The following is a 121,896-nucleotide window of genomic DNA, read 5'->3' on the forward strand; positions in this document are numbered from 1 at the left end:
GGTAAGACGCAGTGGGACAGAGTGTATTACGTTCCTATTACTTTTACTTAAAATATTCAGAGTATAGGAGAAATGTTCAAAGATTGTTGTATAAAGCACCTTTTCCACATACTTCCAGTTGCCCTCATTTAACTTCTTTTTCCCCCTAAATCAACACTCTGATATTAGTTTTGAGTTGAGGTTCATATATATATATATATATATATATATATATATATATATATATAGTAAACCTGAACATTGTGTTTCTATATCCTTTTCACATGGAACTTGTAATTATGTAAGTATTTTTTTCTCCTGGATGGACCTTGAAGGCATTAGGCTAGGTGAAATGAGTCAGAGAAAGACAAATACCATATGATCTCACTTATATGTGGAATCTAAAAAAACAAAAACCCCAAACTCAGCAGAAGAAGATGTCGGACCCGTGGTGATGGAGGCAGGGATGGAACGAGGGGGAAATTGGAGGAAAGTGGCCAAAAGGTACAAACTTCCAGCTACAAGATAAAGGACTAGGGAGGTAGCGTATGACACGATGACCATAGTCACAACTGCTGTGTGATCTATGGGATTGTTGTTAAGACTATAGATGCTACCAGTTTTCATCAAAGGGGAAATTTTTCTTTCTGTTGTATCTCTATGAGGTGACGAATGCTGACTAAACCTCCTGTGGTACTAATTTCACAATATACATCAAACAAACCAGCGTGCTGCACACCTCAAATGTGTACAGTGAGGTACATCGATTATTTTTCAATAACACTGGGAAAAATACTTTTTTCAAGTGTGTCAAAAACAAATCAAGGAGCCGTTCTGTTGCCCGTGGCTGGCCTTTTGTGTACACAATGGAATGAGAGTTTTAACTGGTCCCCTTTCCATCTCGAATTGGTAATGCTGCAGGTACAGCCTCTATTTCAAATCAAGTTCTAAAACTGTCAGAAGTCCTCCCTGTCCTGCCCCAGTGGGTGGCCTGGACCCCTCAGAAACTGCTGTGCTTGGATCAAACCTTATTCTTCGGTTGAGACCCACACTCTTCTTCCCGAGAGCCCTAGGATGCAGCCATTGCCTTTCCCTGGAATGCTGGTGACAGTCCCTCTTTCTCAGCAGGAAGTGGTGAATTCCTGTTGATTCTGTAGCACCTGGGAGTTGGGGGGAAGTGGGTGAGTGAGGGGAAGAGAATGTCTGGCCCAGTGTTATTCTATCTGCTGAGCTCCTCACCACCAAGGCACAAAGGAGCACGTTCAGAGGGCTTTTTCTTGGGGGTCAGGGGGAAGGCAGTGATGACAAGCTCTAGGAACACAACCCAACTATGGAAATTTTGTTTTTAAGATTCTTGAGGGATGGTCTGACTTTTAGTTCTTTCACAGAATAACTCCTTGCAGGTGCTTTTTAGAATCACAGGGTCATGAAATCAATGTAGTGGACTACAACCGTACATTTTTTTAAAACGTCATAGATTATGCTAGCATAGACAATATCAAAGTGTAGTTAACCATGGACTCAAGACAGACTTGTTGAATCTGAACCCCCCACTGTGTGACCACTAATTAGCTATGTGGCCTCAGGCAAATTACTTAACTTCCCCGTGCCTCAGTTTCCTTACCTGAATAAAAGTAGATACATACTTTATCGACTTATTGTAAGGATTAAATGCATTAATATGTATAAAGCACTCTCTCACTTACCTGTGAGGGAGTTGAGGATTGCTAATTGAGGTCAGGCTCAGCTGCGCAGCTTTGCTTCAAGCTGCAGATTCCCCTAAGCTTGGCTCCTCACGGCTGGGCCTGGGGCTGCTCCGGAAGCTTCCAAAGCCCAGAGGCAACCACAAGATGTCAAGGCTCTTAGGCAATTAGTCTGGCCTTTGTGAGTTTTCGAATGCCCCAGAAGACAACTTTGTTGTACTAGAAAGGCATGCTTTGGGGCTACTTATTTTTGTAAGCCATATTTGATTTGTTGGAGTAACAAATTTAGAATCTTGCTTCTTCTTTCCAGCATTTAAGTCACTTTTACAAATCTTATTATGTGATTTCCAAGGAAAATCTTAACAATTTATTTTATGGGAGGCTTTGATTAAGGGTTTGTTCCACTTAGACTTAGTTCACTAAACAACTTTAAAGGTTTTTAACTACATTTATAAATTTAATATACTTGATTTGCTTTTCAATGACAACACAGCCCTTACTATGTCCAGAAACTGTTCTAAACAATTTACATCATCAACTCCTGTAATTCTCACAGAAATTCCAGCAGATAAATCATATTATTCTCATCCCTATCTTAAATACAGGAAAATTGAGGCATGGAGGGTAATTCTCACAAGGTCATATAGCTACTAATATCTGAATTGCTTTGTGAACCATAAAGTTTGGCTCCAGAATCCAGGTTTTGGCTCCTACCCTCTATGTTAATTAACTAAGTATGAATTCATTGACTAAAAAAAAAAAAAAACCTATGTCAGTCATTCTTGTAAAAACAATAAAATTAAACTTATAAACGTAGTGTAACCAGTTCAGAATTTTGTAATTGATTACAAAATTAGTTTTGTAAGCCTCTTACAAAAGTCTCTCAATATAGCATCTTGTCTTCCAACATACCAAATTCATTTGAACTTTACAAGTACTGCACATTATCAGGGCGCCTGGCTGGCTCAGTTGTTAAGCATCTGCCTTCGGCTCAGGTCATGATCCCATCGTACTGGGATCGAGCCCCGTGTCTGGCTCACTGCTCCGCGGGAAGCCTGCTTCTCCCTCTCCCACTCCCCCTGCTTGTGTTCCCTCCCTCGCTGTGTCTCTTTCTGTCAAATAAATAAAATCTTTAAAAAAATTTTTTTTAAAGTACTACACATTATAAGTGTTAAAATATCAAATATACACAGATTATTTCCAAATATAACATTAAAAAAAACAATACTATGGATCTGATTTATGTCACCTCTGTAATTAATTCTCAGTCTTGCCTGGATTGAAGACATCTCACTAAGGAAACACTGGCTGTCCTGGGCTACCGGGAGTCACGCTGAATGTCTCAATGACTGATAATTAACCATTGAGTTTGGCGAACTAGAGGTCGTGGTGACCTTGACCAGAATAGGTTTTGCTGGTTTGATGGGATGAAAATGTAAGTAAAAAAGGTTCCGGAGAGACAAGCTAGAGGTAATGAGGATGAGGAGGCAGGCTTTTTTGCTGTTAAATGGAACTGAAACTGAGACAATTGCTAGAGGGAGATGGAGATCAAGGAAGATTTCTTTTTTTAATATGGAATATATTGTACATAAGCTGATAGAAATGATCCAGGTGAGCAAGGGTGGGAAAGTATAAATTCAGGAGAAAGAAGGCAAATAATGTCCAAGTACGCAGAGGGGACGAACTTGGAGTTGGACCACGGCGACTGGTGGAAAGAAGAGCAAAAGGACACAGATGCTGATGGGTGTGGTCGAATCTATAGAAGTTTCTCCTGATAGCTTCTGTTTGCTCAGGGGAATAGGAAATGAGGTCATCTGTGCCGAGTGATGGGGAAGGGGATGGTGGAAGGTTGAGGAGAAAGAAGATGGGAAACGGTTCTTCAGGGAAGGAGGACAATGCAGCGGGATTGCCTGTGAGCATGAAGGGCCACTGGCGCGTGGAGAGGATGGATGCCTTGGGACTGGTTGAGGACACTAGGCAATGGGTGCAGACAGGAGAGACGACGAGATGGAGGACCAAGCCTGGTGAGCAGAGCTTACTGTGGAGAGAACAGAGACCACCTGATCTGTGAGAGACATTATAGACCCAGCGAACCACTGAGATCAGAGTTCCACTCCTCCAAATGCAGTTAATAATCAACCACTTTCTTCCTAAGAGGACCAAGTTTCATGACTTACAACTTAGATATAAAAATGCTACATATTTCCCCACCAAAATGGCTATCTGGTACCTGCTCCCTTCTAGACTATTACCTATGTTTCTAAAGTCAAAGCCTTCAAAATAAAGCCAAACATAGCAATAGCTACTCATGTGGGTAGCATTTCAGAAGCCATGAGTACATCAGGTTTCACAAGTCACTCGACAAATGGTGACTTCCAGTGACAAGTTTTTGGTAGACTAATTGTCATGAGGGGCAATATACTGAAATGTTGATATTTCCATGGGTGAGCTAGTGAAAATAGGCAAATTATATTTGCTCATAAGGAGTATATTAAAAATTTCTGGTCTTCTTTCTAAGCCAAATGCTTCTCAGAACAGTTGTTTCCCGTGGACCTTTTCCTCAGCTCAGTTACCCTGCCCCATCCCTAGCCTATCCTCACAGATACTGACTCAGTTCGCTCCGCTTTCCTGTCTCTGTCAGAGGCTTCAGCACTGCCGACATTTTGAACTAGATGATTCCCTGTTGTGGGGGGGCTGTCCTGTGCATTGTAGGGTGTTTAGCAGATTCTTGGTCTCCTCCCAATAAATGCCAATAGCACATTACCCTTCAACCCCACCCAAGTTATGACAACCAAAAATGTCTCCAGACATTTCCAAAGGTCCCCTGTGGAGCGAATTGTTCCCTGGTTGAAAACCATTGGTCTATTAGGATTGGGGAGAATGGGACCCACAGATAACTCAAATTAGAGCTTCATATGGACTATCCCATGGTAAGCCTGACAGTATAAATTAAGTCTCTGGTAGAACACGATGGCATCTGACAACCTCAGAGACGAGAAATTAGACACTTTTTTTTTTCTGTACAGAATGTATAATTAGCTGCCTAATCCTGCTTTAAAAAGAAAAAAAAAAAGAACCTGTCACATTTCCAGCTTTCTCACCAGTTGATGCGAAGAGTCCCAGGATTAGTTACCAACTACAAGAAAGATACAAAGCGTAGAGTTTTAGAATTGGTAAAATGCAGGGAGGGGCAGTAAGAGAGCAGGGAGGAGAGAACAGGACAACCCAAATGCAAGGTAGGAGCTCACCTTCACACCAAGCTCAACTTTGTACCTCTGAACTTTGTTAGCCGTTCGATTAAACACCACGTCTTAATCTAGGATAGCAAAATAATGCAGGTGTTAAAATCCAAATCATCCAGCTCCCCATTACCTGTAGATAAAGTTCAAACTCCCTCTGCCTGGCAGTCAAGACCCTAAACAACCTGGCCCCCAGAGTTTTAAGATGTTCCCACTATTTACAGGAATGCTTCTCTTGATCCCATCTGGTCCACTTGCTTTTCTACAAAGACACCTTGCTAATTCCCTCTCTGTGGGCTTTGTGTATGCACTTGCCCCATCCGCCTCTCAAATATGTAACCTTCAAGGCCCCGTCACCCCCCACTCTTCTGTTCCCTGATCACTCTAGCACACCCAGGAGCTGGGCCAGGATGGAGCATAGAGGCTAATAGCTCTACAACAGGAACTGCGGACCAGACATGTTCTAAGCAATCTTTGCTTTGGATACTGAAGAATTCCTACTTCCAGAACCACCCACTGTCCTACCTCATGAAACAGAAGCAGACCTCGGGGGCCCAGCCAGTGTCCAGCCAGTGGATAATGGCATTTGGCTCCCTCCATCTTGAGAGCGGAAGGGCAAAGGAGAGAGAGCCCAGCCAGGAGAGTGATGGGGGTAAAGAGCCACCTCTCAGATTCAGCCAAGGGCCCTGTGAGGACAGGGGTGGGGTGAGGGGAGCTGAACTCAGTCACAGGGTGTGGGGGAAGGGCTTCTCAGCCCACAGTGACCTTCAGGGCTGGGAGAGGAGGAAGAGGAAGCACATTTAGCTGCTCCTCGCTCAAGGCTTCTGAAGGCGGGGCTCCCTGTTCTCTGCTGCACGTCGAGCTTTCCTCTGGGCCACACGGAGCCACACTCACATAGCCACACGTGGCCGGGGTCCAGAGCTTGCAGCACTGAAACTGCTAGGGACTCTGTCCCCAGATCCTTCTGGATGTTGAAAAGGAGGCTTTGATTCATATGTTGAGACTCTGGTTCACAGTAACTTCATTTCCCCAGCTTGGAACCAAACTCTCTGAAGAGCTGGCCAAAAACCTTGGCCCGTGTGAACCTCTCTAGAGTTTCTGGCTTCAATAGCAGGATTCACTTTAATTCTAAATTGTTTGTTGAATACAGAACGGCTCTCTTTTTGCTTCCTTTCCTCTCTCCTCATTTCCTGTTTCCTCTTCTGTCTCCTCAGCGTATGCTTAGTTATCAAAGAACCGCAGTGCTACTTTCAGGAATGTTCTCAGGCCAGGCCTGAGTGTTCTGGGGTGCCCACAGCCAGGTCGCAGTTCTCACCCCAAAACCAGCACCATAACCCTTCGCTGGCGTCGCTGGCAAAATTAATATTCTTTATGGACCCAGCCTAGGCTATATTCGTCTCCCTGCCTTCTCCAGATCCAATCAGACTGGTATAAGAAAACAGAATGGAGTGGCTGAGAAAGATTTTGGAATCAGACAGTCCTGTCCTTAACTCTTGATACTATAATTTGGGCTAGTTACTGAGTTTTCCCTTCTGTCCAACGGGGACATGGCAGTATTCTGGAGGCTTGCTAGGGGAGCAAATGAGACAAGATATGTGTAAAGAGAAGAACATTTTATTCATCTGAATTCCTGTGAGGAAGGTAGAGCTGTGTTTGAGAAAATATTTCGCTGAAGTGCTAGAAGTAGAAACCGAGATCTTTAGGGCCGGAGGTGGGTGGGACCCTCCCAGCAAGACAAAGGGAGGATTTTGTTTGCAACTCCAGAAAGGAAGTGGGGGGCCATGAGAGGGCGGAAACCCCGGGCTCCAGAAGTGACCCCTCCCCTCGGCACCCCCTCCTGCCACCAAAATCTTGAGTCAGGTTTACCAAATTCATCAAGTACTTGAAGTAATGAAAAACAGAAAAGGGGCCCGAGTCTCCTCTCCAGGGAGCTGTGGGCCAAAACGATGGTAGCATTTCAGAAAGAGAGAGATTGGGGCAGATGACACCTAAGGGCAGAAGACTCAGGGGCCTTCCTGGGAAGAACACTGGCCCTTCAAAGGCCCAAAATCTCAGAACCAGATTTCTCAGGCCTAGGGGGCACCAACAGGTGACCTGGTTAGGCAGGCTAGACGTTGGACCGTTAGTATTATTACTCCCTATTTGGCGTTTTCCTGGATCTTTCCTTGTTGACCTACAGCCTCATTTGGACATTACTTCCTTCAGGAGGCCTTCTCTGATTTCTCAAATGCGGGTTAGAACCTTCAACTCTGAGCCTCTCCCTTGTGTTCTCACATCCTAAGAGTTTTCACCCTGAGATTAACTGCTTATTTGGATACTTGGTTCCTCCTACCCTATACTCTGGTCAGAGCTAAATCTCTGACACCGCTGTGTTCCCAGGCCTGGTTCAGCACCTTACACATCATAGGTTCTCATTATGTGCTCAGTGCATGACAGTACAGGAGATAAAGCAGTCTTCGGTATCCTGTAAAAACCAGGTTCAGATTCTGATTCTAATATGTAAAAGCTGTGCAATCTGGGCATATTACTTAACCTCTCTGAGGCTCCTTCATCGCCTCTGTAAATAGGAGGGAAGGTACAGGGTCAGTGGGAGGGTTGGATGGTAGGATATGTAGAAAGGGGTGCCTGGCCACCATCAGTGCTCAGGAGATGTTTGTCCTCGGCTTAGGCTCTTATATTTGGCCTGTGCCTTCCATCCACACGTCCTTACCAAGTCAAAGCCCTCGGGACCTGACGAACTCCTCCTTTGTCTCCTTACTTCCCACCGTTTCTCCTGGATTTATTAAGCTTTCTGCACCAGACAATATTCCGAAGTAAGAGTCAGCAAACTACAGCCTGGGGGCCACATCTAACCTGGCTCCTGTGTTTGTATTGGTCACGAGCTAAGAAAAGTTTCTATGTTTTTAAATGGTTGGGGGGAAATAGAAAGAAGCATATTTCACGACACATGAAAATTATTTGAAGTTCACATTTCGCTGTCCATAAGTAAGTGCGCATTGGCCCCCGGACGCACTCATTCCTCTCCCTATTGTCCCGCGTCTGTGACTGCGTTCGCACTGTGGTGGTAGAGTGGCTGGGAGGACCAGATGAGCCACAAAGCTGAAAATATTTCCCATCTGACCTTGATTGAAAAAATTTGCAAATCCACATGCTAAGCCGTTCCCGCGTCGTTGATGATTAAGTCCTCCTTAGCGTGGTATGAAGTCGGTGTCACCGCTGCCCTCCTTTACGGTTGAGGAGCGTGAGCAGAGAGGGAGATTGACACAGCCAGGCTCGCACAGCTTGCGAATCAGTTTGGGATCAAAAGCTGCTCTGCAGTGGGAAGCTGACTGGGGACAATCGTAGACAGCCTCTACACCACGGGGGAGTCTGGCCTCGACGGTTCTTGATCAGGGAGCCATGTGAGGAAGTGAGATCTTACGGTGATCACTGTGGCCATTTGACTGGAGGAGAGAGGGGATGAGAGAAGTAGCAAAGAGGAGGCATCATGAATTTGAACATCGGAGCTCAGCTTCCCAGGTCTGATCACAGACGGCTGCTTTTCTGTGTGACCTTGGGCAAGTTATTCACCCTCTCTCTGCCTAATTTCCTCAGCTCTCCAATGGAGAGAATAATAGAGTCTCGACTCTCCCTTACAGGGTTGGTGTGAAGATTGGAAAGGAAACTTTTGTTTTCTTAGCCTGTCTTTGAGGCACAGAGCGGCCTCTAGACGTTAGCTGCGGTTATGCGCATTCTCCATCCCGACAGGAAGCTGCTGTTGCATGCACCATTCCAAGCAGACAAGATACAAAGAGGAAGAAAGAGAAAATCGCCAGACCTGCTTCCTGCACATAAGTAGCACGCAGTCTGCTGACTGGGGCAAGAGGGGAAGTCAGCACCTGGGAGCGGGGTCGCAGGTGCTACGATGGACTATCACAGGGAGCAGAGACAGGAAGAACCTCGTTCTTGCTCTCCCTTCCACGGCTCAGGCCCTTGCTCCTTCCAGAACACACCAGGCATCCTGCTGGGTTTGCCCCACGCGCTCGTGCGGGCCAGAACGGGGCATAATACAAGCACAGTTTCTTGTCCAGCACCCTGGCACGGAGCTGCGTCTGCAAGACTGTAAAGCACAAATCAGCCCCAGGTACGAGGCCCCGGGGCGAACCGGGCTGGAGAATAACTTGGCCGCTTCCACCTGCCAAATCACAGAACAACACACTCATAGGAAGGGCTGTTGATGCTGAGAAAGCCCATCAGGTTCCAACCTGGAAACTTGTATTTATCTTACTAATGTGTCTTAGAGGTACAGCATGAATCCAGGGCAATTAGGAATTTCATCCTACTATAGGCCAACATCTGCTTGCCTTTTTTTTTTTTAACTACCATTTATTGGTTCCTGATTTGTTATTTATCAGTGTCTATTTATGTGTGCACCTGAAGCTATGCACAGAAAAAAAAGATTGGAAAGATACGCCAGTGGCTTTCAACTGGGTTGGGGGTGGAGCCATTGGAATGTGGAAGAGGAAAGGAGAGGCTGTTTATTAATATCACCTAACATTTTTTCCCCCAAAATCCTCATGCTTGCCCTCCCCCTCGGTACAATGCCTTAAGCACATGCATATTTTAAAAGCTCCCCAAATAATCCTCACATATGCCTTTCCCTTCCACTTCCATCCCCTGCCTGATTTAGAGTCATTAATTTACACCAAATCTTAACAGTAGTTAGATCTGAGTCTTGGCATTATAATTCTTTTTTTAAAAATTCATCTTTTTTTTAAAGATTTTATTTATTTAGTTGACAGAGACAGCGAGAGAGGGAACACAAGCAGGGGGAGTGGGAGAGGGAGAAGCAGGCTCCCTGCTGAGAAAGGAGCCTGATGCGGGGCTCGATCCCAGGACCCTGGGATCATGACCTGAGCCGAAGGTAGACGCTTAATGACTGAGCCAGCCAGGCCTCCCATACTTTTTTTTTTTTTTAAGTAGGCTCCATGCTCAGTGTGGAGCCCAATGCAGGGCTTGAACTCACTGAGCCTGAGATCAAGACCTGAGCTGAGATCAAGAGTCAGATGTTCTACCAAGTGAGCCAGCAGGCACCCCTCAGCCCCCCACCGCAGTACATTTTTAAACCGTAGTAGAACATTTTGAAAACAAAAAACATAAAGGGAAAACAAAGAATCCACGATGCTTGCATGTTTCTGAATATTATGGACGCTGGACGGCAAGCCCGCCCATACTTTATTCTTTCCATCTGTGATATGGGAAGACAACAGACTCTACTGGAAGGGGAATATAGTGAGCTGTGTGAAAGGGATCTGGAAACTTCAAGTGGAATGAAAAAGTGAGGGATGGTTGTTATTATTCGGAGTAGGATTATTGCAGCGTAAAAGAAGCGCCACCCGGCCATGGGTCCTGAAGGCTGACAACAGCAGGAAGGAGATGGCTGGGCTTCCCTTTCCGTCTTGTTGGTTCCAGCCCAGAAACCCCACCCTGGCTGGAAAGAGAAGATTGGGCCTGTTGAAAGGCACCCGACCATTCTCTTTTTTTGTCAGACATTAAAGAGCACTCTCTGCTTCATATATGCATTTCTCTTTCTTCTCCTTCAACTCCTTTTTGCCTTTGGCATCTCTGTATCATTACATATTAGCAAGTTGCAGGCAATTTAATAGCTAATATTCACTGATGCCAGGCACTGTTCTAAGAGTTACTGGAGTAACCCATTTAACCTTCAAGCAACTCGAGGAGATACTTTTGTATTACCTCCGTTTTCCAGAGGGGGAAAATGAGGCACGGAGAGGCTGAATAACCGGCACAGTCCGCAGGTGGCAGATCTAAGATCCAGACTCTCGCCGTCTGGCTGCAGGCTGTTGATGCTCTTAGTCACTAGACCAGAATTCCTTTTAGACTCGATGACAGTCAAGACAAGCAGGGCCGAAGAGGCTCCAGGAAGTCTACCACACAGCAGTCCTCTCAGATCTCAAGCAACTACGGTTTGCAGAGGATTTGCTGAGAGTGGGATGTCTCGGGGCCCGTATCTGCCGGCTGACTCAACCCCAAGAGCCCTTCTGGGTCCCCTAGCACTGGGGGAGCCAGGAGAGAAGTCCAGGCCATCTGACGCACAGCCTGTCCTGCTCGTCATGAACCTAAACTGTGTTGAAAGGAGCACAAATCGGTAAAGGATTTTCAGAAACGAATGTTGAAGCAGGCTGTTGGTACTCATGGAGACTCCACCCTCAGTATCAGTTTCCATTTCATTTCAGGAGCAAGTTGCCAAAGACCCTCTGTTGGGAGGGAGGCGCCGGCCCTCTCTGCTCGGAGCCGCCAAGACCAGCAATGCCAGGCGATGTCTGTTGCCCTGACAGTTCCTGGGACCCACCCTCCAGGAGTTTGGACCAGCACACGCTCTGACGGTGGCCTTTCCTCTCCCGGTGGCCTTTCCTCTCCCGGAACATGATGTCACTCTCCAATCCGAAGCCTTAAATGGTTTGCAGATTTTCTGGAGTGACCGTTTCCTGTGTTCTGAGATCCCAGGTGGAGAGCATTGTGCCGGAGAATTGTGGACGGCATGTACATGGAAAGCTGCTTATATCAGTCAGGACGTGCCTGGTGGCGAGTAACAGAAAACACAGCTCAAGCTCAAATACACAATAAAAGGGAGTTTATTAGCTCATGTCACTGAATGGCCTCTGGATAGATTTCAGGTCAGGATGGATATTGTGACTCAAATATGTCACAAAAGAACCCAGCTTTCTTTTTATCTCTTTTCTGTGTTTTCTAGGATGTCAGGTTTCTCCCAGGGCTGGTTCCTCTCAAAGCACGAGGATACCGGAAGCCTCGGGGAGCATGCTTGTTTGTTTCTAGTGGAAGGAGTAGCTGTCCCAAATTATTAAATGTATATCCTGGGCCATTGATGGGGTCATCTAAGGTCACAGTGGAATTATAGTTTATAGTTTATCCAGGTACAATAGATTATTACACAGTTATAAAAATGATAGTTAATAAACAATATATATACAATAATTATTCGAAAATAGAAAGTAAAACTTTGGGAGATGAACAAAATGGATAATGTAATTATATCATAAAAATATACCTAATTAGCGTGTTCTTTAAAAATACATAAAATGAAAAACCTAGGAACTGTTCCAGAATTAAGGAGACTAAAGAGAAAGGACAACTAAATGCAATGTGGGATCCTCAACTGGATTCTGAACTAGAAAAAAAAAAGCTATGATGGATATTATTGCAACAAACGGTGAAATCTGAGTAAGACCGTACACTAGATACAGGTATGGTGGCCATCCTTCCTGATTTTGACAACTGTATGATGGTTATGTAAATGAATATCCTTGTTCTTAGAAATATACACCAAAATATTTAGGGGCTAAAATAACATGATATCTGGAACTTACTCTAAATAGTTCAGAGAGAATAATAAAGCAAATGTGGCAAAATACAACAATTTGTGCATCTGAGTATAAGGTATATGTTAAAAGTTCCTTTTTGTTGTTGTTGTTAAAAGTTCTTTGTACTATTCTTTAAAAAAAATACATAAAATGTATCCGTTCCATAAATATTCATTCAACAAAACCTCCTAGATGGTGGGCCCTGCAGATCCAGAGATAAAACACAGGGTGTCTGATCTGGAGAGACTGCAGCCATAGAAGAAGATTCAGAATGGGCTAAAAGAAACCCCTGTCTAAAATCAGAACAGGGAGGGCGCCTGGGTGGCTCAGTTGGTTAAGCGACTGCCTTCGGCTCAGGTCATGATCCTGGAGTCCCGGGATCGAGTCCCGCATCGGGCTCCCCGCTCGGCAGGGAGTCTGCTTCTCCCTCTGACTCTCCTCCCTCTCATGCTCTCTGTCTCATTCTTTCTCTCTCTCAAATAAATAAAATCTTTAAAAAAATAAAATAAAATAAAATAAAATAAAATAAAATAAAATAAAATCAGAATAGGGAGTCTAATCACTTAATGGTTTCACATTGGGTAGACTTTTATTCCATTTTGACTTGAATCCCTAAGGGAATTAGAGACAACGAATCATCATTCACTCAACAGATAGTTACCAGACATGCATTTAGGGGGTGGCCAAGGTGATCAAGATGCCAGACCATGCTTCTGACCTCAGAGGACCTACAGTCTAACTGGAATCCTGCATGTCAGAACAGCCTGGTCCTTGCTGGCCTCCGCTTCTGTCCTGAAGAACTTGTTTATGTAATATTCCACATCAGACCTGTGAAAGTTCCTGGTGCCTAAAATAGTGCACATAGTTGGTGTCCTGTAAATTCTGGTGTTTTCCCAAAACCTACTCTAGAATAGAGTGTGGGCTTGCCCTCTAGTGTCCATATGGGCTTCCCATCTCAGTTGATGACATCAACGCCCTTCATTGCTCAGGTTGAAAATGTGGAGTCATCCTCAACTCCTCTCTTTCGCACTCCCCATCAAATCTGCCAGAAAATCCTACAGGTCCCACCTTCAAAAAATATTCCAGAATCAGACCACTTCTCGATCCGTCTATGCTACCATCCTGATCCAAGTCACCATCATCTTCTGCTTTGTTACTTCATGCTATTCTCTGAAGGTTTGTGTTTCCCCAAAATTCATTTTGAAACTTAATCCCCAGTGTGACGGTCTTAGGAGGTGGGGCCTTCGGCAGGTGATCACCTCATGAGGACTCTACCCCTGTGAGTGGGATTAGTGTCCTTATAAATGAGGTTCCTTCTGTCACGTGAGGTGACAGCCAAAAGACAGCCCCTCTGGGCTCTCACCAGACGCCAAGTCCTCTAGCACCGTGATCTTGGCTGCCCAAGGACTGTAAGAAATAAATGTCTATGATTTATAAGCCACCCAGTCGATAGTATTTTTTTACAGCTGCCCGGGCAGAACAAAGACGCTGCAGTAACCTCCTAACTTCCTGCAGTGGCCTTCTGGTTTCTACTCTCGCCCCCCTAAGTCTCTTCTCCACACAGCGGCTAGTGAGAGCTGCTGATCTTAAGTCTGATCAAGGTATTTCTCCTGCTTGAACTCTCCTCAGACCACTCTGCCTGGAGTCAACTCTGCGCAGTCCTGACAATGGCTTTTGTGGTCTTTCCTCAGAAGCTCTTGACCCTGTCTGACTCAAAGGCTCCTTTAGCAGCAAATATTGTGTAACACATCCTTTGCAGTCCCACAAATGGAATTTAAGGATAATATCACCTCCCTCCACACACAATTTTTAAAAAAGAAAATCATATAATGCCCCATCTAAAATATAGACAATAATTAAGAGAAAGTAATTCCATAATAAAATATGTATTTTAACATGGAAATATTTAGACACAACTACACTAGAACAAATACAGCTCCATGAATTTCAGAAGTACTATCGAACAGTGCCACCCCAGTGAGAACCACTGACCTTCACCATCTGGTCTGCCTTCCCCCTCTCTAACCTCACACAACCATTGTGCTCTTCACTCACTCTGTCCCAGCCACGCCTAGCTTCCCTCCTGTTTCCAGACTGCAAGGCACTGTTCCTGCCTGGGGTCTTTGTAATTGCATTCTTCAAGGGTTAGAAAAGCCTACTCATTTTGGATCCCAAATAGTAAACAATATATTTGAGCAAAAAAAGCCCCTTATGACTCAGACCTACTAACAAAGATTTGATGAAGGATGTGACATTCCCATCCATGCCTATTATTACAGATAGTCTCAAGACAGCCACTCTTACCTCAAGAGAGAGAAGCACGAGTGAGGAAGCAAATAAATAGATGAAGCTTCAGAAGTATGTATAGGAAAAAGCTTTGGATATGAGTTTTTGCTCATGGGATTTCTGAGAAGCAAAGATGAGCACATTCTAAATTTTTAGGGAATTATATTGCCAAAGGGGGGAAAATGAGCCTAGATTTAAAAGGCCTTTGATAGGTTAGGATCTTGAACCAAACTCTGAGTCTCCAAATTTGCACAAGCAGAAAGTGGGCTTCAGGGGCTGTGCAGCCCTCAAAAGGAACAGGTTCACCAACACCCACCTCATGGGTTCCTAGGTGGCCATGGAGAATAACAGTTAAGGAAGAACCTTCCAGAGAGCAGAGAGAAGACAGGGAGTTCCTTCCAGAGAGGAAAACCAGGCTGTATTAAGGGAGGAACCAAAGAACTTACTGCTAACTCCAAGACAGGGTCATAGCACAATGCTTTCCCATTGGGACTTTACCACTGTCAGGCATCATCAGCATTGCTCTGTGTCTCCATCTTCCCTTTCCAAATGGGCACAGCTGTTACTTTATCCCATCCTTGCCCCACTATTTTATGTTGGATATGAAGAGGATAGGGCAGATTGTCTTTAACTCACAGGTCAATGGACCAATGAGGAAAACACCCATCCTGGTGGAGAAGGCCAGACATCACCCGGAAATACAGGATTTTCTAGCTAAATGCAATAACTGTAATGGGCATTGGGTTGTCTCTTTTGGGAAGGGAATGAGTGTGTTCTTTGTATGCAAAGAGAAGGGTTAGTTGAGTGAGGTTATTTTATAACCCAAAGGGTGGACTGTGGCAGAATCTATGTGTACACATAGATTTTCTCTTTTATCTGGAAATACATCTAGAATGTATTTTCTAAAGATTTTAAGTAATCTCCACACCCAACATGGGGCTCAAATTCACAGCCCTGAGATCGAGAGTTGCATATTCCACTGACTAAGCCAGCCAGGTACCCCATAGACTGTATTTCTTAACAACACTTGCAGTCAGATGAGGCCATGTGTCTGGGTTCTGGCAAATGGCATGAGCAGATGTGCACTGCCTTTGGGCCTCACGCATTAAAAACCTCCAACAGATAATCCTCTTTTTTTGTTCTCCATTTGATGGTTAGAAGAGAAGGACTTCGGGGCTTGAAGGTATAGGAAAGTTACAAATGAAAGGAGTCTGGATCCCTAAACTTTCTACCAAACACCTGCAAATGAGTTACATGCAATGAGAAAGACTCATTTATTGGATGAAGTCAATAAAATTTTATGGTTTAGGGGCGCCTGGGTGGCTCAGTCTGTTGGGCATCTGCCTTCGGCTCAGGTCATGGTCCAGGGTCCTGGATCGAGTCCACATCGGGCTCGCTGCTCAGCAGGGAGTCTGCTTCTCCCTCTGCCTCTGCTCCTCCCACCCTGCTCATGCTCTCTCTCTCAAATAAATAAATGAAAACTTAAAAAAATTTATTGTTTATTTGTTACAGCAACTATCATTTTCCTCATACAACCTACTTCATAGGTTTGTTATTAGGACAGAATGAGTTAATGTGGAAAATGGTGCTGGTGCCTAATATATGAAAAAGGGTGCTATATAAGTGTTGTCTACTCTTATTTGCTTGAGAACAGGCAAAAATCTGTCATAAGCTCTGGCTTGGCCGAGAGCAGCAGCAGTAATGGAAACCAACATAAACTCAGGATAATATTCTAGCTTTAATTGGAAGTCTTGGAGCCTCTAAGAGCCAGACCCTAATCCTGGGGCACACTTGGGAATTTATAATACCTCATCTAATCCACCTCCTGAGCCAAACCTAAATTCCATTCTTTAGTGCCATGTAAGTTTGAAAGCCAAAAAACTATTTACTTTAGAATCCCGCAAACCAAAACCCGAGGATGATGTGTGTTATGCAAGTATCCAGGTAACTTTAAGAGCTTTGCTTCACAGAACTAAAAGAAACTTAGAGACTTTCAGTACCATAGCCTGCCACTGGAGCAACAAATGGAGATGCATTTCTCCCCAGGCAAGAACATGGCTCAGAACTAGCTGAGTCTGGTCTACCAATCTGAGATTAAAAAAAGAAAGAAAGGGAAAAAAAAAAAAAAAAAAAAAGGTGAGGCATGCCATAATTTCTTTGACCATATTCTAAAAGGAAAGTCAATTACTGACTCTTTCACTTACAACCAGAAACAAGTTTTTAAAAGTAAATCCTGCTATTTTATATCAGACTTTGTAGCTTTGTGATATTCTGAGAAGTTTCATTTCATTCAGTTTGACAAATACTTATTAAGGGAAAGAGTATGTGCTTGGCTGTTTTTAGCATATTTGGTTCTGCAAAACATCATGATAATTACAGAATGTGTTTTCTTTTTTTATATATACCAATATGCTTACTAGTATCATAAGGAATGCTATACCATGTGAACTATTACAAAAGGAAGACACTACTGATTCGAGAACTAAGAATAATGCTAAAGTCCTGTGCTCTTATTAATCAATGGCAAGGTTGGAGATGGAAAAGTCATTCTTGTTTTCAAGGTAGAGAAAGGAGGGTGAACTCACCGGTGAGCCGATATCAAGAGTCAGACACTGGGGCGCGCCTGGGTGGCTCAGTAGGTTAAGCGTCTGCCTTCGGCTCAGGTCATGATCCCAGGATCCTGGGATCGAGCCCCGCATCGGCTCCCTGCTCCGCGGGAGACTGCTTCTCCCTCTCCTCCCTGCTTGTGCTCTCTCACTATTTCTGTCACTATCGGTCTCTCTCTTTCAAATAAATAAAATAAATTCTTAAAAAAAAAAAGAGAGACACTGGACAGACTGCACCACCCAGGCCCCCCATGCCATTTTTATAGAGTACTGTGTAACCACTCAAAATAATGTTGTACAAGGATACATAGTGACCAGAAAGCTATTCACGGATATCGTTAGGAGGGAGGGAAAGCAGAGTACAGAGAAATACACACAGGAACACCTGACTTGTGTGTGTGCTTCTGGCTCTGTGAGCGCGTGTTCCTAGCTGTACCCATATCTGTGTGTCTATGACGATTTTTATGTCCGTATTCAGAAGGACATTTCCCCAAAGTTAACTGGCTATCCGTGACTGCTAGGATTTGGTTAACTGACATTATTTTATTTAATCTTTACAACAACCCTATGAGTTAGGTTCTATTTTCTCCTCTTTTGCTGTAAAGGAAACCAAGGGCTTAGAGAGGTCTAGAAGCTTCCCCAAGGTCCTTACTTACACAGCAATTCAGGAACGGGGCTGAACTCAAATTGTTTGCCTTTAAATCTACACTGTGCTTTTATGAAGGACAATGTAGTGAGTTATCTGTGGTGCTAAATTTATCCAATATAAATAATAGTACTTTTTAAGAGATTAGATCCTTCCTGCTTTTTTGAGATGAACATAACCATTCTGTAATGAAAAGATGAGATTGTAAACAGTAACTGTTTTTATTTTGTAATGGCCTTTGTTAGGTCATTTAAAGTTGGTAACCTGATACCAATTCTCCATTTTATTCTTAATTACACTGGCCCTAAATATAAAAGTTAAGGAGCCATGGATGATTGGGGGAGCAGCGTCTGTGAGCCTCATGAAACTATGTGTAAAAATATGGTTATATGTGGCTACGTGCTTTCTTCTGGAGAGAGGCTCCATAGCTTCCTGGCTAAGCCTCAGAATCATCCTGACTGAGGAGATTAAGAGCCTCTACTTGATTGCTTCCCCCTTTATTACCCAACACACACCCCCACCAGGCCATGGGATCCCATCCCCTGAGACGTCCTTCATGAATTATCCTTTCCTTCCCCTCCTCTCCTACCTCTTCTCTTTATACCTTCAATCTCTTTTCTCTATTCTGGTGCCTTCTCATTATCCTACAGATATGCCCTAATCTCCTTAACTCTTAAAAAAAAAATCTTCCCCCTGAGACCCTACCACTTCCTTAAATTGTCATTCATACAACGAGAACATACTGAGTACTCTATGTCAACTACTGAAACAGAGATGAACAAGACAAAGTCCTCTGTCCCTTATAGAACTTCATTTTGAGTAGAAGACAAGAAAGGACCTCATCAGTTAAGAAGGCTTTCAACTACAAGAAGTGGAAACCTCACTCGCAGTGGCTTAACTCTTCTCAATGACACAAAATCCAAAGGAAGTGATTGCTAGCGTCAGTTGCCATCAAGGACCCAGACCTTTTTCTGTATTTCTGCTCTGGTATCTTTAGCATGTTGACTTTTTGCCATCGTTTGTCACTCATAGTCACAAGAGGCATGGCAGTGCCAGGATTCCACTTTCAGCATAGAAAGAAGAAGGAAACAATAGAACAATAGTGTCTACCTCTTTGGTGAGGAAAGCAAAAGCCTCCTCCTAAACATACGAGAAGACAGACTTCCTTCTGTTTCATTGTCAGGATGGTGACTGGGAAAATAGGCACTGGGCATCCTTGCATCTGCTTGCAAACAGCAGGTATGAAGGAGGCTGAGAATGGCTGTGGTTAGCCCAGACACAGTGTCCGAAACAAACACATAATCAAACCAATAAACTACACTAAATTCGAAAAGTAGCAAGGGTATAATGCACAACTCCTTAAGTATGGGTTGTGCATACCGACTTCCTTCTAAAGAGTACAGTATCAAATGGGGGAAAAAGAGTGATTTTATAGTGGATAACCTGACAAACACCCCACCTCAGCCGGGTGCTCAAGGTCGACAGTAATTGTCATAAATCAAACCAGATCATAAATAATAAACCTTTGATATAATGTGATAAAAAATGGTACTTTACCTCTATAGTCTTTCCCCCTGCAAACCCATAACCCAGTATAATCATGAAAAAACATCAGATAAATTTCAGTTGAGAAACATTCTATAAAATACCTGACCTGTACTCCTCAAAAATGTCAACATCATCAAGAACATTACCACAGGGGCCCTGGGTGGCTCAGTCATTAAGTGACTGACTCTTGATTTTGGCTCAGGTCATGATCTTAGGGTTGTGAGATTGAGCCCCACATCAGGGTCCACACTCAGCATGAAGTCTGCTTGAGATTTTCTCTCTCCCTCTCCCTCTGCTCCTCCCCATACTCTCTAAAATAAATTTTTTTTTAAAAAAAGGAAAAAAGAACATTATCACAGCTGAGAGGAGAACTAAATGTATGTACTGTGGTACCCTGGATGGGATCCTGAATGGGACATTGGGCTAAAACTGAAGAAATCTGAATAAAGTATGGCTTAGTTCACATAATGTATCAATATTGGTTCACTAATCATGACAAATGTCCCACACTAATGTAAGGTGTTGGTAATAGGGAATATTGGGTGCAGAGGTGGGAGTATATGGGAACTTCCTGTGTGATCTTTGGGGTTTTACTATAGATCTAAAATTGTTCTTAAAAATGTAGCTTATTTAAAAAAATAATAAGGGCTATGAAGTAAGAAGGGTTGGAAGGGCTACTGTAGATGGGATAGTCAGAGAAAATCTCTGAGTAGGTGACACTGAGGCCGAAACCCAAACGCTTATATAAGCTGGTTGTGTGAAGAGTTGGGGAAGGGCATTTCGGGCAGAAGGAACGGCAAATCCAGGGCCTGAAGGAATTTAAGGGAGAAAGAAGGCTCATGGAGCTGAAGCAAAGCAAGTGAAAGGGAAAAGGCAGCTGCTGAGGTCGGACAGACAGGCAGGACTGATGGAGCCTGGTCTGCAGACCACAGCAAGGAGTGTGTCACCTCCTCAGGTCGACTTCTGCATTTGACAGCATGAGAATATTAAGTTAACATCATTGTATTAATCCCTATTGCTGCTAGAAAAACTTAGCACAAATTAGTGGCATAAAATAGCACAAATTTATTATCTTACAGTTCTGTAGGTCAGAAGTGTGACACGAATCTCACTGGCTAAAATCGAGGTGTCACGGGGCCACGTTTCCTTCTGCAGGCTCTAGAGAACCTGTTCCCTTGCCTTTTCCGGCTCCTGGAGGCTGCCGGCATTAAAGGGGCTTATGGCCCTTCTTCCATCCGCAAATCCAGCAGTCACGGCCCTCCACCCTCTGCTACCAGCATTTCATCTCCTTCTCTGACTGTCCTCTCCTGTGGAGTCGGCCTCACCTCTCTCGCGTATAAGATCCTTTGTGACACTGGGCCAAACCAGACATCCAGGAGAATCTCCCCCATCTCAAGATCCTTCACTCAATCACTCCGGCAGGGCCCCCCTTGGCCATGTAAAGGAGCATTCAAAGGTTGCAAAAATTAGGATGGAACATATCTGGGGGCCATTATTCAGCCTATAATAACGATAATAACAATGACAGGACTACAGACACCCGATCGCTGACTATTTTGTGAAGTAGGGGCATTTAAAAAAATAACATATACCAATTACATTGGAAAGTCACCCACAGGTTTTAAACAGAGGAAAGCCATGATAATGGCCCCCACTTGCTATGGAGACTCCCTTGTGAGGATGCTGGTCTCCCTGAGAGATGCTGTCCTGCACACTTCAGGCTCCCATTGTCCCCTGGCCCGGCACACTAAGGCAGAATACAACTACACAACTATAAGCAGTCATCCTGGATGTAACCTCATTTATGTGTGAAAAGTTTGTTTTTAAAACACCTTATTATAGAAATCTCAAGCAAATACAAAAGTAGAAAATATAACACCATCTCCACGTACCCATCACCCAGCTCCCACAATTATCAATGCATATCGTCTATGTTTCCACCGACCTCCTTCTCCACTGGATTATTTGAAGCAAATCCCAGACATCATCGTTTTGATCGTAAGTAAAAATTTTACCCCTGATTTTGTGCAGAGAAAGGTTGTAGGAAGAGGTGGTGGGAATGCAAAAGTAGAGGGCAGAGTGGAAGTAGACCAGACAGATGACTTGGAGTAGGAGAGCAGAAGTGGAAAAAAAGAAATGTGGACACATCGGGCCCATATCATTGGGGCAGAGCTAACAGTCATAGCCAGTGGATTGTATGGGGGCCAGAAGGGAACGAAATGAGTCCAGGGTGGCTGCTGGGAATGGCAAACGATACTGAGCTCACCAACTTCTCCTTCCTCGTCCTCCTCTTCCTGGCACACAATGAGACTACATTTCCCAGAGTCCCTTGCGGTTAAGTGGGGCCATGTGACTAAGTCCTGGCTGATGGGATTTAGTCAGAGATAGTATCTGCCCCTCCCAGGCTTCAGACCTCCCTCGTAGCCCTCCCCGTGCCTTCTTGGCTGATGGGGTGCAGAGATCCAGGACTCTGAGGCTGAGGCACTAGGAGAGGGCTTCCCAAACTATCTGTGGTGGGGATATTTTCTTTTAAGTTCTAATCTATCATGGCCTGCTGCTTTTATAAAATACAGTAAAAATAATTGCTGGAAAAATTAATTAAAAAAAGACAAAATATAAGGTCCAATTCAATTTTTTATTATTAGATTCAATAGACCTGAAATTATTCTGTCAAATTGCTATAATTTCTAACACTCTCAGTTCTATAATTATCTTGGCATGAAATGGTAACAAAGAGTTTATGAGCCAGCACTATCCTGCAGACCACATTTTGAGTAGCACCTTGCAAGAAGATGGCAGAGCCAGGTAGATGGAGCCTGGGTCCCGAATGGCTGTGTGGAGCACGGGCATCCCCTCCCCCAGCACTCCCTCACCAGCCAACATACACTGGACTCTGACCTGAATAAGAAAGAAAACGTTTGCTCTGTTGGGCCACTGAGACATTGGAGTTGTTTGTTAGGACAGCTAGCACATCCCAACTAATCCATAGGGTTTTGGTCTGAGTAACTGGAGAGATGCCAATAATTGAGATGGGAAGACAGAAGAAAGACCATCTCTCTCTTTCTTCTTCCTTTCAAGCCAAACTGCTTGAAAGTATAATTTAACCTTACTAAGGACTGTCTTAACTTACTAAAATTTGGTTTCCACCCTTATCACTCTACTGAAATTGCTGTGCTCAGGGTGACACACGCAGACTGCCAACCATGTACCGGTTCAAAAGTCACCTCCCTGGTAAACACTTGGCTGACTCCTTCAGGAAGGGGTAGTTGTTCTGACATCAGTGATCCCATGCCACTAATTTAGATTAAATTACACTGAACAAGGGTGAGGACCATTTGTGAAGAATGGTGAATCTGTGAATCTGTGTGAATCCTATCAACCTTCACACCGCTGAGCTGGGTGAAGTCTTCGAGGACATGCACGATATTCCCACCACTGACACCTAACTGGGGCTTGTCCTGGATCCTCCCCAGTAAGTGTTGCTAACAGACTCACCCACTCCCACTTCCTCCTGAAGGTTTAACACACACTAGCCTCCAGGTAAAGTTCTAAGCTCTAACCAAAGTCCTTCCAGAACTTCAGTGTTCTGCCTGTGGAGAGCTGTCAGGGGAAAGGTAGCACATAATATTTCGTCGGTTCTTTCTTTTGCTTGTTATGATGCTGTTCTATTTAAAAAGATACCATCCCAGGGCGCCTGGATGGCTAGGTCAGTTAAGTGTCCAACTCCTGATTTTGGCTCAGGTCATGATCTCAGGGTCATGAGGTCAAGCCCTGCATGGGGCTCTGCGCTCAGCAGGGAGTCTGCTTGAGATTCTCTCTCCCTCTCCCTCTGCCCCTCTCCCCAATAATGCTCTCTCTCTCAAATAAATAAATTAATCTTAAAAAAAAAAACACACAAAAACACCTGATTACCATCCTACCAAGGAGTGTAAAAACAAGATCCTGCTAGTTGACCGCAACCACAGTCAGCAACCAGACTGAAATTCTTTCTTTCAAAGAGGTGAATCTTCAAGCCTGCTGTTCGTCGATTCGGGAGACATTTACTGAGCATCTACTCTTTGCTGGGACAGGGTTAGGTGCTGAGGATACAGCAAGAAGCAAAACAGATAACAACCCTGCTTATATTAGCTTCCTAGGACTGCTGTAACAAAGTACCACAAACTGTGTGGCATACAACAGGTATTTTTTTCTCTCACAGTCTGGAGGCTGTAAGTTTAAAACCAAGGTGTTGGCAAGGCCACCCTCGCTCAGAAACCCACGGGGAAGAATCCTTCCTTGCCTTTTCCTAACTTCTGGTGGTTTGGCAGCACGTGGGCATTCCTCAGCCTGCAGCTGGATGACTCCAATCTCTGCCTCCATCCTCACATCGCATTCTCCCCGAGTGTCTTTGTCTCTTTGTCTCTTTTTATATAAAAAGGACACCAGTCATAATGGGGTAGCAACCCCACTAAGTTAATATCTTAACTCATTACATCAACAACAACTCTATTTCCAAATAAGATTACATTCTGGGGTACTGGGAGTTAGAACTTCAACATATCTTTTTTAAGGGGACACAATTCAACCTATAACACTGCTTTTATGGAGCTTATAGCTTAGGAAGAAGCCAAATAGTAAATGCACCATCACATAATTAAACATGACAATGCCATTGTGGGGCGGCTGGGTGGCTCAGTCGGTTAAGCGTCTGCTCAGGTCATGATCCCAGGGTCCTGGGATCGAGCCCCGTGTCGGGCTCTCTGCTCAGCAGGAGCCTGCATCTCCCTCTGCCTGCCTCTCCCCCGGCTTGTACTCTCTCTCCCTCTGTGTCAAATAAATAAAATCTTAAAAAAAAAATGCTATTTGTGGTAAATGCTCTAATGGTGACAAGAACAGGAAGAAATTATAACAAGAGAAGCTAAGCTAAGGTAGCGGTCACTTAGGAGGGAATCAGTAGGAGATAGTCAGGAAAACTTTCTCTGAGGAACTGAACTTAAACCGAGGCCTAAAGAATTTTCAAGCCTGGAGCATTCCTGGGCACGGAATGACAAATAGGGAGCCCCAGGCTGAGGAGAAATTTGACAAGGGACACATAAAAGACCCTCCACAAAGGGCGGTTAGAGAAAACTTGAGATGAAATAGAATCTCTCTCGTTTCATTCACTCAGTACTCTGAATGGCCCCAACAGGTTGTGTGTGAGTAGGAAATCCAGTTACTCTGCTGAGTCTATGTAAGAAGGAAGATCTGTCCTATCATCAGGTTCTCGTTACTATTTTCGTGATTGTTTTGTTTAGTCTTTTCAAGGACCATGTTGAGTGAGCCAAATTTCACTTACAGTCTTCTCCCTTTGGGATCTGGCTGAGGCTGCCGGGTGTTTCGTCTGACGAGGCAAATGTGATAGAGTCACTTCCAGTTTGAAATGTTTGAGAGAAACATATCATATTTACAAGATTTCTGGATTAGTGAAAATCAACGCGAGTGTACGATTTCAGTCAGTTGCTGCTGGAATCATTGTGAGTTTTCAGCACAACACTGTTTAGTGAGCAAACCTCTGAAAGTATGCTTTTATACTTTCCACTCAACCCCCCCCCTCCAAAAAAAGTCTCCAAAACCCAGCTATCCTAAAGGGAGTTAAGACTTCCTGAAGCAGTAGACAAAGAATTGAGTGTTAGCTCCTTGACCAGGTTTGGATTACCTCCGAAGGCAACTGGGCCATCGTACGTGGCATATATTTTAGAGTTAGATGGGGAGAAGGGGTGGGCTGTTGTAGGCTGTGCTGTGACTGGGTGTGGTGGGAAGTCCACCCTCCCTCTTTGGGGACAATGTGTCCCACCCTAAGCCGGATAGTGACATATCAGAGCTCAGCCTCCCAATGTCACCCACTGGCCTCTGTTTCCCATATCATCCAAGGTCAGGGAGACCCAAACCAACAGAGGTGACTCCACAGCCTCACAGGAAGCTAAAGCTGTGAGAATAAGGATGTGGCACCTGTGCATGTCCCCAAGGAGCTGTCTGTGCACGGGGCCAGGGCTGCTTCCGGGCCAGCGTCCAGGTCTGCCGCTGAGGGCCAGGTGGTGTTGGAGTTGGCCCACTACCCCTCCTCCATCACATTTTCCAGGAAGGGGTGGGTAGGGATGGGTGGTAGGTGGGGACATTGTCGGCAATGAGTGTTGGTGTTTTGAGTGGGAGCCAAAGCATTGTGTGTTTCAGGGGGTCTGGCAGGCTGCCTCCACCTAGGGAGACACACATGACAAGACCGCCACCTCAGCCTATAGCTGATTTGTTTAAACTGTGCAGGGTCGGGTGGACACTGGGTTGGGTTCCACCGTGAGGGCCAAGCCTTTTTCCCCCCACCTGCAATCTCCAAGCAAATGAAGCAAAGGGGCTGAATGATGGGCTTGATGAAGTGGGGGGTGCTGTTTATTACCAGTCTTGTCAGTCATTTCCAGGGGTTAGATGTTGACAGAGAGTTCTTTTCTTTCAATTGTCCAGTACTGGAGTCTAGATCTTAGCTGAGGCAAGTGGACGTTCATAATGATGGTCCAGCTCACAGCCAGGGGGGCACAATCAGGCTATGGTGAGTTCCTAACTATTCATCCAACCACTTCCCACTGTGCTTAGACTCCTTCCTCACAGAGCCTTCAGGGGCCTGAGAATAACCCAGGAGAACAAAAGCAGGAGAAGAAGGTCCAACTCCGGAATGGTCAGCTTCGAGCAGCTAAGAACTTTTCTACCAGGAACGGGTCCTGCCAGCAGATCTTCTTCAGGAGCCGGGTTGCTGCGGGGTTGGCTTGAGCTGGCCCCCTTTACGTTCCATCTGATCACAGCTTGTGTGCATTTGGAAGCTTTAGCGCTGCAATCTGTGTCCCAGCTGGGGTGCATCATCGAGGGTACGATTGCACCGAACCTAGCATGTGTTACAAACTTGAGGCATGTGCTAACTGAAGCTGTACAGTCATTTGGGAGACTGAATATTCATGGGGGCAGGGGGGTGAGGGAGACTGATGGGGTAGAGCCCCAGAGGAGGACCATTCCCACTCTCAACCCAAGACCTGAGCATAGCCTGGAACCCTAACGGTTCAAAATTTCAGAGGCCTTCATAGGTTGCCAGATGTAGCAAATAAAAAATACAGGCCATCCCGGTAAATTTGAATTACAAATAGAGAACAAACACCTTTTCCATATAATTATGTCCCATATATCACTTGGGATATTCTTGTGTCTAAAAAATATTTGTTCTCTATCTGAAATTCAAATTTAACAGGGCACCCTGTCTTTTTCTCTGACAACTCTAACCCAGGTGCGGGATGCCTCCCGAAGCTTCTACTAAAGGCAGAAGTGAAAGGAAACTCTGCGAATGCTGCCTTCTTTATTTGATAATTAGCCTTTCAACCAGTTCAGAGGCTGTCGTCAGCCTCCAGCAGGTGTGCTGATGGAATGACAACTTAATGCAGAGAACCTGAATGGCCAGTTGTCACCCACCCAGCTGAAGGGACTCTTCACACAAAAAAAGAAATGTTGTTGTCCTAGAAAATTTAAATCTTGAGGTATTTTAGCTTTATCTCAAGGGCTAGCTGATGCCTTAGCAAGGAGCTGCTTCAGCCCATGTCCTGAGGCCGCTGGACTGGCTTTCTCTTCTTTCCTTTGCTCCCCTGGCCTCTGGCTGTGAGGAGGGCAAGCCCCACTTGCTCCCTTGGGTATCTCTCCTCATCCCTCCATGGACAGTATTTCCCTGAACCCGGTTACCTGAGAATCTGGGCCACTACTTGGAGGGAAAAGCAATTTAAGGTTTGCCTGGAGGTGAAATTCCCTTCCCGTAAAACTCGCCATGTTAAAGCACACGGTTCCATGACTTTTAGTACGTTCACAGTATTGTGCAACCACCACCTCTGTCCAGCTCCCAAACATTTTCATCAGCCCAAAAGAGAGCCCCATTAAGCAATCTCCAGCAACTTACTTTTGGTTTCTTCAACAAACGGAGCACTCCCCGCGAGGGAATGAGAGAAAAGGAGGAGGCGGCACCACTTTGCTTTACAAGCTAATCGCATGCCTCTCATTGGTTTGTAAAATGATGGAAGGTTTCACAATTAGAGGGCCCCAGAAGGACAGGTGAGGCTCTGGTCGGCAGGAGAGGGTGAGTGCAGGGCAAGGCTTTCCAGGGAGGGTTCTAGAAGCCGTCAGGCTGTGAAACAATAGGAAGGGAGCCTTCCGCATGAAAGGGTGTCTTGTGAAAGGTGTACATCTGCTCACTGATCACATTCTTGGGGGATAGAGTCAGTCAGGGCAGGGGCACCACAAAGGTGCAGAACTCGGCCTGAGCTTCCAGGTTCAGGGGGAGCAAATGACTCACTTTGGGGAGGTGCCGGGCCTTCCCCTGGACCGTCAGTCCTTTGAGGTTTCCTGATTACAGAAGGAGTCAGTTCCTTCTCAAAGGAACCCCTGACTCTCTCCTCTCTAGAGGGACCAGCCCTCCTTGTTGCATATAAAATCTGGTGCAACTGCATTTTTGGAGACAACTGCTACTTCCTGCAGTTGACTTGCAGCAGGTTTGTTTTCCAGCTGGTTCCAGCTTCCTTTCTTCTTTTGCGGCTGACAGGGGTCCCCAGCTTACTGCACAATCAGAAACTTCTCGTGTGGAACAGAGCTGCATGGGGAGCCCTTTAGTTCAAGATTTAGCTCAGGTATTGAGCTTCTGCCCCTTTTGGTAAAGGATGAGAGGAAAAGAACCAACCAAGAGGAAGATCTTCGGAGACAGCTCGAGCTACCAGGGTGCACGGAGTCGAACAGTCATCCACTCCCCAAACCTGTATTGAGTGCGTGTTTGCACAGGGCCCCGGACTAGAGGGACGCAAGGCAGCGGCGGGCCCTTAGGTGTTGCGTTCTGGGTACCAGGCACTGTCTGGAATGCCGCATTGATATTCACTCACTGAAGTACAACAGTCCTGTGATTAGTGACATGGAAATGAACTCGCCTGGTGGGGGGGGGGGACGTCATCCTCAGTATGGTTCACCCTCTGTCCACCAATGCCCCAGCCTTCGAGAGGAATTCAAACCCCTCCGCTCCCCTCTGCAGTAATCACAGGACACAAAGACGTTGCAGTAAGGACAGCAGAGAAGTAGAGGAACACAAATACGTCTACCCCTCTGTACACGGAGTACCCCCCCAAATATCTTTACCCCCCTCTGTTGCTCCCATGGTCCACAGAGGTGAAACGGCTGCCCACTCTGCCCAGCCTATGGATACTCTGCTCAGGGATCAGAGAAGTAACAGTATTCAAATAGATGCCCTAGATAACAGAACTGGGAGAATCTCTTTGGCCCAACTGGAAGGTAACCAATCATTCATCCTGGGTTTGGGGGACGAGAGACGTAATTACACTTATTCCTAATAAAGAGAATTTATTAAATGTATAACAATACAAGTTGATTTTATACCCTGATAAAATTTCTTTTATATGAACAAATCCACAAATTAGGAAAAAGTCTTTATTGTGTCGTGTAGTGGGGATCAGGAAATATAGTCCCTGTGTTTTTCCTGCCACACTGTATTTAAATAGAATTGTGATCTCTCTAAACTACAGTCCATCTGAAATTATGTCTCACTTTCAAATGTACTCTTGAATGCTGCATGCTCTCCCCTTGTTTCCTACCTTGGATCAGGATGTAGATGCTGGGGGGGGGGGCGGGAACTGACTGAGATGGAAGTCTTTCAAAGAAGGGTTTAAAGAGTCCTTTCAAATTAGCTTCTCTCCCATGGCGGGACTTAGAATCACAGTGCTTAGAAGAAGTGGGATAATGAGGGAGTTGCTGCTTGTGCTATTCCTTCCCCGGGAAGCTTCAAGAAAGGTGAAGAGACTAATTGGCTGGTCTGGCAAATAATTCAAGATGAGTCCAAAAGAAGGAGCCAGCTGCTGATAGGAAGTGAATGGAAATTCACCTTCACACTGGCCCTCCGGTGGGGGGTGCACAGATGTGAAAAGCAGAGCCCTTAGGGAGAAAGCAAAGGCCCTTCTCTATGTCCCTGCCAAGAGGAAAGCAAAGAGGATTTGTCATTGCCTCCAGGGAACAGCCTTTGCTGTCATTTCAAGATCACCAAAGGAGTTTGCCTACATTGCAAGCCAGTTAGCATGAGCTTAGTGGCTTCAGGGAGTGTCCAGGCAGTGTAACTAGGGAAGGGCTGTGAGTGAGGCTTTAGTGGCAGTAAAGCAGATGGAAATAATTGGTTTAAAATACTGTACGTGGGGCACCCTCGAATCTGGGATGACCTAGGGTAGTTGTGCAGGTCGTGCACTATAGAACGCTAGGGGGCACCATTGACATGGAAACGGCATGCCCTAGGACCCCTGTCCTCCTCCCCCGGGGCCCCCCACACACACACCATCACCGCAGGGGCAGCTCACAGCCCACGCAATTCTCTGTGGCAGTCCTACTCTTGACTTTCTGGAAGCTGAGCCTCCCGTTCAACTTCATTCTCCGCAAGAAGCATTACAGCGGCCGCAGGGGCTGCCTGCATCCTCGGTTCCTCAAGGGATTGGCGGTGTGTTTTTCCAGCACACTCACGTCAAGTATAGAAACCTCACTGAGTCACATTAACGGCGGGGGGGGTGGTAGGAAATAAGGAGAAAGGCAATATAAGTTGGTAAAAAAAATTCTGAGTTCTTGTAATGACAAGTAATATCTTTATGCTTGAGTACATAGAGGGAATCAAGAATCAAGGGCTACAATTTTTTTTAAAAGAACACCTCTAAATAGCTTAAATGATGTGAATTTATTATCTTACTTAACAAGAAGTCCTACGGTAGGGCAGAAGCAAAGTTAGTTAATTCAATGCTTCAACAATGTCTAGAAAGATTTAGGTTTTTTACAACTCTCCCATACCATTCTCACTTAGAAGGTCAGCTTTGACCCTCTGGCTACCTTACCTCATGGTCACAAGATGGCAGCCATGGTTCCAGACATTCCACACAAACCCCACAACATCCTCTGGACAAACAGTCATTTCTTGTGTGTGAGTGTGTGTTTGTGTGTAGGTATGTGTGTGTGTTTTATCAGAGAGGAAAAGCTTAGTCAGAAGCACTCCATATTAGAATACAAGTTAAGCCGCTAAAACAGATAGTCTCAAAAATATGATGGTTTAAACAACAAAGCTTGTTTGTGTCTCATGTACCAATCCCCATGTAACTAAGTCTTTCTATCTGGTTACTCTGCCATTCCCTGGAGTTGTGCTCTTGCTTCAAGCTGGATCACAAATATCAACTCCCAGTCTGAACAAAGTGGAAAAGAGAAAAAGTGAAGAACAGCAATCTCCTTATTAAAAACATGATCTGGAAATTAGACTCAATGCTTTTTCTCATAGCTCCTTGGCCAAAACAGTCCCATGGCCATACCTTGCAGTAAGGGAGCCTGAGATGTATAGTGGTTGGGCATGTGCCTAGCCAACACTGGAGGGCTGCTACTGCTGAAAAGGAAAAATGAACATGGGGAGGTAATCAACTGCCTCACTCCCCTTGTGGATTTCTGCGCATGTCTCATTGACCAGAATCACTTCACATGATCGGAGCTAAAGCATTCACTGCACCAGGAATGGAACCACTGGGGTTGGCTCTGCCCAGGGTTTCTCCATCTCAGCACCACAGACATTTTGGACATTTATGTTAAATTAAAGTTTAACATAAAGTTAAACTTTAAACCAGCTTGTATCCAAATCACGGGGTTGGCTCTGCCCAGGGTTTCTCCATCTCAGCACCACGGACTTTATTGTGGGGGCGCTCTCCTGGGCTCTGCGGAATGTTTAGTAGCATCCCTGGGCTTTGCCCACTAGATGTCAGTCACACAACCCTCCCCCTATTATGACAACCAACAATGCCTCCAGACATTGCCAAATCCCAGTGACTTGAAAATCACTGGCTCAGATCCAATAGGATTTTACCACAGAGCAGGAATAGGATGCTTCTTCCTCGAGTCATATTTAAATGAGATGGACACAAAATCAGAGCTATTCCCACTGGAGCGATGGAGGAAATAGCAACTAACAGTGTCTGCTACGGTCAATAATACAACAAACGTCAAACAATGCGACCAAATGTAGCAATAATACAACAAATGAACGAACAAATGCTACCAAATGCAGGTCCTGTCAGATCATCTTTAATTAAAACTATTTATTCCACATATATATGTCTTGAGAGCATGCCTGGGGCCAAAGTGTTCCAGACACGTTCTTGGCTCTGGAAATGCAGTAGTAACAAAACAAAGTACAAAATCCCTGCCTTTATAGATCTTGAATTTTAGCACATAGCTGCCTAACCGTTCAGAATCCACTATAGAGGCAGTGTAGGGTAGTAGGGAAGGAAGAACAAGTATCAGAATTAAACATTCCTGTACCGATTCTGGTTCTGCCCCTTATTAGGAATGTGACCCTGGGCAAGTTACTTTTACCTTTTTTTTTTTTTCCTCATCTATTTTTCATTGTTCTCATCTATAAAGTGAAGGGAATAATACTAGGGGCCTCTTAGCATTTATTTGGAGGATGTACTTCTTAGCCCAGCACTTAACACGAAGTGTCTCTAAACAAGTATTAGCTGTGTTCTAGCAAAAGAGCACTGGCTTGGGAGTCAGAAGTTTTTCATTAAACAAACATTTGTTGGGCATCTCATATGTGCTAAACTCAGTTCTAGATACTGGGCATTCAGAGCTTCAGATAGCTAAGACATATACTCTGTCCTTAAAGGACCTTCCATGTTCAATACCTAGTTGGGTGACACTGGGGTGTGGGAGGTATGAACCTGGGTATAGGTCCTGGTTTAATCTGGCAGTTTTCTTTCTAGCGCCTGGATCAATGCCTGGCACATAGGAGGTACTCAATAAAATATCTGTGAAGTGAAGAAATGAATTAATGTTTCTACATAGAACAAAAATCCTGACTCACAGAAATGTTTTGTAAGCTTAAAAAGTCCTATGTAAATATGAGTGAAGTCAGGAAACTTGATAATCATTTGTCATTATCAAAATAAATAATGTCTATGCAAATTGAAAATATCAAAACTTTTTCAAGTGCTTGGAAGCCATTTGGCTTCCTAAATAGATTGAAATCTTGTTTATATTATTTTCTTAGTAAACTCTTTCCCCAGTAACTGTGAAAGTTAAACTTTAAACCAGCTCATATCCAAATCATGGCAAACATGGGCAAAATCCAAACGAATGGGATTTCACTACATAATTTACCCGGATTTAAAATGGTTTAGAAGTTATCATGTTAAATTCATTGACTTCATCCATAAAAATACATTCAAATGTGCTTAGAACTTGTTTTGGCTGGAGATGTGGAAACAGAAAGTAATAACAAATGACACTCTACAAATTCTAAAAATTATTGGTGACAAAATTGAGTCTGTTCTTCCAATTCACTTGTAATTATTTTACTCTGATTTTTATTATTTTTTCTTTGGAGAATCAAGCTGTTTCCACTTAGATTACCTCTAAGCCTTCAAATGTGGCTATATTTAATATAAATCAGGGGGCAGTTGCAAAGTTTGAATGAACACAGAGGCCAAATTAATGTCATGTTGGGAGGAAGGGCTGTAGGGACTGTTACCACAGGCTTCATTTCTCTAAAATATTTTATTTCAATCTAGACAATTCAAAAGGTAAAGTGTTTGTTGACTGCCTGGGGGCAGAGGTGGAAAAAATACAGGTTAAGTTTTACAGAGAACTGAAGTTGGCAGGAAATTGCGAGATGAGATTCAGCTTGAAAATATATTTACCAAGAAGGAAACTATGAAAAGATCAAAGTATCCATTCTCTCTTGCACATTCCCCCCCAACTGATTCGGGGTATGACTTGCAAGACTAGGGTAACCACTACCCTATGCACTATATTAAAACTTGGGGCACTTTACATTTTCCCCTTGCTACTTTGCTTGAAATATGGGTCACTGCCCCAAGATGCGTCATGGTGCTCAGCTTACAGCTTTGGCCAATAAGATAGGCTTTTGCATGCATGGGTGACTGCATTTCTTTTTATACCCTATAATCCATTTATATATGGGGTTTTTTTTTCCATTAAAAGGATGTGTTGAAATAAGAAGCATTAAGTCATAATCACAAAAAGCATTTTTACATATTCAAGACAAAGAAAAAGCTAGAACAAGAGTTAAAGACATAAAAACAGGTGTGTCTCATGGAGATCCTTCCTCATTAAGTCAGGTGTTAATAGTGTCTGGTTTGACTTCAGAGATTGAGTGAGGAATTCATTGTGAATCTTTTCTTAGGGATGAATGTCTTACAAAGAATTCTTCGCCATCGGAACTTACTGTACCTAACAGACACCTTTGGGAGATCTCCCCAACCCACAGCCCAGCCTCTGTGACCACAGCCTCTTCTCGGGGGGCTTCTTCATGACGCCAGCTCTCACTGGTCTGCAGTGATGCCATTTTTGCCCCCAGGCCTTCAGACCTCAGGATGGTACTGGCTACTTGCTGTTGTTAATCTCCTGGAGCTTCTCCATCCCTTTTCTGTACCCTTGACTGTGCCCATACCTCCATGAAACCATTAAAGTCTATACGTGTCCCACTTGTTTCCTGCAGGGACCCTGACGACCACGATCCTTGTAGTATTTCCTATTGCTAAAAAAAAAAAAAGTACCACAAAGTTGGGGGCTTTAAAAAATGTATTATCTCACAGTTTTGGAAGTCAGAAGTCTAAAATGGGTTTGACTTGGCTAAAACAAAGGTGGCGCAGGGCTTCACTCTTCTGGAGGCTCTTGAGGAGAATTTTCCAGCATCTAGATAGGGGCCACATTCCTTGGTTCATGGCCCCTTCCTCCCTCTTCAAAGCCATCAGTGTAGCATCTTCAAATCTCTCTTCCTCTCATCTCTGCTTCTGTCATCATCTTGGCTTCTCTGATTCTCTCTCTCTCTCACCTCCCTCCTTCCCTTATAAGGCCCCCTAAGCATAGATTGGGTCCACCCAGATAATCCAGGATAATCTCTCCATCTCAAGATCCTTCATTTACAAAATCCCTTTGTCATGTAATTTACTCACAGTTCCAGGGATCAGGACATGGACATGGATGTCTTTGAAGGGGGTCGGGGGTGGGTATTACTCTGTCTACCACACCTTTCTTCAAGGCAAAGGATTCTTCTGTTTTACTGTCCAGACACTCTGCTCCCCCACACTCTATTTTACCCACCTCCTTCATACATTCCATCAAATTTTATCTGTCCCATTTCCCACTCAGTCTCAACCCTGACAGATCAGATAGCATGAGGAATTAACGAACACCTAGAATTCCTTAGTGATAATGGATTTTTGTGTTGCTCCTCCCACACTGTGTTTACATTTACCCAGTTCTCTACTGCCCCAAAGAAGGGAATAATTATGGGGCTTCCAGGTCTTCAGTGAAAAGATTATACTATTGGTATTTTAGAGCCCACTGGACTATCCTTCAAAGCCCAATATAAGGGGCGGTCTTGTCTGGAGATTATGAACTTTTGGAGGAACAAAATCTTATTATACAGTTAGCAGTTAAGCTTGGGCTCTGGATTGTTATTGTACAGTTAGCCTGGACTCTGGATTCAAATCCTACCTGAATTAAAATCCTTTTGCTGTCATTTATTACCTTTGTGATCTTGGGCATGTTAGACACCCCAAAATATAGTGACTTAAACAAGACAGAATTTTATTTCATATTCACATAATAATCTAAAGGTAGATGTAGTATAGGCATGTACATGGTCATCTGGGGACCAGGTTCCCCCTATGTCCCTCTGCCCTTCCTCATCCTGTGGTCCTGGTTTGCATGGTCAAACCTGGCTCAGGACTGCCTCATCCTTGTCCAAGCAAGGAAAAGAGGACAGAGAGAGCAAGCAGCCTCCTTTCAAGGATGGAACACTGAAATTGCAGACCTCATTTTTACTCACACCCAATTGGTCAGGATTGAGTCACATGGCCACATCAAGCTACAAGGGAGCCTGAGAAATGTGGCCATTCTTGGGTATCCCCGGGGCCAGCCAGAATTCATCAGCTTCAATTACTTAAAGAAAAAAAGAGAAGATAGAAATTAGGGAGTCAGAAGTTTTTCATTCAACAAACATTTGTCGGGCATCTACTATGTGCCCTCCTAATTGGAGGCTCTGTTGCATTGTCTGCAGCTTAGTTTTCTCATCTACAGAATGAGAGCATAGTTTTGATGATTAAATGTAATACATGGAGAGGGATTCAAATTGTGTGCAGCACAGCATGAGTGTTCAATAATGCTAGTTTACATCACAGTACTATATGCCTCCCCTTTCCCTCCCAGGCTTGGCTCCTAATGTCTGCTCCAAGCTAAAAGCAGACTGTGGAGGATCCAAGAGTGTTGGAGGCTCATCCCACTGGGTGTTATCCTGCTGGTGTGGATGGACTGGCTGGTTACTGAATCTGCCTCAACGTTGTTGTAATATACAAATCTATGCTATGATATGAATGATTCCCCCTAGAGCTGTTCAGTTACAACCTGTAAAACCAGCCCTAGAAAAGCCATATAAATGTTGAGGGATGGGAGACTAATAGGAAGTAAGAAAGAAGTATGAGAACAGAGATGAGAAATAAAAGTGGTATTATGGAATGAATTGTGTCTCCCCCAAATTCGTATGCTGAAATCCTAATACCCAATGTGACTGTATTTTGAGAAAAGCCTGTAGGGAAGTAATTAAGGTTAAATGTAGGGCCCTAATCTAATATGATTGGTGACCTTATTAGAAGAGGAAGAAACACCGAAGCTCTTTCTCGCCACGTGCACAGGGGACCATGTGAGGACACAGTGAGAAGGTAACCATCCACAAGCCAAGAGAGGGGCCTCACCAGAAATGAATCCTGCAGATATCTTGATCTTGAACTTCTAGCCTCCAAAACTCTAAGAAAATGTCTATTGATTAAGCCACCCAGTCTTTTGTATGGTAGCGTTAGCAGACTAATACAGTGGGAAAAAGAGGAAAGGTTCATCACGAGAGAGGGCAGAGATTAGAGGAAAAGGAAGGGCAGGAGAAAAAAGGGGTTCAGTTCTTCATACTGCATCTGGGACTTCAGGAGGGAATTTCACGGACTGATAAAAGGCTGGTGCTTTGGTTAGTCCTTATAAGTGAGGCACTACTGCCACCTGGTGGCAACATACTTAATCCAGTCATTCATTCATTCATTCAACAAACCTCTAATGAGCACCTGCTCTGTGCAAGGAAGGGTGCTAGGCAGAGGGAGTAATATTAGTAAACGTTGATTAACACCTACTATGTGCTGAGCTCTGTCCTATGTGCTTTACACCAAAAAATGATTTAAGCTTCATCACAACCCACCACAGTAATATAGCAATATGATTATTGCTATTTTACAGAGGAGGAACCTGAGATACTAAGAAATTCAGTAAGTTGCCCAAGAGCCTACATAAAATACATGAAAAAATGAGATCTTGAATCAGGAAGTCTGGCTCCAGAACTCTTCACAGACATGTTTCCTGCCCTTACAGCTTCTTCCTAATAAAAGGTAAATAACCAGAAGTTGCATAAAATACTAATAATTTGAAATGGCAGCATAATGCTTTATTTTTTATGGATTCTGTGTTTGACTCGTGATCAAGAATCCTCCTCTTTAGCTAAAAAAGACCACATTCAACTGACTCAGTGTGCATCCACTGGGTCAGGGCACTGGCCCAGACTGGAAGGGTTTTAAGAAACAGAAAGCTCACATTCGACGGAAGCTATTTCAGCAAGAGAACCTATACAGCTGTGCTATCCAATATAATAGCCACTAGTCCTTGTTTAAATTTTCATTTTAACTAATTAAATGAAATTAAAAATTTAATTCCTCGGGGCGCTTGGGTGGCTCAGTCGGTTGGGTGGCTAACTCTTGATTTCGGCTCAGGTCATGATCTCAGGGTCATGAGATCAAGCCCTGTATCAGGCTCCGTGCTCAGTGGGGAGTCTGCTTGAGATTCTTTCCCTCTCCCTCTGCCCCTCCCTATTCAAATAAATAAATAAATCTTTTTAAAAAAAATTTAATTCGTCAATTGCACTAGCCATCAATTCATCTCAAGTGCTCAATAGCCACTGTCCCTAATGTTACCATGATGGACTACATCCAGAATATTTCCATCATCACAGAATGTTCCATCCGGACTGCTGTAGATCCTTTATCCTAGAGTATGGAGTCTTCCCCATGGCTGATTCAGGCATAGGTCACTCAGAGTCCCCCTTGCGGCTAGCAGTCTGCAGGTCAGTGACAAAGCAGAAGAGCAAAATTACAACAACCCCAGAGCAAAACAGATGGCGCCTCTCTTTCCCTCTGATCTTTCCTGGGGCAGGCTGAGAGGGAAGAAGTTGAGTCTCAGTAGGACTTGGCTCCTTTTTTAGGGGAGGTGATGGGAAGCGAAGAGGGGTCTTGTTCCTCCCTTCCACTGGGTCCCGGAGCTGGTTGCAGGGTGTGCCACACATGACTTCCCAGCGTCTCTTACCGGGTGTCATCTTGGCTGGTGGTTAGAGAAGTCGAGGCTAACTTCACCTCCCAGTTTCGATTTTACTCGGGGCCTTTGCTCTTAGCTGATGCGCCATTACATTGTCCAGGAACTGCCTGTCACTGCACGCTGACTTGTCTGGGCCTCTGAACTCCCGGTCCTATCCCTAGGAAGACCTGAATGTGTTGTTTCATAAAAGCTTTTTTTTTTTGGTGTGATCATCATGCTTATTGGCTCATATGTGAGCCTCTGATTGTCTAACCTTAATTTTTCTGTGATCAACTGGCAGAGGTGAGTGATTTAGACAGACAATAACCACCTAGTAATATTAAATTTAACGCAGTAGGCTGCTAAGGAGAAGTTTGCTAAAACACACAGACACACAGACACACAGAATGGGGCGGCACTCAAGCTTTAATCTGGCTATTGTTCCAACTCACTCTGTGTCATCGCCTCCTTCATTCTTTGTCTGGTGACTGTCCCTTTCCTTCATTTCCACTCTTCAACCTGAGTCCCTTGATTACATTTTGTACCAGCTGAGTCATTAGCCTCCATAAAGGTGTCCGTGCTGTAGGCTCAGGTCCCTCCAAAACACTCTTCAGCTAAATGCATTGAACAAATATTTACTGAGCATCTACTACCCCCAAAGGATTATGGTCCAGTTCACTTTGGTATCGTGGAAGAACTAGCTATCGATACATAGTAGAATTCATCTACTGGCTCATATTCCCTTGGTTGCCAGTGATAGAAAACTCCAACTGGCATAAGCTGACAGAGGGAACTCATTAGCTGATCAAGTCCAAAAGTCTATCTTGAATTTAGGTGGGGCGGGACCCAGAGACTCAAACAATATCACCAGCCGACTCTCACTGTCATTCCTTTCTCCCTCTCTTCAGTGTGGCTTCATCCTCAGGTACACTGAGAAGAGAGAAGGCTACCAGACTTACAATGGAATCCTGTGTTTCTCTCCACAAGCTCCTGTCGTGTCCCAGGATTCACTCTGAGTAGACCAACCTGGCTCACACGGTCGTCTCTGAACTGTGCCATCAAGGCAGGCTCTGATCTGGCTGGTCTCACGTCACACGGACCACCCCTGAAATCGGGGAGAGGTGCGTCACAGAACTGGGGACAGAGAAGGTAGACTAGAAGCTGAGTAGATTTAAAAAGCAGCAAATGTCTCCACAAGATGAAGAAAACATAGTAACAACATGGAGAAACAGGTGCCTAAATCTGGATGCAGGTCATGGAAGCCTTCAGAGCAGAGGGTAAACGTGAGCAGACTCTTGGAAAAAAGGGCAGGAATTTGCTGGCCAGGCAGGAGAAGGGGTGAAAACGGGAGAGGATCCCAGTGGCAAGAACGGCCTGTGTGGTCACAAAAGAGAATGACCTATGTATCCATATTTTTGTACCAGGAAAAGAGCCTGATTCAATGCCAGGCTCTGGCCCCTCTAGTGCCTGGTTTGAATCCCAATTCTGAAACTTTCTAGCTATGTAATCTTGGCTGGTTACTTAACCTCAGGTCACTTTGGTTTGGCTTTGTTGTTTTTTTTTTTAAAGATTTTATTTATTTGAGAGAGAGAGAGAAAGAGAGCACAAGCAGGGTGAGGGGCAAAGGGAGAGGGAGAAGGAGAAGCGGACTCCCCGCTGAGCAGGAGCCCGATGCAGGGCTCGATCCCAGGACCCTGAGATCATGACCTGAGCCGAAGGCAGGTGCTTAACTAAGTGAGTCACCCAGGCGTCCCACCTCAGGTTACTTTGTAATTTAGGTAACCTGGAACTTAACCAGGACAATACTTGTGCCTCAGTTTCCTCATCTGTAAAATGGGAAAAGTAATAGTACCTACCTTACAGAGTTTTGTCAGGATTAAAAGAAGAGTGTAAAATAATAAAGGTCATCTATGTCAAGCCCACAGCTAACATCACACTCAATGGTGAAGAGCAGAAAGCTTTTCCTTTAAGATCAGGAGCAAGACAAGATTGCCCACTCTCACCACTTTTATTCAACATAGTATCAGAATTAATATTGTTAAAATCTCCATACTACCCAAGTCAAGCTACAATTGAATGCAATCCCCATCAAAATTCCAATGGTATTTTTCACAGAAATAGAACAAACTATTCTAAAATTTGTATGGAACCACAAAAGACCCTAAATAGCCAAAACAGTCTTTAGAAAGAAGAACAGGAGGGGCGCCTGGGTGGCTCAGTCCTTAGGCGTCTGCCTTCAGCTCAGGTCAGGATCCCAGGGTCCTGGGATGCTGAGCCCCGCATCAGGCTCCCTGCTCCGCAGAAAGCCTGCTTCTCCCTCTCCCACTCCCCCTGCTTGTGTTCCCTCTCTCGCTGTGTCTCTGTCAAATAAATAAATAAATAAATAAATCTTTAAAAAAAGATTTAAAAAAAAAGATCTTTAAAGATTTAAAAAAAAGATTTAAAAAAATCTTTAAAAAAATCTTTAAAAAAAATCTTTAAAAAAAGATTAAAAAAAGAAAGAAAGAAAGAAAGAGGAACAGGAGGGCACCATGTTCCCTGAATGCGAACTATATTACAAAGCTATAGCAATCAAAGTAGTCTGGCGCTGGCATGAAAACAGACACACAGATCAATGGAACAGAATAAAGACCCCAGAAATAGACCCAAGTATTTACGGTTAATTAATTTATGACAAAGGAGCCAAGAATATACAATGGGGGAAAGGACGGTCTCTTCAATAAATGGTACTGGGGAAACTGAACAGTCACATGCAAAAGAATGAAACCAGACCATCATCTTATAACATATATTATACAAAAATTAACTCAAAATGGATTAAAGACTTGAATGTAAGACCTGAAGCCATAAAATCCTAGAAGAAAACATAAGCGGTAAGCTCCTTGACATCAGCCTTGGTGATGATTTTTTTTTTTTAATTTGACACCCACAAACAATGAATTGTGGAACACTACATCAAAAACTAATGATGTAACGTATGGTGACTAACATAACATAATCAAATAAAATTAATTTTAAAAAATAAATAAAATTTGACACCTAAAGCAAAGGCAACAAGGGCAAAAATAAAGAAGTGGGACTACATCAAACTATAAAGCTTCTGCACAGCAGAGGAAGCTGTCACCAAAATGAAAAGGCAACCTACCAGATAGGAGAAAATATTTTCAAATCATGTATCTGATACGAGGTTAATATCTAAAATATATAAAGAATGCATACAACTTAATAGCAAAAAAAATCTGATTTTTAAAAAATGGGCAAAGGAAGGATCTGAATACACATTTTCCCAAAGAACACATATAGATGACCAATAGACACATGAAAAGATGCTCAACATCACTCACCATCAGGGAAATGCAAATCAAAATCAAATTCAAATGCAAATCGAAACCACAATGAGACATCACCTCACACCTGTTAGGATGGCTATTATCAAAAAGACAAGAAACAACAAGTGTTGGTGAGGAAGTGGAGAAAAGGGAACCCTTGTGCACTGTTGGTGGGAATGCAAGTACAATGCCGCCACTGTGGAACACAGTAGGGAGGTTCCTCAAGAAATGAGAACTACCATATAGTCATTCTTGTTTCCTCCCTGGCTTCTTGAAGCTCGGCCACCATCATGAATGACACAGTAACCGACCCTGACCAGGCAGTTCATGACCGACCAACAACTACAGAGGAAACAATGCTCATTGATGTTCTTCACCCCGGAAAGGCAACAGTACCCGAGACAGAAATTTGGGGAAAAGCTAGCCAAAATGGACAAGACCACACCAGATGTCATCTCTGTATTTGGAGTCAGAACCCATTTGGGTGAGGCAAGACAACTAGCAAAGAAAAATGAACCCAACCATAGACTGGCAAGACATGGCCTATGCGAGCAGAAAAAGACCAGAAGAAAACAGGGAAAGGAACACAAGAACAGAATGAAGAAGGTCAGGGGGACTGCCGAAGCCAGTGCTGGTGCTGGCAACAAGAGAGCTGGAGATTGGACAACAGAAGGAGCAAAGGTTCTACAGTGACTCTATCCGTGGTGATTGTGCAGATTTGTCATGAAAGGATTAATAAACTAAGAATTAAAAAAAAATAGAACTACCATATGATCCAGCAATTCCACTTCTGGGTATTTATCCAAAGAAAATGAAAACAGTAACTCGAAAAGATAGAGGCACCCCCATGTGCATTTCAGCATTATGTACAATAGCCAGGATATGGAAACAACCTAAATGTCCACCAGTGGAAGAATGGATAAAGAAAATGTGGTGTGTGTGTGTGTGTGTGTGTGTGTGTGTGTGTGTGTGTGTGTGTGTGTGTGTGTAATTCAGCCATTAAAAAAATAAAATCTTGCCATTTACAACAACAGGGATGGACCTTGAGGGCATTATAATAAGTGAAATAAGTCAGGCAAAGAATGATAAATACATACCATGCGATCTCACTTATATATGGAATATTTTTTTAAAAAAAGAAACCAGGCTTATAGTTACAGGAAACAGATTGGTGGTTGCCAGAGGTGGGGGGTAGGGGAGTGGACAAAATACATGAAGAGGGTCAAAAAGTACAAACTTCTAGTTATAAAATAAATGTCACGGGAATATAATGTACAATATGGTGACTATAGTTAATAATACTGTATTACATATTTTAAATTTTCCTAAAAGAGTACATCTTAAAAGTTCTCCTCACAAGAAAAAAAATCTGTAACTATGTATGGTGACAGATGATAACTAGACTAATGGTGGTGATCATTTTGCAATGTCCACAAACAACAAATCTTTATGTTGCACACCTGAAATTAATCTGATGTTGTATGTCCATTATACCTCAAATTTTTGTTTAAAAGTTTAAAAATGAGTTAATATGTCTAAAGCACTTAGAATAGGGCCTGACACATAGAAAATGCTAACCTAAATGAACAAAATGTGTTTATTGATCAATGCTGTGCCATACTGAGTTCAAAATAATGGCCTACAATTTAGGGCAACTACAGATTTGGTTACTAAAAAAATCACAACGAAAGAATGACAAAACTTTACCTTTCTCATGATCATTTATGCAGATAACATCATATATCATATATACTCCCATTCCTTCTCATACAGAAATTGCTCTCTATCCAGTCATACTGTTGGCAAGATGTTATCCCCCAGTCCCACATTTTATAGGAAATGTAGTTTCTCTTTCCGGCTTTTGTTTCCTAAGATCTAATACTGCAGATTTATTTTAGCATAACATTACTCAATTTAGCCCACCCAGCCTCATGAGAAAACCTGACCCAAACAACCAGGCAGAGAAAAATTGAACAGGAAGTACACACAACCCACTCTACCTTGTGATCATTTCGTAAATGTCAGGCTCTGAAATTGGGTCAATGGTCTTGTTATTCCTAGTCTCTGACATTTCCTTAATTAATTAATTAATTAATTACTGTATACATGTTAGGGACTTTGGCCAGATAACTTCATTGTATTTCCTACTTTGGAAACTCTCGAACCTCTGCCCTTAAGAAACAATGACTTTTGAAATGGTCTAAACAAAAGGAAAGACATCTTATGTGCAATGTTTCATGCAATGGGGTGAAGAAAGGAAGTTAGAAAAAGGCTTGTGGTGAGATCAGAGGACAAGGCCATGCTCAAAAAGGATGTGATCTGGGGTCACACTCCCTGGGTTTGAACCCCAGCTCTGTTTGTTATAAGCTAGTGACTTGAGCAAATTACTTGTTTATTAGAACCTCGGTTTCTTCCTTTGCAAAATGGGGGTGATAATAATGCCTACCTCATGATAGTGATAAGGAAAAATCTGTGTCCTAAGATGGTCGACCGAGCCAGCCAGGGAGTCCCAGCCCCTGCCCTGGGGCTCTTCCGGGTTCTCTCTGCCCTCCTTCCCACGTGCACCAAAGCGCCAAGTATGCAGAAATAGAAGTGTATAAATTACCCCCTTTGTTTATGCTCAGGGCTCAGACCTTTGGAGACCACTCTCCTCTGAGCCCACTGGCATTAAATAAACCTCCTATCCTCCAAGATCTCCAGGTGTCACTTGGTTCTTCTGTCGGGCAATCCAGTCCAGGTTCCGTAACATTTGGTTCCCTCACCGGGAAACCCAATGGTGCTGGCCCATTGTTGCCACCGGTTTGGGGCAATGGCAGGACGGTGATGGAACAAGGGATCGTAACAGAGAAGGCGGGCCCTGCCTAATTTTCGGCAGTCACCCGCCCCAGTCGCCTTGGGCCGGCCCTGCTCCCGCTGTTCCCACTGGACTCGAGGAGACTTGGCAGGTGAGGACCTGGTCCCAATGTCAGATTCCGGTAAGGCCTGGGGCTCCAGGACCCAGACAGGCCCACCCGCTGGGGTGAAAGGGGAGCCTGATCACCTCCCAGAGACCTCTTAGAGGTCTCACAGGTAGGGATTCCCAGAGAGGAAATGTAATAACTCCTGGAGTGAATGTGCAAATGAATGTGCAGTCCAACCTGGTTTGCTTAAGTGGACTGATTCTGTGACTCCACGGGTGGGCACCCTTAAGGTCCCCAGAAGCCTATAGAGTCTGAGTGGGTGCGTCTGTGATTCCATGGTGAACAGCATACAGTCTAGGGTGGCATCAGAATAGATTCCGATCGTCACAACACTGAGACCGCTACAGCTAAGTCTCACCTAAGCTCCTTCAGGACATGGCCAGACGAGCATCTGATTGGTCTCCTCACTACAGGAGTCACCCCCGCCCCCCGTCTGTCTCTGCAACACCGCACACGGGAACATCACCCTGGGATCAGGGCAGAGTAAACCTACGGTTCTAGAGACCATGATCAGAAATTTCAAGAAAGGGTTTTCAGGAGACTATGGAGTCAGGATGAACCCCAGCAAGTTGAGAACCCTACGTGAATCGGAATGGCCCACCTTTAATGTCGGGTGGCCTTCAGAAGAGACATTGGATGTCCCAACGATTTGTTGAGTATGATGAGTCGTAATAGGAGAACCAGGACACCCTGACCAGTTTCTGTACGTTGACTCCTGGCTAGGAATTGCCCAGACCCTTCCCTGCTGGGTGCGATTCACTTGCAATAGGCAGGGACAGGCCAGGGTCTTAATCGCCTCATCCAAGTGACCTAAAGAAGATCAGCAAAAGCCCCAGTCTACACAAATCCTAGCCAGAGATCCCGAGGATGAACCGATCCTGCCCCCACTGAACGCACCCCCAAGACCATCTATACCTAGCCCTTCAGCTCCAGACACTCCACCGCCATTGGTCTCATCGGCACTCCCAGGCCCAGAGGATCCACTTTCTCCAGGACCAGCAGCCAGGCTGCACCCCAGGCCGGGCACAAGTGCCCTCCAAATGCTGGTACGAGACACAGGAACCCGAGAGGTGCAATGAAGATGGGACAGTCCAACCCGGCCATTCCATGGTGTATTATCAGCCCTTCTCCACCACCGACCTCCTCAACCGGAAATATAACACCTTATCCTACTCTGAGAAACCACAGGCTATGGTAAGCCTCATGGAATCCCTCTTCCAGACTCACTGGCCAACCTGGGAAGACTGCCAATAGTTACTCCACACCCTGTTTAACACAGAGGAAAGGAGGAGAATAATGAAAGGAGCATGGCAGTACCTAGAAGAGCACACACGAGCGGGAGTCATCAACCCTGCTGCCTGGGCTAATACAGCTGCACCCAAAGAGCACCCACCATGGGACTTCACCATAACCGAGGGACAGACCCACATCCACCGGTACCAGAAGGCCCTCCTCTGGGGAATCCGGGCAGGAGCTAAGAAACCCATGAACATGACTAAGATATCCTCAGTCACTCAACAACCAGGGGAATCCCCCGGAGACTACTAGGAAAGAGTATGTGAAGCCTACAGGATATACACTCCATTTGACCCCAAGGCACAGGAAAGCCAACAGATGGTAAACACCTCCTTCGTGGCTCAGGCCGCCCCAGACATCAGAAAAAAACTTCAGAAACTAGAGGGTTTCACTGGGATGAACATCACCCAGCTAATAGAAATTGCCAATAAGGTCTACATGAACAGGGAGGTTACAGCTGAAAGGGAAGCCGACAAAAAGATGAAAAAGAAATTCAGCTTCCTCGCCACTGCCCTCAAAGAAAAGGACAACACAAAGGCGGGAAAACCCCGACCACTGATAGGGGGGAGACCCAGAACCCCCTTGGAAAGGGATCAATGTGCCTACTATAAGGAGAATGGGCACAAGGTCCAACATAAATTCCTTTATCTACCTGATTGCCCCATCCCCCTCCTGGGCCGAGACATACTCTCCAAGCTTGGGGCTCAAATAACCTTTGAACCCACCAGACACACCAGCCTCCAAATGAACCCAAGGCTAGAGGAGATGGGGTCTCTAATACTAACAATTACCATGCCAAGGGAAGAAGAATGGAGGCTATTCTGCACCCAGGCCTAACCAAGCAGCCCGCCGGAGTTCAGGCTCACCTTCCCTTCAGTATGGGCTGAAGACAACCCACCTGGACTAGCCAGGAATTGGGCCCATATCATTGTTGAACTGATCCCAGAAGCCCAACCTCGGAGGCAAAGGCAATACCCCCTTCCACAAGAAGCTAAGATTGGCATCCAAGAACATCTGGCCAAACTCAAAGAAGCAGGTATTCTAGTCAAGTGCCAGTGAGCCTGGAATACCCTACTCCTGCCAGTCAAGAAGCCAAGAGGGGGATACCGACCAGTTCAAGACCTGCAGGCCATCAACAAGGTGACCATCTCTCTGCTCCCAGTGGTCCCGAATCTATACACCCTCCTTGGCCAAATCCCCGGGTCAGCCAGATGGTTCACTTGCCTAGATTTGAAGGATGCCTTCTTCTGCCTCCACTTAGCTCTCCAGAGCCACCACTATTTGCCTTTGAATGGTTTAAACCTGATACAGGGTGCCATATGCAACTGATTTGGACATGCCTCCCGCAGGGGTTTAAACACTCACCAACCCTCTTTGGGGAAGCGCTGGCCGTGAACCCCACCAGCTTCCCAAGAGAGGCCGCACGATGCACCCTCCTCCAGTATGTGGATGACCTCCTCCTCGCCAGTGACACACAAGAAGACTGCACAAAAGGCACAAAGGCCCTCCTACAGCTCCTGTCAGACTCGGGATACCGAGTCTCATGGAAGAAGGCACAAATCTGCCAACAACAGGTCCGATACCTCAGTTTCCTCCACACCAAAGGAAGGAGAGAACTAGGGCCGGAGAGAAAAAAGGTCATCACCTCCTTGCCACAGCCCCAGACAAAAAGGGGCCTACAGGAATTCCTGGGGGCTGCAGGATTCTGTCACATCTGGATTCCCGGGTTCTTGGCAATAGCAAGACCCCTCTATGATGTCTTAGGGGGACCAGATCAAGAACCCCCTATCTGGACTGAGGAAACAGAAGCCGCCTTCACAGAGATAAAGACTGCCCTGGGGCAGGCTCCAGCCCTGGGCCTTTCAGATGTAGAAAAACCCTTCAATCCCTTTGTACAAGAAAAAGAAAAGATACCACTCGGGGCGCTCACCTAGACTGTTGGGCCCTGGCAACGGCCAGTTGCATATCTGTCAAAAAAGCTGGACTCTGTGGCAGCGGGATGGCCACTGTGCCTCAGGGCGCTGGTAGCCACAGTCCTACTCATCAAGGAGGCAGACAAGGTCGTCCTGGGGCAAGAACTTAACGTCAGGGTCCCTCATGCAATTTTGTCCGTCATGAACGCACAGGGCCACCGCTTCCTTTCCAACTCTTGGCTGGCACAATACCAAGGGCCCCTCTGAGAAAACCTACAAGTCACCCTCGAAACAGTAAGGACATTAAACCCAGCAACCTTTCTCCCCACGGAAGAGGGGGAACCAGACCATGACTGCTCTGAGGTGACTGATGAAGTCTATGTGAGCCGTCCAGATCTGCGGGATCAAGCCATAAAGAATCCAGAGCTCATGCTGTTAGCAATGGCAGCAGTTACCTACAAGAGGGTGCCCGGAAAGCAGGTTATGCAGTAACCACAACCACTGAAGTCCTAGAAGTTAAGGCATTACCAACTGGCTGGTGAGCACAATGGGCTGAACTATATGCCTTTAGTCCAAGCCCTCACCCTCGGTGAAGGCAAGCGAGTCAATATCTACACTGACTCTCAGTATGCCTTTGCTACTGTACATATACATGGAGCCATCTACAAGGAAAGGGGCCTCCTAACCACAGCAGGAAAAGCTATCAAGAACAAAGAGGAGATACTGAGACTCCTCTAAGCCATCTGGCTTCCAAAGGAAGTAGCGATCCTGCACTGTAAGGGACACCAGAAAGGAGACGGCCCCATAGCGTGGGAAAATCATCTGGCAGATGAGGCAGCCACAACCACAGCCAGTGAGGACATGGACAGAGCCCCTTCCCTCACCATGGCCCTGACACCCCCGGAAGAAGTCCCTCCACCCAGTTACGCTGAAAAAGGAAGAGGAATGGGCCGTGGCTGAGATCAAGGTGTATACATCTGCATCACCCCACGCAATCATGCATGCTTGTCAGTCTCCTACCTGATCTTTCAGTCCTCCCCAGGAGGCATGCCCCACTCATATGGAGACCTCCTAGCCACCCCCGACATTCCCCCACAGCCATCCCTCTTATTGTGAGCCTGTTGGCCGCATCAGGTGTTACCCTCAGCGCCACTGGCGTCGGGATGTCTCAGGTTCAGTACCAGGGGCTAACTCAATAACTCACAGTGGACTTTTCTGCCCTCACTCAGTCAGCCCTGGCCCTGCAACGCCAACTCAGTTCACTGGCCTCAGTGGTCCTCCAAAACAGCGGGCTCAACTTGCTCACGGCCACGCAAGGGGGGCTCTGCCCCTTCTTACAGGAGGAATGTTGTTTCTATGCTAATGAGTCGGGGGTGGTCCAAGAAACCCTGACCCAATTACAGGAACGAGTAAATCACCCGTGGGAAAGCACTCCAGCAGACCACTTGGTGGGATTCCCTCTCACAATGGTTCCCTTGGTTCACCCTCCTCATCCGTCCCCTCCAATTGCTTCTCCTCATAGTAGCATTTGATCCTTGTATTCTTAATGCCCCTACTAGGTTTATCACTACCCAAATTGCTAAGATCAGACTCCAGTTGCTCCTTACTCTCTATCGCCCCTTAGAAGATGAAGATGATGCCCTCTAAACTAGGTGTTTAAAGGGTCATCAAAGGGGGGAATGAGAAGGAAAAATCTGTGTCCTAAGATGGCCGACCAAGCCAGCAAGTGAGTCCCAGCCCCTGCCCCGGGGCTCTTCCGGGTTCTTCTCTCTGCCCTGCTTCCCACATGCACCAAAGTGCCAAGTATGCAGAAGTAGAAGTGTATAAATTACCCCCTTTGTTTGTGCTCAGGGCTCAGACCTTTGGAGATCATTTCCTCTGAGCCCGCCGGCGTTAAATAAACCTCCCATCCTCCAAGATCTCTGGTGCCGCTTGGTTCTTCCGTTGGGCGATCCAGTCCAGGTTCTGTAAACAGTAGTAGCCAGCCCCCAACAAGGCTCCCAATGTCTTCCACCTCCTGGTATTTGTGTCTCTGTGTAGTCCCTCCTATTGTAGCAGCGTTGGTCTGTGTGACCAATCAATTAACGGCAGAAGTGATGATTTGTCCCTTTCAAGGCTCAGTTAAAGCTGGAAAGAGAACTTTCTCCTTCTAGGGGACAGAAAGGCCAATGAATCCCCACTCTGATCACCAGGCCGGGGTGGAATGGCCAGCCCCAGTGCACATAGGCATCTCAGGTAAAATGTGATGGATTCATTCTTTGGAAATACATCTAGGGGTTCAGGAAGTGTGAGCTTTTTTTCTGAATTTGCCTTTGGTGTCCGACTATGTTCTTCACGATCAACATCTTTGGAATTACCGTTCCTTTCAATTACCATGCAAACTTCCAAAGGGGGAAAGATGCACGCGTGCAGGCAGCATTTGGGTACAGGCAGAAAATACTAAATCTCTAATTTTATTTATGTAAGCGGTCTGCTTCACAGAGATGACTTGTGAGATGTAATCAGAAATGACTATACTTCGTTCTTCTACTCTCCCTTTAACTTTTCTCAGGGCCTGGCATTTCCTGTGCCCCGGGCCAAAGCCCTCTGCAGGCTCATGACTTTTCCGGGCACCCAGGTAACAAAGTTCTATGGTCCTGTTTCACAAATTGCAGCCTCAACGTCTAAGGTACAATGTAAGTACAAGTGAGCAAAGGAAAAGGGCAGAACTGATGCTTCTATTCCAAGATAAGGGGGCCACATTGATTTAACAAACAAAATGAAACAATGATTATCAAATCAAATCTGACAGGAAGGTAGCCCCTTGCCATGCAAAGCAAAATTATGAAGATGGCTATTTAAAATTCAGGATTTATATTCACAATCATTGACAATGACCCTCTCAATGTATCTTGCACCATGAGATATTCATTAATTACATTAGCACACAGTAGAGAATTTATAAACAAGCAAAAAAGAAAACAAACCCACATTTATTGAGGATGTGCCCCCCCAATTTTTATTGATATTGGTTGGCAATTAAAAAACGAGACTCCTGCTTTATATTTCCATGCAAGCCTCACTGCTTCCAGAAAGATGCCCACAGACTTCCCCATTGAACTCCTACAGCATTTGTGGACAGGTCCACCTCAATATAATTTCATTATTCAGTCTCCCACTCTGATCACTTTAATAATTTAATAATGAACTCCGTGGTTCATAAAATGAACTTCCTAAGGACAAGCCAACATCCATGCTGCTTGCCACCCACGAAAGGGGTCTGATAATACCACAGAGGTGTATTAATGCCTGCCAGGAGTTCCACTTCCTTTTGGCCTAGAGTTGTGGAACTGTAAAGTTATCCTAGCCTAAGAAAGACAAGGTGTGGAGAGTGGGCAGGGGGAGGAGAAAGAAAAAATTTTTTAAAGCTCAAAAGAATCTGGAAGATTTGCTCTGTTCGACTCCTTAAAGAGCAGAAATAAAAGCCAAAGCTATCACAAAATATCACTTAATTTCTAATTTTATATTATTCTAGTTCAATGATTCTTCTTGGACATAAAGAGGAAGCATGTGAGGACTGAGAAATTGTGAAATTCTGGGAACCCAAGCTCTCTTGGACAAAGCAATAACCTCAGGTTTTTTCCTTCCCACCATCCCTTCTTCCTTTGCTCCATCCTCCCTTCCCTCCCTTCTTGGATTCCCCTTCCCATCCACCGAGGCCCCACGGTCATTTGTCCGGAGCCAGGTGCTGTGAGAGAGTTCAAGGAAGAATAAGGTATGCCCAAGAAAAGCTTGCCACTTTAACCCCTTTGGGAACAGAGAGATTGAAGGAAAAAAATGTGAACCAACTGGACAGGCAAGGAATATATGCAGCTGATTCTCCTTATTTGCAGCAATGATGCTCTATAAAGTCGTTGTGAATAGTGAGTTAGTTAGTGAAGCCTGAACCATTGCTTCCAGGGGAAACATGGTAGGGTTCTGTGAACTTTTGGTTGCACTTTCCAATCAATACATGACCTTGTTTTATGTGTGTTTCTGTCCGAAGTACCTTATTTAATATACAGTTGATTCATCACCATCACACTCACGGCCTACCGCACTCTGAGTCATGCCTGAACGAAGCTTATTTAACAAGTGTTTGCTCTCCATGTGGCACATCATAGCCTTCCTGCACTTAGGAACATGAGACAGCACTTGAGCATTTGCTTGGAGGACATTTTAAACAGTGAAATGACCGACAGAAAGCATAAAAATGTGAAAAACATGACATTAAACAGACTACAAAAAGGACACTCGTTTATAGTAAAAGAGGCAGAAAAAAGAAGCCTCAGCTTTGCCTAGATCAATCCCAGCTGAGAACGTGAGCCTCAGGCAACTCAAATTCTTCACCACTCTGTGTGTCCACAAGTGACCACGAAAGGGCTACAAGTATTGATTTGGGGGTAACAAATACATTTTAGTGAGTGGACAACTCACGAATATGAAATGTGCAAATAATGAGGGTTGACTCTGTGTGTGTGTGTGTGTGTGTGTGTGTGTGTGTGTGTGTGTGTGTGTGTGTGTAGAGTTCCCATTCAGAAAAATGAAGGACCAGCAGGGGAAGGACAATACATGGGGAAAATCTTTCTGGAGAACGGGGCAGTGAACAGCAGTGAGGGGAGTGAGCAGGGAGCGCCTTCCAGCCCTGTGACCTAAGGGAGCCCGGTGAGGTGATCTGTGGGAAAAGACGTAGAGTCTGGCTGGAGAAGAAGCTGTGTTGGAGGCCAGGAAGGGAGGCAGGGTGCGAGGTAAGAGGAAGTACATGGCTCAGCTTGAGAAACACTGAGACACATCTGTGGGAGAATGTGAAGTGCAAGTCAACTATGTGAGTCTCTTACATGGGTTTGCTCAACTGCAGATACCAAGTCTAAGAGGCCCTATTATAAGAAATGACAAAATACTAGTTAATTCCTCAAACACAAATTTGTAGATGAGAAGAATGTTCAGAAGGAAAGCCTTTGAGGTTGGTCTTCGCCGCAAACCTACTTCATAAGCTAATAGCAATAACCTGCTCTGTTGGCAAACGAGAAATTGGGCTCCAAGCCAGCCAACCCGAGATAGAAATACGGCTTTTGAAAACAGTAATGACACTTGTCAAGCCCCACTCAGGCTTTAAGTCATCAGAACAAAAGGTGTAAGTACCTGCTCTGATGAAACACCACAGGCTACTTAGCAGGAAAAATGTAAGTTGAGCTGGAATCTCTGGTTCAGAAAAAAAGCCCAGTACAGCTGAACCTTATAATCAGGTACAACTAGAAAAGAAACAGTAGTGACTGAGCGGGGGGGGGGGGGGGGGAAGGATGATCTAGATCAGCATTTGTGAAGATTTTTTTTTCTTGTAACTTGAAAACAGCTTCCCTTGCTGCGTGATCCAATGTCCCCTACTCCAGCTGGGAGCTCACTGGGTCTGTGTCCATAATTACGAGCCAGGGGTGCTGCAAGGCATGATTTTTGGCTTGGTGCTGTGGTCCCAAAGGAATGTCACCTGGCATGAGTTATGCTGTCCAAACTTCAAAGCAGCACATCAAAACCTGGCTACGATATGTTCACCAAAACACGTCCTCTGGAAGGTTCACAGCAGCAGCATTCATGATAACTCAGAACCAAAAATTCCCTTAGTGTCCATCCACAGTAGAATGGATACATATATCTGGTCTACCCACACATGTAACACTACACAGCAATGAGAATGCATAACCTAGAACAATACACAACAATATAAAGGAATCTCACAAACATATGAGCTACAATATCCAGGCATGAGAGAACCCACTATACATTTCTGCTTAAATAAAGGAAATAAACCTAGCAAAACAGGTAGAAGTACTGCGTTGTTGGAAGTCAGGCAGTGACTGCCACTGGGGGCAAGGTTTACAGAGAATAGAAGTGAATTTGAGGGGGCCATCTAGTGGGGTGGTGGTAATAATGCTCTGTATCTTATCTGGGGACTGATTGCACTGGTGTGTGTTCAGTTTATAAAGCTCAGTGAGCTATACACTTATGATGAGTGCACTTTTATGAGTGGATAGTATGCTTCCATAAAGAGGTCTGTAAAGTGTTTCCCATTAAGCAAGAGGATGGTAAAGGGTATTTTCTGTTGCAAGCGAACACATTGCCTGGTGACATGAGAGGACAAGGAAGAGTTCACAAGGCAGCTTTCTCTTAGCCCCAAAGTCAACAAAGAGTAAAGCACTGAATAAAAGGATCCCTGGGGTCTCATGGGAAATCTCATTTACTCATCTATACCTCTGTTTATCCATCCAATGAACATGCTCAGAGAGGGAAAAATATGCCATCTGGAGACTCAAGACTCTCCATCTCATCGGGGAGAAGGACAAATAAACCGACATTTATGTGGCATGGTAGGTGCTGTGTTGGAGTTGATGAAGCATGACAGGAGTACTGATTTGAGGATCCAGGGCCAGAACTCCAAGAGGAGTACTGACGTGTTTGATAAATTCTTGAACTGAATTTCCTCCAATCCCAAAGTATCCTTTCAGCCTCTAAGGCAGTGGTTTCATTTAATATGCACACTGATCACTGGAAGTATCTTATTAAGACGCAGATTCTGATCCAGCAGGCCAGACATGGGGCCTGAGATCTGCGTTTCTGATGAGGTTTTTAGGAGACACTAATGCTGCTGGTCTTGGAACCATACCTGGTGTGTGAAAGAGAGAAGGTCACATGACCAGCAGTCCCACCCAGCATGGCTTGATAATCCATCCTGTTCAGGCCAATCCCTCCTGTGGGCACAAGCAGAGAAACAAACACCAAATCTGTGTGGGAGGCTCTCAGACCCAGCCTGCTCTCATTCAGGATAGGGGTCGGAGAGGAGGGAGACAGCGGTGGGGGGCAGGGGAGGAGTGAAGGCAGGTGGAGAGAGTCCCTTATGCTATTTTACTAAATTGGAAGAACTTGTCTTGTGCTCCTTTCATTTCTGGCCTCCCCAGCTGCGCAAACCTTTTCTTGGCATCAATAGACTTATGCTTAGTAAGCATACAATTCTTGCACAAACAAAAACAAATTTAACAGAAAAATGGAGAAACCAGTCAGGGCTGCCTCAACCATTTTGTGAGCTAACCATGAAAAAAAAAAAAGGGAACTAAAATAATTTCTTCCACTTTCTCACCCATTGGAAGGAGAACATAAGGGGCATCCCATACACCTCTGTTCTGTTAGGACAAGAGATTCTACTAGACTCCTGCCCAGACTGGAGGGTGGGGAGACAGAGTCCTGGGAAGGAAAAGGAGAACTCTCTCCAGGAAACATGGGGGCTGGATGGGGATTAAGGCTTGAGGAAGAGCATGAGAGGGCTGAGATCTTGCACAAGATGCTTTCAGCTTAACTGAAACCTGGCATGTGAAGGTGATCCTTGCAGAGCTAGACAGAAATGGGAAGTCACGTGTTAATACACCTATTGCAATTTCTCGATTTTCCTAAATATATTTCAAAAACAGATGTTACAAACTCTCTTTAAAAGTCTATTTTGGCACGATCTGCTTATTTCCCATGTCTTGGTTGCTTCTCATTTCCCAGGTCTTCCTAAAAACTCTTGCTAACAAAACAAGAAAGACTAGATATTAAAATTATCAAAATAGGCAAAATAAAAACCAATAGAAATAATACCGGCAAGCACCTAATAGATGATCATGATACCAAGCACAATGCTAAGCACTTCACATACATTATCTCATCTCATCCTTTCAACAACCCCATGAGACACAGGTATCTCAGTTTTTCACCCAAAAGGATTGAGGCTTTGGGGGGTTTAGTAACTTTTCCAGGTGAGCAGTCAAGCCGGAATACTTCCTGTTCAAATGGCTCTGTAAGTATATGTACTACTTCTTTTTATAAAACTTTATATAAATCACTTTTTTCATCCTTAATAAAATCTCCTTTTGTATATAAGCTCTGATATTATCCTTATTTTATAGAAACAATGGAAAGCTTCATTTGTTAAACTTTCCCAATTCACCATTGGATATGAAGAACACTTCTATTGTTTGTGAATTGCTACTTTTGTACACTCTATATTGGGTGTCAGAGGAATCTTAGAAAATAATTGCTACTGTATGTTTGTCTTTTGATTAATCTAATCAATTTGAGGCACTCATTTGCAGTTGTCTGTGACTATCTTCTTGAACACATTGGCATAAACTCTGTGGGCTCCTGGTAATCGATAATGGAAGACGATGATATTGACATTCTTTTATTGAGACAAACAATCCTTCCTCCATAAGGAAGATCATTTGATTGTGTGTTCTTTGACTAAATCAATTCTATTGCATCATGTTGTCATCCTTGATTTGGTAACACCTAGAATATTTTTAGGCCTCAAAAAATGTATGCAAATGTCAACCATGTCATGGATTCTTAGGCCCTATAAAATTCAGACTTTTGCATGTATAAGATATGGGATTTCATGGTTTGGCATGTTTTTATTTTATTTTGTTTTCCTTTGCCTTGCTGGGGCCAACACCAGGACATCCCCATACATAGCATCTTTTTGTTACTGGAGCCAAATTTAATTGTTAGATATTTTGATACAGAATGGAGCTACGCAGCACTGGCCAATGCTCAAGTCATCAACTATCTCCCATCAACTATCTCTTAAATCTTTATTTTTCTCTTCTCTAGAAATCCTTTCACCTCTATATCTAAACATGCTAAAGGTTCTCTTTCCCTAAAAAAAAATAAAGAACACTTTCTCAATGCCATATGCCTCTCTATACCTCTTTTGTCTTCCTTTCTCAAATTGGCTCTTGACAGAGCAGCCTATGTTCTATTTCCCTCTTCTCTTTCATGGCTCAACGCCTTCCACTAAACTGCAAAACTCAACAAAACCACAATCCTTCCTACATCCACCCCATTGCTAAATCCAAAGGAGGGTCCTTATTTTAACAGTCCTCCCTGCATTTAACATTGCTGGTTGGCTCTTCCTAATTTATTTCATGAATTCTTTTTACTCCACTCCCCCATGGGTGGCTCAGTCATTGGGTGTCTGCCTTCGGCTCAGGTCATGATCCCAGGGTCCTGGGCTCGAGCCCCGCATCGGGCTCCCTGCTCCGTGGGGAGACTGCTTCTCCCTCTCCCACTCCCCTGCTTGTGTTCCCTCTCTTGCTGTGTCTCTCCCTGTAAAATAAATAAATAAACAAAAACAAAATTTCAGCTTTATTGAGGTATAATCAACAAAACTCCGTAAGATCTTTAAAGTGTACATTGTGGTGATTTGATATATGCATACGTTGTGAAAGGAATGCCTCCATTCTTTAAGCTTTTTTTTGTTAAAACCTCGTGTTCTCCCAGCTTTCAACCTGTTTTCACTGCTCTTCTCTTTACACGTGCTACTTGGGCTGAGCTTATCCACTGTTACAACTTTATCTACCATAAACTTCCCCAGAGCTATGGACTTAAACATCAAGTGATTCACAGACATCTCCACTTGAGTCCCATACGCTCTCAAACTCTGAAGGTACAAAATTAAACTTACATCATCCCCACATAAATCTGTCCTCTTCATATGGTCTCTATCTCTGGTTAATGATTGCTCACACGCAGAAGCCAATAATCTGAGGATCATCTTAGGCTTCTTCTTAATCTGTGAATCCACTTGTCTCTTAAGTATTCCTTCCATTTCCCCCTTTCTCTCTATCTTTACTTATTCCTTATGTGAGGCCCCCACATCTTCTTCCTGGACTATTTGAATAGTTTCCTAACTCACCTGCCTCTGTTTTGATAACTCCTATCCATTCTCTGAATAACTACCAGTGTTCTCTGGATGACATGAATCTGACCATGTCCCTCACGTGTTTACAATTCTTCAATGGGCCCCCCCCCATTCATGAATTCAGGATTAAAGATCCAGCTGTTTAAAGTCCTCTGAGACCTGTCCCCTTCCAGTGTCTCCAGTTTCAACTCTGAGGTCCCCTCCCAAAAGAAATCATCCTTCAACCCTTCCTCACCTTCTGAAAGGGCCCCAGAGCTGAGCTAGATGTCCCAGCTCTGCATTCCAATCTTGCCGCCCACACATACTCCTATCACAGAATTCTCTCATTACAGTATATTGAAATGACCTTCCTAAGTTTCTAAAATGGGAATATTGGCTTATTCAGTTTTTGCTCTTCAGGGCCTGGAAAAGTACATAATAAGCACTAAAGAAAAATCTGTTGAACTGACAATTCAGCGTGTGCTGGGTTGCCAACATGGCAAGCCAGAAACGAAACAACTCTTAAAATGTAAAGCTACAGCTCATTTGACACTATTTCTTTCGTATTAACTTTTAAAATGTTTGGAGAAGTACTTTCATCGTGGTGGTTGTATTCCGATTTAAAAAAGGGAATGAAAACCAAAAAAGAGTCTTTCTTCGTGCCTCCCCGTCGGGGAATCGAACCCCGGTCTCCCGCGTGACAGGCGGGGATACTCACCACTATACTAACGAGGAATTGCACGTAAGCGGTTCTTCCGACAAGACTCTTATTGCTTAACACCCTGCTCCGTCCTTATTGTTGGCGCCACCAATAGGTCTAACATTCTTCCATTGCCATTGCAAGTTCCACCGAAGCTGAACGAAACTAAAATGGAAGCATTCGATTGTTCTCCCCGTTGCACTTCTGATCATTTCCGTCCGCCCGCGATCCTCCAGCTGCCCCCACTCCCCTCCTCTTCCTCCTCCTCCCCTTTCAGGAATGCTCCCAATCCTCTCAGCACCTATCCACACACACACTCCCAGGGAGCAAAGCGCACGCCTTGTCGCGCTGCACCACGGAACTTGTAGTTCCATCCACGCTACACCTCACTCTTTTCTCACTTTAAGAAACTTCCCTTCCCGGCTGCCGCCACGAGTCCCTCTTCCTCTTCTTTACCGCCCTCTCTCTCTACCTCTCAGTCGAGTAGTCTGGCTGTTGGGTTTTCTGTGGATCGTCGTGCGGAGAGACTCCCCAGAGCCATGCCCGAGGTAGTGGATACATGCTCCTTGGCCTCTCCGGCTTCGATCTGCCGAACCAAGCACCTGCACCTGCGCTGCAGCGTCGACTTTACCCGCCGGGTGCTCACCGGCACCGCCGCGCTCACCGTGCAGTCTCAGGAGGACAATCTGCGAAGCCTGGTACGGTGGGACGCGCGCCCAGTGCCCGCTTCTCCCCGACCGCCCGCTTCTCGTCCCTCACCCCGCTGCTGCCCCTTCCTAGCCTAACGTTCGGGTCTGCCCGGCGCATCCCTCGGTGCCCCTCCTCAGCCCACAACTCATTATTCCGCACCTCCCTTTCAGCCCTCACTCATTTCTCAGCCTTCCCTTCCTCGCTCCCCACTCACCCTCTATCACCTCCTCCCAGTCCCACCTCTGTCTTTGCATCCCTCCGTCACCCGCTACATATACCTCAATATACCTGTGTCTCCTGCACCCCACTCCCCAGGCGCCCCTCCCCAGTCCCGAGCACATCCTAGCGCCGCATCCATGTCCTGCTCTCATCCTGCGTTCAGGCTTCATTTTAGCCGAATCCTCCCTCCCCCGCTATCCTGGTTCCCAGCGCTAAGCCCCCTGTGTCCTCCTCATTTCCTCGGCCTGCAGCCCAGAACTCTCTCCTCAGGCCCCAAATTTCTTCCAGTCCCCAGCGCACCTTCCCCAAGGCCATAGTCTCATCTAAGTCTCAGAGCCTCTGCCCTGCCGATGTTGATCTGACCCTTTCCTCCCAGGCACCTTATTTCAACCTGCGCTTCTGCAGGATAGGACCGATCGACCCATGGGAGTCTTCCCTCAGCCCCTCTACCAGTCATTCTCAAACCCCGTAGGTTTGAGACCCCCTCCCTACCCCCTGCTTGGATACTTCCAGTCTCAGCTAACTCTAGATACAGCTCTTTTTCTTCAGGGTCATGATTCTTACCACCCTTCTCTTCAAATAATGTAATGACGGGTGGACCATTCAGGCTTTCTAAGCATATCTCAATACAATGTATTATAGTTGGTTCCAAGGAGCGAGGAATTACTGCGCTTCTTAGAAAGTAATATGCTTCTACAACATCGCTAAACCACTTCAGTAATGAAAAACTTGTTTAGATTTATGGAATGTTATTAAATTATTTTATCTGTACAACATAACCTGTTTTCAGTGTTCTTACTCAAAGTGATAGTATTTGGATTGTACCTCTCACCTGAAGAATTTCATAAGTGAGCATTTTGGAAATAAGAGGGACAAAAAAAGACCAGCGACAGTGTATTGTGCATAGAGTATTGTGATATCTCCTTAAGAACGACATTAAGCAACCTGATCACTGAATGTTGTAGGCTTGATGGTGGGAAATCAGTGGGGTCAATTAATTGGGCATAATAATAAATTTAGATAAGAATTGGTGGTTCTCATGACTTCTGTTTGTGTCATAGGTGTATATTTTGAGTTCATTAATGTGAACGAATAGAGCAGGTAACCTACTCTTTGTCCTTTAACATCTTGCTAGACTAATTCTGATTTGAAAAGTAGGTTGACTCCCCTCTGTATAGATATTTAGTCACCAAAAGTACTACAAGGAAGAAAGTAAGGTATTACAAGCAAGACGATAACTACTTCCCTGTAGGTTGTACTTTGGTCTGCTTGAAGTACCATGCTATCTTTTATTGCAGGCAGCTTTTCCCTTGCAGGATTGGCTGAAGTCCCGTCTCAATGAGATTTCCCTTTTTATTAAAAGAAAGTAGATTTTGATAGTTTATCACTACTTACTATGACCTTGCACTCTCACCTGTTTTGTACAAATAAAGGTTGAACTCATCCTTGAGGAAGCAAGAGACAGAATGCCTAAATTTTGAAAAGAATGTACCTTCAGTGTTCCAGCCTCAAAGCTGCCCATTGTTTTTGCATTCCCCAAATCTGAGAGGAGACTTTTAAATCATGATGTCTGGTTGGCATGTCTGTTTAGTAAATTGGAGCCTAGCGTGATAATAATGTTAGGTTTTATACAAGGAAGGCTACTTGTGGTGACATCTGTTTATAATCGTTTGCTTATTTATAGTGGCAACTTGAGGCCAAGAGTTCGGTATTACTTCTTCAAACTCAGCTTCTTTCCTCCACTAGATTACAGTCTCTTGAAGGTAGGCCTGTGTTTCATGGCTCTTTGTATCATGTTCTTAGTATAGCACCTGCCATGTAGAGGGCACTCAAAAGTTTGATGAACCAATAGCAGAATTCAATTTGAGTGCCGTGCCTAAGCCTTATATGGGCCACACTAGTAATAGTGCTAACTGTATCTTGGAGGTGAGAGGACCCAGTGGCAGTGCTTGCTGAGGACATCAAGTGTCCTTGCTCTCTCCATTCTTGGAGTCCTTGATGCTGGGAATGTTGAAGGAGCTCTACTAGGACTAAATCCCAGCTTTTCTAAAAATCCTTTTGAAGTTCTGGGTTATTTGTGCTCAAGTTCAGTGTTCATTTGTGCTAACTTCCAAGCATTTATTTCTTTTATTGAAATTTTCACCTTTTTTAGGTGTTCTCTCAGCTGGTGACTCAAAGAGGTTTTAATATCTTGGCCAAGATCATATACTAGTAAGTGGCAGAAGCCAGGAAGTGAACACAGATCTTTCTGACTGCAAACCCTCGGGTCTTCACTAAGTAAATGGCTGAGCTGGGAACCAAATCAAGGTGTTGTTTTGGTTTGGGTTTTAACAATAACCCCATTTTTTTTTTCATTATGGCACCCTGCAAATAACACGTAGAAAATGTATATAGAGACATAATACTGAGGCCTAAAGCTTTTTAATTTAAGCGATGCATTGTCACAGAAAATGAGTCCACTTAAAACAACGTATACAGTATAATGAAATTAAAAACAATTTAAGAATTTGGAGGAAGAGAGGATAAGGATAGAGAAAATCAAACACATGGCCTAAGGGCCTAGGAAAAAAGAAGCGGGTTGTGAGGTTTACGGGGAGCTTCCCAGCAGCCTGTGCAAAAAGGGAATTAGTTATAACATGGCAATTAGCCAGCTGCTTAGAAGTAGAACTCTTTTTTGGGGTGTTATTCAGTGAGGATACTGTGAGATATAGTAAATTATATCCCTGGTAACTTCCTACTGTTGGTAGGTCTGTTTCTTATAACTACATGTGGTATCTCGGCCTTACATATATAGTGGGTGTTCAGTAAAACTTTGTTGAAAAGTACTAGTTCCAACTTTTCAACCACCCAGTTTCCTTTTATTTTTCTATTACTCTTTTTGATCAATTGTTTAACAACATTTATTAGTGAAATTTGAAGGTGAATTTCTTAAGTAATTTGAGAATGATATTTGTCAGACTTGGCAATACACGGCTTAAACACTGCATTTTCTCTTTTCTCTTGGCTCAGGACTTGCTTCATGCATTCATTGATGCCTACGATTTTTTCAGGCACTGTGCTAAACTCTGGGAATGCAAGCCTACGTAACATTCTGTGTCTTAGGAACCCTCAGTCTCGTAGAAAACATACCATTCTAATGTGGTACAGTAAATGCTATAGGAGAGATGTGGACTGACTGCTATAATAAGTACTGAGGATATGAAAAAGATTTCAAAAAATAGTCATGACAATAATCTGGCTCTTCTGATTCTGATTAGATTTGAAACGTTTAGGCAATACAGATAATCAAATATGTCCCTCTGGGAAATGAGCCAGTTGATTCATCCTTATGGTTATAAAAGCAGAATAAACACGAGTAGTTATAGACATAGATATTCTAATCAAGTTTTTAAAATAAGTCAGATAGCCAGAAATAGATACTGGAATATGAAGGGACAAAGGAGTAACCCTATTCTTAATAAGATATAAACCTAATAAAACTAAATATTCTGAATATGCAAGTGCAAGAAGATAAGTCAGTTCTACTAATACAGAGTAGCAATTGTTGAGGTACCCCTGAAAGAAAGTAACCCAAAAGGAATAATTACCTATTAACAGATGACACCCCTAACAAATTCAGCTGCTTTAAAAAAAAAAAAAAGCCAAACCAGAATGGAGATTTCCTTCCACCTAAATATTGTTGACTCTAGAGAGGTAGGAATCAAATTAATGATTGTTCTTATGACTTTTCCTGAGCTTATCATGCAATGAACTAGCCTGAAAGAGAGGCAAGCCTTCTAACTCCACATGCTATTGCTGGCCAGATTTCAGTAGAAAGATGCCAGAGGTAGGGAGATCAGATCGCAGGCAGTTCTAAGGCAGGGTCTGACCCAGAGTGGTGGTAGAAGGAAAGAGAAGAAAGTATGAGGACAGTGTGAAAGAAAACTGTGTTAATTGGCTATGGGGGCTTGGGCAGTGGGATCAATTGTAGATTATTTGAATGTCTCAAACCTTAGGTACCTTGTGGATTCTGTTAACAGAGAAATCAAGGGAGAGAATGGATTAGGGGACATAAGGGTGGCTTCATTTTTGGAATTTTTAGAAGCCCATTGAATATGAGGCCATATTTCCCTTGGAAATGTCAAGCAGGCAACTAAGAGAGATCCAGCGGCAGTCCTGGGGGAAGGGATACCGACCAACTGTAGAAATAGACAGTAGTCATCAGCACAGAGGAATTGGTTGGTGATGTGGGATGAGCGAGAACTAGGGAGTGTGTCCAATATGGCAAGAAAATCAAGGGATCCAGGGATGCTTGATGGCTCAGTTGGTTAAGCAGCTGCCTTCAGCTTAAGTCAAGATCCCAGGGTCCTGGGATCCAGCCCCACGTAGGGGGCTCCCTGCCCAGCAGGGAGCCTGCTTCTCCCTGCCCCTCCCACTGCTCTTGCTATCTCTCAAATAAATAAATAAAATCTTTTTCAAAAAAATCAAGGGGTCGAGGCTAGAACATTGGGACAGATCCATTTTTAGGAGCTAGAAAGGACGGGGAAGAAACAGCATTAGACGAGTAAGAAAACCGTTTATGTGTAAAGTCAAAAAAGCCAAGGAAAGGACTTCAAATAGATGATGTGGCCCATAAGAGGTCCAGATTACTGGACAGAGGTCCAGATTACTGAGCGGACAGAGGTCCAGATTACTGAGCAGAAAAGACCTCTTGATCAGGAGGCTTGCCCTGCCCTTTCAGGAGCAGAGGAGTTGCAAGCCAGACTGAAGAGAGGGAAGGAGGAGAGATTGATGAGGAAGTGGAAATAGCAGCCACAGGTTGCCCATGGAGTCTAAGAAAGGGAGGAGACAAATGAATAGTTATCAGGGCAGAAGGATCAGGAGAAGTTTTAAACATAACATGGTAGACTTGTTTAGGTTGTTCAGAAACAGTCTTGTGGCATAGGAAGGTTGAAGATTCTAGAACAAGAGATTAGTTGAGAGATAGTGAAAGGTATGGTCTCTAGGGCCCAGAGGATTAGGGGGCTGGAGAACACTCAGAGGCTTGTTGCCTCTCCTTTCCTGCCCAGAGCAGTTGTCCCAAATGGGCCACGGCAAGTAGATAGGCTCTCTCAGTCCTGTGTAGATCATTCAGTTGGACTTGCCACACCAGGTTGGGCTCTTTCGATATACAGAACGGCGATGTACAGCCTGCTTATTTGCCTAACAAGTGCCAAGATTTGTTTTAAATTTCGGATATATGAAATTACATAGGAGCTGGACTATATGAATTCCAGGAAGAAATATATGGTAAGATACATCGAGGAGTCATGGTGAAACTTAAGCTATAGATGATTTTTTTTTTTTTTTTTTGGTAGCAGAGAAGTTAAGTTTTAGGAGACGGGGCAAAGGCATTTTAACTTAGATTTGACTTGCACTTAAAATGTAAATTTGTGTGACTATCCCAGAATTACCTAACAATATGTATATGCAAACTTTAGAAAGAAGAATCTTTCAGGAAGCTTAGAGTCCCAAGAGACAGGACCTACGCTAACTTTTGACTCCTTTAATTCCCGTAATTTTACTCTATTTTACTCCCTATGAGCAACTAGTTCTATAGGTTAACTATAATGATTACAGTATAGAACTAGTTCTGTCCTGTTCTCTGGTGTATATTAAACAATTTTCTTATCATTTAAAAATACTAACTTAATTCTAGACTTTGGATACAAAGGACCTCATGATAGAAAAAGTGGTCATCAACGGACAAGAAGTCAAATATACTCTTGGAGAAAAACAAAGTTACAAAGGATCACCGATGGAAATCTCTCTTCCTATTGCTCTGAGCAAGTATGAATGTTATCCTTATCTTTTATATAGCTAAATAATGGAGAAAAATGTTTTTAATTTAGACAATTTTCCTTTCCTATTTCTAGTTTGTGTGTATGTAGTAATTGGTGTTCTTACTGATCTGCTGTTCAGATTAAAGCTTGTAGTGAAAATTATATGTTCTTAAGACTCTAAAGAAATTCATTGTATAAAATACTCAAGAATAGAACTTTTGATAACTATTACTTCTTTACTGATCATGGGAGTGGTCTAGAGTGATGATGGGTGCATGCCATCTTAAGGAGGCATTTCAGGATGACCTGGGCATATATCCCACTCCTTGATAAATTGGGAAGGGGAAAAAGGGTGGAAAACCATTGGCCTAAAACAAGGGTGATTGACCCCACCTTTCAGTGGCCAATGTTTTCATGCCTCTCGTGCTGTTTAAGAAAGAGAAGGGCAGGGCGCTTGGGTGGCTCAGTCTGTTAGGCATCTGCCTTCAGCTCAGATCATGATCCCAGGGTCCTGGGATTGAGCCCCACGTGGGGCTCCCTGCTCACTGGGGAGCCTGCTTCTCCCTCTCCCTCTGTCCTTACCCCTGCTCATGCTCACTCTCTATCTCAAATAAAATAAATAAAATCTTTAAAAAAAAGAAAAAGAAGGGAAACACCCGCACGTAACTTGTGAGATAGCTATCATGGACCCCATTCTACAGATCAAGAACGATGGCACAGAGCGGTCAAGCAATCTGCCCCAGTTCACAGCACTACCAGTAGGTGGCAGAGGCAGGACTCACACCCCGGCGCGCCCCTGGTCTCCAGAGCTCTTGCTATTTCCTCATTATCAGTACTGCTCAAACTATCTGGGGTGAAGAACAAGTTCTTGTTATTTCCAGTCTGTCACAAACTGATTCTTTTATAAAATGCCATACAAATGAATTACTAGGAAGAAGAGATTAAAAGCAAGCACACGTTTTTGATCCCTAGATTCAACAGACGTAAAAGTGACTCTACAAGTTTCTAAAGGCTTACTCTCCATTTCTTGACTTGTCCAGTAACCATTTGCAGACCAGCACTGCTCGGTGTCATCCTCTGGCACCCACTGGCTGTGTGGTAGTCAAACTTCCAAAATTATTTCTTCCACTTTCCCACTATCATGAAAGATTGCAAGATACCACAGGTGCAAAGTGCGTGACACACAGTGGTGTATTCAATGAATATTAGTCCCTATTATGTCTTCCTAAGCACTTGGCGTGGTAGAGTGGAAGGGATCCAGAGGCAGGCATTCAGGTAAGAACTGGGGACGCAGCATTCCTAGAGCTTACTCTCCATCAGTAACAAGACCTTATAAAATATCATTTGTATTATTTAGACTGTGCATTATGAATTCAAACTTTAGTTAGATTAAATTATACTCTACTAATATATTTGTTTGTTGCATACAGAAATCAAGAAGTCGTTATAGAAATTTCTTTTGAGACGTCTCCAAAATCTTCGGCTCTTCAGTGGCTCACTCCTGAACAAACTTCTGGGAAGGAACACCCATATCTCTTTAGTCAGTGCCAGGTAAAAAAGGTTCTGGAATGATTTATTATACAAAAAATTCCCAGCACATTCTGTTTACTGAAGTAAACTGGACAGTGGTCTTATGGATACTCAGGTCTTACCTAAGATAGTATTTTAATTTATGTTATAAAAATGATATATATTTTCATTGCTATCTCATTATTAACATGTTCATGTATCACTTTTTTTTAAATTTTTTATTGTTATGTTAATCACCATATATTACATAATTTGTTTTGGTGTAGTGTTCCATGATTCATTGTTTGTTCATAACACCCAGTGCTCCATGCAGAACGTGCCCTCTTTAATACCCATCACCAGGCTAACCCATCCCCCTACCCTCCTCCCCTCATGTATCACTTTTAAAAAGAAAGTCCCTTCAATTTGAAATCATGTCCACTTAAGTGGACTGTCTAGGTCATATTTATATTTATATTCCTAGCACCTAGCATAGAACTTGGCAGTCTTGAGTGGACACTCAAGAACTGGTTATAAAATAGAAAGGAAAAATTAATAAGACAAAAGTAATAGGTACTGGTTATGAAAAATGTTAACAGTAAAGAAGTGGAGGGCACCTGGGTGGCTCAGTTGGTTAAGTGACTGCCTGCTTCTCCTTCTGGCCCTCCCCCCTTCCCCCCCCACTCTCTGTCTCTTAAATAAATAAGCAAAATCTTAAAAAAAAAAAAAAAGTAAAGAAATGGAAAGTGAAAGATCAGATTTTTCAGTCTTCTCCAGGTACCATTGCCCAGAAGTAACCACCACTGAGTTAGGTGTGCAACCATTCCAGATTTTCCTTATACTTTTACAAATGTATATGTTATGTAAACATATTAAATGACCTTTAAAATGATACGATTTAAACTATTTCTGTTTTCTGTTTAAAAACTAAGAATAAAGAATCCTATCAGTAGAGACAATCTGTCACAAGCCTAATACATATCAAACTATCTTCTGAAAGAGAAAAAACTAATTCCGTTAGTAATTAAATAATTTACAATTAAAGGAACTCATTTCATTAAACACTTACTGTATTTTCCAACATTATATTAGATACTTTGCACATTTAATCCTCTCAGTATTCCTAAGTAATAGATACTACCTTAGGCTTAAATTTAAATACAAGTCTAGATGGTATTGAGAAAGACCGTTCTTTCTCCTTCCTTTTCTTCTTACTTTTTACTTTGAAAGTTTCCTGCAAGATTGGAATGTCAAGCCTCTAGCAACACTCCCCAAACTGTTTTCCTCAGAACATCTAATGGGCTTCCCATTAGATGTTAATAACTAACCAGAGCAAGATAGTTTCCTGTTAAAACAAGTGTAAGAATTCAAACAGGTTTCTTTATTGTAGGCCTTTTCAGAGTCTCCAGGAGGCTAATGTTCCAAATGAACGGGGATGTAGTATGCATGGTTCTCAATTTTCTTTCATTAAAGAGACTTTTTGCTCAGGATCCCTACCAGCATCACTGAGTACTGCTGTTACTCAGAGCAGATAGTAGGAGACGATGCTTAACATTGCTTCATGCTTCAACTGAAATCTGAGGATTGACCATACATTAAAATGGGAAATCAGACTTTTCTATCCGCGATTTGAAAAAAAGGGAGACATATTTTTAAAAAGAATGTGTCAAAGGGCAGTGCTGCAATTTTAATAATTTCTTAATGACTTGATTTATAAGAAAGGGGAATAGCTTTTTCTTTTTCCCTCCGCCCTTCCAGGCCATCCACTGCAGAGCAATTCTTCCTTGCCAGGATACTCCTTCTGTGAAATTAACCTACAGTGCAGAGGTAAGTATCACAAATTATTAACTGAATTAAATGACTCATATAAGTAAATGATAAGCAGAGTTAATAACTGGATTTTTATAGTTAGTAATATTTTACTTAATTAACTTCTACATGAAATATATAACAAAGAAGATGTGGACCTTATTTTGCATCTGTTTTCTAAAAATTTTATTTTTAAGTAATCTCTACACCCAACGTGGGGCTTGAACTTACAGCCCTGAGATCAAGAGTCACATGCTCCAGCGATTGAGCCAGCCAGGTGACCCTGCATCTCTCTTTTAAAGGCAATTTTGAACATAAGTGTAATAAAAGGAAATGGGTACTATTCTGATTTTAAAAGGAATTCAGAATAGCGGACCTCAAAACAAGAATTTGGGGAAAACATCTTTTAACTTCAAAAAATTAACATTTGCAGGATTAAAGTTTCTAGAAATGCTCTCTATAGCCACGTGAACCTCTATCTCGGTCCCCTAACAGGCATAGTTTGCAGACTTATCTGACTACATTTCCACCTGATTCCTGTTGTAGGTACTGCTAATTCTTTTACAAAAAGGACTATAATAATAAATAAGTACTAACTAACTAACTAAGTAATACTAAAGACATACATACCTACCTATGTACATACTAGGTCCCAGGCCAGACCTACTCAGACCAAGCAAATAGAATTGAAGACCAACCTGTCTTTATGGGGGCTTCTTGATCTGAGATCATCCCACAACTGAACCACACCTAGTATGTCTAGTGCTATAGAACACCATATACTTGGAGACAAAGAATCCCAGGTTTTGGACTCTTCTCTACCACTTACTAACTGCATGACCTGGGGCAAGTCTTATGACCTCAAAACCCTGAATTGTCTCATCTGTATAACACATCACCACCTAAATAAAGGGAAGAAGCAGAACTAAATTATTTCCCGAGGCTTTTTAGCTTTAGATTTATGGTTGTTGTAGCACTGGTTTTGGAGGTTCTGATTCTGTGTCTGCCTCAGAAATAGCTTTAAATACTGGGCCAGGCAAGAAGAATATGAAAATCTAGAACTTCACGGGATGTATGTTTGCTAGATCATTAATATTGAAGGGATAGTCCTTGATTCTAGCATTCATTAGAAATAAAATTTTCAGAATCATGGAGCTTGGGTGCACATTCAAGTGACCATAAGGGGGCTCCCTGCTGAGCGGGGAGCCTGCTTCTCCCTCTGCCCTTCCTTCCACTGTGGTCTCTCTCTCTCTCTTGCTTTCTCTCTCAAATAAATAAATGAAATCTTTAAAAAAAATTTTTTTTTAAATGACCATAAGGTTTGCCCCATCAGCATCTTTTCCACACAAATTCCCAGACAAAATATTTCATAGTTTTGGGCAATAACTCTTAGTTTCTCACAATCATGACCCTTAAAAAGCTCTTTGATTTGTAACTCCAAGTGTATGGTTTAAATATAAAACTGTTCAAAACTGTATTCTCTGTCCTAAAGTGAGTATACCTTGTGAATCTGTTCTGAGGGTGTGAAGGAAGACAGGGGTGGCTAGCCCTGCCAGGAAGGTTGCTGGGCTCTTCTTCTGTACTTATTCTTTGCAGCAGTCCTATGAGGAATTACCCTTGTTTGATGGGGAAACTGAGGCTTAGGGAGATTATTTTCCCAAGTCCATGCAGTTAGTAAGTAGCAGAGCTGGAATTCTAATCTAGTTTCTACCAAATGCTCTTAACATGGATGGATGAATGGATAGATACCTCACATTCATTTTTAAAGAAGCCGGTTTTATATATCACTAATTTTATTTATAAACCTGGTATGTCCAGACTTACTGGGCTCATTGTCTATTACACATGCAGTTTAAGATACATAGACTCTTTTCTTTAGAACTGGAAATGACTTCTCTTCTTGATTAGGTATCTGTTCCTAAAGAATTGGTGGCACTTATGAGTGCCATTCGTGATGGAGAAGCACCTGACCCAGAAGACCTGAGCAGGAAAATATATAAATTCAGCCAAAAAGTAAGATCTGAGGGCCTCTTTTTTTGTTTTAATTGCTGGTGAACTGTAAATAGCTTTTATCCATCCAGAGAGTAAAATTGCTTTTGAAATATTTCAGAATTTCAAAAGCAGCTTCTGTCTTTTGTGTTCTTCATTTCTTTTGTGCTTGTAAAGTGTTGGGCTCTATTTACAGAGCTGGACTAAAGAAAGGGGTTGCTGGATAAGCAAAGTAGGGAGTGTGGCCTGATCCCATTCTCCCTCATCTCAGTTAGCAGCAGGTTTTCTGTTGTTTTAAGTTACACTTTTATCCACCCTCCTACCACAGTGCAGGCCTGTGGTTATTTAGTGTTTACCAATGGAAGAGCTATATTAGACCCCCCCCCCAAAAAAAACCAACTCTGTTACAGTCCTTAAGGTTAAAATTCCTATGTAGCTGGTAATTTGACTTGTATCTTTGACCTTTAATGAATTGCGTGTGTTTATGCATGCTTTTTTTTTTTTTTTAATTGACCTTCTAAAGAGAACATGTAATTGAACCACAGTGGACAATTTTGCTCCCACCCCAGCATCTGGGATTCCAAGCTCCTGAACCTTCAGCATCCTCTTATTGCTGGATTATTTTATATGTCTCTCAAATATACCAGGATTGTCTTAAAAAAAAAGGAAGTAAAAAATTGTTTTACATCAAGGAAAAAACTGAAAAGCTTAAGAAAAAAAGCAGAGTTCCTTCTTACAGGTTAATTTCTGAGAAATGCTTGAAATGGACCCAGTAATATTATGTGCAGTCATGTCTTTCACATTTTAGACGCTGTCTTTCCTAGTAAAATAAAAGAGAAATAGATGTTTTGAAATGTTTTACATCACAATTTTGAACTATTTGACCCCCTAAAAATGAGACCGGTGAGATTTGAAAAGGAATTTACTTACTTTTAAATATGAATTATCTTACTCTGTAACATTTCTAAGTACTAATTTGAGCATGTGTGTGTGTTGTTTTTTTTTTTTGCCCCTTTAGGTGCCCATCCCCTGCTACTTGATTGCTTTAGTTGTTGGAGCTTTAGAAAGCAGGTGAGCTTTTGAACAAATTTTGAGGTTTACGAAAAGATTAAACTTCAAGTATCTTGAACCTCTGGCAAGATTAACTAGTAGCTCATTTGTGCACGTCTCAAGATACCAAACTGACAGCTCTGGAAAAATTCAAATCTAATTATAAAATGTAAATAACAATGAATTTTAAATGAAAAAGTCTTTACCAGTCACCCTTCAGATTTTCTAGGTATTGCAGAATAAGCATACTCTCGCCTTTAGAGATCTGGATTCCAGTATAAGTTTGAACTAGTCACTTCTCATAACTTCCATTTCCTCATCCTTGAAATTGTAATATTTCCCTTTTCCCTAAACAAGTGAGGTAAAATATGTTAAAGCACTTGGACACCTATAAATATTACAGAAATAAAAGATATTTTATTGAAATTTTACCAAGAGCTAGGGAGGCCTTCCTTCTTAATTTTTTATTAAGTCTTATTTCTAAACAGCTGAAAGTTAAGAATATCCATAGTTGTCACATTCTTTAAATTGCCAGAAACGTGGACAAGATCGAGAAGTCAGGTAAACTCAGATTCCAGGTCCAGCTCCAAGCAGTTACTATCCCCATTCTTGGGCAGCTCACCTCTTGAGTTTCCTTTTCTTCACCTAAAAACTAGAAAGAACAGTCTGTACTTCAAAGGATTTTTGTGAGGATTAACCGACCCAATATAGGTAAAGCTCCTGGCCTACAGGAAACACTCACTAAATGATAATTCTAGTAATTGTCACAGCGCTGACCATTACAAGGGCTTATTGTGTGCCGACCCCAGTGCGTTATGGCACAGAACCCCCGCAACTCTGTGGAGTAGATGTGATTGTTTTTCCCATCTTACCAATAAAGAAACTGATGCTCGGTGAGTATTAATAACTGCTTCCGGGTCACGCAGCTAGGAAGTGCCAGGGCCAGGACCCAGATCTAGGCTGTCTGACTTTGCAGCCCGTGGGGCCAAGACATGCTGGGTGGGATGCAACAGCCGTTAACCACACAGGGCCTGCAATGTGCTGGGAGTGTGAAATACACAGTAGATTTCTAAACACCTAGTATGAAAAAAAGAATGTCAAATATTTCATCGATAATTTTTATGTTGATTACATCTTGAAATGATACTACTTTGGATATATTGGGTTAAACAAACTGTATTGTTAAAATTGATTTCATATGCTTCCATTTTGCTTTTTTCAGTTGTGACCACTAGGCAATTTAAAATTACATATGCAGCTCATATCTGTGGCTCTCATTAAATTTGTCGGATTAATGCGGGTTACCATTGCTACCCGGTGTGGTCTAGAGACCAATAATAGCTTTGGCATCACCTGGGAGTTGGTTAGAAATGCAAATTCTTGGGCCCTTTCCCAGAGCAACTAAATCAAAATTTGCATATGAACAAGCCCCCCAGATCATCTGTATGCACATTAAAGTTTGAGAAGCAACTGCTCTAGAATCTACCGCCTCTCTGGGGCAGGACACCCTGGTGAAATCTTGTATGGGGTTTGGTGCACATAAAATTTTTAGGATGAAATTTAAATGAAAAAAATATTTTGTGTTTTAGTCCTATGTAAGTGATATATAGTTCTATTTGTTTTTTCTTTTTTTTAAATTGTGGCTAAAAACCCCACAAAATTTACCATCTTAACCATTTTTACAGGTACAGTTCAGTAGTCAGTAGTGTTCAGTATATCCACATTGTTGTGAAACAGATTTTCAGAACTGTTTCATTTTGCAAAACTGAACCTCTATACCCCTTAAACAACAACTCCCATTTCCACCTCCCTCCAGCCCTAGGTAACCACCATTCTCCTCTCTGTTTCTATGAGTTTGAACACTGTAGAGACCTCCTAAGTGGAATCAGAAAGTATTTGTTCTTTTGTAACTGGCTTGGTTAACTCAGCATGATGTGCTCAAGGTTCAGCCATGTTCTAGCACGTGACAGGATTTCCTTCTTTTTCTGTTTGTTTCTTCTTCTATGAGTGTTCAACATTTAAGTGCATAACAAATAACCTCTTACTGAGCCATGACTGGGTTTCTATAGTTGTAAGATTGTGAGAGGAAACTAGATCCCCAAAGTTCTTACCAGAGCCAGTAAGCTAATCTTTGGGGGCATTGTAAATAACAATGAATTTTAAATGAAAAAGTCTTTACCAGTCACCCTTCAGATTTTGTCTCTGTTTTCATTTGGCCCAGACGGGGCCTCCTTATAGAGCTGCCTATTTATTGGCGTGCATACAAGGGGATTGTATCTTAGAGAAGGCATTAAACCTCCCCTCCTCTCCAAAAGCACGTGGTAAAGCATACTACTACTGTCAGGATGTGTATACAGTACTTTTACAGTACTTTAGCTCTTTCCTAGAACCAAGTAAGTAATGTGTCTTGAACTTCATTTTTATTAAGCCTTTTAATTTTGCAGGCAAATTGGCCCAAGAACATTGGTTTGGTCTGAGAAAGAGCAGGTGGAAAAGTCTGCTTATGAATTTTCTGAGGTTGGTCATATAGTTACCCTTTTTAATAATCCTGGTAGACAATAGATTTAAGACTTTTAGTATGAAATGTGATGGTGTTAAGTGATATGGTAAGAGAATCAAATATCTCTTACTCTGTGTGGATTTGCAGTTGCTACTTTTTTTGCATCAGTATCATTTAAAATGAGCATCCTTAACTCATAACCTCTGTAGAAAGCAATATGTACTTTGAAGAAATTCATCATCGTAATGACTAAGACACGTAAATATATATGCACTCATTTTCCAGACTGAGTCTATGCTTAAAATTGCGGAAGATCTGGGAGGACCGTACGTATGGGGGCAATATGACCTATTAGTCCTGCCGCCGTCCTTCCCTTACGGTGGCATGGAGAATCCTTGCCTCACGTTCGTAACCCCCACTCTGCTGGTAAGTGTGAGCATGTCTGCATGCACAGCTGAGTTCTCACACACACATGGCTGGGTGTGAAGAGCCTTAGGCTCCTGATCATCTATTGGTTTTAAACAATATTTTCTCTTATTTATATACCTCTTCTTCCTGATGTTATTGCTTATTACGGTCATTTTCATCATCTCATTTTTTCAAAAAGAAAATAAGTTGGCCATTAGGGAGACAAGAATATTATATTCAAGGTGTGTAGGGGCGTTGGGGGAGGGGAGGCGGCGTCATAGAAATATATGAACGAATTCTGTATGCAGACACAGACACTAGACCATTTATACTTGGCATATACTTGGCATGTATACGGGTCAAACAAAACAAAAACTCACTTTAGCATGTATAGGGAAGGATTAGGCCTACAGTATATAACTATAATTTATATGCCTTTGTGTGCTACTTTAAATCACTACGGACTTTTCTTAAATATGCTGTGGGTAATTAGGAGAGAATAAGGTGCATAAGGGAAATAAGAACAGATATAAAAAAATGGAAGGAGAAATGTTTCCTGGAAGTTGGAGATAGGTATACTGGCCTTCCTGGTCATGGAAAAATTCCCCAGATGAGGGAGAGAAGGAATCATGCTATTTTTTTAGTTGTGCATTTTTTGTTTTGTTTTCTCAATACATGCTTTGCTCTTGAACCCCTTTGAGTGTGACAGTGTAGAAATACAGTGCACTATTAATGCTGGAATACATCCTGATGTAGGCAGTCTTTTAAATATAGTCTATAATTTGAATACTAAGGTAATTTTCATCTTTTTTAGGCAGGAGACAAGTCACTCTCCAATGTAAGTTAAAATTTGTTATTGTGGTCTTACCCTCAAAGAACTATTAAGTCAGCTGATTTTTTTAAATATCCATTGTATTGTTATGTTGAAGATACGGTTATAAAAGATAACTTAGGGGTTGTTGTTATATTAACAGTAAGATTTAATAGATTTCATAACATTTTATGATCTGATCTCTTCAGATGTTTATGAAATATATTTTAATGGAGAGTTGTGTCCATTTAATATTTTCTAAATAATTTTTTGTTTCTAATTTTTTAAACCATACTTTTGTCTTTGGCTAAATGATGATTTGTTTGCTCAGCTAACTCCCTGAATATCTCAGCTGATGTTAAAAAAAAAATTGAACAATGTGGAAGTGAAAGAACTAGAATGCTTACTTACAGAGTTATTTTAGAGTAAGGCGATCAATTCTACCACTAATCCCTTCCACTATTTACTACACATCATTTCCACTTTAGGTTATTGCACATGAAATATCTCATAGTTGGACAGGAAATCTAGTGACCAACAAAACTTGGGACCACTTTTGGTAAGATTTTTTTATTATTAATGTTTCTTTATCGGTTCTTCTTATTAATTTCTTTCCCTGCCTCCCGCCCCTCTAAATTGTTTTGTGGCAGTATCTTGTTTTTGTCATCATCTCTTTGGTAGACAGTTTAAAAAAAAAAATTCCACAGCACTTGTCACACTGTCAGGTAGAGTAAGGGCATTCGGCCCATGCTTGTTACTTAGTTCCTGGTAGGGTCCCATTTTAATACATGGGCACGTAAAATGAGAACCATGGCTGGATTTTCCCTGCTGCCATCTGCTGGGCTGCGCTTCCCATTGTTCTGAATGGAATGCAGAGTAGCCAAATAGGCAATCTGCTTAAACTATAGTGTTCATGCTTTACAATTCTTTACTAAAGCCAAAAAGAAAATATCTTGATTAAATTGCTTGTTCCTTGCAGCTGTGTCACTGTTTTTTATTTACAAAAAATCTTTCTTCAGGTTAAACGAAGGGCATACTGTGTACTTGGAACGCCACATTTGTGGACGACTGTTTGGTGAAAAGTTCAGACATTTTCACGCACTGGGAGGATGGGGAGAACTACAGAATTCGGTAAGTGAGTCATGCTTTGAAAAGCATTTCTCCAAAGTTGAATAGGCATTTGAAAGTTTAGTTTGTAAACTAGCTTTCCTAAGTAGCAACAAGAAAGCCATGTTTACAGCTGTGAAAAATCAAGCAGATACTGGTATAATATTCTATTTTTTTTAAAGCTTTTATTTATTTATTTGAGAGAGAGTGTGTGGAGCAGCGGAGGGGAGGGGCAGAGGGAGAGAGAGAAAAACCCGAAGCAGACTCTGCTCTGAGCACAGAGCCCAACATGGGGCTCGAATCGAGGGCCCTGAGATCATGGCTTGAGCTGAAGCAAAAGAATTAGACACTTAATCAACTGAGCCACCCAGGCGCCCTGGTATAATACTCTATTGATACATACTAGTCATTATCCTGTGTAATGTCACGGTCATGATCAGTAGGACCTCATTGGGTCTTTGCAATTAATATAGTCATTTACTTAGTTGGAATTTTTCGTGCTCCCTCCTGAAGGCTGAATTTGCTGACCAGGCATTGAAACATTTTTCTAGTTTTTTATAAGAATAAAGTCTACTGCTGAGCAGGAACTATCACAGAACATGACACAAGTAGCCATTCCATTAACAGACTTACAGAAATTTGTGTTAACATACCCTACAATTTCTAGTCTCTCAGTTTAAGTTCTAGACTCCCCTAAAGTTATCCCTTTGAGTGTAGTAATACTTCCTTATTAGTTTGCTTGCATGCTAATAACAACATATTTGAATATTCATCTAATTTTGTGTCTTGCAGATAAAGACTTTTGGAGATACACATCCTTACACCAAACTTGTGGTCGATCTGACGAATGTAGACCCCGATGTAGCATATTCTTCAGTGCCCTACGAGAAGGGCTTTGCTTTACTCTTTTACCTTGAACAACTTCTTGGGGGCCCAGGCAAGTAGTTGGCATTTTCTGATTTTTTTTTTTTTTTTTTTTGAGGGCAATGTGAAGAATAAGGAAGCATTTTTAACTGTTGTTTTTGCTCCATTTTATTCTTCTGGTTCATTCTGTGTGTAGCTGCTGAAGAAAATCTGTATCATCTTCTAATGTGACCTCTCTACTTCAAACCTTGAATATGCTGAATTCAAAATTGTGTTGCATAACTTTAAAGAAAACTCATCAGTATTTTAAAAATTAGGAAAATAGTATGTACTCAATGAAAAAAAATTCTGTAGTACAGAAGTTTCTAAGAGTAACAAGTGAGAGTCCCTCAGCCCCTTTCCACTCCCCAGGTAACCACGGTCAGCAGTTTGGTGTTTATGGTTCCAGATCTTTTGCTAAATATAAATGAACAAACAGACAAATAAATATATTTTAATTACAGAAAATAGATCACTGGGGCACCTGGGTGGCCCAATAGGTTAAGCGTCTGCCTTCGGCTCTGGTCATGATCCCAGGGTCCTGGGATTGAGTCCCTCATTGGGCTCCCTGCTAGGTGGGGAGCCTGCTTCTCCCTCTCCCCTGCTCATGCTCGCTCTCTCTCTCTCTCAAATAAATAAAATCTTAAAAAAAGAAAAGAAAATGGATCATTTTTACATGTATAAAATTTGTTCTACCTTTGTCTTTTTTTTTAATTCAGCAGTGTTCCACAGACATCCTTCCATGTCAGAACATACAAATCTACCTTATGCTCTTTAATGCCACCAGAGTTGTCCATGATATAGATGTGCTGAACGTATGCAACCTTCCCCTTCTGATAGGTGTTGGGGTGTTCTCCTTTGTGGACTTTGAAGGCCCTCCCTCAACTGCACACATTCTGACTGTCACATCTTGTTCTCCTCCTCTTGGTCACACTAAGGCCATTGCTTTTAGAATTTGGGTTGTGGGTTCCTTCTCTGTTTCTTCATTGCGTTGTCCTCTTGTAATTCGGATTTCTCTTCTCCCTTCCACCAAATTACATATATGCTTCAAGGCCCAGCTTAAGTCCTACCTCCTGATTTGAACATTCTTTCACCACTAAAGCCCTTATTGGTTTCCCTATTCTCTAAAAGCTCTCTGTTCTCCATGGTCAAGAATACCATACCAAGCACCGAAAAAAATGTTAAGTAGTTACCTTTCCATCAATCAATTTTTTTTCCTCTTTTACTCTTAGAGGTTTTCCTAGGATTCCTAAAGGCTTATGTTGAGAAGTTTTCCTACAAGAGCATAACCACTGATGACTGGAAGGATTTCCTGTATTCCCACTTTAAAGATAAGGTTGGCTTTTTAAAAGCTTTCTTATTTTTTATGCCCAATGTACCTGTATTTAATGGCTATTTGTTAGGCTGATTTGAATTCCTTAATAGTATTGGTTTAGAATTTAAGACTCAACTTTCATGGTCCTTTTTCCTATGTAAAATGTGATCTCAACAACATGTGAATATTTCAGAGAGATCTGCAATAGTAGGTTTCAGAAGTGTATTTTTTTGTATGTATTTAATTTTCCTGCTTTATTGAACAGAATGCTTGTTAATATAAATTTATTTTAGGAAAGAGACTTAGAAGTTATCTTGTCAGTGTAGACAAAATTACAGATTTGAGGACCTAAAAGTCTGTTTTAGATTTATTTCCCCCCCCATTGGAGAAAGTTATTCCGTAGCAACCTCGGTGTTCTTCGTGTTCACAGGTTGATCTTCTCAATCAAGTTGACTGGACCACCTGGCTCTACTCTCCTGGAATGCCTCCTGTAAAACCCAAGTCGGTACTTCCTGCTAATGCGTCCCTTCTTACTCGCCAAAATCCTTGAGCCCGTCAAAATACCTAACAGGGTTTGAGGACTTCCTTAAGCTGGTCCTAGTTAGAGAGTAGACATAGTAGGTGTTTGACCCTTAACCCTGAGGAAGAAAAAAAAATTTCCATGATATTACAAATATAAATTCAATTAATTGCAAATCATTATGGAATGCCTCCTTTCAGCTGAAGGATGGTGATATAGAGAAGATATTTTCCTTTCTGTCAAAACCTCTGCAATAAGGAATACACCTTTTTTAAGTATTATGGTCATCATTACAGCAGTGTTCCAATCTGTCATCCCCATTTCCAGAGGAGGCACATTAGGCTTAGCGAGGTAAAGGTCTCCTGCCGAAGTTTGCACAGTAAGTAGTGAAGAGTTGAGATTCAAACCCTGGCAGGCTTTACCCCTCCGATATACTGCCCTTTAAACTAAATACTCTCCTCGAATCAGAGACCTAAACTCTGGTCCCCACACATCGTCATGTGAGGATGCTAACTACCACATGTTCCAGCCAGGATCATGCTGTTCCCCCCACCGGCGGTACTCTTTACCCAGGTCATTCCAATCTCAGCTCAAGAACCGCTTCCTCATGGAAGTATTCCTTGATCTCTCTGACCAAATCTGGTCCCCATTTAGGGTTTCCTGGTGCTGTGTATGGCCTCTTCATTGCTGTTACCACAGTAGTAATTTTAATTTGTGTGATTATTAAAGTCTTTCTCCTCCACGACACTGAAGCCCCATGAGAGCAGGGCTCTGATCTGGTTTTGCTCACTGCTTTTCTTAGGACCTTGCCGTAAGTAAGGGCTGCTTCCCTTCCCTGGGCTAATCCTTACCTAGTTCTTTTCATGACAATGAGAAGGAAGTTTCAGGACACCCAGGAAGAGATCAGCAGAGGTTTTGTATTGTCCTATTGTTCCTTATGAAATCAGTGCTAAGGAATGTTCTAGTTGAAGGTGATTTACTGCCTGAGCAGTTTACCACCTCTGATCCCATTTGGTCTCGGAGACAAACAAAAGGCTTTCTCTTCAGTCCACAGCCTGGCTACTTCACGAAGATTAACTGGCAGCTACTTCAGAGGAGGGCACTGCTTTAACCCCTTTATGATCTCCCCTAGGGCACAAACTCTCTTTCAGAGGTTCAGAGGTAACTTCTAATCAAAACTCATTTCATTTAGGGCACCTGGGTGGCTCAGTTGGTGAAGCAACTGCCTTCGGCTCAGGGCAACTGCCTTCGGCTCAGGTCATGATCCTGGAGTCCCAGGATCGAGTCCCACATCGGGCTCCCTGCTCAGCAGGGAGTCTGCTTTTCCCTCTGACCCTCTTCCCTCTCGTGCTCTCTGGCTCTCATTCTCTCTCTCTCAAATAAATAAATAAAATCTTAAAAAAAAAAAAAACTCATTTCATTTAGGCCCACAGGGGCAGGAACCCACTGTTCTCTAGAAACATTTACAGCAAGCAAGCATCATTTATGGACAAAGAGGGATGTTTTCCAAGAATTTTTGCACCTTATATAGTTTCTTCCATTGTTGTTACAAAAAAGAGGATTTATTTTCTAAGTTGAGAACACACAGATTTTAGTGCAGTTTTTGGCTTTAATGGTCAGAGTTTGTTATTTCCACTCTCTTCTGAAAAGAGAGGAACAAAATCATCACATGATTTCAGAGTCTCCCAAGGGTCTCCCGTGACACCATCATTTCCTGGTGTCTAAGACCGTGCCTGCCACGTAGGCATTCGCAGATTTGTTGGATGGTTTACAAAGTTGGAAGATTAGGTAGTTGGAACAACAGAATGTAAAATCCACAAAAGCAAGGACTTTGTGTTGTCATGAGCACCTAGAACTGTGCCTGCCACACAGCAAACCCTAAATGTGCCCACCTGAGTCCCAGCACCTTCAGTGGATGCTACTGAAGCATTTGACCATCTTTGCTGAGATGGTGAGGCATTCGCTCCGGAGGATAATCAGGTGTTTCATTAATTTGGTATCCACTTGGATTTCTAAGTTCTCAGATGACACCAGTGTATCTAAGTCAGGTAGATTTCCTATCTCCAACACTCTGGAGTTCTTTATCTTTCTACCTTTCTTTCTTTCCAGATTTTTATTTATTTATTTGAGAGAGAGTGAGCGAGAGAGAGAGCATGTGTACGGGCAGAGGGAGTAGAGTAGAGGTACGGGCAGAGGGAGAGGGAGAAGCAGATTCCCTATGGAGCAGGGAGCCCAATGTGGGACAGGCTGGATCCCAGGACTCTGGGATCATGACCTGAGCCGAAGGCAGACAAACGACTGAGCCACCCAGGCGCCCCCCCTGAGCTTTATTTAAAAAGAACTTTGAGGGGCGCCTGGGTGGCTCTCAGTTAAGCATCTGCCTTCGGCTCAGGTCATCATCTCAGAGTCCTGGGATTGAGCCCCGCATCGGGCTCCCTGCTCAGGGTGGAGCCTGCTTCTGCCCCTCCCCACTCTCATGCTGTCTCCCTCCTGCTCTCTCTCAGTCTCTCTCAAACGAATACATAAAGTCTTTAAAAAAAAAAAAAAAAAAAACTTTGTAAGTTAAGTATGTTCTGTAACTTCAACATTGCATTTATGGAAAAGCAGGTACATTTTTATGACATTTAATCTCTAGTATTTTTTCATCTTTGCAGTTATGATATGACGCTGACAAATGCTTGCATTGCCTTAAGTCAACGGTGGATGACTGTGAGTACTAATGTGTGATTTTGACTCCTTTTTGAATTGTACAAATATGTCTCTACTCAGGAAGGAGGTGGCAGGGACGGGAGCGGGAGGGTACTTTACTCACAAACTCATGTATTTGGAAAGGTCATTCAATAGCCAAGTTTGTCTGAAGTGGTAGTATACCAGCCCTCAATGTGTAAAGTTAAGTTTGGCTGGGGGAGCAAATAGATATTGGTGGTATTAGTTCTCATTTTCTTGCTTCTTTTCAAGTCTTAAAAAAGGTATGCAGAAATACTTGCATTTTCTCTTGCTTCTTTTCCTCATCAATCATTTGTAAGACACTGCTTCAAATACAGCCCTTACCCATACCAGGTCGATCTAAAATGATCTTAGGTGAGCGCTGGTACAACTGTTAGGGAAGAATGAAGGCCTTTCTGCTCTCTCAGTCAGAGTTAGTGTTGACATCTGTGGAACCTCCTAAAGAAGAGCTTCTTTGTGTATATCCTGAAATATAACCCTTAGAGAAACCAGAGTGCAGATGTGCCCTGGGTAATGCTTTCATGAAAAGTAACAGAAAATGTAGGAATAATCCTTGTAGGGGGAGAAAAGTAATTTTCTCTCTACCCTCTGAGTTCTCAGCTGTGACTTCTGTAATAAAAGGCAGATTACCAGGAGAAAAACAAATGTATTAATGTGTCTGTCTCATGCATACAGGGGAGAGGCCCACGGAAAAATGAGTAACTCAGAGGTGGCCCAGAATTCAGGATTAAATACCATTTCAGTAGGGAAAGAGAACTTTTAGGGGAAAATATTTTTAGGAAAGATAAATGGGCCCTTAGAAGAATAGATAGGAGGTATGATAGTGTGGGACAAAGTTCGTCTGGATGTGATGTCAGTTTTTTTTTTCCTTTCCCGCGATAAGAGTCAATCTTGCCTGACTGATGAAACTCCCAGGGGAGGGGATCTAGGACAGTTGGGTTCCTTTTGGGAGATCTGTCTTTAGGCAGTGAGTGCAGTTCAGAGAAAACCTCTCCTTGCCTTTCCTGTTTTTTAAGAGCCTGCAGCTAAAATAATCGATATTTTATTGATTTTAGATTTAGGCAAAGATGCCTAAAGAGGCATCTTTGGGGGTAGCCTATTTTGCTATCCTTCATCCTGTTATCTGCAACAAATTTAGATGTTGCCGTTTGACACTTGTTTCTAAAGTTTAGTGATAAATAACAGTAAGTGATGAGCAGCATGAAAAAGACCCAGATGAAGTAATGAGAGGTTACCAGAAAGAACCAATACTTCCACCTGGGGGGGAGTGCACTGAGCCTGGCTGCAGCGTGGAGGAGAGCTTTGTCTAGAAGAGGGCATTTTAGCAAGGACTGAGGATGGTTTGGGCATGGAGGAGGGAGCGGAGGACATTCTGGGTGGGAGGGACAGAGTTCAAACAGTTTTTTTTTTTAAAAAAGCAGCAACAAAACATGGAGCCTAGATGGAGAGGTGAGTTCAATCTGGTTAGAGCTTAGAGCCTATTCTTCTGGTTCATCTCTCAACCCTCCTCCCCCGCTTCTGACCTGGGGCCATCGCCTCGCTGACTTCCATTAAGTTCCGTCAAGTTCCATGAAGATAGCGTTATTCCATTCCTTCGTGCCTTCTACAGTCTGCGCTCTCTGCTTCCTCCCACATCCATTCTCTCCTCATCCCAGGCTAAGTAAGCCTTTCCTTCCTTACCTCCCATAGAATCCTGTAAACAGCCCCGTCACACCACTTCTGGCTTTTTTTGTGCTATCATTAAAGTACTCTTACCAGATTGGAACAAATCAGTGAGCCAGTTCAATTAACCAGTCAGCTAACTGAAAAAAATTGGTTAAAATTGGTTAAAGCAGGGTGTCATAAAAATTGATCATAAGGAAGACACTTTTTTAATTGAAAACATAAATTACTCAAACTTTGACTATGGGGCCAAAGCTGTATGTCAACTGCATAAACTACATTCTTAATGCACTTGTAACTTCTAATTTTAGTTTCTTTAAAGTGGAAATAGAATTTAAATACACTTGCAAAGCAATGTGTATCCCTTCTAGACTTTTCTGTTGTTATTCCCATCTTTTGACAAGCACCTTGTCTACAAATTCGGTAGCAACATTCTTTTGTACAGCAGTTTTTAAGTTAAAGTTGACTTAGATTTTTCAGAGCAATAAACTTTTTTTTTTTTTTAAGATTTTTATTTATTTATTTATTTAACAGAGATAGAGAGCGTAAGGAGGCAGAGCGGCGGGCAGAGGGAGAGGGAGAAGCAGACTCCCGGCTGAGCCAGGAGCCCGATGTGGGACTCGATCATGGGATCATGACCCGAGCCGAAGGCAGCCGCTTAACCGACTGAGCCACCCAGGCGCCCCTCAGAGCAATAAACTTAATATTTGTAGAAATTTCTTTCTTTTGGCACTCCGCTTTCATCAGTTTACCTATTATTCAACGAGATTTCCTGATTACAACTACAACTGACATCAGCACATTTGGAGACATTTCTAGCTGATGTGGTTAACACATAAATCAACAGAGGGGAGGAGAAGAGCACAGGTACTTGGGGTGGCCCACCCACTCTGAGCATAGGGTGTGACTTGGACATGAGTCCATTCATTTTACATAACGAGAGGATGGACAGTATCAGTTAATCTAATGAGTGGTTTCAGTGGAGCTCATTTTAAAGGAGGCTTTTACTATATTTGTATTTTTTTACTACACTGTTTGCATCTGTTTCTTTCACCAGGCCATAAGCTCCTTGAGAGCAGAAATTGTTTTTATTCACCTCTATATGCCCAGGGCCATCCACATTTATTCACTGTTGGATGACTACATGGATTAGTAGAGAGAAAACAAAGTTGGAAAGATAAATTAGTTCCCTATTACAGAGGCTCTTGATTGTCAAGCAAAGGACTGTAACCCATAATCTGTAAACAGCAGTGGATCCCTGAAGGTTTTTGAATTGCAAGCGAAATGACTAGAGCTGTTTATTGGGACCGGTAGTCAAGCTGTGTAATATATAGGCTCAGCTGAGATGGGAAAGTTACGAGTCAGTAAGAAGGCCAGCTAGTAGTTCGGATGAGATAGTAGGTCAGATCGGAAGGCTTGAGGGGTTTGAACTAGAAGAGTGCAGGAGGAAATAAAAGAGTTTAAAGATTTTTGAGGTCTAATTTTAAATAGCTAGTTAAGACCTTGAAAACCAATCAAATGTGGAGAAGAAGAAAGAGGCATAGAAAGCTCCAGGTTTTGAGGGTACCCTCTGACAGCCAGAAGAAGGAAGAAAAACAAATCAGGAGTAAGTCAAATCAGGAAAATGGAACCAGAAACTGCAGGGAAAAGATACCATCCTTTAAAATAAAATATAAACATCTTTCTGAAGATTCTCATAACATCATAACAAAGTTAGGCCATTACTCTTTAGATCTAGGTCAGGATCTTTTTGAGGGGGTAGAAAATATCTAGGCAGCTACCCACCCCACAGGCTAGTTGTGCACATCTGCACATCTGCTGTCAGTACTTGGCCTGGAGTGGGGGGCTTCCTGTGTTCAGTGTCATAAATAACGACAGGGACCAGAGGTGTTAAGTTATGATTAGAAGAGGGGTTTCATTATGTACACTAAATCATTTAGAAAGGCTTGATCATGTCTATGCAGGGAGGGAAATCTGGTAATACCTCTTGCCACAGATCATGCTTCAGCTCTTCTACCTGTGTCTTGGATCAATGTTCTGTGTAGTTCACAGACGTGTCATCGAGAAAAGCATAAGAGAGATCCAAGGGAAACGGGATCTTTTAACAACAATGTGATGTATTAGGACCTCTGTTTTCATTTGAAAAATGTACTGCAGCCCACCTGGTAAAACTGCTTCTGCTCCTGATTTCTGCTTAGATATTCCTTTAGGCTCAGCAGCCAAGGTGGACGATTATAAATAGTTCAGTATCAACAGGAACGGGCAGTGTCGGGGACAGACTGAGGACTTGTAATCTATGGAACCACTAGTGATTACAAGGAGTCCTCTTGTTGCCTCATTTGATTGCTGAGTGGTTTTTCTTAAATATTAAATAAAAGCAAATGAAAAAAATGTACATCACCTGTTTGAAGGTGTAAAAATCAACTGTAAAACAAATGCCTATGTACCCACTGCTAACCTAAGAAATAAAACCTCACTGGTACCCTTGGAACACCCCTCCCCCGCCCCATGCTCCTCACTACCCACCTTGCCTTCCCATCAAGGTAACCATTACCTTGACCTTTGGCTTATCGTTCCATTGCTTTTCATGTTTTTACCACTTATGATATATCCTTAATAGACAGTTTAAATCTGCGTGTTTTGAGCAGAGAATGAGATCTGTAAATTTTGATACTAAGGTATGGTTTCACAGTGAGATAGAAAGGGGAAGAAGGTGTAAAATAGTGTTTCTTTACAAGGTTATATATTTATACATTACATTTTCTGGAAGGATATACAAGGAACTATTAATACTGGTTACTGAGGAATAGGACTTGGAGACAGGGAGCAAAAACAAAGGAATTTTTCATTTGTCCCTATTTGATTTTTTTTTAAACATTGCATATATTTCTTTTCAACTTAAGAGAAACCCTAGTTTATGGAGAAGCCAGGAGGAGGTTCCTCAAAAAGTTAAAAATAGAAATACCCTATGATCCAGTAATCACACTGCTGGGTATTTACCCAAAAAATACAAAAACACTAATTCAAAGGGATATATGCACCCCTGTGTTTACAGAGCATTATTTCCAATAGCCAAACTATGGAAGCAGCCCAAGTGTCCATCGATAGATGAATGGATAAGGAATATCTCTAATGGTATATATCTGTAATGGAATATTGTCATTCCTAAAAAAGAATGAAATCGGGCGCCTGGGTGGCTTAGTTGGTTAAGCGACTGCCTTTGGCTCAGGTCATGATCCTGGAGTCCCGGGATCGAGTCCCGCATCGGGCTCCCTGCTCGGCGGGGAGTCTGCTTCTCCCTCTGACCCTCTTCCCTCTCGTGCTCTTTATCTCTCATTCTCTCTCTCTCAAATAAATAAATAAAATCTTTAAAAAAAAAAGAATGAAATCTTGTCATTTGAAAGGACATGGATGGAGCTAGAGAATAATGCTAAGTGAAATAAGTCAGTCAGAGAAAGATAAATACCATATGATCTCACTCATGTGGAATACCAGAAACAAAACAAATGGGCAAAGGAAAAAAGAGAGAGAGAGACAAATCAAGAAACAGATTCTTAACTATAGAGAACAAACTGATGGTTACTGGAGGGGGTTAAGGGGGGATGGGTGAAACAGGTGTTGGGGATTAAGGAGTGTTCTTGTCACGATGAGCACCGGGTGTTGTATGGAAGTGCTGAATCATTATATTGTACACCTGACACTAATATAACTGTATGTTAACCATACTGGAATTAAAATAAAAAAAGAATTAAAAAAAAAGAAACCCTAGTTTAAAAGAATTTAAAGCTAGTTTTAAAGATTTAAAAATACTTACTTTGATAAGCTTTATTTAATATTTCTTAATCATATCCTCAAAGATTTTTGGCAGTGAATCCTAAATAGAAAAGTACAGATAGACTTTTCTTTTTCTTAGATGATTTCCAAGATTAAGTGGGAAAAACAGAATGTGTGGGGACGGAGGGAAACATCAGTTTGTGGTCTTATCAGTTCATTAGTGATAATTAAGAGAATATGCAATTTGATCCTTTACCCAAATTTTTAAATAGGCCTATTAATTAGTTGATAGGCTTTTGTAATGTTTTCTTTACTTTGAAAATCTGTATATCTTGAATGGTACAAAGGATGTCAAAAGTTTCTTCCACTTTTACTATTAATAGTCTAATTTTTCTTTTTTTTTTTTAAAGATTTTATTTATTTATTTGACAGAGAGAGACAGCGAGAGAGGGAACACAAGTAGGGGGAGTGGGAGAGAGAAAGCAGGCTTCCCGCGGAGCAGGGAGCCTGATGTGGGGCTTGATCCCAGGACCCTGGGATCATGACCTGAGCCGAAGGCAGCCGCTTAACGACTGAGCCACCCAGGTGCCCCAGTAGTCTAATTTTTCTTAAGTAATACAGATTTTTGGAGTCATGTCAGCTCTTTAAGTTATAGTAACATCATCTCAAAACTATTAAAGTAGCTAAGGCTTAAATACATTTTTCACCATTTTATGCATTCTTGTATTTCTGTCTTTTTCTTCATCTTTACTTTTATGTCAGATAGACCAATAAATATTTTTAAATCGTACATGAATGGAAATAACCAGGTAACATTTATTTTAGGCCAAAGAAGATGATTTAAATTCATTTACCTCAGGAGACCTGAAGGATCTCTCTTCTCATCAGTTGAATGAATTTTTAGCACAGATGCTCCAGAGAGTAAGTACTAGCTCAAAACAAGAGAAATTACAATGGGCATAACAAAAGCGCAGCATTTTTATCAAACCCAACTTGGGAAAAAAATGTTAATGTGAAAACTAATGGAAAAAAATAACATAAAATTCATTCATTTGTTGAATGCTTATTATGTTTAGTGTTTTGTGAACATGAAAATATGCAAGAAAGAAATATAGCACGTCCTCAAAAAGCTTATAATCAATCTAGTAGGAAACGTCACACGTACAAAATTTGGCAATAAGAGGAGGCATATATTAGGTATCATTTGAGAAAGGCTTAATCAGTAAAGAAGAACTCCCTTCCAACTGGCATTGTCAAGGAAAGGTTTTGTGGGAGTGGGGCTTGCTTTGCCCAGAGCAGTGTTAGCAGAGGTGGAAATTCAGGTCCCAGGGAGTAGCAAGCCTCAGTGTTGCAGCAGTTAATGAAGATAATTCTAGAACGGCTAGTGGCATCAGATGTGATGAATCTTGAATGCTAAGCTAAGAATCTTAGGTATTGTTTTAGTAGATAGAAAAGGAGCTAACATCTTTAACAGGAAAGTCATTTGAGGAAAGGGTGGGTTATCATACAAGTCCGCCAGTGGATCAACATGAGGAACGTGGGTGGAGAAATTCGTTGGGGGACTTTTGGAGGACATGCAGGGGAAGCTAGTAGGAAAGGAGGAAACAGACCAGATGAGCAGGGGTGAAGGATGAAAGCATGGGGTTTGTGACTGACCGGATTTGGCGGTTAACATTAAGGAGTCCAAGCAGATTTTAAGGTTTCAGACCCAAGTAATTAAAAAAACATGTGAAATGGCAAGTAGAGGCTGCATTTTGAGAGGGAGGGAAGGACGGGTCTTTACTGTTACACTGAAAGGTGCTCTTAGGTCTGAGGACCTTGAGAGGGATAGAGAAGACTGGACAGAGTTTCCTGTGGAATCAACACACAAGGACGGCTAGGATTTAAGGCAATGGGGGCTTTGCAAGAATCCATTTTTAGGGCATCAGGTCACCGAGGTTTCGTAAATGTCTGCAGCGCCTGATGGGATGTCTCCGGAATAGGCATGGCAAAAATTAGTGAAAGTTGGGGGTCTGGGAGGTGACCTTAACCGGTGGACCTACCAAGGCGGACTTGGAGGCTAGCCGAGACCAAAGGATTTGGGAAGGGTCCGGTGCTCGGAGCAGAGATACTTCCCCGAGCGTGGGGTGAGTGTTGTAAGAGGAGTCGTTCTGGGAGAGGAGAGTGGCCACCCGCCTGCCTGGCAGCACCTCAGCCTCCCTACTTGTCCAGACTGAACTGCTCTTCCTTCTTTCCTCACCAGACTTGCTCCCCCTTTTAGCATGGCTTAAGATGGGCACGGGAGGTCTGTGAACCCCCTGAAATTGTATACAGACATTTGTGTTTATACAGTAAATCTCTCTTTTTCCTGAGGAAAGGGTCCATATTACTCATCAGGTTTTCAAAGGGGTCTGTAATATAAAAGTTTAGAAACTGCTATTTTGCAGGGATTGAGAGCATTTAAAAGGGATTTCAGAGGAAATAAGCAAAGATAAAGCTGAGGGTAATCAGTGAGGAAACAATTAAGGGACTGTGGTTTAACATGAAGAATGGAATAAATTTAAGATCTACAAGGCATAAGGAAGAACTTGAAAGACTCTGGAAAGGGTTAGAAAGTTAGTGTTCATATATACCAAAAAGTCTGAGGAGAGTAATTCTCATTTAATTCTCTATGTACCTCACCAATTAAATTATCCCTTTGCTCCCAGAACATCCTTATCCAGAATAAGTTTGCACAAAATTTATTGTAGTGAGCATTTGTTTCTTTTCTTTTTATTTAACATTTCTATATTATAAAATATTTAGGATTTTAATCTGGCTAAGAATTTCTCTCCAGCTCCTTTCTTCCAAGGAATCCTGTTGAAATGATACATCGTACTTCTTTATTTTGCTCTTAGGCACCTCTTCCATTGGGGCACATAAAGCGAATGCAAGAGGTGTACAACTTGAATGCCATTAACAATTCTGAAATACGATTCAGGTACATCATTTTAACTTGTCTCTGTGGAAGAAAGTAGAAACTAGTTTAAAAGGTGGAGAAAGGGAAAGCAGAGTCTGAGACATACATGAGTTTTAAGAAATCCTTGTGAAATTTACCGCACTTGAATAAATAATTATAGTGGTCTTTGAGGAATAGTTGCAATACTGTAAGATGATAGTATTAATCTTTTTATTAGAATTTGTTCTAAGCTTCTCTTACCTTACCAAAAAAAAAAAAAAAAAAAAAAGAATTAGGAATCCTGTGGTAAATAGGCATTCTTTGGCAACTAGCCAAGTGGACTCTGATATGGGAATAGTTAGAAATCTCTAATTCTGTTATGTGGTTAATCTTTCTTAATTCTGATTTGTAGTGTGAGACATAATCTAAACCTTTTAAGACGTATGGTCTTTTTCAAGAACAAACTCCACTTCTCCAATTACTGAATTGTATATACAAGGACTTGAGATTCTCAGAATAAAGACATAAAGTGGTGTACAGCATAACTACAATGGGATTATTCATCATCACAAAAGTAATCTTCAGATATGCCTGTATATCCTGCCCTTTCCTTCTCGTTTCCTACCCCACGCCCCCTAAAAATCCACTTTCCAGATGGTTACGGCTCTGCATTCAATCGAAATGGGAGGAAGCGATTCCTTTGGCTCTAAAAATGGCGACTGAGCAAGGACGAATGAAGTTTACGCGGCCCCTATTCAAGTAAGAACCAGCTCAGACTGTGCTTTGAATTTATATCAGGAGTTGGGGGGACGCCCCCATGGGGTGGCTCAATAGGCTAAGCTTCTGACTTAATTTCGGCTCAGGTCATGATCTCAGGGTCGTTAGCTCCAGCCCCACAGCAGGCTGGGCCCTCAGCACGGAATCAGCTTAGGATTCTCTCCTTCTCCCTCTGCCCCTCCCCCCGTTAAAAAAAAAAAGGAATGGGGAAGAACAATCTTAGGTTTTTCCTGTTGCTAAAATACTTTGTAAAACACCATCTAAAAATAATATTTTTAAATTTGTTAAAGAGTATAGGTATAATTTGGGAATAGGAATGAACACTTCTAAATATTTAAAATTTGAAGTAATTTCATTAGCTTTTTTAGAAACATCATATATGGATTACCTACTATGGGCCAAATTGGTTTAGACACTGGTGAGAAGGAAATAAATAGAAAACAATCTTATGTACCCAGAAAGATCTTTAAAAGCAAGTAGGAGATAATTGGTGAGTAGGCACAGACACAAAAGGGCCTGAAGTTATTTAAAGGTAACAAGAAATGAGCCGGTAAAGCCAAACCTTTTTGATTCAAATGCTGCAATGAGTTGAAAGGCTAAGTTGCTTGATGTATAATAAAGCAATACTTGGTAGAGGAGAAACAAGTTGTATCTTGGCTGCAGGATAGAATTTAAGAATATCTTGAAGTTATTTTGACTATGGATTTGGCAGGAATTCTGAAAAATATAGAACCATGACATAGATAGTCGTGATTAATCTTTTCATTTACTTCACAAGTATAATAAAATTATACTTGCCAAATAAAATATTACTTAACCAAATCAGTCATTATCCATCTTTCTTCCCTCACCAGAGACCTTGCTGCCTTTGACAAATCCCATCATCAAGCCGTGCAAACCTACCAGGGGCACAAAGCAAGTATGCACCCGGTGACCGCCATGCTGGTGGGGAAAGACTTAAAAGTGGATTAAGGACCTACCAAATGCTGATTTCAGACATTTCGCTTTTTTAAACGGAAGAAATATAAAAAAGTTCAGCTCATATTGTAACTAAAAATGTTGTTTTCATTCTGGCTTTTTATTGTTTTGTCAGTGATTTTCATAAATAAAGCTGAGCTACTTCCCCCCGCTGGTGCCATATTCTTTGTTAAGTGCATTTTAACAAAGTTTAATCTTTTAAAAGTGTAAAATTTTTCATTAGTTACATATTTATTTTTCCCAGCACAATCTCAAGAGTGTCAGCATAGTATTTGCCTGGTATTTTAAGTTCTTTAATTTGAATCTGCCGCATGCCAAAAATGCAACATGGTGTGAGCTCTGCTTTTTAAATAACATGAGCACTCAGTTGGATTTGCTCACCCAGCCACATAGTGGGCATAGTATAAACGCCCTTTTCCAAAATGTATAAACGCACTCCGGGAAGCACTCTGCTCCCCACCCCCAGACTCACCTGCTGCTCCACTGGACTCATCCCGCCCTCCTGTCCATCGGGGTCAGATGACTGCCCCAAACCCCAGTACGTCCCATCAGTCCCTCAAGATACTCTGCTGTCTAACCTGATTTCATCTCCTTAATGGTCACCAAACATCCTTCACCCACCCAGAGCATACAGCACATCAGAGGCAATAATACAATGATAATACCTATTATACACACATATAATACATACTGGAAATAACAGAATGACTTGAACCAAATAAGAGAGTAACAAAGCATCCCATGAGTACAATGTAGTACCCCAGGGCACCTCTGCACGCAGTCTGGGAACCACAGTCATATTAGTTAGGATTCTTCGATTGTAAGTGACAAAACCCAAATGATTAGAAGTCAGAAAAGGGAAGGGAGGATTATTTTAAGGATACAGGGTAGGGGGGGACGCCTGGGTGGCTCAGTCGGTTAAGCGGCTGCCTTCAGCCCGGGTCATGATCCCAGGGTCCTGGGATCGAGTCCCACATCGGGCTCCTTGCTCAGCAGGGAGTCTGCTTCTCCTTTTCTCTCCCTCTGCTTGTGCTCTCTCTGTCAAATAAAATAAAATCTTAAAAAAAAAAAAGGATACAGGGTAGGGGGAGGTTGTAAGAACCTATGGACAGACAGAAGAGGGCTGACACCTGGAACTGTCAAGGGAGCAATACTCTTTCTTGTCTCTCATTTCTGCTTCTCTCCAGCTTTGCTGTTGTTGTAAGTAGTTTCTATCACACGGGAAGACTGTTTCAATTCTAGATACCCAGAGGTGAGACTCCGACTCAGCTTGAGTCCACCCCTGGCCAAATAAACTTTAGCAAGAGGAATGGTGTCTTAGAGTATAAATGTGGGTGAGGGTGTCATTAAATACACAAAAAGAGTGCTAGCATTAGCTAGAAGTCTTAAAATAGGCGCAAACACCCCAGAAGTGGGGCAGGTATCAAAGAAACAGAGATTCCTGTCCATCCCCGTAATCCCGAGCTGCTCGCTTGCTCACTGTCCTTAGCAGTTCTCTCCTGGACACATCTACACCACAGTGATTCTGTTTCTCAAGGTTCTGCTCTCACTTGTCTTCCATGGCGAGAAGACCACAGGCGAGAGTTCAGCTCACATCCCTGGTATATAATCAGGTTCTAAGTGATTAAACTTCAGCAAATCCACGGACTCCAATGATGCTTTTGAAGGCTTCCCCTGCCCCATAAGCTCTCCCCGCGCTCTGGGCTAATGTCGCGTTCCTGTGATCACTGATGAGTGAACCGGGAAGTGAACCGGGGCAAGGGCCCCTGGAAGGGTGGCGGTGAAGGATGCTATGAAGAAGGTAGAGGGCAGTAGAGACACATATCACAGGTTTACCTGGGGCCAGCTCAGTGGAGTCCACATTTACACACTTCAGCTACTAAGTGTGTGATGAATGTCTTTGTCCCAGGCTGGGATATACATATAATTTCCGGGTGAACAAAGATAAGTAATTTCTATATATGGCTAAAGAAGAAATATGCTAAAGCAACCTGGGGAAGGGCCACTTAACCCAACCAAAGGGTTTAGGGAATGTCTCCTGGGGAAGAGAAGGCCTACACTGAGGCTTAGGAGATAAGAAATACTTGGCTAAGCAAAGGAAGTTGGCAGTGTGTTCCAGATGGATAAAGAGTAACAGAAGTAAAGGCATACCCTTATGGGATCTTTGGATCATCAATTTGGACAGTGAAAATAGCTGTCTCTGCTCCACAATGCCTAGGGCATGAACTTGAAATATTCAAACTCACGTCGCTGGGAGGTGGTATCACCTGGAGGCTCCTTCCCTCACATGTCTGATGTCTGTCCTGAGATTATGCAAAAGCTGGGCTCAGCTGAGACTGGCAACTGGAGTGCCCAGGTAATTTGGGTTTTCTCACAGCACAGTGGATACTTGGGACTTCTTATTAGTCTTCTTTGTAAGTGCAAACATCACCAGAGTAGCACCATGAAGGCAGAGAATGTATCTCATTTTATTCCCAGCACCTAGCATAGTGCTTGGGATAGAACACTATCTCAATAGCATTTGAGAAATATTTGTTGGCTGCGTGAATGGAGGAGGGGAGAAAGTTGTGCTTCACATCTAAGGGCCTTGGTTTTCCCAGAGAGGTAAGAGGTAAGGTTCTCCTCTGAAAATTAGAGGAGGTGGATGTTGAAAAGCAGGGTGAGTGTTTTGGAAACTTGCTGAGGGGGAGGGGCAGGTAGAAGGACAGTGCCATGATGTGCACCATCACAGAACCTTCTGCAGCAGAGGCTTCCACCAGGGTGAACACAGATAGCAGTTGGTTGTGATGACCCAGGGGTTGAATTTTACTCCATGCAGGCATAGGTTTAGGGTTATGAAAGGATTTCAAAGTAGTAAAGAACGAGTGGCCCAGGTAAGCAACTAGGACACCAGCTTCCTAGGAGAGAAAGTGAGGAAGCTGGTGGGAAATGGAGGGAAGGAGGAGCCAACCAGAGGTCAGGTCCAAGGGAAAGAGGACTGAAGGAAGGGGAGAACCGGAAGGCTGGAAAGTCATAGTCAGAAGGTGGGGTAGTAGAATTTAAGATTTCTTATGTGCATCAAATTCAGGTGGTGACAAATTCCAGAGTGCAGTCAGGATGTGGGTGACTGAAGTGCAAGTTTCAAGGAGGGGTAGTTCTTTCTTTGTATGCTTCTCAAGAAGCTGTCAGGGAAAGAGATTCTGGGTGTTCGTGTTTTCTGTGAACAACTATGTCTCTATTCCCAACACCAGTCTCAGTGGAAACACATGTCAAGATCTTTCTGTTGCAATAATCAAATCTCTAGAAACTGGCTTATTACTAAAATGCTGCTTAGTTACAACAGTGCCCACATTTCTTTGATTCCTTTTTCATGCTTTTCAGAGTTCCTTAATCTACTGGTAATGAATTGGGTGCAGGGAGCCGTTAACTGTGTTGAAGATGCTTAACTGGATTAGGGATATCCATGTACCAAGATGAAAGAAATTTAGAAAGCCATATAGGTACACAGAGCATTCGAGTGCAAATAATAGTAATCACAAACACTTCTGGAACATTCCCAACACACCATGTGCTTTACATATAGGAACTCATTTAATCCTCCCTAAAGCCCTTTGAAATAGGCACTATCATTATCTCCAGCTTAGAGATGAAGAAACTGAGACCCCAAAAAGTCCAATAACTTGCCCAGAGGTCACATAGCTCGTAAATGGCAGAGCCAGGATTGGATCCCAAGTAGATACTGCAAATACAGCAGTGAGGCAGTTTGCCTCCTCCCTTTTGAAGAAGAAACAGAGGCTAATTAATAATTTACTTGCTCAAAGCTAAAGAATGGTGGAGCTAGGTGGCTGTCTGAGCTGTTAACGTCAAGCCACAATAGCTCATCCATCCAGATGGTGACCTTTCCTTGTGAGAATGATCTCTGACTTTTGCAGTCTCCCTTGAGGGACAGCTTTAGAAAACTTTAGTGGTGGCAGGGAATAGTTGCTCAACGCCTGTTTGTGGAATAAACAAAAAAATGAACATTACCACACTCCCTGGTGTCACAGTGGACCAGAAGGTGTATTTTATAGTTGAGTAATTCCAGATAAAAACAGGAACATGGTGTTTACAAGCTGCCCTCAGTGGAGGAGAACACAGAAGCCAGGGGAGAGAAATCGGGGACCCTGAAGGAGAGGCCCCAGCAAGTGACAGCAAGCACTGGGACCCCCAGCACGGGAGAAGCCAGGCCTTGTGTGAGTGGGGCTTCACCAAGCAGCCTGCCTGCACCCCCCTCTCCTGCCCCGAGCTCGGTTGTGAAAACCCAAAGGGACACCGTCTGGCCCTCAATAAATATTTGTCCAATGTGTGGATGAGTAAAGGCAAGAGAGGGGGCGTGTTTTTTCTGGCCGACCACACCTCAGTAGTCACTCCCAGATAAAACTCTCCCTGCCCGGCGGCTGCCACGAACACAGGAGCCTGTGTCGGGACCCCCTCCGGGACAGGGAGCCATGCCCAGGTACACGGTGCACGTGCGCGGAGAATGGCTGGCCGTGCCCTGCCGGGACGCGCAGCTCACCATTGGCTGGCTGGGCCGCGAGGCCGTCAGGAGGTACATCAAGAATAAGCCAGACAACGGGGGCTTCGCCTCAGTGGACGACGTGCGCTTCCTCGTGCGCCGGTGCAAGGGCCTGGGCCTGCTGGACCATGAGGACCTGCTGGAGGTGGCCCTGGAGGACAACGAGTTCGTGGAAGTGGGTGAGTGGCCACGTCCAGGCATGCCCAGGAAGGAGGCTCGGCGGCCCTGGCCGTCCCCGGGAAGGTGGGGCTGGCTGTGCGTGAGCACGCACCTGGGAGAGGGGAGGCTTCCCATCCCCGGTTACAGCAAGGCCACGGACCCAGAAACGAACTGACTTCCTAGAATCATGCCCCTAGTAAGCCGCAAAGCCTACATTCGAGCCCAAGACTGCCTGTCTGAATCCCTTTGCCGTCCCAGCATCATTTTGAAGATCCTTCTGCCCTTCAGAAGCACCTCGGCGGACTGGAGTCCAGTGGAATAGACCTAAGGGGTTCGGATTGAAAACAAAATAAAGCTGGGGATGGGGGTGGGGGTCAGGGAGGGGGTTAGATCTTGAACTTCCGTTTAAACCCCTGCCCACACCTGGCACCTGCGTCTCTGCCTTTTGCCCTCCTCGTTCGCAAAGAAGCTAAGAGCACTTGAAAACCCCTGAGGTCGTCTTAAAGCAGCCATTTCTGTAGAAGTGAGAGGCAGTGGAAGGGCCCTTTCTTGGCTTACCAGAAATGCCGAATGTGACTCTCCCTTGCGATCCGTAAAGGAGCCTCTCTGGTATTCTCGTTTCAGTTATAGAGGGCGATGCCATGTCTCCTGACTTCATTCCATCACAACCAGAAGGAGTTTACCTGTATCCTTTCCTGCAGGCCGGATGGTCTGCTCTGGGGGCTACTTCTGCCGGGGACCGGGCTGGGGCGTTCTCACATTTCCCAGGGTTTTCCTTTACCTGGCTTCAGATACAGCAAATACCGGGAGCCTGAAAAGGTAAGCTTCAAGCCAACACTCTTTTTGTAAAGAAAATTAAGTTCCCCTTGTTTCAGGAGGGGTAAGGCCAGGAGAATTTATGAGCGAACATGTATCAGTTAGGACAGGGCTTTATCCTGCTCTATGGAGTTAGGAAAAGGCATTATGCTCATTTCTAGCTTTCTTTACTCCGCCTCCTCTTGAGCAAGCTGTCTTTTTCACTAGCACATTAATGTTTCAGAGCAGGGATAAAATCTCTTGAGTGTCAAAATTCAATTCTGCTCGAGGCTTCCCTACGCTGTTGGTGGAGCAGCCAAGCTGCTCAAGCTCATCGGGGTCCCCTTCTTTTGTGCAGTACATTGCCTTAGATGGGGAAAGTCTGACCACAGAGGATCTGGTCAACTTGGGGAAAGGACGCTACAAAATAAAGGTACGGGGGAGGGTGGGGAAGGATGTCCTCTGATCTTTTTCACTGCATATGGGAGTCTTCAACGGGCTCAGCTTTGACCGTTTTCCTAGCTCACCCCAACTGCTGAAAAGAAGGTGCAAAAATCCAGGGAAGTCATAGATAGCATCGTGAAAGAAAAAACTGGTATCCTTTTCTCTTTATGTCATACAGTTCTTTTTATTGACTTTTAAAAAGCGGCCTGCATCTAATGGTACCATGTTTGTTTTTGTTTTGTTTTTTTGTTCTAGTTGTTTATGGTATAACTACAGGTTTTGGGAAATTTGCCAGAACTGTAATTCCTGTCAATAAGCTAGAGTAAGTCTGATTCCCCCCTCCTCAGCACACATTCATATGCCACCTGACCCATCTTTCAACAAGAGAAATAATTAACATTTGCCCCAGTTTCCAAATGAGGAGGATAAAGCTCCTGTTCACTTGCATATGAGTTGGCATTGAAAACACAGGCTTGCTGGTTTCTTCCGTCGCATCACACTGCCTTATTCTGTCCCACCAAAGATTCACCTGTTCTCCCCTTCATTTCCCCAGCTGAAGGGAAACTTTCACTGGGAGGTACCTAAGAGGGGTTTTCCCTTTCTCTTCCAGAGAGCTCCAGGTCAACTTAGTACGTTCACATTCTTCAGGTAAATCATTTCAAACATTAAATGACTTCTAGATCTTGTTTGGTTTGGTGAATAAACTACGGCACAGTGTGAGGCACCCTGTAACAGCCGTGAATAGCTAGTGCCTTCTAAAAACTAGTACCAGTTCTGCCTCAGGTGGGGAAGGAAAGCAGAAATCAAACAAGACCACTTTTCAGCTGAATCTCAGAAAAGGAATGGGCCAAGTAGAGGGATGGGCTTGGGGCAGGAGCATGTATATTGCCATGCCAACAGAATGGTGCATTCAGGGAACGAAGTGAAGTGAATGTGAACTTAGGGAATGTGTTCATCAGGATGAGGTGAGATGGGAAAGTCTGTCAAGAATCCAGGCTGGGTGCTATTCTAAGGGTCTTGGGGAAGCGTTCTAGGAGGAACTGAAAAGGCAAAACTGGGGTTTCCCATTTTTCTAGAAGATGGGACTTTAAGAAGCAGAACAATCAGGAAGGAGAGCAGTCCAAATAGCTGAGTTAAGAAGAGAAAGGTGGTAGGAGACTGGACGGAACTGGAGAAAGATTTGGGAGATGGAGGTAGAAAAGACTGATTTTCTAAGAGAAAAACATCAATTCTGTTTTGCAGGTGTTGGGAAGCCACTAATCCCTGAGAGATGTCGGATGCTCTTGGCTTTAAGGATCAATGTCTTAGCCAAAGGATACAGTGGCATTTCCCTGGAGACCCTCAAGCAAGTTATCGAAGTATTTAATGGTAATGCCATGGGTCCCCAGGCTGACCCTCCGCTGAGGCTGGGCAGGTGCCACAGGGAGACTTGGTTGGTGGATGGCATAGTGAAGAACTAGCAGAGACAAGATGGCATAAAATAAAGGAGATGAATGGAAATGGGCTTGGAGGCGAGGAGGATAGCTGAGGGGGGTGAGGGCGGGGACAGAGGTGCTTACTCCTGTATATCTCCAACTCATCCATCGTCACCCTTCACTTAGTGTTTGGCATCTTTAAGTCTGGAACAAACCCCTCAAGTCTGTCCCTGAGCTCAAAGCTGGAGAGAACTTTAATTCAGTGATGCCAGATGTGGTTAGAGAAGTTGCCTCAAATCATCTGGGAAACACCATGATTCTTGGATGTCCATCCCAAAGACCATTTCAGTAGTTCTGGTTAGTGCCTAGGAATCTGAAATCTTAATGCTCCCCAGATGGTGGGATAACCAGACTTAAATAACTGAAATTTAACTTCTTGCAAAGATAGAACAGAAATGTAAAGAGGTCAAAGATTTGCTTCTGGACCAGGAAGCCATCTCATGCCAGGACACAATGCAGTTCAGCTCTTCAGAGCTTACTTCTCAGGATAGAAAAAGTCCAACATGGAGACAAGATGTGAAATGCTTGGGAGGCCACTATCCCTTCTCACAGATAAGGATGAACAGTATAGATCAGTGCAGGCTCAGGAAACTCTTTGGGGTGAACGTATATAGGAATATAGGGCACCTCTGGGTGCCCAGAGTTCTGAGAATTCCTAGGGTGAACTATGATCTGGAAGCTGGCCTGTTGATGGCACTGCTTTATCCTACCGACATTATTTAGCAGTTGGAAAACACACTGTTATTAGGAGACTGACTTTACTTTAGAAAATAGGGGACTTTTTTTTTTTTTGTAACAGAATTTCTTCCAAAACAGTACATGTCTGTTTATAAGTGGTGGTGAGGTAGCGGGCTAGGTGCCTAGGTGCCTAGGAATCTGGGCAAAAAAAGAAAAAGAGACTATGTTGCCTATAATTACCTCCTCAGAGAACCCCTGTGAATACTTTGGTGTGCCTTATCCTTCTAGAACATTTTATATTACTTTTCTGATGTAAATATTTACATGTTTCCAAACATTCTCCAATAGCTTTTTTTTTCCCCCAAATAGCTTTTAATGGCTACACACACTCTTTGGCCAAATGGAAGTCTCTTAATTCCATATTTAGATCATTTCTAACTTGTTTTTAGGAACAAGACTGTAATGAACAACAGCTAGTTCCTGATCTTTAAGATACATTATTACAATTTCTAAAAATGTCTAGGTCTGATTAGAACATGCATAGTAAATGCAGAGGGGTAGAGGACCAAGGAGGAGTAAAAAGTTAAAGGAATAGATAATCCTTATGGGGATGTGGGTTTCAAATCACCTTTCTTCCATACAGCCTGATCTGGATTTTTTCTATGTACAGTGTTCCCCCAACAACCTTCACACAGCAAATCTGAGTTATGTCCTGGCTAAAATCTGTAATGCTTTCCATTATCCTTAGGACAGAGTCTAAACTTAAAAAAAAAAAATTCCTATGATGTACCTTTCATCCTCATGACTTATTCATTCCATAAATGGAAGCCTGGATTCCTCCCAGTCCCCTTCACCCATTTTGCCCAGTGCCCCCACCTCTGTCAACCATCAACTTATTCTCTATGAGTCTTTCTGTTTTTTTGTTTTGTTTTATTTTAGATTCCACATATAAATGAAATCGCCTGGTATTTATCTCTGACTTATTTTATTTAGCGCAATACCCACTGGGTCCATTCATGTTGTCACAAATGGCAAGATCTCATTGTTTGTTATAGCTGAGTAATATTTCAGTGTGTGTGTGTGTGTGTGTGTGTGTGTGTGTGTGTGTGTGTGTGTGTGTGTGTACACAACACCTATTCCTTATCCATTCATCTATCAATGGATGCTTGGGTTGCTTTCATATCTAGGCTCTTGTAAATAATGCTATAGTAAACATAGTGGTGGTATATATCTTTTCAAATTAGTGTTTTCATTTTCTTTGGACCCAGTAGGGGAATTACTGGATCATATGCTATCTCTATTTTTAATCTTTTGAGATTGCATACTGTTTTCCACAGTGGCTGCACTAATTTGCATTCCCACCGACAGTGCACAAGGGTTCCCTTTTCTCCACTTCCTCACCAACACTTGTTTTTTCTTGAGTTTTTTATTTTAGCCATTCTGCCAGGTGTAAGGTGATATCTCATTCTGGTTTTGATTTGCATTTCCCTGATGATGAGTAATGCTGAGCATCTTTTTATGTGTCTGTTGGCTATCTGTATGTCTTCTTTGAAAAAATGTCTATTCAGGTCCTCTGCCCATTTTTTAATTGGATTATTTGGTTTTTCTGGTGTTGAGTTCTATAAGTTCTTTATGTATTTTGGATATTGACCCCTTATCAGACATATCATTTGCAAACATCTTCTCCCATTCAGTAAGTTGTCTTTTCATTTTGTTGATGATTTCCTTCGTTGTGTAAAACATTTTATTTTGGTATAGTCCCAATACTTCATTTTTGCTTTTGTTTCCCTTGCCTGAGGATCCATATCTAGAAAAATGTTGCTAAGGCCAATATCAGTAATTACTGCCTATGTTTTCTTCTAGGAGTTTTATGGTTTCAGGTCTCACATTTAGGTCTTTAGTCCATTTTGAGGTAATTTTTGTGTATGGTGTGAGAAAGTGGTCTACTTTTCCCAGCACCGTTTATTGCAAGACTGTCTTCCCCATTGTATATTCTTACCTCCTTTGTCATAGATTTATTGACCATATAGGCATAGATTTATTTCTGGGCTGTCTATTCTGTTCTATTGATCTGTGTGTCTGTTTCTATGTTAGTCTCATACTGTTTTGATCACTACACCTTTGTGGTGTATTTTGAATTCTGAGATTGTGATACCTTCAGCTTTGTTCTTTTTTCTCAAGGTTGCTTTGACCATTTGGGATTTTTTGTGGTTCCATACACATTTTAGGATTCTTTGTTTTAGTTTTGTGAAATATGCCATTGGTATTTTGATAGGGATTACACTGAAACTGTAGATGGCTTTGAGTAGTGTGGACATTTTAACAATATTAGTTCTTCCACTCCATGAGCACAAAATATACCAATTTTTTGTGTTGGCTTCAGTTTCTTTCATCAGTGTTTTATGGTTTTCAGAGTACAGGTCTTTACAGTCGAAACTTCAAGTGGCTCACAAGAGATGGCTTTTTGCTACTGGGAGGGTGTCCCTTCCTGCCCGCCCCCCCATACACCTTATTCCCCTCTGCCTTTTTTTAAATAACAGCTCAGCCAGTTCCCTTAAGCATTAGTTGTGCTTGGGAAATTGTCTTTCCCTGGGTATTTGTGCCATAGAGTGATACTAGCTCTTGCTGGGGGAGGCTGGTCTCACGGGCAAAATGAAGATAGCCAGAAGTAACAGGTGCCTCCTTCTCTCCCAGCCTCCTGCCTGCCCTACGTTCCAGAGAAAGGAACCGTTGGCGCCAGTGGGGACCTTGCCCCACTCTCTCATCTTGCTCTTGGGCTCATTGGAGAAGGGAAGATGTGGTCTCCAAAGAGTGGCTGGGCTGATGCGAAATATGTAAGACTTTAATAACAACTTCTGTGTACAGAAATTTCCCTAGGCTGGTTGCCGGCTGCACATGAATGCTTTATAGCACCGAATCCTTACGCCAGCCCCATGAGGGAGCCGCCATTATCCCTGTTTTATAGATGAATACTGAAGCTTACAAGTCAAACTGGGTAAGGCTCTTAGCTCCCATACTTTACCATCAGGCTTCTGGACTTGGTGGTCACCTTGGTGAAAAGGTACAGTGGCCGGTTGTTAATCCCAGCAATTTATTCTGCAACTAAAACTCTTCTAGAGTTTTAGTACCTATCCAGAAGGTCACACACTGCTGGGAATTTAAGGAGTTGTAAAACTAAGAGGCTCTTCCAGTGCCTCTCCAGGAGGTCGGTCACACACTGTTGTGAATTTATTGAGTTGCTGGTCTCACGGTGCAACTCCGTGGATCATAGCACTTACTATATGGCCTCTGGAGAGCTGGTTCCATTTTCCCCCAAGCTCCTACCCCAATGGCAAAGCAGAAGGGCTTGTTTTTGATAAAGCTTTAATGTTTTCCTCATCCATATCCAGATTCCATCAGAGCAGCGCAAAGAATTATTTGAAGTGTTATCTCAGGTCAATTGCTGAGAGGTCCCTCAGCGAAGGGGCAGAGGACCAAGGGGGAGAAAGAAGTTAAGGGAACAGATCACCCTTAGGGGAATATAGGTTCCAGATCACCTTTGTTCCCTACGGCCTGATCTTTATTTCTCTGTGTACAGTGTTTGCCCAGCCCCCTTCACACAGCAAATTCCAGCATGTCCTTGGCTAAAGCCTGTAATGCTTCCCATTGTCCTTAGAATTAAGTCTAAACTTAGTGTGGTTTATAAGAGTCTTGTTGGTCAAATCCCTCCCCCTTGGTTCTACAGGAACTGGAGGTTCCTTACAGCTGGAATGTGCTGTGTCAGGGACAGAGGGGCCAGCACATGCTCATTCTTCTCTTCCCCACTCACTCCTGCTCCTCCTTCTGAGAAGTCCTCGGAGAAACTTCCCCCTCTGCTCCTCTGGTTCTTTTGCCTACCCTCCAAATGTCTTTAGCCCCTCCTTTGTGCTCTTCTAGCATCTTATGTGCTCATTTTTCAGCAAACCCCACTCACTTCCTACTTCCTAGAGCACTTGACATCCTTTTACTCTGTAATTGCCCCTGAGCTAGTCTGTCTCAGTTTTTCTAGGCCAGCCCCAGGCCAACGCCCAGAAGAGTCTGGTGTGTAGCAAGTACTCCAGTTAACTTGTGAAATGAACAAAGCAAATGGTGCTGACTCTGTCTTCCTTCCTCCCTAGAGGGTTTTTAGCATAGTGACTGTTTCACTTCTTTTATTTCTGTCAGTGTTTAGATAAGAAGGATGAGGGTGGAGGACTTTCTGGTCAAGCTCTGGAGGCAGAGAATTGAGGACAGTCAGAAACTCAGCCTCAGCACAGTATAGGTGCTCATATGTGCTCAGGAAGCAGCAGGAAAAAAGTGAGTCACTAAGATGGAAGCTGAATACAAAGGACCTAGAAACCAAAATTCAGGGTTGCTTCTGTAGACACTAAGCCCCTGATTTAAGTATAAAAAATAGGTGAAACAGAAATCTGCTTTCAGACTAAAGAACAGACCTAGAGCATAGACCAGAGTAGATGAACAGAATCAATTCACGTAGGTCCAACCTTTTATGAGACAGATCTTTAGGCTTAAGGATATTTTATCGATTCCTTATGAAATCAGAAATAGGTTAGCATTTCACTGGGTACCCATTTTTATCTTTTTAATCATTCTGCAGGTCCTGGAAGCTCATGGATTGAAACCAGTTGTTTTGAAACCGAAAGAGGTAAAGAGATTCGAGGAAAATTTACTCATTTTTACAAGTCTTTATTTATAGACTATTTTCAGTCTTAATATCTGTCTCGCTGGTTTCTTAAATGTGGTTTTCATGTTTGTTAAAAGTTTGTCACTGAAGAAAGGACTCCTCCACGAGCATTCAAAAGATTCTTCATGCCACAGAGGCTTATGGGTTCTCTTACCTAAGAACTTAAACTTCAAATTGGGATCCCTAAGGATCCCTAACAGATGCTGTAGGTCAAAATCCCTCAGGGCGCTCTCAACCAAGTCTTGGACCAGAAATGTCTTAAGCTGTCTTGTCCATGATGTTGACCAGTTAAAGAAAAGCAGCATAATTAGGAGCTAAAGATTTTATATGCAGTCTATACTGGAGGTTCGTTGCTGCCTTGAGAATGGGGATACGTAACAGGTATTTCACTCGCCAGGTTTATACTAACCATTTCACACAGGATGGCACTTAATCTTCCAATGCTTACTAAGCATTCCTGCCCTGCACTTTAGAAAACATAAATAAATGTCATTCAGCTGACTGGTTAAGTCTTCTCTTATGGAAGCAAAAGATACGAAATCAGCTTGTACATGGATTACAATAAATACAGCAAAGGACTTATCTCTTCCTTTCCAAAGGGCCTGGCGCTCATCAACGGGACACAGATGATCACCTCCCTGGGCTGTGAAGCCGTGGAGCGAGCCAGTGCTATTGCGCGCCAGGCAGACATCGTGGCGGCCTTGACCCTTGAGGTGCTGAAGGGCACCACCAAAGCCTTCGATACTGGTCAGCATGGCACTTCCACCGGCTTGCTATTCAGTCAACCAGAGCTGGTTGGGTGGACTGGTCCAGGTCTTTAGACATGAGAGTGGTGGGGGTGGACGGTAGGGGAAAAAGGAAATGCCCAAATGCCTATGGCATACACAATATTGCTACAGCTTCCTCTAAGTGATGCCACATTTGATCTTGAAATGACCACATTTTATGGACGGATGCTGACTCTGGAGTTCACCCAGAATTCTGGATCACCCAGGTCTGACTCCCATCCAACTGTGAACTGTCTTAGGAATCTGTTCACAGGGTTTTAGACCTAGAGTAGGATTAAAGTTGGTCCCCATTAGAAAATTGGGAGGGAAAAACTATAGAAGTTGTAGCTTACTTGGAAAGTGGTGAATTTGAAAGACTCCCTACCATTATATGTAGGACAGAAAAACTGTCTAAAAATGATTGAAAACTGTCAAAAACTGGCCACTGTGGAGGTCCCTTCCATTATGAGCCTAAATCTTTTTAGAGTAGACCCAGGGTCTTGAGTTGAATTCCCAGTGGGCTCAACACATAGTTTGCACTTGGATATTTAAAGTAGAAAAAATGAGGTTGATGAGGAAAATCTTGCTTTTGGAGTTAAGTTTCTAACTGAGTGCTGGTAGGAACCTCTGGGACTTTTGAGGGCTTGTGTCAGCAATGTGGATAATCCTGAACCATCAATGGTAGTTCATTCTAATATGAGAATTGCTCAGACTTCTTCTCCTTCATCAATTCTAGACATTCACGCAGTCCGCCCTCACCGTGGGCAAATTGAAGTTGCTTTTCGGTTTCGGTCACTCTTGGACTCAGATCACCACCCATCTGAAATAGCAGGTCTGGGCATGTTTATGTGAGTGAGCTCATTTGGTGTTGTGTTTTGTGGAAAAATTGATCACGTGTCCCTTGCCTTCCCCTTGCACAGAAAGTCACAGGTTCTGTGATCGTGTTCAGGATGCATACACCTTGCGCTGCTGTCCACAGGTAAACAAATTTAAAAAATCGTTTTATTTTCCAATTCAGGGCGGAAATAGAAAAAGAGGAAAGTGTTAAACAGTCATGTAAAAAAAATAAAAAATAAAAAAATAAAAAGTCATGTAATGGTCAGTTACAATCCAAATGTCTTTACTGCCTCTTTTAAAAATTAAGCATATCATACTTCCATTTGTCCTGTCATTGTAGTTTCTATTCTCTATGATAAGCTGTTTGTTTCTTTTTGAATTGCTTTGCTCAGTTCTCTTGTACAGAAGCACAAGAGACAACTTGCTGTGTTGGTTTACTGCTGTAGCTTTTAAAAAATTCTTAGTAATCGCATCATCCTAATCAGTTAGTGGAATTTTACTGGTTCTCTCTTTTAGATTCCACAAGAACCAGCCTGACAGAGATGGTCACAGGAAAGGCGAATCATAATTCAAGTGCACATCATTGTTGTACCTTATCTGCATTTAATAAGCAGACATAAACCATCACAAATAAATCTGTGAGGCTTAACTCCGGATTTAAAAAAAATGCAGCAGACCGGAGTTGGCATGAGGTATTCAGCATTGCAGAGGTTATAGCTCGTTTGTGTGTGGCAGTTAGTTGGATGAGAGATTAATGTACTTCTCAAGAATGAAACAATATTTCATTTTGTGCCAGATTCTAGTCCAGAGTGTAATCAAGAATCCTTCCTAGAGTAAACGCCTTCATTTCCTTTGACTCAGCAAGTTCCATTCTAGCTAGTTGATCAAAAACATCTATGGGAAAGAATTGCTAAATTAGCCCTATAGCACAACTAAGTCCCAGGTTTAAAACTTGCTTCCTTGCTATTCTAATATGAATATCAGACTCTGTGTGACAGACACCATTATCAGTGTTTTCAGTGTACTCACTCATTTAATCTTGTATTGTAGGTCCATGGTGTGGTGAACGACACCATAGCGTTTGTGAAGAACATCATTACCACAGAACTTAATAGTGCAACCGATAATCCTGTATCTTTTGACTGCTTCTTACTAAACTGTAATTGTAGAATTCCAGCTGATAATTTTAGATCTGCTGAAGTGATCATCTTGTGTAGCATCTCTGTTCTGTCACTCCATTTCATCGACTAAGTACCTAAGGTTCAGAGGTTAAGTGACTTTCTCTAGATCAGAGCTGGTAAGTGACAGAGGCGGGTCTGTGCACCTAATTTCACTTCAGAGTCTAACATGCTGTGCTTTCCAAATGGACCCACTAAAGGCTAAAGGACCTATTTCCAGCATTGGCAGAGAGGGTTCATGAAGACGTTTGCTGCTGAGATTGCTGATAGAGGATGAAGACATAGGTCACATGTGTGATTGTGGGGACCCTGGGCAGGTTGGCACTGATGCAAGCCTTCTTGGTTCTAGTGACACAGTAAACAGAAGGCAACTTGTTAACACTTACTGAAGTATTGCTCAAAGAGTTATGGCTTTCCTCATCTCAAGTTTTTATTTTTGACATGGTGTTTCAATCAGTGTTTCCAAATTTTACAAAGAATAGTAAGAATGCTTCCATTTCTCAAAGATGGAGCCCTTCTTTCCTTCATGGTGTGGGTATCACAGAGCCATCTTATTTCTGCTTTGGAATGTTCTTTGATGGTATAGTTCCCTACAGATGTCAATGTGATCAGTCACGAGTCACACTGGCAAAGTCTTCACAGAGATACTCGATACTGCCTTTGAAGACCACCCAAGCCCGTAGGAATATATTTTTCCTATCCCACATCTGCCTCAGTTCTTAACACTGGAGAAAGTGCTGAGTAGGGGCACCTGGGTGGCTTAGTCATTAAGCGTCTGCCTTCGGCTTGGGTCATGATCCCAGGGTCCTGGGATCGAGCCCCATATTGGGCTCCCCGCTCAGCGGGAAGCCTGCTTCTCCCTCTCCCACTCCCCCTGTTTGTGTTCCCTCTCTCACTGTGTCTCTCTCTGTCAAATACATAAATAAAATCTTTAAAAAAAATAAAAAAAAAGAAAGTGCTGAGTTAACAACCCTGGAAGCCATTCCTAGCTGAGGTTAGCAGACAGGTTTCACAGCAGCTGTGTAAGATTTATCCAGTGTGGTTTCTCTGACAAGCTTACTTCAGGATATATGTTTTATGTCCTCAGTGTCAGGTTATTTTACAGTTAAGTCAGACCCACACTAAATAATTCTCAACTCACTCACCCCAACACCACTCCACCCCTCCCCCCCCCACAATGGAGTAGCGCTTTCATGAAGTCTATGTAAGTCTTGCCTCATCTATCAGTGCTTGTAAAGGAGAGATACCCATCCTACACTTACATAATTTAGACTTTTTTTTTTATCTGAGAGAGCGACTGAGAGCGTGAGAGAGAGAGTGAGAGAGCATGAGCAGGAGGGAGGGGCCGAGGGAGAGGGAGAAGCAGACTCCCCACTGAGCAGCGAGCGGGATACAGGACTTGATCCCAGGACCCTGAGATCATAACCTGAGCTGAAGGCAGACGCTTAACCAACTGAGCCACCCAGGTGCCTTCATAATTTAGACTTGAAAGGGTATCTTATATAGTAAAAACAAAGAGTATATATATATAAAGTAAAAATCCATTAAATTAGTGGATATGGGAGAAGGATAATTCCTCACTACATTCTTCTCCCACCACTTGCCCCAGCAAAAATTTCGGCCAAAAGGACTTTCCTTTCTCAATTAAAGATTAATTATTGATGAATTTCCAATAAGGTAATATTTGGGAGTTCTCCTGCAATACTGGTGTTAGTTGAAAGAATATTCTTCTCAATTTTTCTATTGTAGATATAAAGTACCTATCACACAGTTGCTAAATGTTATGGAAGCTAAATTCTAATTATCATAATCTGATAGCCAACAAACAAATTTGGAACAGCTGGAGAACTGAACATGCTTAAGTTCTAAGTAGGTGCAGAGGTTACTTGCTATAAGGATTCAGAGAATGGAGAGAAAACTAGGGCCTGTGTCTGGGGGTGGGTTAGTGGAGACGAGCCAGCGCTGGGCCTAATAGGCTCATGGTTATATGTACCGAAAAGGGTAACTCCCAATTTGATGAAGTTAATGTAATACATTACATTCCAAAGAGCATCTCTAGCTCTTTGGAAGTCAGAACCTTTCTCACACAGAGTCAATTCCTAGCTGATAGATAATAAATATTCTTTAGTCCAGTAGGTATAAATCAGCCCTCTGGAATCTTTAAGAAGGGTCTGTTACCGCCTTTGTCTGGGTGCCTGTTGTTCTAAGTGAAGTGCCTGATAGAATGGAATGATCCTTGAGGGCGTTAATATGCAGTGAGTCTAAGTTCCTACTTAGATGGGTTTGCAACAGCCTATTGGCCGCCATTTGCTATGGATGCTGCTGCAGGATCACTGAGTAGAGCGCTTGAAAATCTTCCCAGAGTTGATTGTTCGAGACAATTTGGTGGTTGCTCATCAGCAGTCTTCCAGTCAGCAAATTCTTCTACCAAGCACAAGTTCACATTGCCCCCTGAAGAAATAGAACTGGTGTTCTGGTCTCTGTTCTTAGTTTCAGATACAAACTTTTTGAGGGAAAGTACTAACCACTAGACTATGATAGTTATGATGTTTGAGAATCTCTAATTTCTGAAAAAAAATTTCATGTTCCATGTTTCCTTGGCCCCCAGTTAGGTGTACATGATTCATCTTTAAGGTTTTGGGTATTTGTTTTGTTGTTTTTGTTTTTGTGTCCCTTTATGTCAACAACGTGTAGACTCTCCTTCCCTCCTCCCGTATTTGTACAAGGGCTACAAGTGTTAAAAATTAGCCTTAACCTGTTTTGCAAGATGGTTTTTGCCAGCAGGGGAGAGACTATTTCTGGAGGAAACTTCCATGGTGAATACCCAGCCAAAGTAAGCTTTTTAGAATTGTTCCTGACCCTGAAAGCATATTCCAATTTAAGCCAACTGAATTGAGATACTCTTTCTAGGCCCTAGACTATTTGGCCATTGGAGTCCATGAACTTGCTTCAATTAGTGAAAGAAGAATTGAAAGGCTCTGTAACCCCTCTCTCAGCGAGCTGCCTCCCTTCCTGGTGGCTGAAGGTGGTCTGAACTCTGGGTTTATGATTGCACATTGCACCGCCGCAGCGCTTGGTAAGAATACCGCCCAAGAATACTGCCTGTTCCCCAGAACACAAGCCGGCCCATTTCATCTGAAAGTCACATTTTGTGCTTGAATGAGATCTTTTTGCCTACCTCATTTGCATCCTGCCGGTCTCAATACAAATGCAGAAGAGAAGTCTCTTTAGAAAAAAACTAAATAAAACCTAAACAAAGCTAGACTGAAACATAATAATACCCTAATAAGTTTGTAAATGATGAGGTTTCCACAATTTCTCTGTAGGAAGCAATTTGATATCAGATAGAAACTTCATCTTTGTAGCTTTTTCCCTAATCTCAATTTGAAGACTATCAGAAGGAAAAAGACAAAGATATCTACAATTATTGGCAAAACTTGAACTGACCTGAATGATTAAGCTTTGGGTACATTCTATTAGGTATACCAACCACTAAGAACATAAATATGTGATTACAATGTGCAAAAATGCTTATAAGAAGATGCCCTCCATGAAAACTGAGCTTCAGTGTAGCTGATTTCTGACTCAAAACTGTGAGTAACACAACAGGGTCCGGTACAAAGGACGTGCTAAGAGCTTCATTTATATTTGCTCACTTAATGGTCACAACAATACCACGAGGTGTGTACTATTATTACCTCCATTGCACCGATGATCTGAGAAGTGACTTACCCAACACTGGACAACTAGTAAGTAGAATTGAATTCAAACGCAGGCATTTTGGTTCTCAAATCTGTGCTCTCACTTCAATTAACGTGGATCTCATTTTAATCCATACTTAATCCTAAAATATGGTTGCCAAATTTAACAAATAGAAATGCAGGATGCCTAATTAAATTTGAATTATTTGGGACGTACTTGTACTAAAAAATTGTTTTTATCTGAAATTCAAAGTTAACTAAACATTCTGTATTTTTTTTAGGCAAACCTACCCAAGAGGCAGGAGAACATGTGCTTAATTAAGAGCATAGACTCTAGGTCCAAATTCCAACTCTGCCATTTATCAGGAGTGTGATATGGAGCAAGTTTCTTAATCCTTTTACTCTCAGTTTACTCCTCTGTTAAATGGGGGTGATAAATTTACCTAATGGGACTGATTTGAGGATGAAATGAATGCATATAAAGCTTTAGAACTGTGCCTGGCCATGTTGTAAGCACTAAATAAATATTAGTTGCTATTAATATTACTCCCAACCCCTTCCTCACCGAGGAAGCTTCACTTGAATGTGTTTGGCTTTCCCTAAACTGCCTATTGAAGTTGTTCAACTTGCTTTCATTATAATGAAATGGGTAGTTTTCTTTTTCGGGGCATGTAACTTCTCTTTCTGAACGGACCACAGACTGCGTATCCATATAAGCAGGTTTAGGGTCCCAGGACTGGGAACTTACAGTGCTTGAAACCTGGGGAGTTCTGGGAGGACCAGGACGAGCCGACCACCTGGTCTGCATCGCTAGATTATCTCAGGATCCTTTATAGCGTAGAGAACAACTGAAGCCTCACCCAGCCACTCTCGGGAGCAAAAATGTAGGGGAGAAAACTCTCTCCGTGGCTTCTGGAGCCGGGGAGGAGGTCTGGAATCTAGGTCCTCCATACTTAATGTGTTGTCCTCGAGCCAAGAATCTGGCCATCCACTGAGAGTTTGTTAGAAGAGCAGAATCTCTGGCCCCACTTGAAACTCGACATTTGCATATTGACAAGATGGAGTGAGTCATATGCACAATAAAGTTTGATCTAGGCCATTTCTAGAATTTCCCCCACCTCCCCAAGATATGTCTGGCAGTCATGGAGCCCTCTGTCATCCCTGGACAGTCTGAGCTGTGAAATCTCCTTGGTCAAAACTTGTGGGCCTGGTCTCCATCCCCAAATAACCACCCTGAATTCTAATGCCTCCTCTGGTGACACAGCCAGTCCATTGTTCTCGAGTACTTGGAAAAGCCCATCACTTCTTTTTTTTCCCTATTCTCCCCAGCATGCTAAACGCTTCCAGTGTTTTCAACGAGGCTTTGTAATAGGGTTCCTATCTGGTCTTACCTCAGAACTCACTATTCCCTCCTTTTCAATTTGATATATACCCAACCTGTTTCCTTTTCCCCAAATAACTTTGGACCATCCGGTGCTTCGATGACAACCAAGAGCTCCTGGAGAGGAAACTCCATGCTGTCGAACACATTGGGAAGCCAACGTGGCAATTTTTCCTATTAGCAGCATACTTACCTTGCACTGGCCTCTTGCAGTTTCTGAGAACAAGGCTCTGTGCCACCCCTCGTCTGTGGACTCTCTCTCCACCAGCGCTGCCACGGAAGACCACGTCTCCATGGGAGGATGGGCAGCAAGGAAGGCCCTTCGGGTCATCGAGCACGTGGAACAAGGTAAACCCAGCCAGTCTGGGACGGCGAGCCTCACTGATAAACGACTACATCTGCGATCCTCAACGTAGGATCCCTACCGGCGGATCCCTACTAGCAGCATCGGCATCACCTGGGAACTTGTTAGAAGGGCAGATTCTTAGGCCCGGCCCCAGACCTGCTAAATCAGAAACTCTAGAGAAGAGAGCAGAACCATCTGGGTTTAACAAGTCTTCCAGGTGATTCTGAAGCTCGCTGAAAATTAAGAACCACACCTGCTGTCTAAGCAGGTTCACTGGTTGGCTTAATTTTTTAAACAATTGAAAACATATTCAAAAGTGGAGAGATTAGTACCATGAACCCTCCTATACCCTGACTCAACAAGCACATTTGCTTCATTTTTTTCCTTGACTTTTCTTATTTTCACGCAAATCCCATGACATTATTTTCTTCCCTTAAATATGAATGCTTTTTTTAACCACCATGATGCCATTATCATATCGAACAAAAATCAACAGTAAGTCTTGGCATCACCGTTGAATACATATTCAAAATTTCCCAATTATCTCAATGCCTGCATAGTGGGTTTGTTCAAATCTGGATTCAAGGCTCACATTTTAAATTTGGTGGTCAAAGTTTCAAGCTTCTTTTCGTCTAGAACAGTTCCCTCTCCCTTTTTTTTCTTCATGCTATTGACTAGTTAAAAAGACAGGTCAGTCTTCTGTTAGGGGCTGACATTCTGGATTTACCTTTTAGCCTCCTTGTGGTGTTACTTTTAACTTGTTCTCTGCATGTTATCTCTGTCCCCTGCATTTTCTGGATGTTGTGGAAGACTTAACAAGATTCAGATCCATATCTTTCGGTAGATAAGTTTCTAGGGTGGAGCTGTATTAGGCCAACCTCTCCCTGCCTTCTTAATTACTGCTTGTTTGCTTTTTTTAAAGATGAATTGCCTTCCTTTAGGCATTGTTATCTAAGCTACCAACTTTTTGCAACTGTATCAGAAGCTGTTGGATGACAAAAGAATATCACTACAGTAATGCCTCCCCTTATGGAGGCTGGGAGGATGTTCCAAGCCAAGACCCCCCCCCCCCCCACCCCGTGGATGCCTGATACCACGGGTAGTACCAAGCCCTTTGTATACCATGTTTTTTCCTATACATACATACTATGATAAAGTTTATAAATCAGGCACAATAAGAGATTAACAAGAGTAACTAATCAAATAGAACAATTATAACAATATGTTAAAATATGTTAGGTGAATGTGAACTCTCTCAAAATACCTTACTGTACTTTACTCACCCTTCTTGTGACGATGTGGGATGACAGAATGCTTACGGGGTAAGATGAAGTGAGGAGAATGATGCAGGTGTTGTGAGGTAACTTTAGGCTACTCTTGACTTTCTGATGATTGTCAGAAAGAGGAAAATGATGAATCATCAGAAGGCTCACCTGCTGCCAGACCATGGTTGATTGTGAGCAACCAAAACAGCAGAAGGTGAAACAGCAGATAAGCAAGGACTAAGGTATTTTAAGATACATGTGGGAGAGTTAAGTGCTCTTATTATTGAGATATAATTTACATACCACACAATCACCCATTTAAATTGTACACTTCAGTTGTTATTAGTATATTCACAGAGTTGTGCAATCACTACCACAAATTAATTTTAGAACATTTTTATCCCCCCAAAAAAAACCTTATACCCTTGACCTATCATTCTCCCATTCTCCCTACCCACCCTGCCCCCAGGCTTAGGCACCCATGGATGTACTTTCCCTCTCTGTGGATTTGCCTATTCTGGACATTTCATATAAATGTCATACAATATATGGTTTTTTGTAACTGGCTTCTCCCAGTCAGCACAATGGGTTCAAGGTTCATCCATGTTGTAGCATGTGTCAGCATTTCATTCCTTTTTTATGGCCAAATAATATTCTGTTTTATGGCTATACCACATTTTGTTTATCCATTCATCAGGCGAGGAATGTTCAGGTTTTGTCCACTTTTTGGCTAATATGAACACTGCTGCTATGGACATTTGTGTACAAGTTTTTGTGCAGATGTATATTTTCATTTCTCTAAAGTGGAATTGCTGGGTCATATGGTAACTTATGTTCATCTTTTTGAGGAACTGCCAGACTGTTTTCCAAAGTGGCTCTACCATGTTACATTCTTATCAGCAGTGTTTGAGAGTTCTGATTTTTCCACATCCTCACCAACACTTTTTATTATTATCTGCCTACCATCGTGTGTTCCTAATGTCCCCATTGAACATGCTGCTCTGGCCAAAAGCTTAAGGAGTCACCCTTGTCAGTTCTCAGATCTTCTATCCAGCTCATCAGCAAATCAACCTTACCATCAAAAGACACCAAATCAAGGCTCCATCATCTCCTTTTGACTGGTCTTGTTTTCACTACTGTTCTTCTACAGTCACCACGTATGATAACCAGGGTGAGGTTCTTAAAATGTAATTTTGACCACATCATGTTCCTGCTGAAAATATGCCAATTACTTCCTTCTGCTCAAAACAAAATCCAGCCCCCTTCCTGTAGCCTACAAGGATCATGCGTGATCTGGCTTCTGGCTCTTACTGACACCTCTCTCCATTCCATTCCCTACACTAGAACCATGGTGTTATTCTTGTACCCGCCAAGGACACATCCCTACCTCAGCCCCTGTGTCCTTGCTGGCCCCTCTGCCTGCAACAGTGTTCCCCTAGGCCTTCACGCAGTTCACTTTTTCACTCCACCTTGGTAGCTGTGCAGATTTCATCTCAGATGTCTTCCCAGTCCACCCCAGCTCAACTTCTTGAAGTTTCCAATTCCTTATGCATAAAGTGAGGGCACTGCACTAGAAGATGTGAAGTTTCTTCCAGGTCCCAAATGGATTCCATTACTTAATCCCCTCCCACGGTGACTGTCTGTACTCACCAGAGTTTGGAGTGTGCTTCATAAATTTTAAGAAGTCAAATGTTTTTAATACTCCGTTTCAGTTGACCATGTGAATGGTTTGATCAACTTGAAGCTTCTAAATTATTTTCTTGGCAAATAACGGGATCCAAATGTACAGAGATTTAGATTTCAGTATTCAAAGTTGATAGCAAGGTATGGTACATTTAATAAGAGTTCTTAACTAGGGAAAAAAAAAAAACATGGTAAAGACTGTTTTGTCAAGAAACCTAAAGTTGGTAAGATACCCATTTCTACAATTTCAGTTTTAGTGGGCTTGGGAGCCTCTGAGTTTGAAGGCTTAAAAGGAACATTATAGAATTATCCAGCTCAACAGAAGATTTGCTCATTCACTGACTCCTTCAGTCCTTTGATGAAAGTCTATGTGCCAGGTATTTCAGGCCAAAGGGAAACAGCAAGACTAAAAACAAATGGACATTTACACAAAGGTAGAAGTAGGACACAGATGCCATCCATCTTGATCAAACGAAGGAAGAAGGAGAGAACTAAGACATTTACCTGGATAGCACTGCCCTTCTCAACATTTAAGATACAGCCAAGGGGGTAGAAAAGCAAATTTTAAATGGTAACCAAATACCAAGGCAGCTTCATTTTACCAATAGACAGAGAACTGACCACCTCTGAGTTGGCTAGAGTTGGCTGTCAACTTCCATGCGAGTGACATCCCCCCAGCATGAAGTCAGCCTCAAACAGCTGTACCCTCCACCTTTCTTGTAGTGCTGGCCATCGAGCTTCTTGCAGCCTGCCAGGGCATAGAGTTTCTACGCCCCCTGAGAACAACCACTCCTCTGGAGAAGGTCTATGACCTGGTGCGCTCTGTTGTAAGGTAAAGTCCAACAGGTCCCTGGATGTGACATCATTTCAGAACTGTGAACCTTGGCAGCAGTTCATGTTTGGCTGATAGTTTGATGTGCTTTCTCGGTAGGCCCTGGATAAAAGATCGCTTCATGGCTCCAGACATTGAGGCTGCTCACAGGCTGCTTGTAGAGCAGAAGGTAAGTTGGCCACTTGGCTTACTTCTTAGTTTTGGGTCATTATGGGAAAGCCAAGTGGGAGTGGGGACTGAAGAAATATTGTCTTACTCTCGTTTCCTGTCTATTCCTTGGACGTGAACAAAAAGGAACTTAAGCAACTTCCAAGGCAACTAAAACGCTATTTGATAAACTCTTAAGTGTCCCATGTTGCATCCAAACATTGACTATCTAGCGATTAGAAACTGAAATGACTTTAAATGGAGTGTGGGACAGGTATTCATGGGGGAGAAAATGTGATGAAAGGTTAATGGATCCCCTTCAAGAATATTGTCTTTCGTTCAAAAGCATGTTCTCTTTCCGTGATGCTATCACCACCACCTCCAACTGGCCCAATGACTAAACAGACCTGAAGACAAAACAAAGCCCCAGGGTTTACTTCAAAGGTCTGTGGGTCTGTCTAGCGCTGTGGTGTGTCCTACCCCATCACCCTGGGTGAGATACGGGTTCTCTTTACTGCTTATTTCCTCTGGCTTCATTGACTATAGATTTATCCAACAGAGTCAGATGCCTCAGAGGCTGACTCATTTTTTAAATATATTCTTTAAAGTTCTTTGACCTTTTGTTGTAATTTGTGGGTATCATGTTCTCTAGAATTTCTTGATTTCCCTTGGAACCATTGCTCTGCTCTTGGGGAACGATTTTTCCCTTTGATCTTCTTACCTGTCATTCCTAAGTTGTCCCCTACACCCTTTGAGGGGAAGCCCCCCATGTGCCGCCACCTTTGGTGCTGGTAGAGAGGTGTGTGAGGGGTTAGCCTTTTTTATTAATTAAAATATACCTGACATATAACATTATATTTGTTTCAGGAGTACAACAGAATGATTTGATATCTGTGTATTTTGCAAAACGATCACCACACTGCCTAGTTAACATCTGTACATAGTTAGAATTTCTTTCTTCTTGTGACGAGAACTTTTAGGATCTACTCTCTTAGTAACTTTCAAATATACAATACAGTCTTATTAACTCTAGTCCCCCTGTTGCATATTCTATCCCCAGGACTTGTTTATTTTAAAACTGGAGGTTTGTACCTTTTGACGCCGTGTACCTGTGTCGCTCACCCTCTGCCCCCCGCCTCTGGCAACTGTCAGTCTGTTCTCGGAGTTCCATTTGTTGTTGCTGCTGCTGCTATTTAGGTTCCACATACCATAAAGATCACACAGTCTCTGTCTTTCTCTGACTCATCTCACTTAGCATACTGCCCTCACAGCATTCAGGTTGTCACAAATGCCAAGAGTTCCTTCTTCTTTATGATTGAATAATACACACATTGTCTTTATCCGTTCATCTGTTACTGAAACCCAAATTCGGCTGCCAATCCCTTGAAAGACCAGTATTCAAGAGATGAGTTTTGGTGGGAAAGGAATAGGAGCTCTATTCAGGAGGCGGGGCCCCCTGGGGAGAAGGTGGACTCTTGTCCCAAAGCCCACTCCTGGTTTCTGCTGGGCGCAGAGATATTTAAAGGGCTTAATCAGCGAAGGGAGTACCTAGGTCTGCGACATTTCTTGCTGATGTGCAGACTTGGTGATGTCAGCTGCCGGGTTATCTTGGTGCTTGGCGGTTGTGCAAGAAGTTCTAGTTTTTTGGTGCCCAGGGGTGGAGGTCAGTTGAGCAAGGAGGTCTGGTTCCTTGGTACCCAGAGGTGACGCAAGAGTGTTCTGTTCTTTCTGCAAAGGAGGGCCAGAGCTACAGATGTACAAAGGGAAAGGAAACTCACTTATGTGTGTGACCTTAAAAAAGAAAAACATTTTGATAAAGATTGCTGGGCTAATCAGAAAGCCAAGGCGGCTTCCAACAGACTAGCTGGCCTCTGGGGCCTGGGAAAGTTCTGGTCCTTCATTCCCCAAGGCCGGAGGTCTGCAAATCTCAAAGAAAGTCAGTTAATACTGTTACACATCAAGGGCCTTAGGTCAGCAAGCAAGAAGTGTGCTACCTCGACTCAGGTTAATGCTTAAGACCGGCTGGAGGGCGGCTCTACATCCGTCAGTGGACCCTCAGGGGGCTTTCATGTCTGGCTGTTCGTAAATAAAGCAGCAACGACCGTGGAGGTGCAGGGATCTTTTTGAGGAAGTTAGCCTTTGCAAGGATACACTTTCTAAGGTAATACAAAGGATAGGAAATGCTCCTTGGTTGTTAGCCGCAAGCTGATAAAAAGCAGCTGTCAATCAAAACCAGGACCTGAACCTGAGAAGACTGGATGCCTGAAAGAGAATAGGCTGGTGGGTGGAGCTACCGAGCAAGGGCCTGAAGCACTGCTTCTCACGCCGTCTTGTGCATATGAATCTCCTGGGGGTCTGGTTCCAGGGGAGGCCGATGCTGCTGGCCCACAGGTCACACCGGGAGCAGTAAGAGTGTAAGGAAATAGAGCACCTGGGTGGCTCAGCCGGTTAAGCGTCTGCCTTCGGCTCAGGTCGTGATCCCGGGGTCCTGGGATCAAGTCCCGCATCAGGCTCCCTGCTTAGCAGGGAATCTGCTTCTTCCTCTGCCCCTCCCCCAGCTCGTGCATGTGCTCTCTCTCTCTTTCTCTCTCTCTCTCTCGCAGAAATAAGTAAATAAAATTAAAAAAATTTAAAAAGAGTGTAAGGTGTAGAGCACATGCGCCATGGAGACCCGGCAAATGAGGAAATCCATTGCCTATTCAAAGGTTGTTTTTGAAAACGCACATTCATACCTCTGAGCAACTTTCCTTAATTCTGTCCACACTGAATTGTCCAGGTTTCGTTTGTGTGTTGGCTTGTTTTGCTTCCGAAGAGTAAGTAGCTGAAAACTTTAGAAAGGCTTTGGACTTTGTATTTTGAAAGCTGTTAATGCAACCAAAGACTAATTGACACAGATCATGTGTCAAGTGGCTCATAATGAAAGCAAGCAAACAGCTGCTACGTTCCTACTCAGGTCTAGACGTTTTCATTGGATGAAGCTGATGTTTACTGGCATGTGAGAACAATGTCATCAACATTCTGACTCTGTTTTATCCTTCTCAGGTTTGGGAGGTCGCTGCACCATATATTGAAAAATACAGAATGGAACATATTCCAGAATCCAGACCTGTTTCTCCAACAGCCTTTTCACTGGAATTTCTACATAAGAAATCCATCAGAATTCCAGAGTCCGGGGATCTTTAATGGGCTTTGTCATAGATTAGCAGATCAGAGGGTCCTTGGTTGAACAGCAAGCAATATTATGCTGAAGAGGCCTGAGGACTTTCCTAAGTAGATCAATCCATTATATTGTTCAGTTCTGCTAAAACCTCCTTTGCTTAGGCTGGTGACAGCATTGAAGTTGCTCACCCTAGCACTGTGTTCTTGTTGACCTGGTTTGAAACACAGAAGCTGTTTTCAGATTATAGGAGTTTTCTTTCTTCCTTAACAGTATCAACAGGCCACAGGCCATTTAACATTATTTGAACTCAAATTTTGAAACAGATTGATGATATTCTTTTCCAAAAACATTAGACTATGAAACTTTTTTTTTTTATGGTTTGAAAAGCTCTCCACCAGATAACTTGGGCTATTTGAATTATACCACGATATGATGAATGTTCCTTACGAGGCCTTGATCAACAACTTCTTCTGAAGTCATAATTTGTCCTGAAGCTTCTCTTTCTTCTATTAATTGCATCATAGTCTAGTCAGTAGGTCCAACGAGGTTTTGCATAAAGGATTGCTATTGGAGTGGCCCTCAGTGATATTTATCAAATATCACTATACATCGCAAAAAAAAAAACAAAAAAACTCAGATGCTTAAGCTGGAGTTAGAGGTTAGTATTACTACCTTCTTACTATGTGTTAGTACTTTATTCACAGTCCTATAACAACCCTGCATTAAGAAGCCTCCTGTCCCACAAATAAGGAATCTTATGTTCAAAGGTAACCAACCCCTTCTCTGTAATGGTAATCCTTAAAAGGAGGAACTATTGACAAAGGTCGATGGGGCCCTGGGATGTGTTACCCAATCTGTTTTTTCCTCAAAAAAGAAGGCAACGGACCATTTGGGATCATCTGGATGAAAGATGGGTCGGATGAGCTCTTGGCTTCCCAAGGCTAACTGTGACTTCGCACCTACGTGTGCAAGTGCATGCAAGGCATTCCAAGGGCGGGAGCCTGGGACCACGGCTCTAACATCTACAGTAGCCCGAGGAAAGAACATACACACTTGCCAGCTTGCTGACCCACTTCCAGCCTAAAATGGGTCCAATGGTATATTTCACAATAGGGTTTCACTCCTTAGCTGGCACCCCGTCCCCAGGAAAAGGTGGAGACTAAAGTGAAAACTGCTGCCTACAGCAATTCAGTGACCGAAAATGGGCTGAGGAGCCTATTTACGGAAAGGCCCTTCTGGGGCGCTGTCCTTTGCTAAAATGTCAACAGGCACGAATGAGATTTCTTCGTGCTTAGCCACGAAGCCCAGTCGAGCCAGTAAACCCAGCGGTCTGGTGGCGGCTCTTCACAGCAGTCTGGGGAGGGCTGGATCCCCACAGGCCTCTACGGTCTTCCGGGCACTTTCTGATTGAGTCTTCGAGACAGCTCTCTGACAAACGGATTATCACATGCCTCCAAGAGAATGTCAAGGTAAATGTGGAATAAATCACGTCTCTGTTGTCTTATGTCGTCACACTGGTCTTAGATTTTTATTACAAAGTTGAGCGCCTCTTCAGGGAAAGGCTATTCTAGCTGCAGTTAATCAGGTTTCTGAAAGGTTTAGTCAATGAATATTAGCCCATCGCCACGTGTCTTTAGAAAGTGTGGTTGATTCCTTTCTCCTTCCCGTGGAGTAGCAGCAAGGATTAGAGGCATCTCGATTTCCTCCCAGCAGGCTCACCCGGGCTTCTTCCACTGCTGTCTCAGGGCAGCCAGAGGGCGAGTCCCAAAGCATTAGGCCTGATACACTTCTACAATGCCACACATGCTAATGTCCTGTTGGCCAAAGCAAGTCACCCTTTCCAGCCCAAGCCAGTCTGGGAGAGTAATCCACAAGGGCATTGGCATGTGATTTGCGGTCCGCTACTGTAACAATCTACCATGTACATAAAATCAAACATAGAACCTGAAAAATTCAAGACACTTTTCATTACTACTTTAAACTTGAGTCTTATCTTTTTATCTGGTCACTGGATTATTATCGTTTTATTAAACCTCATTATCTCATGAATAGCGTGGTCATTTTGCCTTTTGGGGGTTATTTGGTTAAAGGTATTAATTTTTTAAATGTAAACATTAGAAATACACCAAAAATCAAAGCCAAGAAATGTGTTTCAGCCCGCAGCATAGGCCTGGTTAGTCACAAGGTGTCTCATTCCCTTTGCTTAGTGATTAGTGCCAATGAGACAGAGACGACTTTTACTGGAGGCTTTGAGAAAATGTTTTCTCTCCTGAGAGCCACAGTAGCCAGGCTTTCTCATCTACCTATTTGAGGTGAATGAGGAGGAGGTATAGAGTACCTAGGGCTGTTGACAGCCAGCCCAACCCACTGGGGAATCTGGCCTTGGTGGATGCCAACACTGGATGACAAAGCAGAGGGAAGGAGGGAATCTGAATCTTCAGCATTATTGAGCTACTGGAAAAACCCATCCTGAAGCCTGTCCTTCTGGTGAATGTCCAAGGGTGAGCTAATATACTTCCTTATTTCTACAAGCCGATTTTAGTCAGATTTTGAAATCTGTAACTGTTGGCATCTTCCCTACCTCA

At 43.0% G+C, this 121,896-nt stretch overlaps 2 protein-coding genes, 2 long non-coding RNA genes and 1 other non-coding gene across 7 annotated transcripts; 2 read left to right on the top strand and 3 right to left on the bottom strand.

Moving 5' to 3' along the window:
- Positions 1–37,411: 37,411 nt before the first annotated feature.
- On the bottom strand, positions 37,412–58,009 carry LOC113922564. Its single transcript, XR_003519987.1, has 4 exons — positions 57,780–58,009; positions 54,014–54,098; positions 38,799–38,944; positions 37,412–37,606 (listed from the first exon to the last, which is right to left on the bottom strand). It is a non-coding gene; the product is annotated as an uncharacterized LOC113922564 (long non-coding RNA).
- On the bottom strand, positions 57,725–57,796 carry TRNAD-GUC. The gene has a single exon. It is a non-coding gene; the product is annotated as a tRNA-Asp (tRNA).
- Positions 58,010–58,193: 184 nt separating the features above from the next.
- Positions 58,194–91,374, top strand: LTA4H (leukotriene A4 hydrolase). 2 transcript variants are annotated; one of them, XM_027592457.2, is made up of 19 exons: positions 58,194–58,459; positions 64,348–64,478; positions 65,902–66,022; positions 67,739–67,807; positions 69,698–69,802; positions 70,797–70,849; positions 73,273–73,345; positions 73,614–73,754; positions 74,551–74,574; positions 75,036–75,106; positions 75,567–75,678; positions 76,447–76,591; positions 77,790–77,893; positions 78,303–78,373; positions 81,047–81,101; positions 87,381–87,476; positions 89,432–89,514; positions 90,127–90,231; positions 91,104–91,374. In XM_027592457.2, exons 1-19 carry the CDS (start codon positions 58,301–58,303, stop codon positions 91,219–91,221), a joined length of 1,836 nt encoding a protein of 611 aa, XP_027448258.1. In that variant the 5' UTR covers positions 58,194–58,300; the 3' UTR covers positions 91,222–91,374. The 2 variants fall into 2 exon arrangements, with proteins under 2 accessions (XP_027448258.1, XP_027448259.1); XM_027592458.2 differs by lacking the exon at positions 73,614–73,754.
- On the bottom strand, positions 89,407–96,617 carry LOC113921606. The gene is made up of 3 exons (XR_003519728.1): positions 96,479–96,617; positions 90,812–90,966; positions 89,407–89,535 (listed from the first exon to the last, which is right to left on the bottom strand). It is a non-coding gene; the product is annotated as an uncharacterized LOC113921606 (long non-coding RNA).
- Positions 95,361–121,442, top strand: HAL (histidine ammonia-lyase). Of its 2 annotated transcripts, none has more exons than XM_027592455.2 (20): positions 95,361–95,940; positions 96,545–96,605; positions 96,712–96,739; positions 97,074–97,148; positions 97,238–97,310; positions 97,415–97,481; positions 97,770–97,807; positions 98,402–98,527; positions 102,007–102,146; positions 103,928–103,975; positions 104,614–104,761; positions 105,518–105,613; positions 105,702–105,760; positions 106,669–106,749; positions 109,564–109,629; positions 109,707–109,872; positions 112,092–112,226; positions 115,896–116,004; positions 116,083–116,173; positions 119,194–121,442. In XM_027592455.2, the coding sequence occupies exons 1-20, from the start codon at positions 95,694–95,696 to the stop codon at positions 119,332–119,334; spliced, it is 1,995 nt and encodes a 664-aa protein (XP_027448256.1). In that variant the 5' UTR covers positions 95,361–95,693; the 3' UTR covers positions 119,335–121,442. The 2 variants fall into 2 exon arrangements, with proteins under 2 accessions (XP_027448256.1, XP_027448257.1); XM_027592456.2 differs by having other exon boundaries at positions 116,104–116,173; positions 119,194–121,441.
- Positions 121,443–121,896: the final 454 nt, after the last annotated feature.

The sequence above is a fragment of the Zalophus californianus genome, chromosome 9, assembly GCF_009762305.2.
Source record: "Zalophus californianus isolate mZalCal1 chromosome 9, mZalCal1.pri.v2, whole genome shotgun sequence".
NCBI classification, from domain to species: domain Eukaryota; kingdom Metazoa; phylum Chordata; class Mammalia; order Carnivora; family Otariidae; genus Zalophus; species Zalophus californianus.

Coding starts and splice junctions, on each gene's coding strand:
- LTA4H (XM_027592457.2), top strand. CDS start 58,301: ATGCCCGAGGTAGTGGATACATGCTCCTTGGCCTCTCCGGCTTCGATC. Junction 73,755..74,550: donor TCGTAACCCCCACTCTGCTG/GTAAGTGTGAGC, acceptor CATCTTTTTTAG/GCAGGAGACAAGTCACTCTC. Junction 74,575..75,035: donor GAGACAAGTCACTCTCCAAT/GTAAGTTAAAAT, acceptor TTTCCACTTTAG/GTTATTGCACATGAAATATC.
- HAL (XM_027592455.2), top strand. CDS start 95,694: ATGCCCAGGTACACGGTGCACGTGCGCGGAGAATGGCTGGCCGTGCCC. Junction 95,941..96,544: donor CAACGAGTTCGTGGAAGTGG/GTGAGTGGCCAC, acceptor TTCTCGTTTCAG/TTATAGAGGGCGATGCCATG. Junction 109,873..112,091: donor TTGCACCGCCGCAGCGCTTG/GTAAGAATACCG, acceptor GGCCTCTTGCAG/TTTCTGAGAACAAGGCTCTG.